The sequence below is a fragment of the Phlebotomus papatasi genome, chromosome 1 (assembly GCF_024763615.1).
Source record: "Phlebotomus papatasi isolate M1 chromosome 1, Ppap_2.1, whole genome shotgun sequence".
In the NCBI taxonomy this organism is placed as follows: domain Eukaryota; kingdom Metazoa; phylum Arthropoda; class Insecta; order Diptera; family Psychodidae; genus Phlebotomus; species Phlebotomus papatasi.
The window spans coordinates 73,473,447-73,608,384 of record NC_077222.1 but is presented as its reverse complement, the minus strand read 5'-3'; the positions used below and the strand labels follow the sequence as shown (position 1 = coordinate 73,608,384).

The 134,938-nt window shown below is 32.4% G+C and overlaps 3 protein-coding genes and 1 long non-coding RNA gene across 7 annotated transcripts; 3 read left to right on the top strand and 1 right to left on the bottom strand.

Annotated features, from left to right (window-relative positions):
- Window positions 1–1,905: 1,905 nt before the first annotated feature.
- Window positions 1,906–27,987, bottom strand: LOC129801515 (odorant receptor coreceptor). The gene is made up of 6 exons (XM_055846674.1): window positions 27,489–27,987; window positions 27,115–27,412; window positions 24,822–25,038; window positions 24,437–24,632; window positions 4,827–5,187; window positions 1,906–2,309 (listed from the first exon to the last, which is right to left on the bottom strand). The coding sequence occupies exons 1-6, from the start codon at window positions 27,788–27,790 to the stop codon at window positions 2,259–2,261; spliced, it is 1,425 nt and encodes a 474-aa protein (XP_055702649.1). The 5' UTR covers window positions 27,791–27,987; the 3' UTR covers window positions 1,906–2,258.
- A 3,301-nt stretch (window positions 27,988–31,288) lies between these two features.
- LOC129801514 (ras-like protein family member 10B) lies at window positions 31,289–67,592 on the top strand. The gene is given in 7 exon segments (XM_055846658.1): window positions 31,289–31,512; window positions 35,159–35,799; window positions 49,142–49,264; window positions 54,823–54,933; window positions 55,156–55,269; window positions 62,701–62,768; window positions 62,830–67,592. Coding segments are annotated over 6 exon segments (774 nt in total). The 5' UTR covers window positions 31,289–31,512; window positions 35,159–35,562; the 3' UTR covers window positions 62,951–67,592.
- A 4,475-nt stretch (window positions 67,593–72,067) lies between these two features.
- Window positions 72,068–112,240, top strand: LOC129801211 (fructose-bisphosphate aldolase). 4 transcript variants are annotated; one of them, XM_055846065.1, is made up of 6 exons: window positions 72,265–72,412; window positions 76,862–77,016; window positions 77,104–77,347; window positions 99,539–100,158; window positions 106,877–106,951; window positions 111,811–112,240. In XM_055846065.1, exons 2-6 carry the CDS (start codon window positions 76,882–76,884, stop codon window positions 111,904–111,906), a joined length of 1,170 nt encoding a protein of 389 aa, XP_055702040.1. In that variant the 5' UTR covers window positions 72,265–72,412; window positions 76,862–76,881; the 3' UTR covers window positions 111,907–112,240. The 4 variants fall into 4 exon arrangements, with proteins under 4 accessions (XP_055702031.1, XP_055702024.1, XP_055702040.1 ...); XM_055846056.1 differs by lacking the exon at window positions 111,811–112,240 and having other exon boundaries at window positions 72,068–72,412; window positions 106,877–107,382; XM_055846049.1 differs by lacking the exon at window positions 106,877–106,951 and having other exon boundaries at window positions 72,237–72,412.
- Window positions 88,404–93,705, top strand: LOC129801509 (uncharacterized). The gene is made up of 3 exons (XR_008751701.1): window positions 88,404–88,712; window positions 91,002–91,316; window positions 91,382–93,705. It is a non-coding gene; the product is annotated as an uncharacterized LOC129801509 (long non-coding RNA).
- Window positions 112,241–134,938: the final 22,698 nt, after the last annotated feature.

The following is a 134,938-nucleotide window of genomic DNA, read 5'->3' as shown; positions in this document are numbered from 1 at the left end:
AAGAAATATGTACTACTCTGTCTCTCTCTCTCTGTATTTTGGAGTTTAAGTAGTATGGAATAAAACCAATAAAACCATTACTCTCTTGATTGAAGTTTGATCAACAAATTTTAAGAATAAAACGGGTGCATTTGCGATCTAAGCTTATGGTTATTTTCTTCCGACTAGCTTTTATGTAGCTTAGTTTATTGTTTTCTTCTTCTTTTATATTGATAGGGAATTTGTGTTCACCGTTATACTAATATGAGACTGTACTGTTTGTACATATATATATATTCGAGGTTAAATCCTTCCTAAATCGATGAATTTGATCCTAACACGGCTATCTCAATCCAATCAAATGGTTATAAGTATCCCAAGGCTTGGAAAAAATTGTGAACAAGAATAGCAGAGTACTGTAGCAATATTATACTTCATGTGCACCGTATCCTTACCAAATCACCCCATCGAAAACCCTATTTATTCTCTTAAGAGCTCCACAATGTACACCTCATCTTAGGAACTCGACTTTATGAGGGTATATATACCTCTTGTTGTTGAATCTCTATTTTCAAAATAATTTAGCACCACACATACCTTTAAGACTTTATTCTGGTTGTAAATTTTACCTCATTTCTCCATTTAGATCGTAAGCGTAGACAGTGTTTGCGACTTTTAATGCCTCCTTAAGGATTTTACACGAGAATAATACAAAATTGAGACAAAGAAGCTCTATGGATTGTGATTTCAAAGGCAGTATTAGACTAAATATTTTTATATTGAAATTAATAGTATTTTAACCAATTATTTTCGGCAATTTTAAATTCAATACCACGCTGAAAAAGCTGAAAAACGAGAAGTGGATTTAAATTGTTGATTTTTTGTAGAAAATCACTTAAGCCACTTCAAGCACCGTCATGAAGAGACAACGTATTAACATTTTAGGAGCTCCTGGGTAACAAAACAATACGTGTATTTGCTAAATCCAATGTATGAGGCAATTTCACCACAATTCAAGTGTTATAATCAATCATTTCCGTGTAATTAACGCATCATTAATTAATAGTAAGAAAGGCACTCATAGCGTGATTGCAGGTTATCGCTATATATACTATCTATTTCCCAGCAAAACAGCTTCAATATTTTAGCAAATTATTGGTTTGGCGGAAATTTATCGAATTTACCCAATTACATGGGGACAATTCTGAATAGATTAAATGATTTTGGAATATGTAAATATTCGGTGTATTATCACTATTTCATAGCGAAGACAATGGAAAAGCTACTAATTGCACAAAACAGTTGATTATATCGCAAAAGTTTAAACATGAAACTCAATGCAAAATTTGTTTAGCATAATAGCATAATCCTTGACAGAGAGTATGGTTTCTCCCAATAGTGTTGAAATTTAAATTTCTCAACTCCAAAATCATCTTAAATTATTCTCTTATTTCTGTTTTCAAGGAACTCGTGCAAAGTCAGTGAATTTTCGTTTCAAGAGGTTGCACAATTATTTTATTCGTCTGAAAGACAAACAACTTTTTCTGCAGCCATAGAATTGGTAAAAACACGGGGTATGGTAGCTTTTTTTCCAAGTCTGCAAATAATAAAAGATAGGATGGATTTGTTGAAAAAAAAAATCAATGGATACTTCCTATTGGTGGAAATAATGCAAAACGAAGAAATTATCGATATGGTGAAGGAAGTGCTCAAAACACGAGGGAGAGAATGTAAATTATGGTAAGTTGGAAGCTTTTCCGGATCCCAGGAGCAGCAATAGCAGGACCATTAGGTGGATGAATATCTCATAAATTGCAGAACTTTTTCACGCACAATAAATCCCACTGAGGCACACCATCCACAAACTCCCTTATCTATAAACTTGAACGCAATAAAAACTCATTTTTTAAAATTAAGTACACAATATTTAACAACGTAGAATAATATATATATTTGCAAAATATATTTAACATTACATCTAACAAAAATACATTTTTGTCTCTCTATAGAATTAACATTTATATTGAATCTGTTTGACTATTCTTTTGGGTGCATTCTATTTTTTTTTAATTATTATCTTGTGATATTTCATTGTGAATGCCCGCCAGAAAACACATTCAATTGATTACACATATCACTTAAAATATATATTCCATATCATCCATTTGGTTGATTAAATTCAAAATTGTTGATTTCTTATGTAATTGAAAGCGTATATTATCCCTTTTCAACTTCTCAATTCCTCGTCAAAATACATCAAAAGAGAATTGATCATAAATTTACTTGAGTTGCACCAACACCATGAAGTAGGTGACAACAGCACCGAGAACCTAGAATAATAAACTTCATTAATTGCATGGTAATATTTCATTGATGATTTAAAAATGTTCATGAAATGATTCAGATGCAACAGTTATTTTATTACTGCTCGAACTCCATAGAAAAAACAGTATATTATAATTCCTCATTTTACTGCGCGAACTAAAAGAGAAGCAGTTATATAGTGGAATGTAGGCATGGTTCGCACACAGTGAACCCCTTCAAACGATGCAAATTTTCTTTTTGTTTGCAAAGACCTGTTTTACCATTTCTCATCTTGTCTCATGACGTTATAATTATCTATCTAGGGTGGAGTAACCACTTATCGCCACTTTTAGAAAAATGTGAAATTAATTTCATTATAGCTTTTGACCCCTTATTATAAGATATCTCAAATTTGACACAAACTTACTGAGATGTATTGACTCCAGATTCGTCAAAAAAAATACTCCAATTTAATGCTGGACTACTTAAAAAAACTGATTTTTATTAACAATGCAAAAATAACCACTTCGTCGCCACTTTTTACCACCTTTCGCCAGTTTTGAAACCACTTCTCGCCACCCTCTTGAAAACGCCCAAACTCAATTATTTTGGGTAATATTATGCATTGTGCAAAAAATATATTCAGCATTTCTTTTTCCTCATGACCTTCTTATTATTACTCACAATGAATTTTCTTCGGTTTTATTTGAGAAATCAAATTATTAGACTGTTACAGAAAGTAAACAAAGCAGATTTGATAACTGAGAATCTATGAAGTGAAGTTAGCGTCGCCTATTAAAAAGCAATGGCGACAGGTGGTAAAATCTTTTCAAAACATTACCACTTTTCGCCATGGCTCATTTTTACATAAAAATAATATTAAATGAAATATTAATAAACAAAATACAAATTTTATGTATTCTACGAGTGTAATTAAATATTCAACAGACAGATTATTTATCCAAAAACGTAAATTTTGTTCGATGAAAATTTGATGGTACTTGTTATATTTGATAAGAAATATTAGATTCGATGCACTTGCTTAAAATATTGTTTTGAAAAATGCTCAACATTTAAAATACAAAACGAACAATTGTTATTTTTCGACTCTATACATAGCAGCAATAGAAATACAAATAACATTGCGGCTCATTTATTTCATAAATCGTGAAAAATAGCGATTTCAATATAGGTGGCGAGAAGTGGGGCACTACTGGCGACAAGTGGTGATTCCACCCTAATGGCTAAGAAATGACGAACTAGTTCTTTGCAACCAAAGAGATAATTCGCATCGTTTAAAGGTTCACTGTGTGCGAACCATGCCTACATTCTCCTAATCATCCTTTTTTCATCTTGTCACCGTCCTAGAGTTCAAACGGTAAAAGATATCGACTTCCCAGTCTTCTATGACCGCCAATAAAAAACAATATCTTTAGAAGTTTTCTATCAACCCATCTCCCCACTCCACCTCCTCCAACCCTTACAAAACCATGTTTTTTTTGGTTTTTCTCAAAATTGACCTAAGATTTTCAATGATTTTCGGATATCTTTTAGAGGTAGTCCAGGCTAACATTTCGTCCAAACTTATCTATGACCGGAAAATTCGCCATTTTGAATTATTTAAGGTCAAAGATCAACTTTGGAGGGCTCATTTTTCAATTTGGTTATCAGTATAGTTATTTGGATACCGCGGTTATAAACCGGTAATGAACCGGTTATGAACCAGTAAGCAATTTTTTATCAAAAAAAATAATTGTGCTACTCTTACGCTATTCCCGAGTATATCTTGAGTGATTTATGATGTGGTTCAAATTTAGTTGTGAACAGGTAAACGGTAAATGATACGAAAGTACTTTTGAGATGGCATCCAAGTCAGGAGTTCGAGCATTTTGCGGACCATGTGACGCTTTGCCACACCTTTTATTTTTACTATCTAAAATGTTTTGTTTTATTGAATAGTCAGAATAAATAATTTTTTTGATCATCGAAGATCCAGTGGATCTCAAAAAATTAATAGTAAGACCCTCGAATTTTGTAAATTCTTATTCAACAAAAATTCTACTCTTGCACACTGCCAGGAACACATAACTTTACATGAAAAAATACTATTTTAGTATATTCAAATACACGAATTAAACATTTTAAATTTTTAGAACTTTATCAAGTTCTATAAAGTTTTTTTTGTTTGTTTTAATTTGCTAATAAAAATAGATTTTTTTTAGAAATATGAAAATGGTGAAAATGCATATTGCATTCGAAATTAGCTACACAACATTTATTTTAAAAAAATATTTCTTTTTGTTTTGTGCATAAATAATTTTCAAAATATCATTATAATAAATGTTTTAACAATCAGCCGCAGGAATTCTTTTTGTCAAAATTGCATTTCAAAAAGCCTTATAATTGAATTAAATGAAATAGTATTTTGTTGAAAATTCCGATGTATTTTCCTAGATCACGTGCTTATTAATGAATTTCCAGGAAAAAGGATATTGATAATATGTGGGATGGAAAAATATTTTATTATAGAGAAGAAAAATTACCGATGCAAACAAATCCAATGAGACAGTGAAGAATTTCGCTCCAGATATCGTCATTGCTTTCTGACATTGCTGACAGACAATCTGCACGAATGTCTTAGCCTCTTCTGAGCCATCGTACCAGTGACAAGAATAAGCAGCTTCCATCACGGATGAGCTCTCTTCAATTAGACGATTCCCAAAGATGCAGAAGAGAAACACTTGGCCAAGAGCATAGACAAGATATCCAATCACAGAGAAAGCATACACATCAACTTTGCTTATCTTTGTAGCTTGATAAGCCAAAAGAGTCAGCTTAATCGTGGATGTTAACATATGAAGCAAAAGGGCGATACCATAAGTATCTCCAATAGCTGCTACGAGTCTATAAAGTATTAAGAAAAGTCATGCTTCATTGAATATTTGAATGTTCAGTGAAATATTTATTGAAGTTTTGTGCGATTTTTGAGTGCGTGCAAATAACCTCAGCACTTAATGAGTCCAATTCACGAAAAAAAAACCATCTCAATAGTGCAATAACAGATAGATAGCGTGCCCCTTGAGGAAGATAGTTTTTTTTTATTTTTAAATATTTGCACCCATTTTCGCGATGATATTAGATGAGACTTCTAATAATCTCACGTACTATTATCCAAACAAAATTGCATGTTCTCCGAATGGACTCAAACTTTACCTAAAGAGTTTCTGGCCACTTTATGATTGCGAATGGGTCACCAAATTACATTCCTAATCTTTGAAACTTCATGATTTTCTAAATTAAGAAAGATTATAAACAAGTAGTATACATCGAGCAAGTCGCTGTTTGTGACGTCACTATCGAGCAAGTCGCTGTGTTGTGACGTCACGATGAGTCATGCTCTGACGTCACTATCGAGCAAGTCGCTGTAGTGTGACGTCACGTGTATGCTGACGTCACACCCTGGAGGCATGACGCAATATTTTGGGATGACGTCATCCCGGAGGAGGGAGCGCCATCTGTGATTGCGAAATTGAAATATGGGCTGCCATTTTGAATGCCCATCCTCCATTTTGATTTTTGTCCGCCATTTTGAATTATGGTCCGCCATTTTTAATTTTTGTCCGCCATTTTGAATGCTTATCCGCCATTTTTATTTTTATCCGCCATTTTTTTATTACCGACCGCTGCTCCTATTTTTGTCCGCCATTTTTAATTTCCGACCGCCATTTTTATTTTTGTCCTGCATTTTTATTACCGACCGCTGCTCCTATTTTTGTCCGCCATTTTTAATTTCCACCGCCATTTTTATTTTTGTCCTCCATTTTTATTACCGACCGCTGCTCTTATTTTCTATGCGCGCGCCCTCTGTTATTCCTATTATTAACTATTTCCGTAATTTTTTTTCGCGACGTGAAAATTTTTTGGCCGAGACCTGGGATTGAACCGACAGATACTTAAAGTCTTAAACGTAATGTGTACCACCGCTTAGACCACTCGGCCACGGCGGCATGTTGTTGGGCTCCCGCTGAATCGTGAACCGTTGCATCGTCCACAGGCTGACGTCACCCATGCATAGATATCCCATATAGACATTTTCCATGCATGCATACATTTTCATACACATACACATGCCCCGTGGGAATAATTGCGCGCGTCACTTGGCGGGGAAAAACAGTGCGAGAAACAGATCTCGGGTTTCGGGTTTCAGAGTGGCGCGTGGTAACTTCTGGATATATGACCCGTACTTAAGAATGCATCGTATTGCAAAAATGGCATGGAATGTGTCGTATGGAGGCGACTATAAATTAATTGTCGTGGGAATATTTTAATTGCTGTGGGAATTTTTTCTTCCCTTTGAGAGCTATTAAAGGCTTCTTAATAAAGAGGATAAACGTTTTTACAGTGAAAATAAGTGTTTTTCATATAATTTCACATATTTTCGGGAAATTAATTTACTCCACTGCACTTTTAAGGGAGATCTTTCATTGGGATGATCTTTTATCTAAGTTGAATAAAGTCTATTTTGCGCCTCTTTATTTTACTTGCCCCATACGTTCTTCGCAATTTTAGTGGTATGATCACCAACCATGCATAGCTATGGAAAAGTATCTTCAAAGGTTGAATATTTTGTAACCCCAAAAAATCGGTTTTGCAGGGTTATATCCTAGCAGTGTGCGCAGAATGGGGTTGGATACAGTTAAAAGTTGCTTCAAACAGCTAGAGGCTGTTTCAATTTAGAGAACTCTTGTGGCAAGGGCTGTCTAATTATGGCAAGAGATTTTAAAATCTAATTCATGTAAATTTTTTCTCTGGAGAATCCTTCTTCTATGTCTACCAAAAATTTCATTTCTGCCCCCCTCTATTTGCAATGTCCGATAAATTTCGCAATGCCTCTTTAGATCATGATGATCCATATGATCCACTGTTCTCACGACTTTTCTTTGTCCATTTTTTGTGAAAAGCATTTCCATACTCTGATCTCGGATCTCAAATATGTGATATAAGCATGCTATACCCAAATTATTTCTGAATATTACAAACTGATGGTTGAATGTACTTTCTTCCATTTCTATGCACTTGTCGCCGGAATGACCGAAATATGATCTTCTGCATCGCTCATGAATTTTATGGGGTGGAGTGAGGCGATTAAAAGAGGAGTGAAAAATCGTCAATGAAAGCAAATTTCATTCTTTGTATATGAATCATTTAATTTTCTTGGCCGCAAGTGAGGAAAGAATGGGAAAAGGTGTTAGGTTTCTGATACCTTTGCCCTCTCCAATATTAAATATTTTGAATTTATAATTGATGCTTTTCTTACTATTTGCAATGTGCTTTAAAGAGATCTGAAGAAATTTGCACATGAACCCTATAGCATAAAGACTTGAGAAACGGCAACAAAATAACAAATCTGATGATGTTTTTCATATAAAATTATTTTTTCTCAAATTATACAGAATGGGTTGAGCATGTCACTGATTACTGTGGAACTGATGAATGTACCCCTAAAATTTAGTTATGTGCGATACTGAAACATTTTACATGTTTTTCACTGATAATTTGTTCCCAAATTACATTTATCCCTGCTAGACCCTTCTTGAAAGTAGAAAAGTGTGAAATTCTCTTCTTTTTATTAAATGATCATATTTTTAGTATATTCCCTCTGTGAACGGATCAAAAGAAAAGCTTCAAGAGGATGTTTAATAAAAGAATGTCACAGATTTTTGCTTTAGACTGAATATGGAAATTTGGCTTGCACTCACTACATCACCACGGAACTATGTCCTCTTTAATTCTCGGTCAAAAATTTGTCCTAGTATTATTGTTATTAAAATTTTATTTACACCTTTTACACCTTGCACTGAAGAACATCGAAAACTTTATTTGAGTTGCAATTTAGAAATTTCTGTGTACCCGCCACACCGCCACCGTTTGGAAAATACTTTAGGCAAACGTAAATGTTTTGTTCTGAGATATGAACCGATTTTATTTGTGAAAAATGTTATCAGGGTAATGCATAGTCTCTTAAAATTCAATTATCTGCGATGTTGAATCATCTCACGTCTTTTCAATGATAATTCGTTGCTAGATTGATATGCATTTCTGAGAGACTTTCTCATATAAAATAGAAGATGAAGATCTTTTCTTTTGAATAAAATCTTAGCATACTCTTCACATAAAATTAATATAGTGGATGTTTAATAAAAATTGAAGCTATTTCTCTTTTACTCTGCTAATATTTTTCAGATTTTACACGTTGACTCAAACAAATTAAGCGTGTTTCAGATAGAATGCAAAACCTCGAAGCATATCAGAATGATAAGTCAGTTGCCTTTAGGAAAAAAGTTTCCCAAAAGTTCATTGTCTCTATGGAAAAATGAGGGGCATGACATTTCCTATGTTTCCCATATGTTTCTAGCGCGCCGAAAAAACTTTTGGGATTATTAGCTGTTTTCTGTCAGTGTAGAATGAATTAGCAAAAAATTTAAATGCAAAATAAAAGCCAACTTAATATTGAATAGGCAACCGAAAACCCCAAATTGGCAACCTACGTTGTTTTGGAGATATCTCGTGAAATGTGTACGAAAACAGGGAAAAATTTACACTAAAATCGGTCGCATTTTTCAGAGCTTATGTCACCCCCCCCCCTAAACGTATGAAAAAAATGAATTTTTTGTACCCTCCACTGTAAAAATGTTTTTTCTTCAAATAAGATAGTGAATATGTACCAGTTGCTTAAGGGATGCATGGCCTTCTGTAACTCGGCCTCTTGTGATACTGAATCACTTCATGGCTTTTCATGGACTATTTTTAACATTTTGATAATCTTTTTGTGAGAAATCTTAGAAAATTAAAATTGAATGCGTCTTCTTTAAGAAAAGACTACTTTGTATGATGGCCTGAGTCAACGAACACCAAAAGAGAATTTTCAAGATATACTCACTAAAAAAGAAAGTCGCAAACCTGAGCTTTCATTCATCATTATCATTTTCAACTGCTAATCCTTATTGAGGTCGCGGACCCATTACATCCAATTTAGCAGTCTACACTTGTTGATCCTCCGCCACTTCAGGAAAATGTTCAGGCTCAATCCCCAGGCGCTCCAAGTCAAGATTCTGAATTTGATTCAGCCACCTTTTCTTAGGTCTGCCTCGAGGTCGATGTCTTCTCACAAATGGCATGCATAGCTTTTCTGGGGAATTTTTTGAGTTTTCATTGATTATGGGAATTTATCTTGGCACTTATTAGCACTACAAAACATCTTTGAACTCTATCCACTTTAATATTTGGACAAAAATTCATCCTGGTGTAAAGAGCGGGTACCAGGATTACCTCAAAGAACAATGAAAAACACATATTGGAGCAAACCTGGTTTAAGTTCAATTTTTGAAATAGCTCCACCTGCTCTTTAGAAAAATGCTTTACATGCCGTTTTCCTAGACTTTCCTCTGAGATATTAAAAAAAAATGCATATGCTGCAGAGTGACATGTCCAAACAAATTTTATCGGATATGAAAGAAAGATTTTGTACACTTTGCATTTATCTTGGGAAATTTCGTTGATGTGACCAAAAGATCTTCGAAATCTCAGAGTAATACCGTTTTATAAGAATTTTATCAATTTAAAAAACTTTTTCCTGGTTGAGATTTAATGACAAGTAGAAATGTTGGTGAAAAGTGATAAGTCAAGAAAGACAAGATCATCAAGCTCCATATGTTATAAAGAAAAAGCAACAGATCAACAAATATAACCATGATACTGCTATGGATCTACGAAAGCAGGAAGAAAAATAATATTTATCGCGATCGGTTTTTCTCCAAATAGCTTTTCATTGAGTGTTGAGTTATGTGCCGTAAGCTACGGGGGTGGAATTGCTGTTGTAGAATAGAACCAAAAAGACATGGTCGGCTTTCTGCGAAAACGGATTAACTTTAAGAGAATTGGTGGAAGACAAGTTGGGAAAGACTATGCCAATATGAAACTATTGCTAAACATTCAACTTGAACATTGTGTAAAAACCAGTAATCACTATGCCGTGAAAAAAATATTTTCAGAGGTACACCGATGTATGTAAATCTTTAGGAGTACAAAGATTGAAAAATTCTTATCTCTCAACCAATAATGCATTTAACCCCTCGATAAACTATTTTCGCCTTTTTCACGAAATTCCATTTATAGCAAGGAAGTCAATAATTTGTAATGCATCAAATTTGAAGAAAATTCACATAATTTTTTTTATTTCCCACCCCCCTTTTATGACTTTGCCTCTTACCTGTTGTATAATTTTTTTCTTCTCGACTCTGTCATAAAATTAACTTTGCTTTCCTGACTCTTGCATAAAACGCATTTTCTTCTTTTAAATAATTTTATTTCCTCTTAATCATGGCTGATTTTCATATGTATTGACAACTCATTAAGATATTAGCTTTGCATTCAATTCTTTCTCTATTACGAAAAGTATATTCTTGTAGTCTCAACGTATGGTTCTCGACATAGGGGGCAGCTCGTTGTTTTTGAAGCACACTCTTGACATGCAGCAACGTGCCCGCATGGAATAAAGGCGGTGTTGTATTCATTGTTGTAGCAGATTTTGCAAATTTTATTTGGTTGCTCTACAATCTCATATTCTGCTTCTTCTATACCTGAATCCAAGGTATGATCAGCAAAGAATATCTCAAACAAATTGTCAAGTGTATCCTCGTCATTGATGTTGAAAAATTTTAGCATTAAATGCTTTTTCTCCAAAATACTCATTTCTTTTCCGCTTTTCACCTTTCTGAAAATTTTTTCCACCACACCCTTACGTAAAGTCTCATTGTTGGTTGCATGAAGAAGCTCGATCATCTCACCAATTGACCTTTTATGTAAAATTAGCTGTACCAAATCGGACTCTGATTTGTCTTTTGCAAAAAGTTCTGCTAATTCTCTCAAGTTGTGAGTACTCATTGTGCTGTAGATTTCTTCTGATTGATTGATTTTCCAAGATGCCCCGTGTTAAATAATTGCAAAATATTATGCCAAACATTTTTTATTGAGAAAAAAGAGGGAGGGGATACAGGAAACTTTTGTTGATGCAAATCCTGCCACTGATTGTGTGAACACGCAAAAAAAAAATGGTACTTTTAATTAATTCTATGGCATTTCACACAGAAAAGTGTATATCGCTATTATAATCTCGCTGGATTTCTCGTATATTGCAACATTTGCTCCTCATGATCTCTTTCTGAATCAGCCAGATTTTATTAATTGTATCGAGGCCTAAAATTAAGTTTGTCTTGCCCAAAAATGGGCCACGTCAGTGGCAAGCGGTATTCGCATGTTCTTTCGACACTCAATTTAAGCTTCGTGGTGGAAGGATCAGTCAGTCCCTGGGGACTCCCCAAGAGCACCGATTTAGTACTGATTATAACCCTAAAAACGCATGGAGGTTCCTTTCTTGCTCCCCAATCAACCAAATATTCCATAAAGCTATAGGTCTTTCTCCTATGCTTTAAAATATAGTAATAATTTATCGTCAGTTAATATTTTCATTTATGTTTGATTTGATCTACAATTTTCTTGCTAGATTCCTCTGCTTCACTCCTCTGGATTTCGCACAACTTTTTAGATGCTGTGATATAATTCATTTAAGATTTCTTCAGTATTAGATTTTGTCTAAATTTTCCCAAATCTTTTCAAGTTCCTCTTTTATGGGGCTTTGATCGCAGTGATTTCTCAAATCAGGCAAAACAGTTAATGTCGAAAATAATTCTTAGTTTTAAAGTGTTCAATCAAGAAGGTGCATTTTGCTTCATTGCACACTTATGTACAATGGCCAAATATACCTTTTGTATGGTTTATTTTTTGGCCTTAGCATAGTAGTGAAGGACTTTTGAACCTTTGTACCGATTGACTTTTGCGAATGGAAAATACAAATTTTGCTATAGCCAAGAAACAACAATGCAAAATATTTTACTATCTACATAGATTTATTCGAAATTTTGTTCTGTGATCAGCTATGCTCCTTGACTGCTCCACGAAGGAGAAAATAATCCGTGTGATCCTCAGATCTTGCCCATATCTATCCCCATGGATTACGAATAACCGTCGCAATTATCATAAATTTGGTATCAATAGTTACATTTACTTTTCCCAATGGGATGATCTGCTGCAAGAAAATACTTGTACATTTCTATAAATTCACTATTACTTTCATATCAGTCGAGAACAAGTTAGACATTTTGATGGTTAAGGAGATTTATCTGCCGTAAAGGGAAACTCCGAATAATTATTTAAATCAGTAAGTAAACCTTATAGAAGAGTATAACGCCACACGTATGGAGATGTATGACGTCATATTTCTGATTACGTAACATTTGTAATATACGTTCCAATGACCCCCAACCCCCTCCTTACCCCTTACCGCCCCCTTACGCAGAAAATGATGACGTCATATTTAACTTTTGCATTTAAATTTACAGATTACACTGATTTTTTAACATTATTTTCCCTCTTGACTTGATTTTTTTTTACAAATTTTCAATCGCTTTTGAGCATCCAGAACTTTTCCATACAGTTTGGAAACTGTGTAATGCAATGCAACTGAGTTTCAAGTAAAACATTCAAAAACGATTGAAAATTTGTAAAAAAAATCAAGTCAAGAGGGAAAATAATGTAAAAAAATCAGTGTAATCTGTAAATTTAAATGCAAAAGTTAAATGTGACGTCATCATTTTCTGCGTAAGGGGGCGGTAAGGGGTAAGGAGGGGGGTGGGGGTCATTGGAACGTATATTACAAATGTTACGTAATCAGAAATATGACGTCATACATCTCCATACGTGTGGCGTTATACTCTTCTATAAGGTTTACTTACTGATTTAAATAATTATTCGGAGTTTCCCTTTACGGCAGATAAATCTCCTTAACCATCAAAATGTCTAACTTGTTCTCGACTGATATGAAAGTAATAGTGAATTTATAGAAATGTACAAGTATTTTCTTGCAGCAGATCATCCCATTGGGAAAAGTAAATGTAACTATTGATACCAAATTTATGATAATTGCGACGGTTATTCGTAATCCATGGGGATAGATATGGGCAAGATCTGAGGATCACACGGATTATTTTCTCCTTCGTGGAGCAGTCAAGGAGCATAGCTGATCACAGAACAAAATTTCGAATAAATCTATGTAGATAGTAAAATATTTTGCATTGTTGTTTCTTGGCTATAGCAAAATTTGTATTTTCCATTCGCAAAAGTCAATCGGTACAAAGGTTCAAAAGTCCTTCACTACTATGCTAAGGCCAAAAAATAAACCATACAAAAGGTATATTTGGCCATTGTACATAAGTGTGCAATGAAGCAAAAGGCACCTTCTTGATTGAACACTTTAAAACTAAGAATTATTTTCGACATTAACTGTTTTGCCTGATTTGAGAAATCACTGCGATCAAAGCCCCATAAAAGAGGAACTTGAAAAGATTTGGGAAAATTTAGACAAAATCTAATACTGAAGAAATCTTAAATGAATTATATCACAGCATCTAAAAAGTTGTGCGAAATCCAGAGGAGTGAAGCAGAGGAATCTAGCAAGAAAATTGTAGATCAAATCAAACATAAATGAAAATATTAACTGACGATAAATTATTACTATATTTTAAAGCATAGGAGAAAGACCTATAGCTTTATGGAATATTTGGTTGATTGGGGAGCAAGAAAGGAACCTCCATGCGTTTTTAGGGTTATAATCAGTACTAAATCGGTGCTCTTGGGGAGTCCCCAGGGACTGACTGATCCTTCCACCACGAAGCTTAAATTGAGTGTCGAAAGAACATGCGAATACCGCTTGCCACTGACGTGGCCCATTTTTGGGCAAGACAAACTTAATTTTAGGCCTCGATACAATTAATAAAATCTGGCTGATTCAGAAAGAGATCATGAGGAGCAAATGTTGCAATATACGAGAAATCCAGCGAGATTATAATAGCGATATACACTTTTCTGTGTGAAATGCCATAGAATTAATTAAAAGTACCATTTTTTTTTGCGTGTTCACACAATCAGTGGCAGGATTTGCATCAACAAAAGTTTCCTGTATCCCCTCCCTCTTTTTTCTCAATAAAAAATGTTTGGCATAATATTTTGCAATTATTTAACACGGGGCATCTTGGAAAATCAATCAATCAGAAGAAATCTACAGCACAATGAGTACTCACAACTTGAGAGAATTAGCAGAACTTTTTGCAAAAGACAAATCAGAGTCCGATTTGGTACAGCTAATTTTACATAAAAGGTCAATTGGTGAGATGATCGAGCTTCTTCATGCAACCAACAATGAGACTTTACGTAAGGGTGTGGTGGAAAAAATTTTCAGAAAGGTGAAAAGCGGAAAAGAAATGAGTATTTTGGAGAAAAAGCATTTAATGCTAAAATTTTTCAACATCAATGACGAGGATACACTTGACAATTTGTTTGAGATATTCTTTGCTGATCATACCTTGGATTCAGGTATAGAAGAAGCAGAATATGAGATTGTAGAGCAACCAAATAAAATTTGCAAAATCTGCTACAACAATGAATACAACACCGCCTTTATTCCATGCGGGCACGTTGCTGCATGTCAAGAGTGTGCTTCAAAAACAACGAGCTGCCCCCTATGTCGAGAACCATACGTTGAGACTACAAGAATATACTTTTCGTAATAGAGAAAGAATTGAATGCAAAGCTAATATCTTAATGAGTTGTCAATACATATGAAAATCAGCCATGATTAAGAGGAAATAAAATTATTTAAAAGAAGAAAATGCGTTTTATGCAAGAGTCAGGAAAGCAAAGTTAATTTTATGACAGAGTCGAGAAGAAAAAAATTATACAACAGGTAAGAGGCAAAGTCATAAAAGGGGGGTGGGAAATAAAAAAAATTATGTGAATTTTCTTCAAATTTGATGCATTACAAATTATTGACTTCCTTGCTATAAATGGAATTTCGTGAAAAAGGCGAAAATAGTTTATCGAGGGGTTAAATGCATTATTGGTTGAGAGATAAGAATTTTTCAATCTTTGTACTCCTAAAGATTTACATACATCGGTGTACCTCTGAAAATATTTTTTTCACGGCATAGTGATTACTGGTTTTTACACAATGTTCAAGTTGAATGTTTAGCAATAGTTTCATATTGGCATAGTCTTTCCCAACTTGTCTTCCACCAATTCTCTTAAAGTTAATCCGTTTTCGCAGAAAGCCGACCATGTCTTTTTGGTTCTATTCTACAACAGCAATTCCACCCCCGTAGCTTACGGCACATAACTCAACACTCAATGAAAAGCTATTTGGAGAAAAACCGATCGCGATAAATATTATTTTTCTTCCTGCTTTCGTAGATCCATAGCAGTATCATGGTTATATTTGTTGATCTGTTGCTTTTTCTTTATAACATATGGAGCTTGATGATCTTGTCTTTCTTGACTTATCACTTTTCACCAACATTTCTACTTGTCATTAAATCTCAACCAGGAAAAAGTTTTTTAAATTGATAAAATTCTTATAAAACGGTATTACTCTGAGATTTCGAAGATCTTTTGGTCACATCAACGAAATTTCCCAAGATAAATGCAAAGTGTACAAAATCTTTCTTTCATATCCGATAAAATTTGTTTGGACATGTCACTCTGCAGCATATGCATTTTTTTTTAATATCTCAGAGGAAAGTCTAGGAAAACGGCATGTAAAGCATTTTTCTAAAGAGCAGGTGGAGCTATTTCAAAAATTGAACTTAAACCAGGTTTGCTCCAATATGTGTTTTTCATTGTTCTTTGAGGTAATCCTGGTACCCGCTCTTTACACCAGGATGAATTTTTGTCCAAATATTAAAGTGGATAGAGTTCAAAGATGTTTTGTAGTGCTAATAAGTGCCAAGATAAATTCCCATAATCAATGAAAACTCAAAAAATTCCCCAGAAAAGCTATGCATGCCATTTGTGAGAAGACATCGACCTCGAGGCAGACCTAAGAAAAGGTGGCTGAATCAAATTCAGAATCTTGACTTGGAGCGCCTGGGGATTGAGCCTGAACATTTTCCTGAAGTGGCGGAGGATCAACAAGTGTAGACTGCTAAATTGGATGTAATGGGTCCGCGACCTCAATAAGGATTAGCAGTTGAAAATGATAATGATGAATGAAAGCTCAGGTTTGCGACTTTCTTTTTTAGTGAGTATATCTTGAAAATTCTCTTTTGGTGTTCGTTGACTCAGGCCATCATACAAAGTAGTCTTTTCTTAAAGAAGACGCATTCAATTTTAATTTTCTAAGATTTCTCACAAAAAGATTATCAAAATGTTAAAAATAGTCCATGAAAAGCCATGAAGTGATTCAGTATCACAAGAGGCCGAGTTACAGAAGGCCATGCATCCCTTAAGCAACTGGTACATATTCACTATCTTATTTGAAGAAAAAACATTTTTACAGTGGAGGGTACAAAAAATTCATTTTTTTCATACGTTTAGGGGGGGGGGTGACATAAGCTCTGAAAAATGCGACCGATTTTAGTGTAAATTTTTCCCTGTTTTCGTACACATTTCACGAGATATCTCCAAAACAACGTAGGTTGCCAATTTGGGGTTTTCGGTTGCCTATTCAATATTAAGTTGGCTTTTATTTTGCATTTAAATTTTTTGCTAATTCATTCTACACTGACAGAAAACAGCTAATAATCCCAAAAGTTTTTTCGGCGCGCTAGAAACATATGGGAAACATAGGAAATGTCATGCCCCTCATTTTTCCATAGAGACAATGAACTTTTGGGAAACTTTTTTCCTAAAGGCAACTGACTTATCATTCTGATATGCTTCGAGGTTTTGCATTCTATCTGAAACACGCTTAATTTGTTTGAGTCAACGTGTAAAATCTGAAAAATATTAGCAGAGTAAAAGAGAAATAGCTTCAATTTTTATTAAACATCCACTATATTAATTTTATGTGAAGAGTATGCTAAGATTTTATTCAAAAGAAAAGATCTTCATCTTCTATTTTATATGAGAAAGTCTCTCAGAAATGCATATCAATCTAGCAACGAATTATCATTGAAAAGACGTGAGATGATTCAACATCGCAGATAATTGAATTTTAAGAGACTATGCATTACCCTGATAACATTTTTCACAAATAAAATCGGTTCATATCTCAGAACAAAACATTTACGTTTGCCTAAAGTATTTTCCAAACGGTGGCGGTGTGGCGGGTACACAGAAATTTCTAAATTGCAACTCAAATAAAGTTTTCGATGTTCTTCAGTGCAAGGTGTAAAAGGTGTAAATAAAATTTTAATAACAATAATACTAGGACAAATTTTTGACCGAGAATTAAAGAGGACATAGTTCCGTGGTGATGTAGTGAGTGCAAGCCAAATTTCCATATTCAGTCTAAAGCAAAAATCTGTGACATTCTTTTATTAAACATCCTCTTGAAGCTTTTCTTTTGATCCGTTCACAGAGGGAATATACTAAAAATATGATCATTTAATAAAAAGAAGAGAATTTCACACTTTTCTACTTTCAAGAAGGGTCTAGCAGGGATAAATGTAATTTGGGAACAAATTATCAGTGAAAAACATGTAAAATGTTTCAGTATCGCACATAACTAAATTTTAGGGGTACATTCATCAGTTCCACAGTAATCAGTGACATGCTCAACCCATTCTGTATAATTTGAGAAAAAATAATTTTATATGAAAAACATCATCAGATTTGTTATTTTGTTGCCGTTTCTCAAGTCTTTATGCTATAGGGTTCATGTGCAAATTTCTTCAGATCTCTTTAAAGCACATTGCAAATAGTAAGAAAAGCATCAATTATAAATTCAAAATATTTAATATTGGAGAGGGCAAAGGTATCAGAAACCTAACACCTTTTCCCATTCTTTCCTCACTTGCGGCCAAGAAAATTAAATGATTCATATACAAAGAATGAAATTTGCTTTCATTGACGATTTTTCACTCCTCTTTTAATCGCCTCACTCCACCCCATAAAATTCATGAGCGATGCAGAAGATCATATTTCGGTCATTCCGGCGACAAGTGCATAGAAATGGAAGAAAGTACATTCAACCATCAGTTTGTAATATTCAGAAATAATTTGGGTATAGCATGCTTATATCACATATTTGAGATCCGAGATCAGAGTATGGAAATGCTTTTCACAAAAAATGGACAAAGAAAAGTCGTGAGAACAGTGGATCATATGGATCATCATGATCTAAAGAGGCATTGCGAAATTTATCGGACATTGCAAATAGAGGGGGGCAGAAATGAAATTTTTGGTAGACATAGAAGAAGGATTCTCCAGAGAAAAAATTTACATGAATTAGATTTTAAAATCTCTTGCCATAATTAGACAGCCCTTGCCACAAGAGTTCTCTAAATTGAAACAGCCTCTAGCTGTTTGAAGCAACTTTTAACTGTATCCAACCCCATTCTGCGCACACTGCTAGGATATAACCCTGCAAAACCGATTTTTTGGGGTTACAAAATATTCAACCTTTGAAGATACTTTTCCATAGCTATGCATGGTTGGTGATCATACCACTAAAATTGCGAAGAACGTATGGGGCAAGTAAAATAAAGAGGCGCAAAATAGACTTTATTCAACTTAGATAAAAGATCATCCCAATGAAAGATCTCCCTTAAAAGTGCAGTGGAGTAAATTAATTTCCCGAAAATATGTGAAATTATATGAAAAACACTTATTTTCACTGTAAAAACGTTTATCCTCTTTATTAAGAAGCCTTTAATAGCTCTCAAAGGGAAGAAAAAATTCCCACAGCAATTAAAATATTCCCACGACAATTAATTTATAGTCGCCTCCATACGACACATTCCATGCCATTTTTGCAATACGATGCATTCTTAAGTACGGGTCATATATCCAGAAGTTACCACGCGCCACTCTGAAACCCGAAACCCGAGATCTGTTTCTCGCACTGTTTTTCCCCGCCAAGTGACGCGCGCAATTATTCCCACGGGGCATGTGTATGTGTATGAAAATGTATGCATGCATGGAAAATGTCTATATGGGATATCTATGCATGGGTGACGTCAGCCTGTGGACGATGCAACGGTTCACGATTCAGCGGGAGCCCAACAACATGCCGCCGTGGCCGAGTGGTCTAAGCGGTGGTACACATTACGTTTAAGACTTTAAGTATCTGTCGGTTCAATCCCAGGTCTCGGCCAAAAAATTTTCACGTCGCGAAAAAAAATTACGGAAATAGTTAATAATAGGAATAACAGAGGGCGCGCGCATAGAAAATAAGAGCAGCGGTCGGTAATAAAAATGGAGGACAAAAATAAAAATGGCGGTGGAAATTAAAAATGGCGGACAAAAATAGGAGCAGCGGTCGGTAATAAAAATGCAGGACAAAAATAAAAATGGCGGTCGGAAATTAAAAATGGCGGACAAAAATAGGAGCAGCGGTCGGTAATAAAAAAATGGCGGATAAAAATAAAAATGGCGGATAAGCATTCAAAATGGCGGACAAAAATTAAAAATGGCGGACCATAATTCAAAATGGCGGACAAAAATCAAAATGGAGGATGGGCATTCAAAATGGCAGCCCATATTTCAATTTCGCAATCACAGATGGCGCTCCCTCCTCCGGGATGACGTCATCCCAAAATATTGCGTCATGCCTCCAGGGTGTGACGTCAGCATACACGTGACGTCACACTACAGCGACTTGCTCGATAGTGACGTCAGAGCATGACTCATCGTGACGTCACAACACAGCGACTTGCTCGATAGTGACGTCACAAACAGCGACTTGCTCGATGTATACTACTTAAACATATAAATTTCAACAAAGGTTTAATCTCAAATAAGATTTACACTATTTTTCTCTAAATCTACATTAAATTTAAAATAATTTAGGTATATAATTAATAAGACAGAAGATGTTGCGAATTGAAATTTATGAATTGCGAAAAGCCATATTTATATTTTATTTAAACGAATCTCATAATGTAAAGCTAACAAATTTCTAAAATATTTCCAAATAGTTCGTGAAATAAGCTACAATGCCGCCAAAACAATTAGCATCACATATAACCTCAAATATTTAACTTTTCTGAAGTCGATTTTGGTTTACGTAATTGTATGTATATAGCATACATGTATAGATATTTCGTTTAAATAGTATCATTTAAAAAGTAATTTATTTGTCCGATTTTGTTTGTCCTAAGCTCAACTGTGTTATCACACTTGCACATTAAAACTTTAATATGATTCACATTAATTGTCGCTGGTGAGAGTCCAAATGTGTAATTTGTGTTTTTGAATAATTTTATATTCAAAATTTTATCTATTTGTTGATAAAAAGGTAGACTTGACCCGCAAAATTTGATATAAATTGATTTATAGCATTAATGCGAAAAATTAATGAGATTTTCTCTTTAATTTTTTAATGTGAAAAATATTTATGCTTTAGGTAAATTTAAACTTATTTTTGCAGGCCAAGTCCACTTCTATATCAATAAATAGAAAAACCCCAAATATTAAGTGACTCAAAGACACAAATAACATATTTGAACGCTCACAAGCGACAATTAATGTGAATCACATTAAAATTTTAATGTGCAAGTGTGATAACGCTGTAAACCTATCATTTTCCTAAAAAAAAGGCAATGGCAGATTTTAAATTCCCAAATATCCGATTATTAATGGCAAATTTTATCATTAAACATAAATATTCTTTGTAATATTTCAACTTCATGAGCCTTAAAATCTAAAACGACTGACAAAATACATTCTCATAAACGATATCTTTAAATATTTTGCCCCTGATTAACCGATTTTAATGATTGGCAGGACATGCGTTCATCAATACTTGTAAGTCAATTCTAATTCCCCAGATATTTTGTCCTAAATTTATGTCACAATTAATTAAATGACATTCTTTGACTTCAGCTATGAAATAAAGGTAGTTTAAGTTTGTTCATACTAAAGAATCTCACCTGCAATAAGCTGATATAGGCTTATCACAGACTTTTTTATTTGCCACCGCTGCAATTTCGCACTAATTAGAAATTCCGGACCTCTGAAGAAATGCTAAAAATGGCAATTAATTTTTTTTTCAGAAGATATATTACTTGCAACTTACAGAGATTTCATCACTATAAGTCTGAGTAAGTGATACACGGCTATTGAAAATTTGTGAAAATTATTCAATTTCCACAACTTTAATACCAACAGGTCATAGTATGATTTTCCTTTGAAAATATATACTTATAGTCCTACATGTTACTTTCTGTATCCTGGGCATGAACCAATAAACTTATTATTATTATTAAAATGCAGTTTAATTTATCCATTTTGTTAAATTTAGCGATTATATTCATATCAGAAAAATATTTTCGAAACATTCCCCTTTACTATGAAAATTATTAGTGGAATTGGAGTAGGGGAAACTGGGGCACCACCAAACACGGGGTACCACCAAACAGTAATTTTTATTCCTAAACTACTTGGACTATCTCGACCATTTCTTCAGTGGACAAGCATCCCTATAGTGCCTATAAATTCCTATCGGTCTTATCCTCTGATATCAAATATCCGATTAAAAAATCGCAGTGTTTGGTGGTACCCCGTGTTTGGTGGTGCCCCAGTTTCCCCTACTTTTGAATTTCGGCACCTTTAAAAACAGGCCTTTTCTCCTATTTTTAAACGAAACTGATATAGCATGATATAATATACCTCTGCGAATCAATTATAAAGCTAAATTACATTATGATAAGGCTGAATTACATTTTAAAATATGATAAAAAATCCAAATTTTAAAGCTTCTCCAATTCAAAGGTGCCCTACTTCTCTCCCTAGGACAGTAATTAATTTAAGAAAAGACTTCAAATTTCAATTGTATAAAATTTCCAAATCATATAAGTGGAGTACTCAAACTATACATATGTTTCTAAAAGAGATAAAAGTGAAAGCTTGATTTAATTTTATTCTTTTAAGTAATCTATGTGAATTCCAATGACAATCGAAAAAATTTGTTCAATAGGAAAAGCACGCTTCAGAACTTTTCGCAAAACTTGCTTCTATTGTTGCTATTTTTTCTTTATACGACACAATATATAATATACTTATCACGAAATAATTGCTTTGTATTTCGGAACAGATAGAAGTGGTTAATTTTTAAGAAATACAAAGAATGATCAAACTATTCATACTTCAAACTATTGTATTTTGAATTCGCTTTCGAGGAAGCTTTCGTTTAAATTTTAGCTTTCTATGGCATCACACATTTTCCAACAGATCTTTCATATGTAATTGTCACCGCAAATGCTACAGTGAATTTTAGTCTATGTAATTTTATTTGAATTTTTATTATTTCAAAGTGAAAATTACATACTAGGAATATAGAGGTTAAACTAGACGATCAACAATGAAAGCACGATCTCTTTTACAATAGGCGGGTCACTAAAGGCCCTAAAGGCCCTGCCCTGTCCAAAATGAAATTAGTAATACTAGTATGCTTGGATAATACGGGATACCGGGTTAAATTAGCCAGCAAATTAAATTTTTCTTTGGTTTTAGTTTAGGATTTTTTTTAATTAGAATAATAAATATTCAAAGGACAGGAAGGTTAATTAGGATAAAGTGATACAATTTGGACATAGTGTTAAAAGTTGGACAATTCGCCGGTACAAGTTGGACAGGGGTTTTTTCTTGATAAATACAGTACTAAATTTTTTTTAAGCAAAAGGAACCAAATTATAAAACTAAAGTATTAAAAATATACAAATAAAAATGAAGTACTAAATTTATCAAGAAAAAAAGCCCTGTCCAATTTTTACCATTGTCTAACTTGTACCACTTTACCCTACTCTAAATAGTAGTTTGCTTAATATTCTTTCTAATAAAAATTATAAACCCCACCGTCTATACCACTGCTGGCTAATTCTGCCCCGGTCTCTCTATTGAATTGAAAGTCCAAATTTATGTTGACCTATATATCTCCAATAGGTGTATAATTTAGAATTACTTAATTTTAAATTATTTATTTGTGGAAGATATTCACAAAATATTGGATTTTTAATAATGTTGATATATTGCGAAGAATTGCACTTAACTAACGTCATAATGTCATGAAATTCTTTGGTGTAAAATAACTAATTAAGAAGTGTTTTCTAAAAAAAAAATCACGTTTCATTTATTTGCAATAAGATGTTGCATTTCTTAACACTCATAGGAGGAGAACTCAAGAGTTACAACGCGTAAAAAGAATTAGCATTATTTGCATATTCACAGTAATTTTTAAATAAAACTCTTAAGCAAAAAATTTCTACATAATAATAATCTAAATACATATGTATTTCGAACTGTTAGAATATAAGTCGAACAACTCGATTTTTTATAAAAATCGTTTTATTCGCTTTTTGGATACTTCTTTATACCATCTACATTCCCTGTGAATATTATACTTGAAAATTAATTATTTCCAAAATTATAGAGGTTTTAAATCTCAAAAATCCTATACTCTGTATGTAAAATCTCAACTTCAAATCGTTCTCCTGTATAAAATTTGCCTACTGCGAGTTATTCGTTTCTTATTCTGAGCGGTCGATTTGTAATTCTCACTTATAATTTAAGCTTTTTTCTTTGTTAAAAACCTTTTCTAATTTAGTCTGAACTAAGATTTGAAAGTATAATACTGTCCATTTCAATATATTTGCATCACACAGAATACAGTATATATTTATACGTATTCGCATAGGCTTGTTCATCCTTTTGTATTGAAAAATCATTTTGTCGTCGCTCTAGCATATCGATCGAAATGTACTCGATTGGACGGTGTAAATTATTCAAGGATTCAAAGAATTTAATTTGAAATCACTTCTTTGGTGCCACACCACATCGATTTGGTATTGTCTCCTGAGTTGACTAAAGGGGTGGTATTTTTGATGAATTTTTCATCGTCACACGTGAACTGTGCGTGCTACTTTTATAAACTTGACTCCCTACACCAATTTGTGACATAGACACAAAAATATACTTCTAAATGAATTACGATTATTTAACGTTCTACCCCTATTAATATGTAATATCTACATAGCTATTAAATGCATTAATAATTCATAAACAGGAAAATTAAGTGAGATACTTGATCTAGTAGTTATCACATTACCTTACGACGTGCTTGTGCCTTTCCACCCAATACTTTATGGCCGTGCGAACCATGAGCTCTTGCTTCTTGGTCAATCCATTGGGATTGGCACCGCTACCGAAATTCTGCAAATTAGACGGTGCCTTGAATTGGGCTCCCCAGTCAGCCTTAGAGTTGTAAATTCCACTGATATCCAAGTCTGTTACATCCTTTTCAACTACAGAAATAATAAACAGCAACATCAACATCGTCAACCATCTTATTACCCTTCTGTCCAAAGGATAAACTTTTTAACTACTTATAGTGTTGAATTTTTAAAAGTGTGATTCAATCTTCATTGCCAAGTCGTCTTTCACATATTAATTAGTTCTATAAAGTACATTAAATTCAATCAAAGTACACACACCTTCATTATTAATCAGTTCAGAATGGGAGTTTGCCGAAATTGATCGGAATAGAGCAGCGGTGTTTGGTCTGTAAGTATCCAGAGTGGCACTGAGTTCCATCAAGGGCTTCATAATACCCTTCAAATGCTGAAGTTGCTCACATGCAAATAGCAGCCACGAACAGAAAAGTACATCGGCCAAGTTTGCTTGGAACAATGAGAAGAGCAGGTAGTATACCTAAAAAGGGGTAAAGAGATGTTAGATAACTTATCATAGGATTTTAGAGAAGTACCAATAAAGAGATTAACTAACCAAGATTATATGAATTTGAATCTAGCACAAACTTTGCATAAGCTCTTACGTCCTCATTCCACCTATTCTCAAACTATTTACATCAGTTTGTTTATTCAGTTCCAAATATGTAATTAAGGGTGGTAATGAATAAATAATTTCAGAAAAAAAATTTTATTGCACGAATAAACTTCATAATATATTTTGATACCTACACCTTTAAAAAAGACTTTTTTCTTTTATTCTTGGTAAGTCTTGCGTTAAATATTTTTCATTCTGAATTACCAAACTTCTGAAATTAAAAAATTATTTTTGGATTTTTGAAGTTCAACATCTTTTTAAATATTTAATTTTTTAATATTTTTTATTTATTTGTTTAAAAAAATAATAAAGTAATTCTAGATTTTTCAAATTCGGAGAAGTAAACAAAATTAGAAAAAAAATTGTAAAAGAAAAATGGAAAACATAAAGAAACCATATAAACAGATACTTTTTTTTAAAGGAATGCTACATATTTATATTTCTTTAAAAATGATTTGATCGATAACCCGTAATCAAATGAAATTTCTCTGACTAAATAAGTTAAAGTTTTTCTTATTATATTACAAAATTGCATTTATAAGGATGAGTCATAAAATTTGATTTTCATGGATGTTCGCAAGAAAATAATTAAAACTAATATTTTCTTAAACAAATTCAATCCAGCAGGGCAATATATGTATAAAATTGTTTTATTTTTTTTAACACTTTGCAATGACCATAACCAATCTAATGATTTGTTAAATAACAGACTGCAATTATTGTATTTATTAACTGATTGGAAAAAATTCGTTGCATTTTAATAGCCTTTGATTTGTGAACGAATCGGAAATAGTTCTAACCAAGTATGAACCGGTTATGGCCAACGCACAATAACTTATGTTTAGTAAACATGTTTTTCACATTTCAATGAGAGTGAATGAGATCTACATCTAGTCATCTCGCTCATTCTCATGTGAAATTTTGAAAACATGTTTACAAACAAAAGTTATTGTGCGCTGGTCATTATGAAAAAATGGGCATTTTAATTGAAAACAATGTCTTCGACTTTTATGCTATATTCTTGATTATTTTGTAAATTAGTTTAAATCTAATCTATACCGGTAAACACAAAAATAGTTGAATTAAACGAATAATAAAAACGCAACCCTTTGTCAACGCATAGTGTACATCGCCACGTGGAAGAGCACTTTACAAAGCTGAGACGCTTTACCACTTTTTATAACATTATGAATTTTAGAACATATTCTGGAAGTTTTAATAATTGTAGTCTGAATTAATATAACAAATCAAATGCCATCGAAATTTCTTTTTGAAATTTCGGAACTTGAGAGGTATATTCCTATAAAACAAATTATCTATAAATTAAAATAAAATGTTTACTTGGAAAAGAACTTCTAAAGACGTAAAAGTTTGAAATTTTTGATAAAATTCTCGTACTTTCACGAATTCAACTATTGGAAACTACAATTATGTAGTATTTCAATGAATTATTAAAAAAACATAACTACAATTTTTTGAGCTTATCATGATTTCATTTCCTTTTTAGTGAGTGTATTTTTCCTACTTTTTTCACTTTCGCTTGTAATATCTTTCTTAAGGGGTTGGAAATAAATATGAGAACATCTGCTAAAATTAAGCATAAGGACACCAAGTTAATTGAAAGTCTAATTGAAAATCAATATCTTATCCAACGTTATCCATCCTACTTCTTCTTTTCTGGAAGTAACATGTTTTTAAATCTCGAACTCACAATATTTTTCAAAAATCATTAAATTGAGAAATGGCCTCACGTTCAATCACAATAACTTTGAAACTGTCACATATTGTTTCTAATGCTTTCCAATTTTTCATCTGAATGCATCGTGAAGACTAATGATAAATCTTTAAAATAGCTTTTCTAATAAAATTTTGGGGAAGGATGATGAAGATTGTGAAAAACATTAAACTATTTGAAGACAAGTTTTATGACAATAAACTTACTTGAAACACAAAGGAGAGAATGTACTTGTATCCTCCCATAGCATCCCAAGGATACCAAGCTTTGATCGGAAGCCTGGGGATGTCTATAGTGTATGTCTCATTAGTTGCCTTGTCGGTCATATGCCTCACACTCTCTCCGAAGAATGTTAGGGTAACCCAGGCCGTCACAGACATTATAGTGAGTGTCACGATAAGCGTAAGCAATTTCCGCATTTTAGATAGAGAAATCGAATGATATCGTGCATCGGATTCAGCAAAAAGGGGATGGGTATTTGACTGGTTCCAAATGTTGAGAGTCCTTTTTAAGCAACAAAAAAAAAGCGTTGCAAGATAAGATTATCCATTATGTGGCAAGAAATTTAAAATGTTCTCACCTGTAGAAATTCTTTGAGTTGATGCCAAAATAGAGAAATTTGGTGATGCTGTGTGTAAAGAAGAGTGTGGTGATTGTATTAGATGTCAATTCATTAACATCTCCTGCAGTAAATGCAAGATTCAATATAATGGTCACAAATTGAAACAAAAGCAGGAACAGATGTGTAAATGAATAGATTTTCCGGAACATCACTGGTCCAGACACAAATTTAAAGAGAAAATGCCCAAATGCCTGCATGAGCCGTATATTGGGCAAGAGATCGGCCACAAGGCCTTGGTACTTTTGAGGTTGCACTTGCATGATTTTGCGAAATTTTCGCTTCAATCGAATTAAACTTTTTTTGCGAAAAAATCTACTTTTCACCTTTACTGCTATATTGAATAAATTTAGCACTATTCACTTAACTCCTGAATGATTTAAAATCACACCAAGACGATGAGGACGATACCCCGTGCATCCAATCTCATTAACGACCGAACTGGAAATGATGAAATCGTCACCAATCCCCAAGAGACGAACTTCATCAAGAGGGTAGAAAAAAATTTAAATTATTAACAAGTTTTATGAAGATCCGGATGTTTTAGTTCTCATAATGCTAGGTAAAGCGATATTGCGTTGAAAGTTTCATCATCTATTTTACACACTATCCCCTCAAAATCAATAACACAATGCTGAAGTTCCTCAAAGTGAAGGTCATACTTCAGATGCGCGCACTAGAATCCCATCAAATTTTCTTTAGAAAGGAAGAAAATATACCGATATAAATATTGATTCTTTTATGAAAATTATAAATGCATATAGCGTACACATATACATATACTTTTTCTTTTTCAATACTCTTTAGATTTACTTTTAAAGAATGCTTTTCAATATCTCATGAAGTTGTGGCACCCTTAAGGTCTGTAGCCTATTTCTGTCAACTTTCACTAAAGTAATTAAATTTACATTGATTGAAAGTAGCAACTTGTTTGCTTGTTCATAATATCAAATAACTTAAAAGTTTTGTTAGGGTGACCATAAGTGGTGTCACTGCTTTATATTGTACATGAGTATGTACATTTACCTTTTATAGTCCTTTTATGTTAATTATCGGTCATTATGACAAACTTTCAATTATTGGAACAGAAAGGGTACATTTCAATGATTCTTTCGATGCATTGTGGAATACTTGGATTATCAGTGATTAAAAATAATCAAAATTTGGGTCAGACATGGTTTAAATCTTTCAATTATTTATAGAGGTAGATATTGTTAATACATAGAGTGATATTCAAGAAAATGATTTACAACATTTTATATGTTACTTTCAATTTCAATTTCATTTTATATAAAATTTTAGCTAAAAACTAAGACTTTAATAACATAATTTTCAAAAGTTATTAAAAGCTCATATTTTAAAATAATACTTTTGCAGGTTAATTATTTTAATAAAAGAAAGCTTTGTATTGCAGTAGCTTAAAATGCATGGAATGAAACAAATTATCGCTAAAAATTAGAATGTAAGAAGAACTGAAATTAAAAGCTCAGGTTTTTTAACAGGTTTAAATTAAAGAATATTAGATAGTTAGATAGATATGAGCTTATTAGGTGTAAAGAATATTAAATTAAGGTTTAAACCAATAAAAGGTCTTTCAAAGTAATACGAGATTATTCAAGAGGATATTCATAACTAGCTCAAAGAAAAGGATTGACCGGGTTTTCCAAGTCAGATAGATAATCTTTTAATAAGATTTATTCAATCTTGTCAATGCATCTGGTCTTTGGTGCAGAATAAATAATCAAATGATTAAAGATTTAAATGAAATATTTAGAGTCAAAAATTAAAGATTCCCTATTGTGGATTTAAGTCTAATGACTTATATTACAAATTAACCTCAACATTTCCAGTATTTAAAGACCCGCATTTTAATACTATCATGGGGAGGTGGGGTTACTTTGAGCTGTGGTGCTACATTGTTATGCGACATTTTCGCATATTTCTAAAGGAAACTAGATTTTAACATGATGTAATTCAGATAGACAAAATAATTGTGAATCTAAATAAAATAATTGTGAGGACCAGCTTCATTTAGAAATATGAGAAAAAGTCGTATAACAATCTAGCCCTACAGCTCAAAGTAACCCCACCTTTCCCTATTGTTAGAGTTAGTCACATTAAGAGTAAAAATTATAAATAATTTAAGAAATTAAAATTAAAGGACTTTAATTTAGACAATATGAATCAATCACCAGAGATTCTTTACTGAAAAAATTGGTATTTATAAGTTTTGACACTAATAATGCTCATAAGGTAATGAATATCATATGCGCTGAAAATCTATTTTCGTGTCTGCCTCGTTTTGTCCCATACCGTCCCATCCTGTTCAACTGTCCATCCATCGTATAACCACTTCTGAAGACAGAACGAAGTGAGATGCAGCAAGTGGTTTTCGGATTTCGGCAAAGTCAATGAATGGCTAAAAGTAGGAGATGTCAGATCCATTCGCACCTCCCCCACCTTTCGTTATTTTCGAACACCACCAAATTTTGTATTCTCAATAACTCAGCCCTTACGACATTGATCAGTCTCAAATTTTAGTACGTTATGGCTGGACCCAAGAGCTTTCAACTAAAATTTCCATTTTGAAATTTTACATGTTTAAATATGTACCTCAGAAATTTTAGTAACTTTAGCTTCTTTTAGGTCATTGAACAAACTTTTGCATAAAACTGATATTATCTGATCACATCTGATTTGGCCTAAAAAATAAGAAAAAATAATATGTAGCAATTAACGCAATGCGGATAAAGTTGCAGTGATTTATAAACTTTTGATAATAATCCATGTTTCTAAAGCAATGATTGAGCTTGAGAATAATTCGAATACATACAAATACAAATTTTAAAATTTACGAAGGAATTCTTTATATTTGAAAATTTGAGTTTTCTACTTAACAATGACAAATGAGGAAGTTGTTCCAGGTAATTTAAATTTTTAGGCTTTCTTAACTGTTTCAAAAAAGGTTACTGGAAGAACTTTAAGAGTTTCAGTATTTGATATCTTAAGTTGATGAACAACGGATCAATTTCAGGTTAATTTTCATGACATTAATGCCTTTTATTAAGTTCCGATAAAATTTTGGTATTTCTTTCTGAACTTAATCATCATGATGTTAATAAAGTCAATGAGGAAATAAGAAGTTGGCTATATTGAGGTACGTGTAACTTCATATTAGATTATTTCTTGGTCCCTAATACATATATAAAAAAAAGTAAAATTAATTATCTAAAAAAATATGCCACAAACATCAAATTTGTATTCAAAGATGTGGTAAATATAAGCGAGGAACTGATTTACTTCAAAATCAAAATGCACATAAACTGCATGTTGTAAAGCTCTGTTGAATTATCTAAGCTTTCATGTGAATGTTACTTTAGCGAAATGAAATCTTGTCTGACAGCCTGAGCGTCTGTATGTACCCAATAGATAAAGTGCATATTCTATTCAGACATTTGATTTAATTTGGAATAAATGCTGTTAGCATATTTGCTATGTATATATACTTATATATTGCAGATGGTTTGGAGAGTGAGAGTGAGAGAGAGCTTTTTGTGGGAGAAGTCCAAGTGAGACTTTCTCCCACGCTCTTTGACTCAGATGTAATCTCTCAATGGCTTTTCCCTTACACAGAGCACAAATTGCTGAACATTTTCCGAATTTTCCTTTCTCCCAGCACATCTCACGCATCTGCTCTCATGCTGTTCGAGGACTATTGCTCACTGGTGTCCCGACGTTCCGCTCAGTACAGAATGGTCCATGACTGTGATCGTGTCGCAAGGGAAACGCTGTGTGAGACTTTTGCAATAAAAATACACTCATTTCAGTGCTCCATCCCTCCCGCACCCACCCCACTGGAAAACTCATCTATTTTGATACACAATTTTTCCAAGCTCCGTAGGTGATTGTCTCGCATTTTTTTTTCTCACCGCCACCGGGAAAAGGGAGTGGTGCAGAGGGATACAGTGCTTTTCTTTTCCTCAAAGTAATTTTTAACTCCCCACCACTCACAATGTGTAGTAATTTGTGCAGAGATAACACGGAATTATGTAACAGAGTCTTGTGTAGTACTGTGGCCTAAATACCATCATCTCGCTCCCAAAATACAGTGAAATCACTTTTCCCACATTAAAGCTCCATCACTGTCGAAGACCCTAAATCCACCCAACGCTGTTTAGTTTCCTACAAAAAAAAAAAAAAAGAAATCATTCATATTTCTGGGTAACACAAGAAATGGTGTGAGAAGCAATTGTTGGTGAAATAATAGTGAATTATACCATAAGGGTAAAGTAGAATGTACAAATAACCCATACAAATAGTATAAAGAAACGCTGTGGAGAAATTTGTAAAAATATATACCCATATATTCTATATACATTTCAATTGATTGGCCAAATAAAGGAATATGCTCCAGGCCAATAAAGACAATTGGCGCCTATTGGCGGGATTTTGTCAAATTGCCCATTTTGCAAAAAAGGAAAATGTCAACGGTATATATAGATTAATTTCACACCATTCCACGTGTCCTTGAACTTTCCAATTTAATTTATATAGCAAATTTTCGCACATATTCTGTGAATTCATCAGAATTTCAAATAGTTCTAACTACAAAGAACAACCTTAATATTAAATTCAGATATCTTGTTTCTCGACAGAAAAAAAATTGGAATTTGCGTAGAAGTTTAAAAAATAGAAAAATTAATATTTGGCACTATAAAAAGTTAGAAAATGACAAGAGTTAGATTATATTTCGAATGTGATGTACAGAAAGGTATAAAAGATTTTTCATATAAAGTATGGGAATGCCAAAGTAATGTGCACATTTTTATACATAATATCTTACCTACGGAAAACAAATTGTTAATGGCAATCATGCCCATCGCACAATAACTTTTGTTTAGTAAACATGTTTTTGATATTTCAATAAGAGTGAGTGAGATCTAGATCTAGTCATCTCCCTCACACGTATAGAAAATTTTGAAAACATATTTACAAACAAAAATTATTGTGCGTTGGGCATTACAAATAGATAAGCATGATTTTTGAACCATATAATGATGCATTAGTTTATAGAATTTAGGACTTTTCAAAAAGGTGGATCATATTTGATATAAATGTCAAAAACGATACTACAGAATAAAGACTAGTGAATGACATTTCATATAATGAAAGCTCGCCTCCAGATTTTCAGTATTTAAAAGTTCAAAAGTTCCTCATGATTAGTTATAAAATTGAATAACAAAACAACATGAAATAAGAGAAAATAATCTCTATAAAACAACTCATTAAACAAAATAAAAATAACTGTGATTTTTATGTAATACTTTTTTCAAGGATTCCATTTGCACGGAAGTTCCAATTAAACTTTCAGGAGAGAAGATTATAGTTTAAGTTCTGGAAATTATGTTACATGAATTTCCTTATATATAACAGAGATGTCCCCATATTTCTTAAAGCTGTCTCTTTAATTTTCATGCACTCTGTGGTACATCATTAATTATGATGGTAGAGAAAACGTCTGTGGATAGCAATAAGATCAATAACAGTAAGTGGATATGGACAAAAACATAAGGAATTAATTAGGAAAGTACTTTAACAAGAGAAAATTCTGCAAGATAGTCAAAGTTATATCAATGTACAGACTTTTATACTATGATGATTATTTAGCTGCGATTCTTTCATAAACACAGATATAGTTATGAGACAGTCCGGCTAACCACCTTTGATAGAACTCATATTCTCATGACGTATGCATTAAATATCCTCAATACCAAAAAGGACCATTTGCAATTTCGTATATTTTCGCAATCATAGCTTTTTTTGAAAAATGATTAAAATCCGAGTTTTCCATATCCTCTATTTTGTAAAGGAATTCTGTAATTTTCGGGGCATTCTCACACGTGAGTTTGAAGCCTAACAATTCCAATCGAGTTTTTTGTCGTATCAGATGAATTCGAAAATGCAATTCACTGATTTTTGTTATGAAATCTCTTTAGGAGAGACCGGGGTAGAATTAGCCACGCATAAAATTTGACAATGGGTTGTTATAGCGTGCCTCAATCCTTTAAGGACGATAGAGATACACCGGCGTCCCAAAAAAAATTCCTCTTGCCTTTTCTGTTTTGCTATAAAAGAAGTCAGGAAAATGATTCTTTCTGACCCCCAATTTTTAATCCTCGAGTCCGTAAAAGGTTAAAAGGAACATTGAGGAAACCACTATTTATTCAAAGTATAATGACATCCCTTCCTTCCTATTCATTGAAATATTTATCAGCCTGACACAAACATTTATTTACAAATTAAACGCAATGAAAAAAATCATTTACTGGTAATTCACCTCCGATCTTAGTCGATATGCTTTATAAAATAATTTATCATTTGTATTGCTAGAAATCTCAAGTGACTTCTGACTTTGCCACATGGCAATTCTACGGTCAGAATCTTTTTTTTTTTTCAAAAAAAGCTCCCCTGAGCTTCAAAAGAAGTTTGTCATTTTACATTGATAAAGTATTACGGGCATACTACAATATTATGTTTATTAAGCTACTTAAGTAAGCCCTATAAGCTATGATACAATTTAAATTTGTTTTCAGGATTTTTCGAAAATTCGCGCTTTAAATATTGCATTTTAACCCTCTAAGGACGATTGGAACACCGGTGTCCCAAAAAGAAAATAATTTTTCCTGACTACCCAAAGTTATTTTTTTTTCTTATGTCTGTACGTAATTGTAAAGTAGAAGGTTGAAGGAATCTAGAATATTTTTTGCAAGTCTCTAGTTATTTGATATTTAGTAAATATTTAAAGTCAAAAATGACGAATTTTTAAATTCTCAAATTCATAATTGATTTTATTTATTTTTTATACTTCTAATTTTTTTTTTAAATAAAACCCTTTTGGCAATAAAAACTACAATATTCATACGTAATATTTTTCATTAAACCGAAAAATATTATTCATTGGTATTGTCAGAAAAATTACTTAAATTTTTGGGCTATTTTTGTCCCTATCGTTCATAGAAGCACAAAATACACAGAATCAGACTGTGTTAGACTTTTCAAAGTTAGATGTAAAACTTATCATTGATTATGTTTCCCAGTTTAATTTTTATTGTTGATTTTCAGTCTGTAAAAAGTGGCTCATCGTTAAAGGGTTAAAGAAGCTTTTTATATATTTATTATTTTAATTTCTCGTAGCAACTCAATCAAGAGAACAATTAAAATAATTTTTTTCACTAATTTCTAGTGTTGGTTACTTAATTCAGGCTTAATATATTAAAAAAAATAAGGTATTTAAGACTTAAAGTCACATTCTAGTTACATTTTCAATTAAAGAATCACGGACTCTTCAAGCTCGTACAAACATCATTAACTTCCTTATGTTTGATTGTTGACTGGGATTATCAAATATCCAAAACTATATTATTCTAGTTTATTATCCTAACATGTCCAACTAGCAATTTGCATTTTATTACTGTTCCAACAATGAAAATTTCTTAATTGATGTCGATTTATGTGTCATAGGATAAGTGATTGATTTAACATCACGCACTACTCTGTGTCAGTTAAAGTGTGAAATTTCATTGACTTTATCACAGAGTGTGCATTACATGATAATTTTATGTGGTTCACAGAAAACATCTTCAGCATTGCCCCCTGCCCTCACCCTTCACGCATTTATATGCAAATTTATGTCACATTCACGTGATTTATGTAAACCTTCTTGGAGATTTTTTTCCTCAACTTCAATCCCTCTTCTTCCTTCACCTCTGTGCACAATGGCATAGAGATAAGACAATTAGTTGACAATTTTCTGCTCAACTTTTGAACGAACAACAGTGCGGAAAATGGGATGTAAAATGTTCATCTTCCAACTTGTGATAAAGTGCACATTACCATAAGAATATAGTGACGTGCAAAATGAAAGTGCTCGAAGGAATATCCGATGTGTGAGTCGGTAGGAAAGTAAAGGTGATATTATAGTTTATCGTGAAATCACTAGCTGATTTATCTGGTGGTAACGAAACCACAAAATAATATGTGGAATATTTCATCGCCCACCCACTCGGAGTCACTGCTAATTGACAATACGTATTATTGTGACTATGGAATGGGAAAGAGCAAGTTGTGCTTAGGTATGAAAATACATATTCAAAATAGGTGCAATTCAGCATAGCGAATCACTCTGGAGGGACCAGAGCCTCCCTGGTTGCAAGGCCCCCTTAAAGCGGCTTTTCTGGGGGCCTCGGGTGTTGGAAAAACCAGTTTATTACAGGTAAATCAAGTTTTCATTCTATTATTGTAGAAAATTCAATGTTGCATAAGGGAAAAGAGGGTAGTTTCATGATATTCGCAAATACACAATATGTGGATAAGAAATAAATACCTTTGAATTGGGCATATCGATGGCTCAGAATATAAAACGAATAAGTCGCGAATAGCCAACTCTACAGGAGAGCAATTTCAAGTCGAAATTTTACATGCTGAGTAGGGGAGACCGGGATACAATTAGCCAGGGGTAAAAGTAGACAGTAGATTTTTTTCGTTTCCCTTAAAATGTACATTTAGCAAAGAATTTTTTAATGAAAGTAGGAACACATCCCCATATTTCCAGAAATATTTATAAGTCTGATTCTGTTATCCTACAATTTAGAAGCATTTTTACAAAATGGGTATAAAATTGTAGTTTTGATGTTACAGTTTTTGGCCCAGCATTTGGTTTTCTGAGTTGTTAGTTGAAATCTTATAGTTTTACTTTGTTTCTGGTTTAATAAAGTTAATTAAGAGATATTTTTCACTTAGACAATAATTATCTACTTTTTTATATAAGATGATAAACACTGAAACAGCCCTCGGGGCAGATGTAGCCACTCTTCCGTGGCGAGGTAAAACTATTGATGATTTTTCAATAATACATGGATAATTGTTAGATGAAAAAGTACTATTGATATTCCTATTCCAAGCAATATTGCCATTCGGATGAGCAATTTGTGAAATAGATTTTTTTCAGGATGTTTGCATCAATTTTGCCGCAATTACAAGAATGCCATAAAAAAGTCGGCTAAAACCTTTTTCTTTAAGTTTAAGTGACATATTTAGCATCAGAGCATCCAGTTTAAAATTTCGTCTGTAAAACTCGTGGCAATTAGTACCCCAAAAGTGGCTATATCTACCCAGACTGGGACATGTGTAGCCAATGTGTCATACTTTTTTCATTATCCTCCCAAGAAAAAGACAAGGATTTTAGAGCTTTGAACTACACTGTTTCATATAGCCAATATCCTAATGCTACTTAGGAAACATAAAAATATTAGACAAATCTTATCATTTTTTCACAAATCATGCACGAAAAAAACCTCATTTACTGGCTCAAAGTACCCCGGTCTCCCCTATATGATTTTTAAGATTTGAAACCCCTACAACTTTGGAAATAATTAAGATTCCGGCATAATATTCGCAAGGAAGGTAGAAGGTGTCAAGGAGTACCCGAAAAGATAAAAAAAGTAATTTTTCAAGAAATCGATTTATTCGGCTTATAATACAGTGGCGGCCAAAAAAATAGAATCACTCCTGAAAAGTTGAGTTTTAAAAATTTAAAAGAAATTAGTTTAGAAATGTTAAAGTACTTGCCTTACGTCGAAAAAGTACAGTCTGGTCGCAAAAGATCTTTTTTTACTCAGAATGCGTCAACAATTCGAAAATCCTGAATTTTTGTTGTTTTCTCAATACCATTGGGACGTGGAACCGATAGCAACCATAATTTCGAGTCTTATGTTTACGTATACACTATATTGTGTTATGGATTATTGATTTTCGCATTTTACTGTGAGCAGTTATGACTTTTACGATCATTCCATGTTCTCGTAACTTCAACAATCTAATAGAGCCTCTAACGAGAAAGTTATACATTTTCTCCAATTTCTATTAGTTTCCTTTATCCAAACTTGGAAAATTAGTTGTTAAGACATTAAATAATTGCTGACATTACACTAAAATTTTGTTATTTTTGAAATACTCGAAATGAATTTCAGTTTATTGGCCATAAATGAAAGTGATTCTGTTTTCTTCCCAGCAGAAACTCACTATATTGACGCATTCTGAGTAAAAAAAAACAAACCTTTTGCGGCTAGTACTGTATTTTTTCGACGATACTTTATACATTACTTTAACATTTTTAAATTACTTTCACAATTACTTTAACATTTTTAAATTAAATTTTTTTAAACATACTAGAAAAAGTTAACAAAAGTTAAATAACTGAAGTATTCAGGAGTGATTCTATTTTTTTGGCCGCCATTGTATTCTGACAAGTCGATATATTTTCATAAAGCCAATACACAAAATAAACTTAATGAAGACTTGGTTTGAATATGGCTTCTACTCGTTGTGCAAATAGAATTGAAGAAAAATCAATTGCATAATACTATCCCTCCAAAAGAGTGATTATTGTAATGCAAACGAAACCAGAAATAGGGGTTTCAGTAATTTTATTCGTCAATTACATTGCAGATTTTAATTGCTCCCACCTCTTAGATCGGGAAAATTTTATAAAGTTAAAATTCCCGCCCATTTCTTTCTCAAAGATTCTGCGTATCTATCCTACTCTTTTGCACTTTTTTTTAATCTTTTGAATATCACGAAAAATTAAATTTAATTTCATCCCTATTTTGAGTCCGAGTGAAGGGGATACTAATAATAATAATGGTGGCACAATAATCTATTGAGGAAATTATACCTTCCCTCAAGGCGAGTTCGGAACATCAATTATTATTTTTTCGTATGCAGGAATGACGCTGTAAGTCCCATACCTCGTGGAATCAAGTGCAGTGAAGCTCACTGGATGCGATTCGAACACCTTTAACGCCAGAAAAATTCTGGTGACCTAAAGGGGATTTGAACCCTCATAACATCATAGAGCAAGTGCTTTACCACTTAACCCATTTGACCCATTTAGTGCCCATGGAATGAGATACACTTATGCAAATATTTTGAGAAAAAAAGAGACGTGAATTTTGATTTCATGAAATTTTGCTGATCTAAAAGGTATGCCAGAGCCGTAAAGTACGAGAAAACACCCCACCTTGCGCGATCAAGCCCAAGGTTTTTGGAAAATCGTTTTATATTAAAAGTAAAATGTATATTAAAAGCTTTCTGAATTTTAATTACCCTTAGCAAAATTTCATAGCCTCTGTCTTCACCACCTTATATTTACCTGCAAATAATTGTAATGGAAAAAAATTAAAGATTTTTTTTCTGAAAATGTCAACATCAACCCAGGCAAAAATGTTGTATCAGAAATTTTCCTTCGGGATACAATGAATAAATTATATTTCATAATTATGTACAACAAGCTTTTCCTGATGAATTTTGAGAATAAAATGTTTGTCATTTGACAAATATTAATCTTTGTGAAAATAAAGCAGATGCTATATAGCCACAGACAGATCGTGGGAATTGTATGAATATTTAAGAGAAAAGTCAATTGGAGAGACACTCAGCTTTGTCCTACTTTCCCTCAAACTTCCCACTTTTCCACACTCCTTTCGCCCGGGACGCACAAATATATTAACCAAGGACGCTCAATATTTCACGATGTGGGAAGGAAGCACCGAAAAGGAACTTTCAATTAAATACGAAAAGAGATTGTGTTGGACAATTTTCCCAATTAATTGCACCTGACATTTAATTAAACGTGTTCTTTTCTGCATAATTTCTTTACAATTGTGTAAGAGTCCCCTTGAAAATTCATTAATTTGCTCTTGAACTTGCAAAAGAAAATCCATCAGAAATATTTCACCTAACAATTGCAAGGGTATTTGATTTGGAAAATCCGCTTTTAAATAAATTCTCCCAAATAGTGTAGAAAAATCTCTTGTATTGTGAAATTAAGGAAAAATAGAGGAAATTGGAATGTAGTGTTGAAGCAAAAAAAAAGATGCTGAGGAAATGTGTTTTCAATTTTCTTTATAGCATTCTGGCAATTTTGTCTGTTACCAAACGATCTTACTAGCTCACCGAGGAAGCTTTACATTTTCAAATTCTATACACACACATCCTTTAATAGAATTCTCTCCATTACCTTTTACCTCATTCTTCTTATACGATGGTGTTCTCTGTTAAAGTATTCTGTATTGTTATTAAATTTTCAAAATTCCCACCCAAATTGGAGCGGAAAAAGAACAATTTTCTCCTGTTTGACAAGCACTCAAATTTACCACCATATACAAACTCAAATATTTTCTATATTTTGACGATATTATGCAAATTGAATTTGCAATCACTTAAACTTACCCTAATAAACATAAGCATTTACTCTAAAACAATACCTATACATTATACTAGTAAATTTCAATAGATTGCAATATTTATGTCTGGTATTCAACGCAAAAGCCCTAACTAGTAGAATAATAATACGAATTACAAAATTTTAACAGTATCTATTATTCAATTGAATTGTACAATATGGTGAGATTTTCAAACAAATCGATTGACAATATTTTTAACCCGAGGCCTATTATTTGCTGATGAAACATTGCGGGGCATTTTATTCATTTTAAATGATGCTGGATATCTCGAAAAGGAAAACATGAGAAGAATATAAAATGAGATTTTCTCCATATTTAAATCCTTTCAATATGGTTTTGCTATATCAATCAAAACGTGAATTTTTGAAGCTTCAATTTGATCAATCAACTGCATAAGTAATTCAAAACTAAACGATTTTGATATTCGTAACCAAACATCGATATTTTTACATAAATAATATTGAAGTTAATAATATACTGGCTTTAAATTAAATGTTTTATTTAATCCTGCATTTTATAGATGCATAGGAAAAGAATTTCCGACAAACATAAGAATTTTTTATATCTCTCAATTTATTTTACTATTAATATTTACTGATTTACTGATGACCTCCAAATTTATGGGACATTCCTCCAGTCTTCTTCAAACTTTTGATCTTATGAATGCTAATCTTTCCAATATTGAGCACTGGGCATCATTAAATGGACTAGTTTTAAATCCTAGAAAAATCCCAAGCTATCGTAATCTCTAAGAAAACAGTCTTGATTGATTTCTATCCATTGTACCTGCACGGTGAAATTATCCCATTCGTCGATCAAGTAAAAAACCTTGGTAGGGGAAGGTTTTGCACCTTCGTAACGTTGCAGGTTCGTAAATATTGATTTTTTTCTAAGTTACTAAATGAATATCATCCATAATCATATATTCTAATAGCTAATCCCATATCTCACATTTCCTGACAAACTTGGGAGCCTAGGCCTTTTTTCCTGGATTCTAGAAGCAAAAATAAAAAAAATGGGCCTAAAATCGTAATTCCGATGTGTATTATTTTATGCATTTTTTCACGCTTCAAGAGCCTTTTCGAAGAAAAGCAACGTTCCAAGTTATAGAAGGTTTATCAGGGTTAATATTTACCGTGAAAATTTTTCCCTCGAAGGGGGTCGTTTTTGTGGACGAAGGAAAATTCACAAAGATTGCCTTCTCTGCACATTCGTAAAAATATCAGTCAAAATTATTGACCACCAACTCTGAGAATTCCAGACTGTTTTGGGTCACACTGTGCACGACGCTCTGGATATTTTGACCCATCCAGAGATTCCACTGAACAAGTTGACAAAAAAATTGTGATATTACAACATTTTTCAAGAAAATCTCGAAGAAAAACACGCACTTCCACAGCAAAGTGAGACTTCATCAGATGTTTTTGTTTCGCTTCTGTCAAATCAGACATTAAGCCTTAACATTATAGTAGGTGTGATTCTTTCATTGACCATACGGTGCGTTTTAAGCATTTTTCATACAATTTGCCTTGTTTTCAAACGGAGTTGTCCTCATTAACTTTAAATTAATCAGTGGTAATTCTAAAAATCACTGATGTTCAAAAAGTGTTCTGTAAGACAGATTCGAAGTATTAGAGAAAATACGAGGATTACAATAGGTGTGAATGCTGCTTTCTGACTTGTGCAGTGATGAAACTAGACTGTTTATGGTAGATGTGATACTTTTATTGCCACTTCGATGTATTTTGAGTATTTTTCATCCAATTTTTCTTGTTTTAAAGTAGAATTTCCCATATTTCATTTTAAATTGGTGGCTGGTCATTTTAGAAATCAGTTATGTCCGAAATATGTTCTGTAAGACTGTTTGGAGGTGTCAGAGAAAATCCGAGGATTACAATAGGTGTGATTATAAGAGAATCACACCTAACCGAGCTCTTAACTGACTGTCAAAATGCAGAGAAAAATGGTTTTCCGAGTGTCAAAAAGATGTATTAGAAAAATAGCTTAAAATTGATTTTTTAATGCGTGGTACCTTCTACAAATGGTGAAAACAAGTAGATGAAAGTTCCATTTAAGTAGTGATGCCCAAACTTTTGTGTCCGGTGTACTGTTTCCGAGGAAAATGAGGCCTACAGAGGTTGGAAAAAATGGTACGAAGCAGAGTTAAACCGGACACATTCGTAAAAAATGCTACTAGATTTTCATTTTCCTGTAGAGGAAAATCCAAGGACTTCCAGGAATTTTGTGAAGGAGAATTATGAAACCAATAAGTAAGAGTTTTTTTGATATAGTGATATAATTGATTCGGTTTGTGTGGTATTCAGTAAAAAATCTTAAATCTTGAACTCCTTTTTTAATACAAACCTGCAAAATCTTCCCCTATAATCTTCAACTCCACTTTCTCATGGTCTGATCATGCCATATCCATTTGCCGTAAGGTCGACTATTCCCTCTATACACTTATAGACGTTTCCGGGACATCACGCCCTATGATACTCGATTGATCCTCGCGCGAGCGCTTCTTCCGTTTTTCAACTACGGAGCTGAATTTTTTTTTGCGGCGGATGGTGACACAATTCGTCGTTTTACAGCTTCTTTCAATGATTGTGTCAGGTATATCTGCGGCTTAAGTCCCCGGGACCATATAACCCCTCATAAAAACGTCTTCATTGGTTGTGATCTTGTATCCCTCATGAAGATGAGAGCTGTTTTATTCCTGTTTCATCTGTTGATCTCTGGATGTCCCGAGTATCTGTCGAGTCTTCTGGTTGGGGGGGGGGGTGATTCGGCCAGGGTTCGAGGACGATGACCCTATTATTGTGATTGGATTAATAATAATAATAATAATAATAATAATAATAATAATTTATTATTAAAGTTGGAAAATTAAAAGCCACAGTATCTGTTTCTTTTGCCCTGAAAGGTTTATAAATAAAGAATGAAAGATAAAGAAGACAATTAATGAAAATTGAAGTGATGAACTAAGATTTCTAAAAAAAAAATATGATACAATAATTACCAATAATAAATGCGATGGCCGCAGGGGAGGTGGGAAATGTCACAATCAAGATGAAAAATTAATACAATACAAAAAATACAAAAAAATAATTACCAAATCATTTTTGGTTTCATACAATCAGACCACGCGATGATGGGCTAAATATATTTTATAGGATTAAATATTAATTACATGTAGATAAATGTTTTCAATAGTAGATTTTACTGTAAAACATTTTAATAAATGTGGATTGTCCAATTTATTAGAAATGTGACTTTTAATATGTTTTACTTTATTCAAAACACACCTTTTCTTCATAGGAAATTGCATTCCACTGCCATAATCTAGGGCTGTAATACTCCATGTTACATTATTACACGTTTTGAATAAAATTCCTAAACGAAAATAGGGCATGTGGCAAACATTTATTAAAATTTACTACAATTGTTGGATTTTTTTTTCATCCCGAAATGTTCTGTAAAGTCGTGAAAATGAAAATTGTATGCGGAAAAATTCAAATTCCTCAATTGACAAAAAAAAAGAATAAAATTGCCCCATATATTGTACTGCAATGTTTATATTTACAGACAACAAGAGATGAAATAAAATCCTATACATTTTACAATGTCACCATTCAAAAATACGTTGAACAAAAAAAATCTCTTTTATACTACATAATTCTGTACCTTGTGAATTTCCTCGGCAGGATAAAAGTCATGAAATTTTCTAACATGTTCTTTGATCTTTTTACAAGATGATGGGGAGAAGTTGGGGGCGCAGAAAAATCTCTGCATCACCATTGCAGCTTTTATACAACAATAACCATGTATTGGAAATAAATTCAAAACCCACAGGGACATCAATCATTCATTCTTGTGCTTCCGATTTAGGACACTTTGCAGCATTGCCAAGAAAATGCTTTTAGTTCCCAAAGCACCACTTTCCACTTTGTTTCCGCTGTCTTTTATGTGGAAATTCATTTCCCCTAAAATATGCTTTCGGATGAATTTTGTCAGTAGATGGTACATGAGCCCACTCTCATCGGCAATTTTACTGAATCACGAAGCACTTCTATACACGTAGAGCTTTTTATTACAGCAACAATACCATAAACAATTGTTATATACTCTGACAAGAATCCAACCACAGCATCGCGTTAATATTTTAAGGAATCTCTTATAGGTGTGATACAGGAATGTAATATTGGTTTGCCCTTTTTCACCTCAATAATCATCTCTATCCACACAATCAAGTAAATATTGTATACCACCAAAAATGTTTTGAATGTATGATAGGAGTTAGTGGGGCAATTTCATGCTAAATTTTTAAATTCAACTTTTAGAATAGATTCCTTATATGAAAAATTGAAACATGACCGAAATTTTAAATTTAAATCATTTCCACTAGGCAAGCTTTCACTAAATCAAAGCGCCACCGGGTGTTTAGGCAGTGTGTTTTAAGACATTAATGCTCTAATACGTATACGTATTTACACAAAAAAAAACTAAGGCTAAGAATTGAGAAAGGCGGGGTTAAGGAATAAATCTAAAATCGGAGTGAAAGGAACGTACTCTTATTCTAGGCTAATTCTAAATCACCTAACGATTACCGGATTATCATTTTGCAGTCAATAAAACGTCGGTTTCTTAATTCCTAGATCTGATATCACTAATCTATGTCTATATTTTTGCAGAAAACTACAACTTGATATCTCGTACAGTTCTCTCTACAGAAAAAAAACAAAGAAACGGACAGACATGCAGAAAAAAATTATTTTAAGGGTTACTCTTTTAGAAAACTTCTTTTAAATCTATGAAAAAGTCTAATATTTATCCTAATCACAGATACTCAAATTGTAAGTAATCTGAAGTAGAGCCCACAATTTACTGGAAACAAAATTTAAAAAAAGGTACAACTAAAATTATCAGGTAGTTAGTAGGGGGAAGTGGGGCACCTTTGAATTGGGGCACCTTTGAAATTGGCCTGTTTCTCCTATTTTTAAATGGAATTGAGCCTTATCGTGACGCAATTTAGCTTCGCAATTGGTTTGTTGAGCTAAATTATATCATAATAAGTTCCAGTTTCATTTAAAAATAGGAGAAAAAAGCTCAATTTTAAAGCTGCCCCAATTCAAAGGTGCCCCACTTCCCCCTAATGGGCTATGGAGTGAACATGAATTAGGAGGCCGAAAATTAACAGTTTTTCGCGATTTTTTTGAGGAGAAGAAATCGACTGACTTTCATGAAATTTTACTGCTTAACCTTAAATAAAAATCAATATATAATCCGCCTTTTTTCAACATGTCACCAATCTAGAGCTTTAACAGTATAAGAGGTATTAGCTTTCGGTCTTAAGTGATCACCAATAAAATCAGTATCTCTAAACGTTTTTTTTGGCTTATCTCTAAACAAGTAGGGACGTCTGTATTATAAGCTTGTACCAAATGAAGATACGACAGCGGTCGATGCAATCGACGAGATTAAGCGGACGATTTATCAAGGTCAAAAGCTCAAAGGTTGAAAAGGCTCAACCGAATGGTATCATAATTTGGGCTCAATGGAAAGGCCTTGGAATTTATGACAAGTTGTGAATCGTTTATTTGTTGTGAATCGGTAAACGGTAAATATTGATGAATAGCACATGTAAGTCACGAGTTTGAGCACTTCACAAAGCATGGCACGCTTTGCCATCCCTTTCAAATTAATTTGTTAATTCAAATTAAGTTGTTTGTTATTAAAATTGTATATTTTTAGGATACAATTTTGACTTAACCCTTTAAGGACGATTGGAACACCGGTGTCCCACAAAGAAAATAATTTTTTCTGACTATATCTAAAGTTATTTTTCCCTTATGTTTGTACGTTTTTGCAAAGTAGAAGGTTGAAGGAATCTAGGATATTTTTTGCAAGTCTCCAGCTATTTGTTGTATAGTAAATTTTTAAGCTCAAAAATGACGAATTTTTAAATTCTCGTAATGAAAACAAATTTTATTTATTTTTTATATTTTCAATTTTTTTTAAGCAAAACTGTTTTGGAAATGAAACTACAATACTCAAACATAATATTAGGTGAGATTCTTAACAATCTCACCTACTATAATCCTAACAAAATTTCATGTCGTCCGATCGACCTCAAATTTGGCCAAAATGCGTTTCAGCACTTCCTGATCACGAATATATATGTGGCTAATTTACGTTCCCGGCCGGCCGGCCGGCCGGCCGCTCTTTGGAGCTTAATAGCTCCTAAACTAAAAAAGATATCGACTTGCGGTTTTCGGCAAAGGTTATATATCGGGTGAAAATTGCAACTTGGTGCATAGACCCCCCACCCCCCACCTCTCCTTCCGCCATTTTGAAGACCCCCCTTTTTTTGTTTTCTCAATAGCTCCGCCCCTATGGCATTCAGCGGACTCAAATTTTAGTATGTTATAGCTGGGCCTTAGAGCTTTCCATCAATACCAAACTTAAGGTCCCCCGACCCCCCTGACCCGAGCTATAAGGGTCCAAAAAAAATTTCTTAAAATGGCCATAACTCCGGTTCTAATTGTCAGAATTTAAAAAGTGAGGGCTTTTTGGAAAGCTCTCGTGAAATGCCACTTCCCCTTCTAACATCGCAAGTTCATAAAACCACCGCTAGGGGCGCTTTTTTTAAAAAGAAAATTTTTAAATCTTAAAAGTTAAATAACTCAAAAATTCCATTGTGCATCGGGCTGAAAATTTAGTATGTTGTAGCCGTTGATTATACCTATCAAACAAAAAAAACCTTAAGTCGATCCATAACCCCTGACCCGAGCTATAAGGGGTCAAAGTTCGAACATTGACCGGCCTCTATCTCCGGTTCTAATTAACATAGCGACCTAAATTTTACCTTTTTGGTTTCGTCTCGATGAGCACTTTCAGATGGAAGTTCAAAAAGTCACCACAGGTGGCGCTGTGATAGCGTCAAAATTCATCGAAATTCAAAGTCACTTTTCTCAAAAACGGCATTGTGCAAGTTAATGAAATTTTAGTATGTTGTAGTCCAGTCTAGGACGTTTCCAAAATGGTGCGTATGCGCGCTGTGGTTTCAATAGAACCGGAGATATGAGGGGTCAAAGTTCACAAAATTCAAAAAATCATATCTCCGGTTCTATGTGACCGATTTTGATGAGTGAGGGCTTAAACGAAAGATCTCACCAAATGCTACAACTTTCTAGAATATTTGAACTTCGTGGGACCAACACCAGGGGCGCCACAGTCGAGAAACCAATTTCAATATCACATAACCTCAATTATCTCGACTGTCGCTGAACCGATTTTGATGATTACTTCAACATAATTGTAGAGCACATTTGTCTCTACATTTCGTCCATACATCATTTTCCGCTCAGACTACGCTATCACTCCGATTTTGCCGTTTAAGTGTGAAAAAATTGATTTTTCCCATAATAACGCTTTGAAATCACTCAGATGCCAATTTGACTGCCTCTACTCCACCAAGACACTTAAAATATGGTTTTAAATGGAAAGTCCCACAAAATACAACAATTCTTTGATATAGTTGAAGTTCACCAAATGAACACTTGGGGCGCTCTGGTCGAAAAAACGAGTTGAGAAACAGAAAACCTCGCTTATCTTAGCTTCTGAGTAATCGATGAGTTCAAGTTCTACGGCAAAATTATAGAGAATATTCTGGTCTACATTTCACCCATATAACACTTTTCTGTCAGTTCATCCAAATCCTTGACATTTTGGTTCAAATACAAAACTTGTATAATTTCACGAATTTTATTCAAGATAACTGAATGGCGTCTCCCTACTTCAGCATCAAATCGAATTTGCATGCACTCCGAGTTAGCTCACGTTAAGAATCTCACCTACATAAGCCGGTTAGGATTATCTGTCCCTTTTGCATTAGAGTGAAAATTATCATTCATTGGTATTGTCAGAAAAATTAGTTCTATTTTTAGGCTAATTTTGTCCTTATTGCTCATAGATGAAAAAATGCACCGAATCAGACTATGTTGGATTTTCTAAGGTTAGATGTAAGACCTTTTACTGATTTTGTTTATCCGTTTCATTTTTATTGCTGATTTTCGATCCGCGAAAACTGTCTCGTCGTTAAAGGGTTAAGTTAAACATGTTACTTTTTTCAAATACTCTTTAGACTTAGCTATATTCTAATTTAATTTAGTAATTTCAATCGGTTCATAATTTTTTTACTAAGTTTCTATTCAAAATCGTAAAAATAAGAGATGGAAAAAACTCTTTCAAAGTTCTGGACGTTTCTCGAGTGTTTGCTAACCTGAAACTTGCTCAGTGTTTGTTTCCCTTTTCTCCGTATCTTCGGAAATGCTCTTAATTTGTTTCTGAGTTCTTTAGATAGTTTATCTATTGATTTCAGCAATAATAATATTCATTTTTTGACCTCGTAATTCAAGCTCCCCTCTTAAAACATATATGTCTGGACTGAGAAATTTGCAATATATGGAAATACTTGTATGAAAGTTACCCATCTTCCTGTATTAGAATTAAGCATGTACATCAGCAACTGACAAAATTTCACCACCCAGATCAGCGTTAAATTTATGTATCTATATATAGCAAAAACAAAAACAACAAAGCGGAAGTTAAACAAACAGATGAGAAATGGAGATTGAGCGACAGTGTCAATAATTTTGAATCCATCTTCATCATGTAGAGCTCGTGTGTATTGGATGAATTTGAGTCACCATGAATATTGTTTAGTGTGAGCAAATCTGTTGGAGTTTATTTGAATTGGTTCATCACAGTCATCACAGTCTTCTCTTATCGAAATCAATATATATATATATACATATGTTTTTTAGAAGGAATAATGAAAACTCGCATTTGAAGATATGAAGCAGTTGTGCTTTAGTAGAACGTATTTTCTTGTTGTCTACAGAACTGATAAACAATACACTGACTGAGAAACGTGCGAAACATTCATTATGTAGTAAATTAAGAGACAAGCAATTAAATTTATTGTCCCCTAAACTTGTATTTTATATCTTAAATATGGGTAAAATAAAGTTACAAAATATCTACCAAAATTACTACCTCATTGAAATTTTACTGCAAAGAAACCCTTTAGGATTTCCCCATTATTCATATTATTGTCTGACGGAGTCTGTATAAATATACTTGAATGAATCTAAAAAGGGGATGAAGGACAAGGAAGAATTTTTATACTCATCGCACCTGTGAATGTTTTATCGCAAGACATAATATCCTAAAATTAGACTTTCTATGTATTATGGCAACCAAAATCAATGTGGATATTTGAAACCATCTTGTATCATGTTCTTCTTTCAGCAATTCTTCAAGCATGACTTTTCTGGGCGTCACATTGCGACAGGACACAGAAATACCTATAGAAGCTGCGTGGTGTGCGACACAAGCATTCGCGAGCTGATAGTATTTGATATTCCAACACCGGTAAGAACAACCCTTTAAATCCCATTTCAATCCACAAACGTTTTTCGAATTTTCAATAATACAAGACACTTTATAAAAGGACATTTTTTATTAAGAATTGTATATTATTCATAGAAAGAAATTTAAATTCGAATTCAAAATTTTTATAAAATACCAAAACAATCATTTATAACAAAACATACAAAAAGATAGTAAAAAAAATGTGTTTGAGTAGTAATAATATCAAATTTCTGTCAGTATAACACCTGAATTTTTACAAAAATCAATCTATAATTTATACAATTATTATTTTATATTGTTGCAGGTAGAATGAAAAAGAGTTTATTTTAATTTTGCTAAAATATGCATGACAATTTTCAATACTAAAGCTTTTAAATTGAAGACTGATTAAATTTGTTTTTTTGCTGATCAACACCGTAATGCAACTTTATAATAATAATAATAATAATGCTGGCACAACATTCCATGAAGGAACTAGGCCTTCCCACAAGGCGATTTCTAGACATGCGTTATTATTTTTTCTTGTACGGGATGAGGTTGTCAGTAACATATGCCACGTGGAATCAAGTGCAGTGAAGCTCACTGGATGCAATCCGAACACCTTTAACGCCAGAAAAATTCCTGGTGACCTAAAGGCGATTCGAATCCGGGACACTTGCATCATAGAGCGAGTGCTCTACCACTTGACCCATTGAGTGCCCTGTAAACTAGATATCAAATCTTACAATTTAACTGGCAGGATCTTTCTTAACCTTATCTTAATCTTGTATACCTGATTATTATAATTATAAAATTTTACATTTTATCTTATCTTTATAAGATATTAAAAATAATGCCATAAAACCATAACCATGGTTTTCGGGTTATTAAGACGAAAGAAATAATCATAGACGGCTTTTCAAAGAAAACCAAGAAACTTAGTTTTTATCGGTTTATTGGGTACGTACGAATTTAAGTAAGGGGAAGTGGGGCACCTTTAAAATTGGGATTTTTCTCCTATCTTTAAGTGTAATTGAGCCATATCAAAATATAATTTAGTTTCTCAGTCTGTTTGTGCAGCTAAATTATATCACGATAAGGCAACATTTTATTTAAAAATAGGTGAAAAATCCCAATTTCAGAGTTGCCCCACTGTCAAAAGTGTCCCACTCCCTCTATTAAAAAAAAAACATCTTTAAAGTGGTAACAATTGTCTTAAGTATAAAAATAGACGTATTTGGAGCGGATCTCCGTTTGGATGCGGAAAGGCAAGCAATAGAGTTTTCAACCTTGGGATTAAAAAGACAACTATTCTCCAGAGCTTTCCACATTCTAGGTGTCTCTATTCTATTCTAGGTGTCTTAAATTTGATTTAAAGAATGCTTAAAGATATTGTGCATTCAATTCATTTTAAGCTAACACAAGAATTTTTCTTATTCTTGCAACTTAAAGCAGTGTATCAAAAGTTTTATTTGATAAAGTTGAAATGGCGAAATAATTCTTCTGCACGAATAGATTTACTCAAACATATCTTGCTGCATGTAGCACTGAAGAACTTTATAAAAAGCAAGCAAAGTCGTAAAGACACTTCTGGCAAACATTTCTCGAAACATGAAACTCCATATAATTATACATGATGCACAACAAAACCATGTTAATATCGGATATGAACTTTTAAGTGTAAAATTAGAGGAGAGAAAGAGCAACCTAATGAAATAATTAATTTTATAGAAACTTTAACTTTTAGCTAATGAAATTACATGAACGACAAAAGTGTCTTTGACATTATAGATGCGGTAATCATTTAATATCATTTTTTAATGTTGAATTGTTATAAAAGTGCAAAAAATCTATTTCTGTATTAATTAGGGTCAGATAATCCTATATTAACTCTATTTGTTTCACCCGTTTCATTTTTATCTTTAAGCTACACTAACTTCTTTCAAAAATCAGATTCAAAAAAATGTGCTCATATGTGATACATACAACCCATTCACTCAATGTACTTGAAATACTTAAGATCCTTGAGATAGAATGTTAATATTTTTTGGAATTGGTTCCTTACAGATTGATAGATGATTTTCTTGAAAAGAGAAAATTTTATCTATGGGAACGCGGGGAACCGCTTGCCAAATACACGTGGTATCGGTCACTGAATTTAAATTCTTTACATTAATCTATTGCAAACTCTATTGATTTAAATAGAGTACCCAACTATCGCAGAAAACAAATTGGCATCCAGAATTCAAATCAGGAAAGAGAAAAAAGGCTAATTTTAGCAAACTTGACGAGATGTCAAATTTTCCGTCTGCCATATTAGGTGAGATTCTTAACAATCTCACCTACTATAATCCTAACAAAATTTCATGTCCTCCGATCGCGCTCAAACTTGGCCAAAATGTGTTTCGCCACTTCCTGATCACGAATATATGGGGGGCTAGCTAAGTTACGTTCCCGGCCGGCCGCTCTTTGGAGCTTAATAGCTCCTAAACTAAAAAAGATATCGACTTGCGGTTTTCGGCAAAGGTTAAATATCGTATGAAAATTGCAACATGGTGCATTGACCCCCCACCCCCCACCCCTCCTTCCGCCATTTTGAAGACCCCCCTTTTTTTGTTTTCTCAATAGCTCCGGCCCTATGGCATCGAGCGGGCTCAAATTTTAGTATGTTATAGCTGGGCCTTAGAGCTTTCCATCAATACCAAACTTAAGGTCCCCCGACCCCCCTGACCCGAGCTATAAGGGTCCAAAAAAATTTTCTTAAAATGGCCATAACTCCGGTTCTAATTGTCAGAATTTAAAAAATGAGAGCTTTTTGGAAAGCTCTCGTGAAATGCCACTTTTCCTTCTAACATCGCAAGTTCATAAAACCACCGCTAGGGGCGCTTTTTTTAAAAAGAAATTTTTTAAATCTTAAAAGTTAAATAACTCAAAAATTCCTTATGCAATCGGGCTGAAATTTTAGTATGTTGTAGCCGTTGATTATACCTATCAAACAAAAAAAACCTTAAGTCGATCCATAACCCCTGACCCGAGCTATAAGGGGTCAAAGTTCGAACATTTACCGGCCTCTATCTCCGGTTCTAATTAACATAACGACCTAAATTTTACCTTTTTGGTTTCGTCTCGATGAGCACTTTCAGATGGAAGTTCAAAAAGTCACCACAGGTGGCGCTGTGATAGCGTCAAAATTCATCGAAATTCAAAGTCACTTTTCTCAAAAACGGCATTGTGCAAGTTAATGAAATTTTAGTATGTTGTAGTCCAGTCTAGGACGTTTCCAAAATGGTGCGTATGCGCGCTGTGGTTAAAACAGAACCGGAGATATAAGGGGTCAAAGTTCACAAAATTCAAAAAATCATATCTCCGGTTCTATGTGACCGATTTTGATGAGTGAGGGCTTAAACGAAAGATCTCACCAAATGCTACAACTTTCTAGAATATTTGAACTTCGTGGGACCAACACCAGGGGCGCCACAGTCGAAAAACCAATTTCAATATCACATAACCTCAATTATCTCGACTGTCGCTAAACCGATTTTGATGATTACTTCGACACAATTGTAGAACACATTTGTCTCTACATTTCGTCCATACATCATTTTCCGCTCAGACTACGCTATCACTCCGATTTTGCCGTTTAAGTGTGAAAAAAATGATTTTTCCCATAAAAACGCTTTGAAATCACTCAGATGCCAATTTGACTGCCTCTACTCCACCAAGACACTTAAAATAGGGTTTTAAATGGAAAGTCCCACAAAATACAACAATTCTTTGAAATAGTTGAAGCTCAACAAATGACTACTTGGGGCACTCTGGATGAAAAAACGAGTTAAGAAACAAAAAACCTCGCTTATCTTGGCTTCTGAGTAATCGATGAGATCATGTTCTATGGGAAAATTATAGACAACATTCTGGTCTACATTTCACCCATATATCACTTTTCTGTCAGTTCATCCAAATCCTTGATATTTTGGTTTAAATACAAAATTTGTATAATTTCACGAATTTGATTCAAGATAACTGAATGGCGTCTCCCAACTTCAGCTCTAAATCGAATTTGCATGCACTCCGAGTTAGCTCACGTTAAGAATCTCACCTACATAAGCCGGTTAGGATTATCTGTCCCTTTTAAGAAAAGATTTTGCATGACTTTCCGCGAATCAAGAAAAGATCAACAAAATATATTTCCCTTTCTGTCGGGCTCATTTTTACAAATAATTTAAGGACTATATTAACTAAAAATCCATTCCCGACAGCAATTCGGATATCAATTTCGCAGAAATAAATTATTCAAAATCACTTAATTTGTGTATTATGTGTAATTCTATGGTAAGAAATGGGATAAGGTGGTTTGGAGATATCGTATAATCGAAAAATTATCTTGAGTTTTACCAATAAAAGCATAAAAATGTTTCCCTTGTTAACCCATAACTTAATAATTGAGATATTTTTATACCATATGAATTATATTGCATACTCCACGGTTTTGTAAAATACTCAAAGATTTGCAAAGTGTTAGACTTTATTAGTGTATTTTCCAAATGAGCAATTTAGAAAAACTCACTCTCTTGCCGGAAGCACACGATAAAACATCGCCTCTATTAGTGTTAAATAGATTTCTAACAAATAATGTTTTTAATGGCTGTAAGAAACTCACCATTAAAAAGTAAGTCGATAAGCCGAGATAAAATCACAATTTACATGTGTAGTAAATCCTGTAGATCACTATACGAATCACTTTTTACTACTCGAATTCTACTGAGAGTTTCTGAACAAATTTGATAATTTGGCCAGTAAATAATTCAAAATGGTCAGTAACATATTAAATTTTGTATGACTTTTTAGCTTTTCCCTTTGTCAAAAATCCTTCACTAATTACTCATTTTCATTTTTACTGACCATTTGGATTAAAATACTGCCCAATTTAATGCAACTAATCCATCGATTTTTCACTTCACGCTTGCACAATTTTTGAGAAATTATATCACATTGTTCACTTGATTTGTCTGTCTGTCACATTTTTCAGCTTTCATCAGACTTGAGACCAAACGGTTAGAGATAGTGACTTGGCACCTTAGGGAGACCCCATAAGTCATCCAAGATCTCTTAAATTGATCATATATGACATATTAACATGTTTTATATGCAGACATTTTATCTATATAGTACAGAATTTTTTTTAGCGATTTATAAATTTATTCAAAATGTTTGTAAACCGGTAAATTGAAAAACAAATTGTTCAGTGAAAAAGCTTTGCAACATTTTCAAATTTGTAAACACTGTGATTTTCCCCATAAATTAGACCAGTAAAGAACTATATTAACATAGGTATGACGCAAAGTACTTTTGATTAAGCATCTAAGTCACGAATTTGAGTACTTTGCAAAACTGGGGTGTTTTACTACCTACACTACCTTTTTACGAACTCGAACCAACACCCATTGATCATTACATGAATTACAATGAATAATAATTATTTGAAAAGTCCTGTATGCAGTCCATAAATTTTCTAAATTATCTAATATCTCATATTGGTAAAACAAAATAATTTATGAATCACAAATTATTCTTTTCAGAAACGCTTCCCGATCGATAGTTTAATGGAGTTTAACAACGGCTATTTAGGCTTAAGAAATGTCCATGCTTACGTTTTGGTCTTTGACATGGGCAATCTGGAGACATTTCAGGTGAGTAGTAAAATTAATTTTCAACTTTAAGCACACAAAACTTTGTCAATTTTTAGTGTGCAAATTGTCGCAAAAGTGAAACTTTTGCATTGAGTAAATTATCCACTTTTATGTGACCACATACATGCTATTACATGTACAAACTACTGTTTATGAACTAACAAAAATTTTCTACATTTTCTCATTGAGACTTTTCCAACCCATTTCATCCTCCTTTTGCAGTACTGTCGTTCGATGCGAGATCAAATTCTGGAAAGCTTCAGTCATCGTGATTTTAGCATTATGGTAGTTGGTAACAAATTCGATTTAATTGCCGAGACAAATCCCCATTCCCAGGTGAGTGTCAATATTATTGGTTCTATACAAAAAGTAAATAGTGAGAGGTTGGAAACATATTTTCCAGTGTTTATTTTACCATCTAATGCATTGCACAACCTATTTAATTAATTAGTTCCACAATTGACTTTCTTGTATATGGCAGTTTTCATAAATGCTTTTTGCCTACAAGCACCCTCTTGTGCCACCCTCTACTGAGCTATTGTGATATTTCCCCTTATTAATACCATATTGTTTGTTCTCCGGAAATTGGCAAATTATTTCCTAATATTCTCTCAACTTATTGAAATTAATTTAGAAATGGAATAGGGTGAAACTTTCTTGATGCGCGGTACGATGATGGATTTCAAATCAATTTATATTGGCAAAATTGTACCCACGAGAGAAGTGCAAATTTTGGGATGTGACGAAGAGAGAATTTCGAAGAAAATCCCCGAGAAAATCCACAATAAATCTCTCAATTTTACCCTTCCCTTGAGCATCCTACCATAGTACTTAAACCTACCCCTATAGACGTTTTTGTTCAAGGTAATTGACGTGGCTTGAAAAAAATTACGGGTATAGTAGACAGACGATAAACTTTATATTGATTGAACAAACTTGGATTCTTGAGTATGCCAACTAAAATAGTGACAGCAACACAAATTATCATAAAATAGCGTTTAAATTATTCAGAAATAAGAACTAAAATACTTATTAAGAAATTTATATATTTTTCTGAAGCATGAAATATTTAAAAGTAATAGGTTATAAAATATAAAACTTAAATAAAGATAGAAAATATCAGTTATAGATTGATCTTTATGAATATTTAATAACAATGTTTTCTATTTAATAATTAAAGTAAGACTCAAATGGGTTGTTCCTACATATTAAAATGACAATATCTGTGACTTCCTTAATATGGAGTAACATTGTAAGGTGATTTAATGCATTTAATGTTGTAATTTATTGAAATAATGAGCTCATGAATAGCGTTGTGCAATAAAACATGCCACCGAGATAAATGGATGGTTGACTGACCAAGCCTACAGAAACTCATAAATTGGGCGCGCAATATCTGGTGATTCTGCCGAGGATTCTCAATGAAAAATCGCAAGAATTTACGAGGCCACTGATGGGTGTGACATCCACCCTCGGTGTGCTTGACCTCTCAGTTCATGCATTAACGATATCCCCCTGTCTCTGAGGGATACAGACACTATCGGTAAGTTTGGGTGAGTGTTGTATAAACCACAATTAAAGCATAATCCCTCCATTAACTGTTGGGTGACGAGAAAGTGTCCATGAGGACTGATTTTTCGAAAGAGATGAGCAAAATTAGAAGATATTTCTCCCCACAAGTGATAAACTGAAATTCCTCTCACATATCCCAGACATATTTAATTCATCAACATTTACTGAATTATGGTGAAATAAGTTCGCAATTAAGATTATTTCGGTATACACAAACTTTATTACAAAGTTATAATTATACCCAAAGGGAAATATTCAGTGAGAGTTGTTTCATTTTAAAATACAAGATACATTTTGAATTGAAAATGTTAAAACTAGTTTAAACGAAATTTATAAATTCGTCGAATTAAATATGATTTAATTAGGGCAAACTGAAGCAGTAGTAAATATTCAGGACACTGATTTTGTTGTCTCAACTATTTAGACGTTATGTCGATCATTTCTAAATCGACAAGGATCCACTGTTCAAGAATTCAATTAGGGGAAGTGTGCCAAATTTCGGCATAGTTGCATGAAAGCGCCAAAGTCTCAAATTTGAAATGTAATATTTTTAATATAAATTGAGTTTTTTTATTCCTTTGTCTAAAGGAGTGTTGTTTGGAAACTTGTTAACAATTTATCGTCTTTATTTTCTCTAAAATCATTCTTAGTACATTTTAAAATGAATAAAAATGTAAACATAGCTTTGATCCCCTATTTCAGTCACCTTTATTCTCATAGTTCCTTGCCCTTCGGGATTTCTTCCAATGTCTGTTTCACATAATCTCGTTTGTCGAAATTACATTTTCCGTTTTTCTTTTGCATTGTATAACCTCTAGAGTATATAAAAACTAGAACTTCATGGTAATTCGGGGAATAAAAAAGTGGCCGGAATTGCAAGCTGGCCGGAATTTAGCACACTTACCCTATACTGATGATTTTGCGATTTGAGAAAATCTTCAAAAACAAAATTCAAAGCGTCAACTGCGTGTCAAAACGTGTAAATCCAAAATTTGGGCCCAATCTGAGGATGTCGGATTTCACTTCTGACCACAAAAGCTGAGATTGTAAAGAATCTCGGCCAAAAATCTTGTCATGGAACACTTTATTGTTCATGTCAAAACTTCTATAGCGATACATTTCCTATATGTTACTTATAAACCATGTCTAATACGACAATTGCATACCGTGTCACACACACTTAACTGCCCCTCTTCCCCAAAAATTATTATACAATTTATAAAGTAATAAACTTTGAATTCCATCCAAACTAGAAAATGAGCAAACTAGAACATCTGCAACTCTGTTTACCAATTTAGTACCAAATGAACAATTTCACCAAATTAATCCTCGATAACTCAATTATGATATTATCAAGTCTACAAGATGCATCTCAAACCCAAACTGTGAAGGACTTCAAATCAATAAGGAATAACACATATGTCTTCAGAATAAGTTTTCGAAGAAATGGTGAAAATTGAATTTTCCTGGTGTATACCCTCAGTGATTGGTGCCACTGTTTCGATTCTTGGAAGGATATATAGTTCAAAATAGGAATTTCAAACTTTAAAGAACTTTTGAGTTCTTATGGTCACAGAAACAATAAGATTTTCTCGTACAAAAAAAGACTTCAAAGTGATATCCGAACGTGTCTAGAAACTTAACACGTGCTACGACAAATCGCATTGCATGTTTTGGATTATCCACTTTTTTGTCAACATAATTAATTCAAAACTTAATTTTATTATTCTATTAAAACAAAGAATTGAATTTTGATTTTCTTATGAATGAGTCATATATGACTTGGATATAAAATAATATTATTTCAAGGTTTTCTTAAATTCAAATAACGTGAATATACTGAGGCTGATTCTGATTTTATCTATAAGAATTCTAATAAAATAAATCATGGAATGAATAAAGTTTTATTTAAGTTTGAGATTGAAAAGAATGCCATAATTAAGATAGTATATTCAAATTCTCATACAAGCTATGGACTTTTTAAAAAAGTTAAATTTTAATTTTAATAAAAAAAGAAAAACATTACTGATATTTTAAAAAAAGTGATAAATAAAATTAAGTACATATTTTTTTTATAATAACACAATAACGTTATGTATGATGCAGTTAGTATCACAAAACCTGAATTAATTGATTGAACAAGTAGATTAAAATAATTAATAAATTGGTCAGTTAGGTTAGATTAACTGCATATCCAATACAAATTAAAATTTCAGACCACTTGACAATTTTCTTCATTAAAATGTTTAATGAATGAGCAACCAAACTCCAGGAAATATTATCTGTCACGGGATTGGACATTCTTCAAAGTTGAAATGCTTTATTACCTATTTTATTTTTATATTGTGAAAATTTAAGAACAAAAAAAAAACACTGAATTTCATATTATATTAGTATTTAGTGAAGCTATTTGCAAAGTTTGAGTCAAAATAATAATAAATTGTAGAATTATTTATTAAATTAAATTAAATCACTAAGTTCCACTTCAAACTTCACACATTTGGAAAACAATTCCTATATGCGAGAAAATAGATAAAAACTCCAATGCGCATCTACCTCGGGTTTTCCTGTTCTCTTGAGATGCAATCAATAAAACCTTGTGAAGAACTTAATAATAATATTACTTTGATTTTTAACTTATGTCCAAGTTCACGATAAGTTTGGCAAAAAATTCAGAGATGAAGAACCAACTTTGGAAGTGTATAGAAATTACTGAAGTATAGTACAATGAGAGCGAATCTAGTGCAATATTTATTCTACAATAAATCACTAAGAGCATAAAATTTTTAAAAAGTTTCAAGAACTTCTATTCTCAAAAGCCATTACATTATATAAAGATGCAAAAATTTAATACAACTTTTCTGCTACATTTGCGCACTGTGCAGAAGATTAAAAATTCAATTCCATTTCAGAGGGGACTAAATTGACCAATTCCCACCCAAAGAATTGCCATCGGAAAAGTAAATACATAGCACACACCCAAAATAGAGTGGCAATAATACTCTGTTTCTATTGTTCAGTCTATTTCTCACTTTTTCTCGTGAATATCCAGCTTGGATCCTTATTACACTATATTATAGCACTCAATTCATATTCCTCCGTGGGTGAGTCAAAGTGGTGGTGAAGACATGGAATGAATAAATAATAATAGAAGTCTACTGAAAGCGTTCGCGAACGAGGCAAAATTTATAGAGACAAACTTAGTTCTTTCATTGACAAAATTTTTTGAGCCAGATCCCAAAATAAACACTTTAGAAAGCATTTTTTTGGCCAGAGTTATTTGCAGAAATGGCGCCTTAAATATTTCAAATCATATTAAGAGATTATACATATAGAAATCCTAAATTGTGAATTTAATTTAACTTATCGACTCTCTTTATGTTGTGCATTTCAAAGAGATTCATACAAGTGCCACGATCTAAATTAAACTGGAACGCTTTTGATTTAATTGGAAAGAAATTTCCCGCTAAAACCCCTATAGCGCTTTAGAATATATTGTAACTTTCTCCAGATATAATAAAAGAGCTTTGATATGATACAGGAAAGCATATTATACGTGTACACTTAAACTTCACTTAACAGTGTAATATTATAGTAACCCAAATCCTAATTAAAAGTTTCTTTGATAGAAAACGACTGGTGAATAATTAAATCCCGAACGATTTATGCAATTTAACCCTTTAACGACGAGACACTTTTTACGGACCGAAAATCAACGATAAAAATTTAACTGATAAACAAAATCAATGAAACATCTTACATCTGGCTTTGGAAAATCCAACAGAGTTTGATTCGATACAGTTTTTACCTTTACGAACGATAGGAACAAAAATAACCCAAAACTTTAAGTAATTTTTCTGACAATGAATAATAATTTTCAGTCTAATGAAAAATATTATGTAGGACTATTGTAGATTCTTTTTCCATAACGGGTTTGTTTAAAAAAAATTGGAAGTATAAAAAACAATTAAAATTAGTTTTATTATGAGAATTTAGAAAATCATAATTTTTGAGCTTAAATATTTACTATAACAAATAGTTGAAGACTTGCAAAAAATATCGTAAATTCCTGCAATCTTCTACTTTGCAATTACGTACAAACATAAGAAAAAAACATCTTTAGATATAGTTAGGAAAAATTATTTTCTTTATGGAACACCGGTGTTCCAATCGTCCTTAAAGGGTTAAAGCGGTATTCGTTATTTAAGGATATTCAGCTATTGTTGTTAGAGGTTAAATCTAACCCTGTATGATCTAGCCCAAACGGTATATAAGCACATTTATACTCTTATAGAATGGGATTATGACATTTAAAAGAGAGCTTTATTCAAAAAAGGCATATTTATTTTGATGGAATTAAAGTAAAAAAAAGTGTAAGAGAAAAATAGTTTTTAAATCCGTATAACATTTTGTACAATAAATATTTCCACTTTTTATTTTCAATTGTTTTGAGAATTTCTCGATTTTTTTATATTTACTCAAGTTGATAGAGAATTTTATGAACTTTTCTAACCCAGTTCTACTTAAAGAGGTCTATTCTGACTAAAGATATTCCGTAATTTTATATTTCTAAACTAGTAAAAAATGTTTGGCTTGAAATATTGATTCATTCAAATATTGAAATATAAGGAAATCTGAAATTTAAAATTTTCTTCGTCTCAAATCACTCAAATTCTTAATGAAAAAGATTTATCCTAATCTGTCATACACTGAGGGTTTGTGATCATCGATTAGATTTTCTTTGCATTACCTTTCTTTAACTAATCCTTACAGGGGGTCTCGGGATTAGTCATATTTTTTATTCGTACTAAAATTTAAAGTCTTGAATTTGTTGACTTTCTTTTTTTCTCTTTTTTTCTTTCACAATTGTAAAAAGGGATGATCCTATTTTTGTGAATAAAAATTTATAATTATTATTAATATTATATTTTCAGGACCAATAAAAACCGCGCAAAATGGTTTTATGCTGCAAAAATTTTGAATACCCGTAGGAGATTTCTATCGAATAAGTTACAAAAATGCCGTAATGTATTCAGAATACTGTTGGTGCTGACATATCGGGCAGTTTTTAGAGCCAACTGTTCAGAAGTTACATATTTCAAATTTACCGCCTCAAAAAATTCATACATTTAGGGATATTTCAAAATTGATTTTACAAATTAATCTTAATGGTAGGTAAAGATGTATAAGTGTATTTAGATTATCCTATTATATACATAATCCCGATACGCATAATTCCAGGACCCCCTGTACTGCTAAATTTTCCAGGCTAAGCTAAATATTTTTAAGAATCAGTCTCAGTCTTTGAGTCTTTAGGGAGAACGATTCAAGATCATTGATTTCAACACAAGCTTCACCAGGACATGCTTTTAGTTAAGAAAAACACTAAGGATTTCAATCAAAATAATATTTGTTATCCCACAAATAACTAATGAAGACGAAGACATTAAGTAATATTTTGTATGTAATTGCAACAAGAAGAAGAAACGATAACCATATTGCTCTTTGGAAGTTACAAAGTGCGACCAATTCTGTGCGATTTTTCAGGAGACAGCATGAAAAATTCAATTTGGTGTAAATAAATTATATCAAATTATGCCCAATGCACAATAACTTTTGTTTTGTAAACATGTTTTTGACATTTCAATGAGAGTGAATGAAACCAAGATCTAGTTATCTCGCTCTCTCTCATAGGAAATTTTAAAAACATATTTACAAATAAAAATTATTGTGTGCTGGGCATTATTGTCTGAATAACAACTATTTTTTTATTTTGATATCATCATTTTCCCGCAAATTATTTCACATAATATTGAGATTATTTAAGTTGAAATCTATATTGAACTATTATAATTAATTGCATTCAGCTATAGTGAGGAATTTATCAACAGCAAATAAAATATTATAAAATGTAGAACTGGTTTTTAAAAATTGAGTTTTTCCCATTTCAACGTGAAAGTGTGAAAAGCTCTTAGCTTTTGTGATTATTTATGTGATAAAAATAAAAGTCTGCACATTTTGAAGCGTTCGTCACAGAAAAGTTTCACCCTTTTCAAGTTCTACCTTTACTGTTGTATTTTCACGAGAAAATATTGCAAAGTTCTGAAGGACAAAATTATGTTGAGGGAAAAGGTTGAAAGATTAACCGCTGCGGTTGTTTGTTAAATATCTTTGGCATTCTTTTCTATTTGCCAGGAGCTGAAGGATATTTCTACTCTTGTACGAAAACACTGGAGGTGTGGCTATGTGGAATGTTCAGCAAAGTAAATATATAATCGATTTTTCCTCACCTGAAATGTTACCCACAATACCACAATCTTTCAGATTCAACTACAAAGTGGGTGATGTCTTCCGGGAACTCATGGGCTGCACAATCACTGGTGGTTCCATTGGCAATGAGTACATCCAATCATCCCGTGGAAAGAGCAAATGCAATATTCTCTAGGAGGATTCCAATAAAATGAATTGTGACATAGAGGAATGGAATTCTGTGGCTGACATTAACAATAATGCTCCAACATAATTCATATTTATGAATTTACGGACAAAACCCCCTCAAAGGGTGTCTCAATTTTCACACAAGTCAAAAATAAATTACAAATTGTGGTATATGAAATAACACATCAATACGATTTAAGTCACATTTTTGGCAAATAAAATAAATCATTTTGATAAAATAACTCAAAATATTCCAAACAAATTCTTTAGAGAAATTCTACAAAATAAAGTAGAATATATTTCATTGTTAGAATTCTCAAATGAAACATAAACTTAAAGCTGTTTAGTTTATAAACAATCTTTTGTAGAAAAATGGGACACTCTGCCCAGCCCACCCATACTTTAATACTTTAGCCTGACCTTTTCCCTTCTATTTTCTCCTTAGTTCAGCATAACTTTTCCCTAATATGCAATAACATCCTAAATCATCAACCACACTGAATCCCAACTCGAGATACAATAAATAGAATAGAAAATAATGTAAATAGCATCACAGATACAATAACAGTATAACGCTATGTAATATAAATTTGCATAACATTGAACATGGAATACAAGTAGTTGGATGACGAGCGCACTATCCATGGAAAAACCACAAAAGAGGAAGATAATGTACACACATTAATGAAAGATACAATAATTGTGAATATTTTTAGATAAAATGTTTGAAAAAGCAAATGAGATATTGGGTGAAAGTTTAACTAAACTTTAATCCAATTAAAATTTATGTAAATACAAGGAAATTAGGCGACAAAATGCTGATAATCGCTAAAAAAAATTATATAAATTGATTCTATAGAAAATATGAAAATTCTTGTTGGATTTTTTAATGTGATAATTTATAATAATATTGATACTCAAATGGGCGATAAATTAATAAATGGAGCTCAAATATGAACGCACAAAATTGCTCTCAAAGGAAAATTATTCGAAAATATTAACCCCACCGGAAATGTTCGTTGAAAAAAAAAAACACTTAGTTATGATAAATAAATTACGTCTTGGTGAAATAACAAAGGTCAAAGAAATTAATAATGGTATGACAATTCAAAGGACACCTTCTCCATTCAAAATAATAGAATTTTTGAGACACTTCCTGTAACACTTCCCGAGTGAAACTGCAAATAAAAAACTTTTTCTGCTGTTAGAATAAAATGCATTGAAGAAAAGTTTGTTACTAAAGTTGATGAAAGTTGGCGAAAAATAATAAATAAAGCTATCGTGAAATTCCACCCACTACTTATTGAAAAGTTCAAACAAATTTCCATATATTTACACAATCAACGTTAGAAGAACAGAACATTCTACTGAATTTACTCCTTGATTTACTCTCGCTTGAAAAAAGTAGTCCGAGTTGAAAGGACAAGGACATTAAACAAGAAAAGAAACAACATTTTATATGGACGAATTGATTATAAAAAATAGAAAAACAATTTAAAAGTTTTGTTTTCTAAATACTGCAGAAAGCAATTATTTGAAATAAAATGATTAGTTAAAAACCTTATTTTAAAGTCTTAATGCACATTTTCAAAAAAAAAAAGGAAGACAGATAATGGCCTCAATTCTGAGATCAAGATCAAGATCAAAATTTTAAGCTGTCAAATATTTCCAAGATCAAGATTTCATATTCTGACGCAAAGTATTAATGTAACTTAAAATGTCTTAGCTAAGAACCAAGGTTTCGAGATTTTCCACACTTAACGAAACGTCACTTCTGACAAATATCTTCATTTCTCTGTTGAATTTGTTGAAATTTCGCCATATAAATTAGAAAAATTAATTATAGGTTTTATTAAATAATATATGACAGGCCATAATCGGGAATAAAAGAAGTGTAAACAAAACTTGTGACGTGTGATAAACCCTGAAATGCTTATGCAAGATGTGATTCTTTTGCAGGTATTCTCAGAGTGTTGTACTTCGAAACGTAAATCTAGAAATATGTATCATTACGATTAAATTACAAGATCAAACAGCATTTTTCATAGCAATTCCCTTTTTGTATTATCTCTAGAAATATTCCTCATCAATTCCGCATGAAACTCTTCAAATTGTCAGTATCTTGAAAATTCCAAGAACCTCCGAGAGGTTCTTGGAATTATTTCAAGAAAACAAGAAATTTGAGGTCTTGAAATCTTGAAATATTGGTTCTAGAATTGCAAATCTTGATATCCACAAGGTTCGTGTCTTGGATTTCAAGATTTCAAGACATTTGACAGATTTGACATCTTGATCTTGATTTTTTGATTTCAGAATACCAAAATCTAGAAATTTTCTTGATCTTGATCTTAATCTTGGTCTCAGAATTGAGGCCAATGTATCAAATTTGATGCTACCTGGAAGTACTCGTAAGAGTTTGGAAGTCTCATTCTATCATTTCGGCAAAAAGAGTAAATCAAAAATGAAAGGTTGTGTTAAACTTCACAGAACTTAATATTTCCATTTCAGGGACATTATATTATTATTATTATTAACATTATTTTATTATTATACAGTGCGATTCTTGCAGCGCATCGCCTAGAAATTTCAAATTTAATAAAGAGGAAAATTAAATAAAAATTATAATGCAGTGATATAAACGCTAAAAGCGCTTACACTTTTGCAACTTTCTTCTCGATTTTCGATATTAATTTTTTTTCAAATGTAGGGGAGACTGGAGCAGAATTAGCCACGTATACTATTAGATAGTGGAATCTTATAGATTGCCTCCGAAGGAATATTGAGGAAACCACTCTTTATTCTGAATATAACGCTCCTTGGAAATTACAAGGGACCAACTAATTTTCAACCATTTTTCAGGAGACAGCATGAAAGATTCAACTTTGTGTAAATAAGTATCTCAATTTAATGACTGAACAAAAACAATTTATTTCTTTTCTATTTGTATAATTCTATAATATAAACATCGAAACTTTTATATTTTTACCTTTCAAAATATGTTTTTTAATGAGTTAGCTCCTTGTCGTTCTAAATAAATGATGTGCAAATTTTGCTGAAATTAGAATGACAAGGGATCAACTTGCTTGAGTTAGTCCCCTGTTTTACAAGAATTTGAACGATGAATATATTTTGTGCCCCTGTACTTCAAACAAAATTATGCAAGTAATCAAAAAGATTAAAATTTTGAAAAACTTTTCTAATAATGAAATTTAATGACTTATATCATCTAAAAATTTATCAAATTGTCTTTCTAAGTGCATTAGAATCTCAAAATCGCAATAAAGTAAGTTGACCCCTTGTAATTTCCAAGGAGCGATATACTTCCCTTCCTATTCATTGAAATATTTATCGACTTCATACAAACATCTTTTGTACAAATTATACGCAACTCAAAATCTCGTTTGGTGGCTAATTCTACCCCGGTCTCCCCTACAGGTATATTAAAAAAGTTAAATAAGCAAGCAATGAAAACTTTTTATAAAACTTATAGAACTAACTAACTTCGCATCAGACCAAAAAATTTTAAACTTAATTTTATAAAATCTAATTGAATTCAACTCTGTTCAGTAAAGAATATTTCAGAGTTCATTCAAATTAGCGAACTTTTTAGTGCAAAACACAATTTTCGTGCGAACAGTATACAATTTCTCTCTTTACCATTTCGCAGATGCTCAAAAATGTCAAGAAAATTGTGCAATTTCTTTTCACCCACAATCTTTTTTTGTGGTTTGTCATGGAAATTTAATAAAATTATTTCACATGTGATTCTCATTGTGTTTGAGCATAGAAAGTGTCATCTTGCTACACATCAACTGAAGAATAAAAGAAGTGAAATATTTGCCAACTTTTCAAATCACGAAGAAACTTTTCTCTGAAACTCGATGGAGGGTGAATCCTGAAAATCATGCAAGTCACTGAGTTTTGAAGAATGAAAAAAAAATATCCGGAATTGACGCGATGATTGGGGGAAAAAACAGTTTAAGTGAGAGTATGCAAAAGTTTGGAGCCTACAAGAATTAGATAAGTATTAAAAAGAAGAAAAAAAAACTCATAGGTTGTTCATTTACAAAGGCGATAGATGAAAAAGAGTAGAGTTATTCAAATGAAAATGCTTATAAAAGACGATTTAGCAATGAGAATAGAATGATTTTCTATCATTCTTAGTTAGAATTGTTCACCATATTGCTTCAGTCAGAATTCACTGGAAATCGATTTTAGTTACTAGTAGAATAATCTGAACAATTATTGTTCATTTTTGATATGCTAACCCTTTCTTTTCTTCGATTAATTGTCCTCATAAATTATTTAAGATTGTGAGAAAAGACAGTGGATAAGAAAGTTTAAAAAAAAATCTTTCCCTTCAACAATTTTCATGAGGATGTTACATCAATGTTAAGAAATCAATAAGTCACCACAACACGATTAATAATTTCTTCAAATACTCTAGTCTGAGTGGGAAAAATGAAATGAAATGAAATGGTGAAAATGAAACTTTTTTATTCGTTGCAGAGATTTTTCTTTCAATATCCGATTTACCAAGAAGCAATGTTACTGAAATAGAAGAAGAAGAAAAAAAACAATGTACTCAACATGTGTTATTCACGCATTATTGCGAAAAATAGTGAAAAATAAATAATTGTTGCAATAAATGAATTGTCATTGATTTTTCTCCCACCCACCTTACCACATTTGCAATAGAATTATTGAGAATTTTCACTACTCTCTTTTGCAATTTCTGCATTCGAGCAAGGTGAAAAATTGCGTGATAAAGTGAAAATTCCTTCGTGACGGTCTCCTATGAGACTTTAGAGAAAATTCCCTGTGGGTGAAACACTTTATTGACTTATTTTGCGACAGAAATATTGACTTTCTAATAAAATAAAATTGGTGCAATGCAATAACATTTTCAGGACAATAAGGATCAACCTTTATAATTTTGATTATTCCAAATATTCTTTTATTATATATCCTTTTAATATAAAATATATTGTAATTTTCATACAAAAAATTTCTATCATTCATTGAGAAATTATTATTAATATACTCCAAGTTTTGGGCTAACTCTGTGATTTCTTCATTAGTAAGAGTCATATTTACTTTTATTATATGTTGGTTAAAAGAAAAGTAATATAATATAATATTGAACGTCAAAATTAAATATTTAAAAATATTAAAAAAAAATATCCAATCGGTCAACTATCGTCAGCGTATTAACCCATTTAAATCCTGGACAAATCACCCAAAATAAACACCAAATGCTAAAGCGATATAAATTCAACTAAAAAAATCCAAATATTTTGTTAATTTTGTTTAAATCTTAAAACAACAATACAGCTATTGATGAAGGAATTAGTTATGGTGCCTAACACAATAGAATTAATTTTCGTTAAATTCCTAAAATTTTTTGACGTTTCTGCCCACAGGGGAAGTTTTCTTTAAAAATGAATTAAAAAAATCTCGTATATTTAGCGGCGTTTAAGTTAGAGCCCATATAATTCTCTCTTTTATTTACTTTTAAAAGTTATTAATTCACAGTTTCTACAACGGAATCTTGCAATAAAACATTTGTAAGTGAGCTTGGACATTAAAATAAAGACATAGTTCAATAATTCTTCATCGCAAAACCCTGTTAGGAGTCCCCAAAATCTGAGAAGGATGCTCATCTGATCGTGGACAGTCACATATACGCTAACTATTTTTATTATCAATATTGTGTACAGAAAAAGAAACTTAAATATAATGTACTCCCTCCGTTCCGAAATAAGTCGTACGTTTGGTAAAAATTCTTGTTCCGAAATAAGTCATACGTTTGGGAAAAATTAGGATTAAGGGAAAGTTTGTTGGTAAATGTTTCGTGTATCAACAATTATCTCTTGTAAAGAACTATTGTTAATGTTCAGAACTAGAATTGGGCTTCAGTCTTTAAGGTAAGTTGAAGAACGAATGTCTTAAAAATGTCTTATTTTTGGCGTTTTATTTTCAATTTAAAATAGGTGCAGAATGGTGAGAGATACAGACTTGGGACCTTCGGGGGACCCCCCCATAAGTTGACCCTGGAACCATTAATATGTCCTTTATTTTGCCCCCACCCCTCCCCTTCCCCTCCAAAATCATGTTTTTTTGGATTGCTCGAAAACGTGTCGTGTGATTTCTTTCTTTCAATTCTGGATATGTTTTAGAGAAACATATAAATGATATGAATGGTCCCAGAGTCAAGTTATGGGGGCCCGCTGAAGGTCCCAAGTCCCTATCTCTCACCATTTTGCATCCAGATATTCGAACACATAAAAAAGGATGTTATTTTTATTGCTCATTCTGCAAAATTTGAGCAATAAAAAATGTCATATCGGTAATAACTGTTGAGCTCTACTTGTGCATATTGAAAATTTAGAACAAATTCTAGCCTGTAATGTTAATCACAGTCGATCTTGTAGTAATTAACTATCTACCGGAGCTCTTTGAAAAAAATGCGAAAAATAGACAACTTCAACATATTGATTCCTCAACTTATCACCGTGATAGGATCCCCATATTATCCCTGAACATGGGGGATAGTTCATACACAAGATATTTGCAAATAACAAAAACATTCTCTGAAACCATTCCTTAATCCCTAATTTTTCGCCAAACGTACGACTTATTTCGGAACGGAGGGAGTAAAAGATTAAGTTTAACCTTCTGAGGCACAGTGGACCATCCTCCCAAAATTAAATTTGGTTTTACCAAGAGCTTTACTGATCATATTTAATTTTCTATTACTCATTTATTTTTTGCCTTTATATGAGTAAAAAAGTTATTCTTTTTACTGATCCTTAAGAGTTTAAAAAGTAAGTATTCTTCCGAATTTGCTTAATGTTCAATTAAATTTACTTTCTTAAAACAGAGCTAAACTGAACAATAAAAAAATAATTTTTAAAACTTTCCATGTTCACTGGGTATACAGATACGGTACACAAAATTATTAATTTTAACGAAATTTAAGAATAATCTGAGAAAAATTATTATCATTTTACTGGTCGAACTCAAAGAGAGAGCAGTTATATAATCGTTTTTTTTTTTAACTTTTCACTGTTCTGGAGCTTAAACGGTAAAAGATATTGACTTTCTGTCTTCGATGATCCCTAATAAAAAAAAACAATATCTCTGGACGCTTTTTCCCCCACCCCACCCCGTCTATGCCCGCCAAAACAATGTTTTTTCGGTTTTTCTTAAAATTGGCTCAAGCTTTTTCAATGATTTTCGGATATGTTTTAGAGGTAGTCCAGGCGAATATTTCGCCCTAACATACTTATAACCGGAAAATTTGCCATTTTGAATTATTTAAGGTCAAAGGTCAACCAATTTGGAAGGCTCATTTTTCAACCGATTTGGTTAAATTTAGATTTTTTGGAAAGGTACTAAAATTTCAAACCCGGCTGCGTCGGTCTTCATCGGTAATGAATCGGTTAAGTACCGATTTTTTGATTGTCAAATGCTTTTGTGATTTATGAATCAATTTGATCTTTAGTAGATAAGTGATACCAAAAGATTATGCATAAAAAACTAATTCACGGTGAGCCCTATCTCGTGAGTTCGAGCATTCCGCAAAGCTGGGACGCTGTGCCATCACTTTTATAGTATTATTAGTGGGATTTGAGTTGCAATTTTAAGAATTTTGTGAAAATCTGTTCAATAAACTATTTTTTTTTATAAATTTAGAAGAAACATTAAAAAGAAAGTATAAAACTGTAAAACAGAAATTAAAATTTTGCAACATTTATAAAAATTTTGAATCAAAAAAATTCAATTAACCGAGGGATAACTCTTTATCATTTTTACTGACAAGAGTTTCTTGGTTTTCCAGTTTCGCGATGTGATTTATGGGTTTCTCGGATTTCGCAATACAAATTTTTGGATTTCTCGGGTTTCGCGCTGCAAAAATTGGATTTTTCGTGTTTTACGATTCAAAAACTGGATTTGTTACATTTCACGATACAAAAATTGAGTTTTGAAATTTTTGGATTTTCGGGTTTTGCGGTACAATACTTGGGTCTCTCGTGTTTTGCGATGGAATTATTGGGTATCTCAGTTTTCGCGATGCTGTTCTTGTATGAGTATGTCACTGGTTTCGTAATGCTAGGATTTCGCGATGCAATTTTTCGGTTTTTTTTTTTTTGGGTTTTACGATGCAATTCTTGGGTTTCTAGAGTTTCGCAATACAAAAACGGGTTTCACGGGTTTCGCAATGTAATTCTTGAGTTTTAGGATTTTGTGATCCAATTCTTGGGTTTCTCAAGTTTCGCGATACACTTTTTGGGCTTCTCGGCTTTCGCAAAGCATTTCTCGGACAAGTGACACGGTTTTCTCAATATAACTCACCCTTTGCAATTAAAGGAACTTCACCGATTCATTACTACGCTTTGAAAATTTCAAAACCTTTAAGATATTTTAAATAAGATTCCATATTGAAAAAAAACGTTGAGATATAAACCCCACCAATAATGGTTTGACTTAGATAAGTTATGTTCATTTCATCGTTCTGAAAGGGATACATAGAGGATCTTTATAAATAAAAAGAAATACGCGAAAAGACAAATGAATAGGCATTTCTGTAAAAAATCTCTTTATGAAAAATATGTGACTTAAAAAACTTGAAATAGTTAATGGGTTAACCGTTAACAATTACAGTAGACTCTCTCTCAAATGGGCATTTGGGGCGAAATGTCATCCGGTTTATCGATAGATATGGGCGCCAAAGCCTTTGTAAATTCCACAAAAACCGTTCAAATAAAGGATCACGATAAAATAGGAAGAACTACAGCGAATTTGAGCAAATTAGCTCCATAATCTGAAAATTGTCATCAATATTTTGCGCCCGATTGAAAAAGAGCCGATTGAGCGAGAGTTTGTATTTATTTTACAAAATGTTATTCTTTTTTACAATTTCCAACAAAAATAACAATGTTTCATTAGTATTTCATCTGTGTTTCATGTAAAAAGGGGCGCGAATATTTAGCTTCTTGTTAACTGAAATACCAGAGTGCGCGGTAGTCAACCCAATAAACAAAATATCTTCAAGTTGGGCAATGTATTCGAAAATATCCGAAAGTTGACTTTATTTGGAAATTTCCTAAATAATTGTTATCGATTTTAATGCAAATAATTACGATTTAATTAAAAATAATCATAGATTTGTCTTATTAACTTATAAAAATATTACTAAGTGCCTTTGAAATCCTCAATATCCCTTTCACCGTTGAAAAAGTTAGGATTGTTTCTATGGAAGTATAGAAATGTCCAAGGGAATTCAAGCGAAAATCAACATGGGATTATTTGAGGGGTGTTGTGACAGGATCGTCATTGTGCAAGGTCGAATTGTTGTCGAATACTGAGTTCCCGAAATTTTCTTATCAGTTTTACAAATTTCTACGACCCGGGCACACGGCTTCCAGTAGAGGTCACGCAGAATTTTCATTTAATATTAACCAAAGTGAGTATCCTTAATATTCTCCATTATTTTCCACACAATTTTCCATTGATTTTTATCATTGGGAGGGGTTCTTAGTAAAGTGCATAAGTGCTTAGGAGTTGAGGGATTATTATTTTAGTGCTCCACAGACCGGCAATTACGTGCACTTTCGTGGACACTGATAAGGTTACTCCATTTTCTAAACGTGAAGTGTTCAAATTGTCGCGTATTTAATTTTTTTTGTGTTGTCTGGACTTTCGTCACAAGTCGCGAAATTGCACCTCTGTGTGACCTTTCCATCCACATGAATACGTTGCAATGACGAAATCGCGTCTAAAATGCATCTAACTGCGTCTTAAGTCAACATCTTCGACGTCATTAACTTTCATTCTCAAATGCCCACCTCATCCTCCTTTGATTATTTTTAACACTTCTAGAATCTCTCCAATGACCTTTATCAAGATCACTGACTGAAAGACAAGCACATGTTCTAGAATTTCTGGTTTAATAATATTATCTTGGTGACATTGAGATGCACAGGAGAAATTTCCCAGAAGGTCAAAGCATAAGAGACACTCAAAAAGAAATTTATTTCATCTCCCACAAATCTTTCTCACAGAATTCCTTTTAAAGACTGGTTTTCTTGCCTAAACCTCAACTCATAAATTTTTGTGTACATTCTCTTATCTGCCTGAGTGTCCGGAAACCTTGATGCTTTTTTTTTGTTGCTCTTCGAGCCATTCCAGCACTTTTAGTTTCTATGCCACGCACACACCTCCCGATTCCGCCAATCTCAGCTGCGGATTTTTGGGCCTTTTCCATGCCAAAAACTAGCCAAAAAGGTCAGCTGGTTGGTGATATCGCGAATTCGCTTTTAGTTGCCTTGTTGACCAAGGGGCATGTTATTCTCATCGCTTGATCCGTAGTCGTCAATAACAACTTCTTCGCAAATCAGTATAATAGTCTATCTTATATAATTAAAAAAAAATAGTATTTCTTTAACATTTGAGAAGATTTATTCGAAAGTAAGATTTTTTTTTTAAATTAGCGTAGCTCGTAAGCAAAATAAGTAATAAAATAAGGAGTGTCTGAGCTATTAAAGAATAAATTTATAAAGTGTTCATTTTTGTGAAACAAAGTGAAAAGCTTACAAAGAACATTTCAAATAAAAGTGTAGACACTCCAAACAGTTATCTTATATTACACTATCAAGCTAAAACTAGTAAATTAAAGAGAAAATATGATTATTTATGGAAAAACGTAGGGTAAATTAAGCTAATTCAAAACCTGCTCTAAATGGAAATTTTTCGTTCCTCCAAATGGAAACGTCACTGTTTTCACGATAAATACAGTACTAAATTATTATATTTATATATTTTCTATACCACAGTTTCATTATTTAGTTAATTTTGCTCCAAATAAAGTGAAAATCCATTCATATTCACAAATTTTAATTTGTTAATTTCTCAGAAAAATAATAGTGTACCTTTTCACCGTCAAATTTTTCATCGATCGACCATGTTTTCCAAGGAAAAACACAATAAAGTGACTGTTGTTTAATCGTTTAGTAACATTTATGTCATATTTCTGGATAATTTTAGTTAAATTAAGTGCTAATCTCTATTCTTAACGGTTCGTGAAGTTTTCAAATGAAATAATTACCTTATTTCGTGAGCAAAAAGGGTTTTTCTGAAGTGTCTGCAAATGCTGCAAATGATTCAATTGGAAACCCCGGAAATATGATTTTTTGGAGTGATTTTCTTATTGTTTTAGATGGGAAAGGAGAAAAAAACCAGGAATAAAAACAAATATTGCACTCAGGAGCAACTCAACAAAGTTTTGGAAGTCTTTCGTCGCGGTTTCACTTACACTTTTTGTCTCCATTTGGATTAATTTGTTTCCAATTGAAGCATTTTACATTTGTATATTTTTCTTGTATTTAAGAAGTTTTCAAATTATATCTAAAGAATTTTCAGTAAACAGTAACATTCTAGAAGAGTCCAGGAGCAAATTTATGTAATTCTCTTCAGAAAAAATTGAACTCAAAGTGTTGAATCTTCTGTCAAAGTTAAAGCGTCTGGAAATGGTTTTGAATTAGGACATTTACCCTATTATAGAGAAACGACACGAAACCTGAATTGAACTCGGGGGAGTAATAAGGACTTCCTTGTCGTTATGTCGTCTTTTAACTTCTTTTTAGCTTTTTTAAGATTTGAAGAAAAAAAAAGCAATTGCACTTTTTACGTACGACCCATTTTATTTAATAATTCCGCTTCCATTATTCAGTTTTTTTTATTTGATGTAAAAAACGTCTTTATAACTTATTTTGTGACGTTTAGTTCACATTTAAAAAAAAAAATATGAGTAACAAAATGTAGAATTCTAAGAAAATGAAATAAACATTTTATCGACTTTTTTATCTAGCGAAATCATTTTCATTGTAAGCAATTTTGGCGTAAAAAAGCAGTAAACATATATCATATTATCCAGTCTGCGACACAACATTGTTAGTCATTTTTCTTGCTTAATGTTTAAGAAATTATGGAGCAGGCACACCTTTTCAATTAAAAAAAAATTAATCGATTGAAATTTTATGGCGCTCGCATACCTTTTCAATTGAGCGAAATTCAATCAATTGAAATTTTATCTCTTACTCTTTCAAACTCAGATACAACTATCTCTTTCAGTCAAATGAAAATGAAAATTAAAATTGAAATTTCAATTTTCATTTGACAGAAAGAGACAAACATATCTTATTTCAGTTTGAAAGAGTAAGAGGTAAAATTTTAATCGATTGAATTTCAATAAATTGAATAAGCGTGCCAGTTCCATAAGCTTTCTTATTGATATTTCAAAAATTAGTCTTAAAGAATTAGTAAAAGATTCTTATTGATCTTATCAATTTCTATCAGAAATTCAAAAAGTATTAGAAAATGAATAATGTTTTAATATGTGTTGTAATTGGAAGGACGAACGAAAATTTTCATAAATATTGAAATTCTTTGACCAAGAAAAAATTAGTTCTGATTCACACATCGTAATTCTTTTCTAAAAGCGTGAATATAACGATTTTACTCAATGCAACAAAATTTTAAAAATAATAAATAATGAAAAAGAATTTCAAAAAAAAAAATGTTTAAAATTTGCATTTAAATATTCTGCTGAATTTAAAAACAATATTCTATCAATAATAATATTTTAAATTAATTGAAATTTTTTTTCAGTTGAATTTTTTGTTAATTTGAATTTATTTCATTGTAGCGGAAAAAGATTTTAGAATTACATTGGAAACAAATTATTATTTAAAAAAAAATAATAATAATGATCCAGTGCACTTTATTTAGTTTTGCTCCCATTACTCTGAGATTGTGGTGAAGTAATGTATCTCTACATTTTCTTTAATTCATTTTCTGCATGAAAACCGCAGTTGATTAAAAAAAAGTTTTTTTTTAAATAGGTAATTAGGAATATTAAATGAAAAATAAATCAGAAACCACAGCATTTCCGGGAAGTTCTCTCTATCTAATAAGCTTGACCTAATTAATCCTAACAATAATGGTAATTGTCGTTATTATTTGTCGTAAATTTTCTATTCCACCTTTTAAAAATCTTACAATTAGCTTTCTATATTTTTTGGTATATTTTGTATCTCTTTCCCTAAATGCATAACCTTTTATGTGTAATATACTAACTTTGATTTTATACAGCAAACTACACAAAAATGTTGAAATACTTTCCATTTGCCCAGAATTGTCTGGACTTTGCACAAAACTCCTGATAAATTTCGTCATTCCATTGACGATAGCGTCACGCGAGTCAAATAAATTTCGCATCTCATTGATGGAGACTCACAGTAACGGATTACCATTGAGTGAGTAAGAAGTATTTCACTAGGTGAGATTCCTTGAGAAAACCGACCTAAATCTTGTGCCTTGTTGAAATTTCTCAATTTGGTGACTTCACTGGAAATTTTACGGTTTTCGAACGTGTTCTAAATTCCTGAAGATTTTTTGTCTTTTTAAAAATTGGATAACATGCGATTGTTTTTTTTTGTTCTATTGAATTCAAAATAATGTGGGTGGATTCGTCGTGAAAAGCTGTATGGGCGTGTGTCTTAACTGTTGTTCTACAAATTGTGTCTACGGTGGTTGTGCGCAGAATGTTTAATTACGCGATTTCTCTACATGAGTAGATATATTTTTAATTTATATCAGCAAACAGCTGACTTACGGAGCTTTTTTGAAGAAATCCTCTAAGCTTGCGGCATAATCGAATGATTTACAGCAGAAGTGAAGAAAAAAAAAATAAAATAAATGTTGAGGAGTAATTTAAACACCTTCATTTCTTTTTGAGTCCACATATTTCAACAGAAAATTTATTTAATTTCTTGTCAGAGGGGAAGGTCGGCTATGAAAATAAATGTTTGATGTGAAGTTGATATATATTTTTGGTGATTTTGGCCTATTTCAGAGCACTAAACAACCTCAAAAATGACTACATACTTCAACTACCCATCCCAAGAGGTTCAGGATGAACTTAGGAGAATTGCCCAGGCTATTGTGGCTCCTGGCAAGGGAATCCTGGCCGCTGATGAATCAGTTGGAACTATGGGAAAACGCTTAGCTGTGAGTATTTTTCTACACAAAAAAAAAAAAATAAAAATCCATCTCTCTATGATTAGAAAAATTAATACCAATTTAATTAATTTTCAGGATATTGGTCAAGAGAATACCGATGATGCTCGTCGTCAGTATCGTCAGTTGCTTTTTACCGCTGACGACAAGGTGTCTGAGAATATCTCTGGTGTGATTCTCTTCCATGAGACTCTCTACCAGAAAGCTGACGATGGTACTCCATTCGTGGAGTTGCTAAAGCGCAAAGGAATCATTCCTGGCATCAAAGTGGACAAGGGTGTCGTTGACTTGTACGGTTCCGAAGGCGAATGCACAACTCAAGGTATGTTATTTTCACTTAAGTGACCAAAATGCACAGATGTTTAATGGGCAAGATCTTGGACTAATCATTATTTATAGCTCAATCTCGAAGTTTCTCATTCATCATTGTGAATATATACGCAATGTGGGTGAAATGACCCACTTTGCCTCTGGAATCGCGATGATGCTTTTATTTAAATGCGCGTCTCTTCAAAGTTATAAATTTCTTGAGATGAGAATGTATAAACTGGCGTTAAGACCTCATAAGCTTACAACGGCTGTGATTTTTTCCTAGGAATAATCCTATTGCATAGCAACAAGATGCAATGATGAAATTTAAAGATAGAGTTCAATTGATTTTCTCAACTAGAATACCTTCAATTCTTAAATTCCAAACCCCATTGTACACTGAGAAAAAAAGGGTGCGATTAACATTTTTTCCTAATAAATTTAACACTTTTTAGGTGTAAAAATATATCAACATTTTTTAATGTTAATTTTACACCTTTTTAAGGGTAAAATTAACATGAAAAAGGGTAACTTTAACCCCTAATACACCTAAAAATGGTAATATTTACACCGATTTTGGATCAATACTGCAGGGTAAAATTAACATTTCCGGAATGTTATTTTAACTTTTTCGGAGTTCTCTCAAGTGTACAGTTTAGTTTATATGATGCAAATGTAATATGAGCTTAAAATAAAATCACTGAAACATACGTCAAGAATCACAGGTACTTCAGAAATTATTATAATTTACCCGTAAATAGAAAAAAAAAATGAAAAGCAAGGATTCCAATCGCAAATTATATTTTTTAAAGTTAAATACGTTAAATGTGAGCATTTGATACTTTTTAGATATAACTCTATTGCATACACAAAACAGGTTGTTTGAACTCAGAATATTCAAACACTTGATCTTAATTAGTTTATTATCGATTTAGTATCGGTTATAAGTCATCTCACAAAATATTAACGTATAGAGATGAAATATTTGCTAGGGTACATACCGAAACATTAATTTTTTTTAGAGAATGAGAATATTGAGGTTAAAACAAAGAAACTAAATATCACTTTATAAGGGGGGGGGGTCACTGAAGACCGGAAGCCGATATCTCTTATTATGTAACCTTTGGACCTGTCACAAATAAACTAAAAAGCAAATCAATCCTCTGGAACTTATTATTTTTTGAAAATTCTAGATCTTTAAAATTATTTCAAAAAATTATATCATAGTCCAGATGATGGAGAATTTAAAGTCTAGAAAACCAAGGAACTATCGCCCTTTCTCTTTGTGTATTCATGAAATAACAAATTAGCGTATATTCCACTTTTTCATGTAAATGGAAATTACATTATATATAGGGTAACTGTACCAAATTTTGACCAAATTTTGCAATTCCGGCCACTTCTTTTGTTCCTAAAATTTTCATTTTTTTTATAGTTTTTGTTTACTCTAGAGAGATTATACAATTCAAGGAAAAGATAAATGTTTCTTCGACGACCGAAATTATGTAAAGTAAATAAAAAAGACTTTGGAAGAATTCCGGAAAAGTGAGGAACTGTAAGAATTAAGGTGAACGAAACATTACCCAAAACTATGTCTATATTTTTATTATTTTTAAAATGTATCAAGAATGATTTTAGAGAAAACAAAAACGATAGACTATCTATCTACAAGGTTCCTTAACCCTTTAAGGATGATTGGAACACCGGTGTCCCATAAACAAAATAATTTTTCTTAACTACCCAAAGTTTCTTTTCGTATGTCTGTACATAATTGTAAAGTAGAAGGTTGAAAGAATCTAGAATATTTTTTGCAAGCCTCTAGCTGTTCGCTATATAGTAAATTTTTAAGCACAAAAATGACGCATTTTTAAATTCTCATAATGAAAATTAATTTTCATTATTTTTTATACTTCCAATATTTTTTAAGCAAAATCCTTTTTTGAAAAGAAACTACAATATTCAAACATAATATTTTTTATTAGTGTGAAAATTATCATTCGTTAGTATAGTCAGAAAAATTACTTAAATAAGGTAAAGGACCCTATGTCGACCACTTAAGGAGGTGTTTTGTGAAAAACTTATGAAAAAACAGTTATAATTTGTCTTTTTTGATAGGGTTTTTATCTAAAACTATGGAATAGATCCTTATCTATCTTATGGTGAACTTCATTTAGACATAATATAAATTTAAATTACAAAAAAATTAAACTGTTTTAAAAATGCGATGTGTTCCTCTACTCGACCACTCTGATATCAGAGTGCCTTTACTCGGCCGCCTGGGGTTCTTCTACTGGACCACCCATTTTTTCTAAGAAATTGAATAAATCACAAAACTATAAAGTCATGCATTTAACTTTGGCTTTCTAACACTTCATGAATATCGCTTAAAATTAAGTCAATCATTAATATAAAATAGGAAAACTCAGTTTTATGAATTTATTCAGAAGTAGGGTGGAATCACCAGTTCTCGCCAGTGCCCCACTTGTCGCCCACTTACATTGAAATCGCTATTTTTCGCAATTTATGAAATAAATGAGTCGCAATTTTTTTTGTATTGTTTCTGCTTCTACGCATAGAATCGAAAAATAATAATTATTCGTTTTGGATTCACGATTTTGATCAATTTTTAGAGCAATATTTTAAGCAAGTGCATCGAATCCAACATCTCTTACCAAATGTACTAAGTGTCGTCAAATTTTCATCAGGCCAAAAATACCTATTTGGGTAAATAATTTGTCTATTGAATATTTAATTGCACTTGTGGAATACATAAAATTTGTATTTAGTCAATTAATATTTCATTTTATATTATTTTTGTATAAAAATGAGGCATGGCGAGAAGTGGTAATATCCTGGAATTGATTTTACCACCTGTCGCCATATCTTTTCAATAGGTGACGCTAACTTCACTTCGTACATTCTCAGTTGTCAAATCTGCATTGTTTACTTTCTGCAAAAGCCCCATAATTTGATTTCTCAAATAAAAGTGAAGAAAAATCATTTAAAGAGAGTAATAATAAAGTGATCACAAGGAAAGAGAAATGGTGAATGTATTCTTTTCATAGCATTGCCTAAAATAAGCGAGTGTGCTTCTTTTCAAGTGGGTGGCGAGAAGTGGTTACAAATTTTACAAAACTGGCGAAAAGTGGTAAAAAGTGGCGACGAAATGGTTATTTTTGCATTATTAATAAAAATCAGTTTTTTAAGTAGTCCAGCGTTATGTTCTAGGATTATTGTTTTCACGTATCTAGAGCCAATACATCTAAGTAACTTTGTGTCAAATTTGACTTATCTTGTAACAACGATTCAAAAGTTATGATTAAATGAATTTAATTTTTTCCTAAACATGGCGATAGCCGGTTATTCCACCCTAGTAAAGCATTTAACTGAAAAAGCTCCACTTCCTATGATTCGTCGACAAGTCGAATTGAGGAACATTATATTTGAAATGCATTTTCAATTTTAAGACCTTAAATTTAATATTTAACTTAATCGTAGAACTAAAATTTTTGCACAGAATAAAGATAAAGTCCTCAACTTGCGATTAGACTCAAAATTTAAATTCTCAAGTAATCTGTAAGGATAATCATTGAAATAATTCCTTAAAAAAACAATTAAGAATATCAATAAGAATGCCATAAATTGATTAAAAATTGCGAATTTTTATTTAAGAAATACTTTTAACGCTTCGTAAAAGTGCTTTTTTCAGTGTTCTATGGTCAATTTCTATGATATTTTCACTGATTTGTATTAATTATGAAATAACTGACCCTATAATGTTAAACTATTTGCCAAATATTATTGCAAATGTAAATAATTTGAATAAATATTTCGCATGGTCGACCTGAGGAACCTAGGGTGGTCAAATAGGGGATACTTTACCTTATTTAAGCTATTTTTGTCCCTATCGCTCATATAGATAAAAAAATACACCGAATCAAACTCTGTTGGATTTTCTAAGGCCAGATGTAAGACCTTTTACTAATTTTGTTTATCGGTTTCATTTTTATTGCTGATTTTCGGTCCGCGAAAATTGTATCGTTGTTAAAGAGTTAAAAAGGAGTAAGAAAAAAATCAATTTGTATTAAAAATATTAAATTACCATAATATTACCAATATCATTCGGCTTGGAGCACTCAGTGGAATGTTATCCTCTATGAACACTCAGAAAACAGCTCTGTGGAAACGGGTCTTGATTTAGCTCTTGAAATAAGAACGGGCATTTATGTCTTGGGTTAAAGACTATTTTACTTAAAGAAAAGCATTTATTTTAGAATATGCTTTGCCTCAAGAACGTACAGTCTTTGAATTTACATGCGTGGAAAAAATATAATTTCAAGTACTGAGTAGTTCTTAAAGCAAAGCTAAATGAGTTTTGATTCTAGTATCAAATTTTCTCTGTTATATCGCGACAAAATCGACGTACGCTCACAATTAAAAAGAGAAAATTAAATTAACATTTTTTTAATGAACCACCATTACATATACTTTTTAAACTGTAACTTGTCACATTCCCTCATTTTCTACTGAAATCCAAGCGAAATTGATCAAGTTTTATCCGACTCGAGACTCACATCTGGGAAGATATTTTTCCATCCGACTATCGATGAGTGAGATGCCTCTGAATATCGTGACATTTTTTTTCACAAGACCACCTTGCAAAATTCTTTCAAATATTTCACTATATAAATTTTCAAAATAAAAAATCATATTTCCACAACACTCCAGAGACTCGAGCAAAGCTTATTAGACACAATGTTTTATTTTCCAGGAAAAAATGTTTTTCGTTTTTCGAGCGTATTTCACCTATTCTCGGCATATTTCTTGTCGGCACTGTAATTTATTAAACCAAAAGACACTTCACTACCTGTAGAGGCTTCTGCCAACAATTTTAACTATAATTTCATTGAGAAAACTCTCGAAAACAATCACAACTTTGCGAATTAATTGCACTGTGAATTGTTTTGTCTGTCATTTGACAGCACTGGAAGCCACTGAAATACTCACACTCGTATCCTTATCACTTGAAATACACCTTTTACATTCAAATCACAATTTATTCTCTCTTAACAGGAACTTGTCTTTTTCACTGCTCTTTACATACTACTTTTTCGTGCAATTTTTTTTGAGTTACTATAATTCAATTATATTTTAAAAATATCACTAAACTGCAACAGTGATCTCTGATCAATTTTACGTTTTTTACTGACTAGAATATAAACAATTTTAGAATAAAAACAACTTATTCCCTCTCTACTGGCAAATATTCCTCATCTCTAATTTTTAATGTCCTATTTCTAGTAATAATGGCGGTAATAGGCTTCGTAACTCGAACTTAGATATTTTAATCGAACATGACTCATTTTATACTTTTTTAAATCAAATATCCATCAAGTTCCCAAATTCTAGGAATGTATAATCATTTTGCGTCTTTATAATTAAAAAATATTCTTGTAATACAGAAGGAAACCAAACCAAACCATTTAAATAGGATTGTGAAACTAAGTTTATGGAAATTCTTCTATCAATGTCTCTTTCATTTTCCGTTTTAAAAATTAATTGTTCAACAATTGAAAAAGTTCGGGTTTTACATTATATTTCAATATTTTGTATCCAAAGATGTTCCAAAAAAAATTGTAGTTCTGAGTTTGAATTTCATATTGGATTTCAAAAGCTGTGATCATTAAAGAATCACTGAGTTTAAATAACGCTGAGAGATTCCCAGAAGACACACTTCTTGAGGTGCAAAAAAACTAAATATATTTAAATCATGCGCGGTATAACCATAAAATTGAACACTCGGTTGCTCTGTAACAAAAACTTTTGCGTTAACCAAATGGCTTAAAATATTAAAACTCGGTTGAATGGATAATATTGCTCATAGGAGACTTTACCTGATTTTTTTCACCAGTGACGTCACCGTATAGGATCTCTATTGTCAAACCGTGTGGTAAATTATTTGCGTGTGAAACAACAAAAAATTCCAATTGCGGGAGAATATGTGTAAATTATGTATTCAGTCCACACTGAACCCGCGTACCTAAAAAACAGTGTCTTCCGAATGGCTAGAAGAGTGACTTAGTCACTAGCTGTTCATGCGTTTTTATGCCTGGCTTTGTGTATCTTCACGTGTTGTTTTTATACCGTGGTCAGAATTTGCAATAGATTTCCTAAATGTTGACGCAATTTTTCATCACCTAACCCTTCACTATTGTTGATTTCTTATATGCCGACAGCGTGTAAGAAATGTTAATTAAATATTAGTACCTGCCGCGGTATCGTGTGACAATAAATCACGTGAAAGTCGCCAGATAGCCTTCTTCCCAATCAATCAGTGTGCATGTGATTGATTGATTCATCCATGAATGATATTTTTAGCAAAACGTGTTTGTTGTCCAGATCTTTTATCACAATGATGTACGAATGAGAGTGATATAATGCTTTTTCGGAAGTTATAGAACTTGTAAAAATTTCTCTGTAATTTTATTGAAAATTCTTTTTTTTTAGAATTATAATTTAAATATATATATATATATATATATATAATGTTATTGTTGATTACATTGCCCAGCATGAATTTAAAAAAAAAACATCCTTTAAAATCAAGGATATTGTATGGATTGAAAGACATAAATGTTTATATAAATGAGCAGGGTAATGAAATTTATATTTAAATCTCTGAAAATAAGGACCATTTAGCCCTTATGCCCTAAATACACTTACGACTAAAGCCAAAAAACAGCTTAACGTAGTTATAATCAAAATAATGATCATACACGGCAAAAAATAGACGCGATTTTTAACGTCCCGAGGGATCTGCATAGGTTCCATTCCAGTTCGGACGTATAAAATAACGTCTCTAGAAGACCTAAAAAGTTACGTCCATTCAAACCATATAAATACCGTCTGAGAAGACTAGAACGAGACTAGTAAAAATGCTATATTTACGGATTAGTCAGTTTCTGACTAATCCGTCTATCGGCTTGAGCTGGGAAACGGCTCAGTTGGGATGCTGATAGGAATTTAGTCAAATAATTATTTTGATTTTAATTGTTAAGTAGTCTCTCGGCTTAAGTGGCAAGTGTGTCTAGGGTACACGGTAAAAAATTTCGGCACATATTTGTTTCAAAAATTAGCTCGTCCACGGACACCATAATTTTTGGCACAATCTTGTTTATTTTACGAGACTCAAAAAGATTATCTATATTAAATGGTAACGAATTTGTGCCAAAACGTAGCTCGTCCACGGACACTGAAAATTTTTGGAATAAATTTGAATCTTCTAGGAGAAACAAAAAGATACCCAATATTAGTAACAAATTTGTTCCAAAAAATAGCTCGTCTAGTATAAAATCGTATCCCTCTCCTTTCCCACTCAGTCATCCATTACCAACGAAGCAAGGAAGATGCCAAATCTGTGGTAATTTTCGTGCTACATGTTTTCACTTTTTTAATTCGAGATTGTCTTCCCCTTCTGCTGACATCACTCGCATATGATTTCGTCATGCACGCGTCTGTATAAAACACTCTTAAGTTGATCCTTATTTGATGTTCCTTATGAACTTTCGCCATCGAAATCCATCTCGACTGAAGTATAAGCCTTAACTGTAAGACGAAATCTTTGACACGAATTTGTTCCTGACAATGGGAAAAAGAGATTCCCCATATGAGTGACAATTTCGTTCCAAAAATTACCTCGTCCTCGGACACCGAAAATTTTTGGAACAAATATGTTGCAGATGTAGGAATAATATTGTTATAAAAAAGTGTAGCAATTTGTTCCTGACAATGGGAACAAAACAGCCGAGTGAAACAAATTCTATTCCAACTTTCAGGAACAAATTTGTATAAAACGAAATTAACTCAAATTTGTAGACATTACACCGTATCAAAACGTTTCCAAAAGAAAACTCTAACGAAATTGTAACTATATTTTGTAACAAAACTGTAAAGGAAACTTTTTGGAACAAACAAATATCTTTTCTAGGTACAAATTTATTCTAAAAAAATTTGTTCCAAGGATAACTTGTACCAATATTTTGGTCAGTGTCCAAAAGTTTTTACCGTGTATTAGATTATATTTTATTCTAATGAGCAATTTACCAAGTCACATAATTGCAATAGTAAAAGTTCGTCCTAGATTTTAGCTCACATGAGATTGCACTAAGTTCTAAGAACGTTATTTCGTATTACTTGTTTGAGTTTGTGAAATTTTCTTTGTAATTCCTTAGGGTTGTGCTTTTAATAAAATTTGGTTACCCTAGTACTCAAGTGCCTAATTTATTACAACCCAAATAGATTCAGGCTGATTTTAGAGAATATTTATCCTGTACAATTTAGTAGTAAAGATTTAGGTTATGCAAACCCTACGTGAATGAAAAATTTGGAGTAATTTTTTCTTCCAAATTTTACAGGCTAAATATTCTCGGGGATCAATTTATTTAGGTCCTTAGTTTGACACAATAATGACTTATTTCTGGATTGTAGGAATTCAATCGTTTCTCAAATTTGCGAATGCTTGACGAAGCTTTTATATAAGGAAGTGTTCAGTTCCCACTGGATAAAAAAAATCATAGCATTTTAATTATTAGTTTAATAATTTATTAAATTGTATACATTATTTGAAAAAATGCAAATCATTTTTAAATTATCTTCTAAAAAAATCCGTAATTTAAAGAAGTTAATGATTTTTCACAATAATTAATATTTTTCACACAGAAAATAACATAGATAATATTGTGCACATTCCTAGCAATATTGAAAACAAACGTATTTATTAAAAAAATAAACATGTGAATACGTTATCCATCAGATATTTCCGACAAAAAGAAAACCTTCCTTGGACTCTGGTATCAAATTTCCTGTCCGTCTGCAATGTTTTTCGTCCATGGCTTGTCTCTATGACAGGATAGTTTTACTCTCGTAAAACTCTTTCAGGTGGTAAATATTTACAACAGTGAAGGGAATATTTTTTTTCTCTCATCTCAAGATCAATTGCAGCATTTTGCTATAAATATCACATGCCTGAATGGGTACCTCTTGACTAATTCTAGATTACAGTGAGTGTGAGATCAAGTGAAATGCATTCAACTCCCTTCATTTAATTTCTGACGCAGATCAGATGAACAGGAGATGATTTTCTCGGAAAAAGATTTATTGTATCACAGTGTAGAATTAAAAAAAAAACTAAAAATAAGAAAAAACCACTGAAACACAGCAATTAATTATCTTGATGATCGGATCACCCACCATGAATTAATTTACTTTTGTGCAGCGCGGAAAAAAGAGAATTTCCCTCTCGCTGCATTCGCGCTTGTTTATGATGACATTTTGGGCATGGGAAAGGGAATTTATTCGAGAAAAAATATGAGAATGAATTATTTTGATGAGCAGATAGCTGAGAATGAAAAAGTGCTTCTATACAATAGGTTTTTTGTATCAATGTTGACATCAATCAATGAATTAAATTGTTCTGTGATGCCTGCGAAAAAGCCATTTTGCACGAAGGTCAACCAATTTATTCAGTTCATTTCCCCTTGATTGTGAGAAAGGTACATAGCTTTTCATGAATGGACTGTGGTGATGAAAAAAAGACCACAAAATACCCGGATATAACTGATGCAAAATCTCTAAATTCGGTTGTATTATATATATTATTTTCTCTATGAGCTCATTTATTGATTTCTCATTCACTGTTTATTTTTATGCCCGTACAAAAAAAGAATCATTTGTGCTGAAGGGGAATTTCAAACCATTTAACTCAGATGCTCAAAGTCACAATAGATTGATTGGAGATGAAAGGGAATTTGGGAGAAAAAATCACAAGGACGATTATACCCAATTGGATTTTTCCATTGAAATTAATCTGAGTTGTGTGTTTACTTCCTTTTGCTCGCATCCTCCAAATGATGAAATTCCTTGAAACTTTTCTATTAGAGTCGCTTTTGAGGTATTTTAAAAGTTGAATGAAATGAATGAAATAGATAAATTCCACAAAATTATCTTAATTTTTGAATTCAATTATTTCTAATGTGTGTGCTTTTTTACGGTTGAGAAACTAAACAAAAAAATAAGTAAGAAAACGTAGCTAAGATCACAAAAGAATTATTTTAAGCGGTAGGTTTTTAAAAGAAAAAAATAATATTGAATATATTTTCTTTTAACTAATTAGGGCCGATAGAAGACTTTTTCAATTGATTTTTTACAATATTTTAGGTCAGTAACTCATATTTGTTTGCCAAAATTTGTATTGCTCACGTAAAGAATTATTATAAATAGTTATAATTAAATTTATAATAAAGGTGGTTCTCTAAAGTATACAAAATTTCAATTTCTTTAACTGTATAGTGTAAACATTTTCATCTCGAACGGAAGCTTTTAATTAGTTTTCTAATCCTTCAATTAGGTAATATGATTAACAAGGTCTTCATATATTCCAGACTCACCTAGTTTTTTACTATTTAAAAGCTGAATAAATAAGGGTCATCAACAGCAGCTTAAAACTGATAAAGAAACATAAAAAAGTCTGATATTTTCATTGCTACTAAAAATCTGGAAGAAATAAAACAATTTGAAAATTAAGATCTATATCTAAGTTACCAAATCACCTTTTAAACGAAAATTTAGAGATTTTAATAAACTTAAAATTTGTCTCAGAATTGAAGGATCAGTTTTGAAAAGTACATATAGTAGAGACGTAGTTCTCGTAATTATTCTTCTCAATAGAGATTTCATGCATTTTCTTCAAAAAATGTTTACTCAAATACGAAAGTTTTGTAGCGTTGAAGGGTATTTTAAAGTTCTCTATAATCGATATTTATGGTCCGGATATTCTAGTTGAAGTCAATAATCCTTATTTATTTTATTTTATCGTCTTAACTCTTTAAGGACGATTGGGTCACCCGTGATCCATATAGGGAAAATAATTTTTCCTGACTACCTAAAGTTATTTCTTTCTAATGTTTGTACATAATCATAAAGTAGAAGATTGCAGGAATCTAGAATATATTATGAAAACACCCCCCTGTCAATGTCGTTATTTTAGCAAATTCTCTATAGAGAATTCAAAAATCGAGCGTGAGGGCGGCGCGAGCGGTTGCGCGAAGAACTAGTAGCGAACTACTAGCGAATCTGGCGGAAAAACAATCAAAACCTCTTCTGACAGTTCCCACGCGAAGCAATTTCCTCGAATTAACTTGCGCAGTTCTTGTGGAAAAATCGGGAAAATATTGAAGAAAGTCCCGTAAAACCCAGTGAAAAGGTGTGTAAAAACTCTTGAATATATTTCTTTGTGCTGCAAAGTGAGAAAAAATAGGTGTATTTGTGAAAAATTGCATCAACGGCGACCAGCGAAATTCTCTGGAGGTGTCATTCCACAGGTATTGTGCCAATATGTTTTTTATTAATACGTGCTTACCCTAATGATTTGGCTCATAATACGTCAGATAAATAGGGCTTTTATTGGTATAAGAATTGTAAATGTACACAAAAAATATAGTGAGAGAGAACATGGGAAACTTGGTCAAATTTTGCGAAATCGGCAAAAAGTTTTTTGTGCCCAGAGACGAATTAGGGGTCGCAAGAAGTCTGTTGTATTTTTTAATAGTGATAAACTTTCCTTAATTCATTTTGTGACATTCTTCATTTGTTTCTATTCAGCTTACGTGTAACTTCGATTTAGTCGGGAGCGTGGGGGGGGGCAAGCAATTCAATTCAAACCCTCGTTAATCAATTTTTTTTCTTTTGCCACTTAAATTACAAATTTATTCATAAACCTTATACGTGAGTTTGTAATATTCAAAATATTAGAAGAGCAAGATTAAAAATCATTTACAGAAATCTGCTTCACAAATAATTAAAGTGTTGTTTTTAGTGATTAGAGAAAAACTACTGGACTAAGATATTAAAAAAATTAAATAATATTAATTCGCCTCAATGTGGATCAAATTAATTAACTCAAAATTAAATTTTTTAGTTTTTCATATATAACAAAAAACATCGATCGACAAAAACATTTTTTCTAAATGTTTTTAGTTCACATTCACTGAAGAGTTTTTATAGTATTTCAAATGGTTTTGTAAGCAACTCGATCGATCAATTAGTTTTTTTTTCTTTTGAGCTTTTCTAGGGCCATACTGAGTTTCTCAGAAGCGTAATTTTGAAAAAATATATAGATATTACTTTAAAATTTGTGATGTACAATTCTAAAGGAAACTATTATCAGTAAGGCCAATAAAATATCGATTTTTGAGCCCTCTCAATCAGGATCTCATCTTTAAGTTTATATATAACGAAGAGTTTTAGTTTTAAAACAAGACTGCTAATTCTTTTGTGAGATAAGTAAGTTTTTAGAAACATTTCGCTTTTACTGAAATTTATTTCTTAAAAATCAATGTTATTGATATTTGTCAAAAATAGACCGTTTGAGTACTTTTTTATATATCCATTCATTTAAAGTGGTAAATTTCTAAATATATATTTAGTAATAGGTGTGATTCCTTCTAATCACACCTATTTTTTATTACAAGAAATAAAAACAATTCGGGTTAAAGAAACTATAAAGAAAAAGGCCGGATTTTTACAAATTTTTGATTTTTTTTTTTTTGAAAATTTTCTCTTAGATCTCAGATGCGAGAAGTGTAAGCAAGTCGCCTGAAGCTCTCAGCTTCACTTTTGAACAAAAATAAAGCTATATGCAGCCTCGACGTCTGGCCAGAAGATATTATTTAGGAAAGTGACTCTAAAGTGAAGCCCTCGAAGTACAAGCGTTAAAATTTTCGGTCCTGCTTTTTTAAATAATTACTATCAATCGTCACAGAAGATATAATTTTTACTCCATAATCTTCTCAAATTCATACAATATATATTTAGGTTTGTTTCCGAAAACTATCCACTCAACATGATTGCTTTGTCTCTTTTAAGAATTCCCGAATATAGAAATAGTAGGTGAGATTGTTAAGAACCTCAATTAGACACACCTTTTTCGAACTCCACAGAGAGAAAAGTAAAAACCTGTCCCGCGGGCCATTTTTTCAGACGATTTCCAAGATCAAAGGTCTAAATGGCTCCAGAGAGCATATTTCCCAACCAAAGGGGTTCATGTGAGGGCTCGTTGAAAGTCTTTCAATTTCTGACAAAAAAAACCGGTATCAATTGGTTACATATCGGTAGTACGTAAACCGGTTATGAACCAATAACTCAATAATAACCAATACCCACCAATAACCAATAATACAATTTTATTCGAAATTGTATTGTGTCTCTGTAATTTTTTTTGGGCGACTCTAGGTGCATAATAAATCGGTTGGTTGTAAACTGGTAAATGATCTCAAAGTACTTTTGAGGAATTAGAATCTTAGTCACAAGTTCGAGCTTTTCAGCATTGGAAACTTTGCCACTTTTCTAAAAAGCATTTGGCTTGGAAGTGGTTTTTCTTCTCTCTCAATTATGTCTGGCTTATTTCCAATGCAGCTTTAACAATGACATTGTTGTTTAGTCCTGGAAGCTGGAATAAACGCTAAGACGGCGATGGACGCATGGGAAGGGTAGTAAAAAGACGAAATGAGATGAAATTAAATTGACTTGAATTTAAAAAAAAAATAAATTGAAAATTGGATAATTCATTATTTTTGGATACTGATTGGAAAATTATTGTAAACAATCTTAAGTTTCCAGGTATGAAACCGCAGCAAAAATTGCTACGGGTCCACACCAGAACATGCTAGAGTACCCTTCATCGCTAATCTCCGGAAGTGAACCCCCATTGCCCATTCAAAAAGAGCCACGAATCTGGCGTCCTCCCCACTTCACTGGTGAAGACCGACTGAGCGATATCGTCACTTGAAGTTAGCTGTGGTTACAACACCTCTCAAAGTTACACCCCAACTGGACAATGATTGGTACTGTTGGCTTAGAAGAGTCTTTGTCGAGACGGGCTTTCTCCCCAACTCCTCTAGGCTCAACAGTCCTACTACAATACATTGGTACCACATCTTTTGATGGAAAGCAATACGCACCACTAATTAAGTGTGATCGTTTCTTTCCTCAGATGTCACGATGAACAGCATCTTTTTATTTCAAGTGGTAACAGACCATCAGAATGGATTGTATGCAATATCATACGGTATAAGAGATCCTGGTAAAAGGCATATGAATATATCATTTGTGTTTTGCTGATTTGTGTTATAGAAACAAATTCTATTAGATGGACTTAAGCTTGAAAGGCATTCAATTGTTCAGAATAATTATAAAAAGCAATGTATTTATTAAAATCTATTTTTAAAATAAATTTACTGTCTATTAGAAAGTCTCTTTTATACCCTACTCAAACCTAATTTTCAAGTTTTTGACAAAATATTTAAATTCTGTGTCATGCTGGATCCACATAATGATTCGTGCTTCAGATTCGCCTAGGTTTTTGCAATTTGACAAAACTTCTGGGTAAATGTAAGTATTTTGATAAACAAACAAACTATGATTCTATCTATCGATTATAATATCACTGATTTTGTACTTCGTTAGCATTACAGTAAACGTAACACTTCATGCTGATATTTAAACTTTGGTTAAAAAGCAATGCCCTATTTTTGTAATTTCATATGCGTTCCATAATAATTTATCGCCACTTTAACCCTCTAACTGGTAAGACCTCTCGAGACGATCTTCACAAAAATCACATTTACTGCGATTACAATTTATTTAAAAGTGCTATAATGTCCTCGGTATACTAACATCTTTTGAAAGTTTGATCTCATTTTGACTTCGTTTAGTTGCTATCCCCAGTTTTGTGTGACACGTCAGAGAAAAGCAACAAAAAATATTTGTACAGAACAAACTCATTTCTAATTCCAAGAAAAATACCGGTTTAAAGTTATCTGAGTAAAATAAATTTATTTTTTACTTAACTCTTTCCGAACCACAACATATCCAGCGAACGAATTTCAGTAAAACTCACTTTATTGTAAGTCTTAGTGATCAAATATGATACTTTTGTAGAGAAAGAATTTTGTCCGCCTCTGGGAAATTGGAAAACTCATGGGTACTCTCGTCCCCAAAAGAGCGAAAAGGAGACAAACTTCAATTTTCCAAAAGCCAATAATATCAATTTTGTGAATTGTTTTTGCGTGTTAAATGACTCCTTTACAATGTTGATCACTAAAACAAGAAGAATTATTGACCAGTATCTTGTGGGATGTCCAGGAAGTGGTCAAGAAGACACCAAGTTTCTGCTTGCCAACAGATTCCTCAAAATATTTCACATAATAACACTTTAAAACACATTTCCTTCAACACGAAGTTATTGTAGACATATTAAGCTTTCTCAAGAGCCAAAAAAACACTTCTTGGACAAACAGAATTCACCAAAATCCGGAAGAATAGGAGAAACTTCCCCGAAAGCAATCTGCCTCGCTGCCAAATGTCAAAATTATCAGCCATATTGGCAAAAAAGTAGTTCCCGCTTGGAATTTTGATAAAAGGTTGGTGTCAAAAAGCAAATGGCAGGCATTGGCGGGATAACCTTACATTTGACCTCTAGAGTTTTGTGGACGAGAGTACCCATAAAGTTTGAACAAGTTTTTTGAAAATTTAAGAAAGAAATATTTTTCGAATTTATGCAATCTGTAATTGCTAGTTATCATACTTATTGGCCCCGAGAGGTTTTTCCTTATTCTGGTCTAGAAATATCAAAAAAGTCACAATATCTGCAAGGAAGCAGAAAATCGAAAATTCACGATTTTTGACCAAAAATATCTAAGCTCAGGAGTTAATTAGGATCCTGCAAAAAATATCCTAGATTTGGACATCTTTATAGTTTGTAATTATCCAGAAGAATCAGATTTTTATCGATTCTAGATAGTCTAAAAAAATTGTTGCTTCCATGGGTACCCATAGTCCCGAAGGAGACGAAAGAGTTAAAGATATGTCATTCTACATTGTATATTTTATTTGAAAAATTTTGAAAAAAGTAAAAATGTGAATTTTAAAAGCAAAAAGTTTCATTTTTTTTAAAATATTTTCTCACCTAGCGTCTAAACTAAAAGAGATAATAAAGAATGGATGATTTTTTTTACTTTATTGGCTCATAAATATCCTAGAAAACATTTCCTTACAACTTTTTTTCGCATATTAAAGATAACACTGTTAGAGGGTTAATAATCCTAAACGAAACAAAGAAAGTGGGAAAATATTCCTAGCAAAATGGAGTCATTTTAGGTTATATTCTAACATAATTCTAATAAACTAAAAACACTGAGTAAAAAAAATTAAGTAAAATTAAATACAAAAATATTTTACCCCTAATTACAACTCTGTTAAAGCGCCATCTCTGATGAATAAGGGGGTACCTTACAGGTACTTAAAAAATAACGAAAATATTTGAAATAAGATTAAAGAAGAACTCACACTGAAACTTCTAAGTCTCGGGGGGGTGTATGAAAATCTCCAATTATTTGCTACTAGTAAATACTTACGTTCAAAAGTGGCGAATTTTCAAATGACTCCACTGATAAATTATTCATATTACTTTATTTAGCATTTTTTTTAAGCAAAACCCTTTTGGGAATAGAAAGTACAATACTCAAACATCATACCTTTCATTAGATTGAAAATTATCATTTTTTGGTATCGTTAGAAATTTTGTTTCAATTTTTAGGCTATTTTTGTCCTTATCGTCCATAGAGGCAAAAAATATACTGAATCAGACACTGTTAGACTTTCCCAGGAGAGTTGTAAGACGTTTTATTGATTTTGTTTATCAGTTTCACTTTTATTATTGATTTCCGGTCAGTAAAAAGTGCTTCGTCCTTAAAGGGTTAACTAGACTGTTAGAAGTAAAGAGAAGTATTTTACTTTAGGCGAGTATTTACTACGGAGTATAGAAGAAAACCACGAACAAGTACAAGCCCTAGATCCAAAAGCATTTTTTTCGTCACAATTTTCTTTAGCATTTTTACTTAAAAATATTACTTAAATTATATTAGTTACATCTCTAACCTTAAATTTGGAAATTAAAGCTGACAAAATTTTTATTCTTACAAAAATAAAGATCTATGGGTAGCCTTTAATTTATTTTATTTTCACATTAGATGAATTAGGGGAAACTGGGGCACTACCAAACACGGGGTACCACCAAACACTGCGATTTTTTAATCAGATATTCAACTTCACAGGACAAGACTTACAGAAATTTATAGGCATTACAGGGAAGCCTTGTCTACTGAAGAAATGGTCGAGATAGTCCAAGTAGTTCAAAAATAAAAATTAGTGTTTGGTGCTACCCCGTGTTTGGGGGTGCCCCAGTTTCCCCTACATGTCAATAAATCTGTACTAAATATAGGGTAAATTGGTACAAGTTGGACAATGGCAAAAGTTGGAAAATTTCGCTGGGACAAGTTGGACAGGCAATTTTTTCTTGATAAATACAGTACTAAATTTTAATTAGTATATTTTTCTATGTTATAGTTTAATTATTTGGTTCCTTGTGCTGCAAATAAAGTGAAAATCCATTCATATGAATAAGATTTAACGTATAAAATTCTCACCTCAATTGACAGTGTAACTTTTCACCGTCGAAAAAATACATCGATCGGCCATTTTTTCCTAATAAAAACACAAGAAGAGTGACTTTGGTTTTTCGGTTCTGTTGACATTTCTCAATATTTCTGGCAAATTTTAGTGGAATAAAGTGTTTAATCTCGATAGTTAACGGTACGTAATGGTTTTATTTGATATAATTACTAACTGTATGAAGAAAAAGTGCTTATTTGAAGCGTGAGCAAAAGTGACAAGTTGGACATCCGGAGATACGATTGTATTACAGGGGTTTTCTTTTTATTTCAGATGGGTAAAAAGGCAAATAAATTGAAAAAGTACAAATCCTATACTCAAGACCAAGTGAACAAAGCACTGGAAGCTTTTCGTCAAGGAAAGTCACTAAGTCAGGTGTCAGTATTATTTGGGGTGCCAAGAACAACACTTTTTAATAAGCTGACCGGGAAATGTCCGGAAGAATGCTCTGGGGGAAGGCCTCCTACGCTGCCAAAAGATATAGAAGATGAGCTCGTTGAATGGATTTTAGGATGTAGTGACAAGTGGCATCCTATAACAAAAGATCAAGTCCTCAACACTGTGCAAATTATTTGTAAGAAGTTCAAGATTGTCAACGAGTTCACCGATGGAAGGCCAGGATACTCTTGGTTCAAGAGCTTTTTGAACAGATACTCAGAATTGAGACTTCGTACACCAGAAGCATACACAACCCAAAGAGCTGGTATTACCACTGAGTGGTTTGAGAAAACTCATAAATATTTAAAATCCAAAGATCTTCTGGAACTTCCTCCTGATCGCGTCTTTAATCTTGACGAAACGGGTGTAATGCTTTCGCCCAAAGGTGGACAGGTATCTATTATTATTCTATGGAGTTTTTAAATTCATGTTTGAAGTTCTTTGTGACAATTCGTATGATTAAAGAAAACTAAAAGAAGAGGCTATGCAAGAAAAAAAAAGAATTAGACTTCAGAAACAGGAAGAAAGGTTCAAAATAAAAGAAGAAAAGGAGCAAAGCAAGAAAATTAAAATATCCAAGAAAAAGATTTAATAAATAATATATATCTAAGCCTTAATGTTTTTACTTTTTAATTATACACTTTACCCTAGTGGTACAATTGATTCAGTGTGTATGGCATTCAGTAAAAAATCTTGAAACTTGCACAACCTTCCCCTACGCATTGTCCAAATTCCCACGTCTAACTTGTCCCACCCTGCCCAAATTATATTGTTTTGCACTCACGTATTTTTCTTGTATTTAAGAACTTTTCAAACTGTTTTTCAAGAATTTCCATGAAACGGTAATATTCTAGAAGAATCAAGGAGCAAATTTATGCATGTCATCAGGGAAAAATGTATTTATAATGTCTTTAATCTTGTATCAAAGTTCAAGCCTCTGGAAATTGTTCCAATTTATGCAACTTACCCTACAGCATCAAAAAGTGAGGTAAGGAGGAGAAAAGTGTGAAAAGCGAATAATAACAGAGCGAAATAAATATGTGAATTTTCCTTCAGAAATTGTCATTGATTCGGCTCAATTCCCTGAAGTAATTAGAAATCGAATATCTCTAACTGTTCAATCAATTGAGTAATTTGTGCTCTAGACATATACGAATCAAATGCTGCCGCCAGAGTTAAATGCTTTGAGTGGGCGTTTGACCATGAAATCATCATTCTCACACCAGAAAAACTGCCTTCACAAGAAACACCCAATCTAATGAAATTTCGATTAAATTCATTCCTGATCCTAAACACATCGATATTTCTATTTTTCCATTACAAATCTCTTTGGTGTTAAATCAAATTGTCGGTCTCTTCTGGTGTCACAACACCAAAATGATTGACACCATCATCTCCATAAATGCTGCAAGAGACAATAGTCTTATACAATCAATTAATCTCATCGCATGAGTCAATGAACGCGGCCAAAATGTTCTTACAAAGTGGATGTTTTATTCCCGAGAAACACACGTTTTCCTGCCTCATGGAATTTTACAAGCAGAAATTGCAGACAAAGTGGATTTTGCACATTCATGCATTTCTTTTGGCTTGTGTGCCCAAAAATTTATTTTACAAAATGGAGAGACGGAAGCAAAAAACTGTGCAAATTGCTCGACAATCTGACTTTCAGTCATTATCTTATGTTTTAAGTGTATCTAACACTTAAGAAAGATAGCAAAATGCCAAAGATAGATTAGGCTCTCCAAGGTGATTGATTGGATCATCTTAATATCGTAAATCCGCTAATGACTTAAGCGGTAGACGCTTTACGAAGAGATACATATTTAATGAGCAATGGAAGAAGAACACAGTATTATTCTATTTTTGTGCTCAATTTCTCAGAGTGATTTCTGCTATTGACATTTAAATGTGTGACAGTGTGATAAGGAATTGGGTTAAATTTCACCAACAACCAAGACAATTGTAATTAGACGTTCTCATATAATTGAGACATTTCTATTTTGATTCATTATTGTTATTTTATTTTTGGGCCCAAGATCACGCAATGATGGATAACAAAATTTTATGAGAAGTAATAGAGGTTACTATATATTGAAAAATGTTCATGATATAAAATGATTCAGCATAATTTCAGTAATTTCGTTTCGTACCTTGATATTTTACTTAATTTGCACAAAAACAAACAGGGAAGCAAAAGGATGGTTAATCTAACAAAATTGAAAAACGTGAAGAGTATCAATAACACACTGTGATAAGCATATTTTTACTTATTTTTTTTTCTTGATTAAGTATGACTTCAATGCACTCAATCCCGGGATTATGCACATTTTCAGGACCAAAAAAACGCGCGAAATGGCATTATGCATCGAGAAAATTTGCATACCCGCTGGGGCTCTCTTTTGAATAAATCGGCCGTAAAACGAATTTCAGATTCTTATAATAAAAATATTTTAAAAGTTTAACATTTATGTTAGGAATTTTATTCACCTTTTCAATGGTGTAATTTTTAAAAGTTGATCTATTGAAGTCGTAAAATTGTGTAGCTAATTAAGCTAATTCAAAACCTGCTCCAAATGGAAAGTTTTCGCTACTCCAAATGGAAACGTCAATGTTTTCACGATAAATACAGTACTAATTTATTATATTTATATATTTTCTATACCACAGTTTCATTATTTAGTTAATTTTGCTCCAAATAAAGCGAAAATCGAATTTTTCGTCGATCGACCATGTTTTCCAATGAAAAACACAATGAGATGACTATTGTTTATTCGTTTTGTTTAACATTTATGTCACATTTCTGGCTAATTTTAGTTAAATTACGTGCTAATCTTTATTGTTAACGGTACGTGAAGTTTTTAAGTGAAATAATTACCTATTTCATGAACAAAAAGGGTTTTTCTGAAGTTTCTGCAAATGCTTCAATAGGAAACCCCGGAAATATGATATTTTTGGAGAGATTTTCTTATTGTTTTAGATGGAAAAGGAGAAAATACCAAGAATAAGAACAAATCCTGCACTCAGGAGCAACTCATCAAGGTTTTGGAAGCCTTTCTTCGCGGTTTCACTTACACTGTTTGTCTCCAATTAGAAACTTTCCCTTGTCTCCATTTGGATTAATTTGTTTCCAATAGAAGCATTTTACGCTCGCGAAGTTTTCTTGTATTTAAGAAGTTTTCAAATTATATCTAAAAATATTTCACTAAATAGTAACATTCTAGAAGAATCAAAGAGCAAATTTATGTAATTCTCTTCAGAAAAAATATGAATTTAATGTGTTGAATCTTCTGTCAAAATTAAAGCGTCTGGAAATGGTTTTGAATTAGGCCATTTACCCTATATTTGAGGAGAAGTTCTTAAAATTTCAGCAAAATGTTGAGAGCAATTACAGGCGTTTTTAAATCGGTAAAGAACCTATTTCTCAAAAATACGTTTGTTTGACGCAATTGGATTGATTTTAAGCTAATTTATCAATCGCATTAAAAAGTAATAAACGTGCATAACCCATTAAAATATAATGGCAAAAATAAATTTATTTAATCATTTTAATATAACAGCTCAATTAAGCAGCCAAACTTCAAAATAATTTATGGATTTCTATAAAGATTAAAACAGAATTTGCTTTTATGCTTTGTTCTGAAGAAGACACAAAAGAATTCAAAATTTCCTTTTAAGCTTCGTTTAAATTTCCTGATCGCGCAATAATAATGAATATCTTTTTGATAAATAAAGAAAATCTTTAAACTGTTTTGCAGGCGAATTTTAGGTGTGCATTGTGCATATACTCCTTGTTTTGTTCCTTTTTATGTTTTCAAGATTATATCATGAATCATATAAGACAACACAGAAATAGACTTAAATAAAAATTGCAAGAGGAATCATTCTTTCCTGCAAAATCTCCTGACAATAAACATTCAAAAGACGATTACCTTGCCATTAAAAGAGGTGTATTTATGGACATGAAGAAGACCTTTCGTCTTCAAAATAAAGTGCTTTGAACAAAGATTTTTAAAATCAGCACAAAGATCGAGTAATTTTGATGTATACCGTAAGGAAGAGATTGAGCTAATAAAATCCAACAGATTCTTGTGTTGTCGTAAAATTGAGACAGGAATGTGATATGCAAGAATCTCGTCTGAGTCATAAGAACGAGATTTGCTAAATGGGATACATTTCTTTTCTTTCATCCCACTACCAGGTCTTGATGATTTGGGTGCCCGCTGTGCACAATATAAGAAGGATGGTTGTGACTTTGCCAAATGGCGCTGTGTCCTGAAAATTGGCAAAAACACACCAAGCTACCAAGCTATTCTGGAGAATGCTAATGTTTTGGCACGATATGCCTCCATTTGCCAATCTCAGCGCATTGTACCAATTGTGGAGCCGGAAATTCTGCCCGATGGCGATCATGATCTGGACAGGTGCCAGAAAGTGACCGAGACCGTACTGGCGGCCGTCTACAAGGCCCTCAATGACCATCACGTGTACCTCGAGGGGACATTGCTCAAGCCCAACATGGTCACTGCTGGCCAGAGCTGCCCCCGCAAGTACACACCCCAGGAGGTGGCTCTGGCCACTGTCACGGCTCTCAGGCGCACTGTACCGGCCGCAGTACCCGGTGTCACCTTCCTCTCTGGCGGCCAATCCGAAGAGGAGGCTTCTGTGAACTTGTGTGCCATCAATCAAGTGCAACTTCTGCGGCCGTGGGCTCTCACATTCTCCTACGGACGTGCTCTGCAGGCATCTGTATTGCGTGCTTGGGGAGGCAAGAAGGAAAATGTCGCTGCTGGTCAAAACGAGCTCATCAAACGCGCCAAGGTCAGTACCACCATTCTCCTCTTTCATCCCAGTCTTTTGCCCCACAAGAATCCATTGCTGGCTGCTGCTATTTGTTGCTTTTCTTTTCTTTTTCAATTTCCGCGACATTCAGCTTATAACAGAATAATTTTCAGTGGGTATATCTTGCATAGCTTACAGGAAATACACTTCTTTTTACTATCTTTAAAAATGGCCCGGATTAGAATTGTGTGTGCTAAATTTATATCAAGAATTTCACATTGAAAAAAACATTAACATGCAATTCCTTTTTTCAATTTGACTGAAAAAAATTATATTTATATAGGGGGATGTGGGGCACCTTTGAAATTGGGATTTTTCACCTATATTTAAGTGAAACTGAGCCATATCAAAATGTAATTTAGCTACTCAATCTGTTTATGCAGCTAAATTATGTCACGATAGGCCTCAATTTTTGTTTAAAAATAGGTAAAAATCGCAATTTCAAAAGTACCCCACTTTCAAAGGTGCCCCACTTCCCCCTATGAAAAAAGAAAATTTCAATGCCTTTGTGATTAAAAGTAATTAAAAAAAAAAAAACTTTAAATTTCTATGTTAAAGGATCTAACATACAAATTTATGACATAGAGATAGAAAACGCTTTTCTAGGCTTCAGATCAGCGAATAGTGAATTAGGTACTTATCGGCATCGATATGTCAACCATGGAGAGTGGTCGGGATTGCCGGTCATTTAAGGTTATCTCACTGACCATAGTTATTCACCCCCTGTATTAGGGCGTTTCAACTAGGAAAAAAATTTTTTGGCACTATTCTCACGGTGCTGTATTTGATGAGACAAGAAAGTTTTTCTTCTACGACCATATGATCAGACGCTGTTTAGAGGTGGCTGAACGACCCTCTCTGTAGTGTAAAATCCGGTAAAATCAGAAATTTGTTCTACAAAGAGGGTCGTTCAGCCACCTCTAAACAGCGTCTGATCATATGGTCGTAGAAGAAAAACTTTCTTGTCTCATCAAATACAGCACCGTGAGAATAGTGCCAAAAAATTTTTTTCCTAGTTGAAACGCCCTACCCTGTATGTCATTTTACTCAATGAACTTGCAGTATTTTTACCACACAGAAAAAATATTTTGTAAAATTATTCGTAAATGTTTGTGAAATCCTATGGAGGACTTACGAAATGCTCGTGAATCATATAACCCACAAACAAGTTCGTAAAATTTTGTACTTTTTTCACAAAGATTGTTCGTAAAATAATCATTTGATGAACATTTCTTGTACTTTTACAAACATTTGTTCGTAAATGTTCGTAAATTTTTGCCAGATAAGCAAAAATTTACGAACAAATGACAAAAATATTACGAACATTTTTTGTGTATTTACGAACAAATGTTTCTAAAAGTACAAAAAAAGTTCGTCAAATTATCATTTTACGAACAATGTTAGTGAAAAAAGTACAAAATTTTACGAACTTGTTTGTGGGTTATATGATTCACGAGCATTTCATAAGTCCTCCATACTCTGAAAAAAATGTTTTGTTAAACGAACAAATGGATTTTGTTGAAATTTTGTCAAAAGGATGTTATTTACCAATTTGACAAAACTTTTTCTTGCATTTTATATGGAAAAACACCCTTTTCACAAAATTTTAACAAGATCCAATTGGCCGCTGATTTGACAAAACTTTTCCATATTCTGTATGAACGAACATCCTTTTAACAAACTTGTCTTGTTAATTTGACAAAACATTTTTTTCAGAGTAGGATTTCATAAACATTTACGAACAATTTTACAAAATATTTTTTTCTGTGCAGTCTAAAAATTAAAAGTATTTTTAAACGACATTATCTATCACATTTCTGGCACATCAGTTTGTGAACAAAAACAAAATGATGCAAAATCTTGCATGAACTGCACAAAGAAATTTGACTTTGAGGAAGAAACTCTAAACAAGGTCAAAGATCACATATTAAATTTTGAAATAGTTTTACAGTATTAATTCACATTCCTTACTTTACATATTAAAACATATAACAAACCTGTAGATAATAATCATATATTGTCTATCATTGTCATAATTAACACATTTGGAAAACGTAAAAGTATTGCCGCACAAGCCTCCGTCATATTTTTATTAATCATCTATCGCTGTTGTGTTTATTTAATTAGACGATAAATAGCACCATTTAATGCACGATATATGTATGGTGAATGTTTCACGGGCGGATAAAAGTCGCGCCAGAGAAAATATGAATCAAGTGCAGAAATGATAAGTCACCTTTCAGTACGCCTGTCAATATGCGGAAGAAGACAGCTCGTGTTAAATGCAATTCCAAAGATAAAGGTTACACACTGTCTACAAATGCACCAACAATTTTCGGTTAATTGTAGTGCTTTCATAGCAATTGAAATGCACTAATCGAAGACAGTTCTATGGATCTATTTATAGAAAATTCTCATACATAATTTTCTTTTCTGTACAACTCTTGTGAGAATTCGTGGAATTCTCTGCATTTTTTTTACGTACATAGAAATGCAAAATTGGAGAAAAATATTGTGTTAAGGAAATTCTACCCAATATTTTACCACAATTTTATGATGTTTGTATCGTTGATTGAGGCGGTATGAATTGATGGAAAAAAATTTCCTCATATCTTGTGTACGGGAATTTATTCACTAGACAGAAGACAAATAAACTTTATTCCGGATTATTGCAATTCTCACCAGTATCAGTGTTAATTTCTTAATTTTTCATCCATTTCGAACTTTTAACCACGATTGAGTACTTTTTGGCGGAATCCCCTTCCATTGCGCTGTTTTCGATGGATTTTCCTTGAAAAGTTTACACACGACAATATGTCCAAGAGATGAATAACATAAGGCGAAATTTATTTTATAGATTTGCAGACAGTAAGAAAACTGAAAACAAAATTCTGGGTTGTTTTTTCATCTTATTGATGAGCTCAAGCTATTAATTAACGATTTTTAAAGAAAATATTATGAAGTTGCAATGGTTGCAATAAAATTAACTTCCAAATACATTCTGGTGAAAATTGTCTGTATTATTGTTTTGGTGTCTTTGATATAAATAGAGATGAAAACTTTCTATATTTAACTATTCCAACTTAAGATATTTAATCATAAATCACCTCTGAGAAAGGGTATCGCGCTTCGCGACAGTTAAGATGAAATTTATCAAAATTCAATGTCAGTCTAGAAATGAGTTGCATTTATATTCTCAACTCAAATAATGACTAATTTTAAGCCTTTCTTATAAAGATGTAATGATGTGATTTATGGTCACTTAAATTCTGCTATTTTATAGATAAAACATTAAAATTGTTTATTAGAATACATAATTCTCGACTCTTCTTTCCTTTTAAGTGGTTTAGTTGCAATAACTTATTAATACGAATATTTAAAAGGGGATTTTTTCCCACAGAATGCATTTTATTTATTTATTAAATAAGTTTTACAAGAATATAAAAAATAATATATTATTAATATACAAATTACTGTACAGTTTTATTCTTAAACACAAAGTTTCAAAACTGAACTTAATATTCCCACAAGCATGTTACTATTTGGAACATTTATGATCCTATCTTAATTTTGGCAATTAACTTAGAAAACAGTTTTTGATTTTTTTGCAGAAAATTGCAATTTTTATGTATTTATCCGAATAATATTAATTTTGAATGAATTTTCCTGCCAAAAACTGAGACATTTTCAAATAAATAATTTTGTAAATAAAAAAAAATCCTGAATTTAAAAATTCTCTATTGCATATTACAGAAATGATTCCTTATGAATAATGTTAAAATAATTATGATCAAGATTTTTCGTAATAATTTCTTTCCGAATTAAATATTTGAAATGTTGAAAATTTTGACAAAAAAATAGATGACAAAGCGTCCGAACTTTGCAGAATGTTCGAACTCACGAAATAGAGCTCTCGACGAAATAGTTTTTGCATTGTTTATTTGTGCTTACTGATCTACTAGGGACTAAATTGATTCAGAAATCACAAAAGTATTACAAAATCGAAAATTGGTAAAGAAATGATTATTTTAGAATGTTCTGGCATGAGTTACAAGCATACGGACAAACAAAATATGTAAATAAGAGAAAGATAAGTAATTTACGGATATTTAACTGATTCACTGCAGATTTCGACACTTTCCAAAAGATCCAAATTTAATCAAATCGGTTGAAAAATAGGCCCTCTAGACTGGTTAAACTTTGATCATCAAATATTTAAGATTGCGATTTATTTAGGTCATACTTAGGTATATTTGGACGAAATGTCCACCTCGATGTCCTCCAACACAAATCCAAACAGAAAAGAAAAAAGTCGATTTATATAGGGGAGACTGGGGAAAAATCGTCAAAACAAAAATTTCAATATTCACTATTTTTCTAAAATAAAAGAGACTGTGGCTTGAAATTTTTAGATATACTTCATGAACCTTCTTGAACTTACAAAGTTTCAAGAGATTCGAGGAAGAATTATGTAAAATAAAAAATAATGAAATTTTGAGTCCTATTTTTGGAATATTTGGCTTATGCCGAAAATAGGCACAGGCTGATCCTCGGAAATATTCAGCTCGAAAAATTTGGCGGTAAAGGATCATCCCAAATTATCATACACTGAAGGATTTAGGATCAAGGATTAGCGTTTCCAGCGTAAATTTCTATTAAATCTCCACATTTTGATTGCTAAAGGACTTCTTAAGTGCATTATCAATGGATTTTTCGTACAGGAAGGAGCACTCTGACCTTCCCATTACTCCAATCTTAATGCATTTTAAGATTTTGCGACATTGCGTACCATTACTCCCCATGTTTTTTCACCCAATTGACATTTCAAAAAGCGGCCAAAAATACCCAAAGTGAAGCTTTTTATTTACAGGACTGGCGCTGATGTCGCCTAATCCCCGTAATTTCACTAGACCTCGTGAATTTAGAAGATCAGCCTGATCCTTCAAATTATGGGCTGATCCGTGAGTGTATCGACACCAATCCTCATTTTTCGGGCTGATCCCTAAGCCGATCCCTGTGTCTATTTTGGGCTTTACAGAAAATATCAATACTGACTAGCTCAATTTAAGCACATTTCTCGCTAAGATAGAGAAAAATTATCTTCGATAAAGTTGTAGAGGAATAAATTTCCTATAAAAATATGTCTATTTGATATTTTTAAGGTTTGCCAGAGTAAAACGGCTAAATTATCCGAAGATTGACAAAATTTGCCCCATCATTTTTGAGAATCTCTACAAAATCGACTTTTAGAAAATAATTCGAAATCACATTTCTTTCGAGATAGAGGAAAATAGTCTTCTGCAATGTTGTAGAGCAGTAAATTTCCTATAAAAATATGCTCATTACTAAACGTTTAAGTTTTCTCAGAGCTCGTGAAAGAATTAAATATGCGTTTTGACAAGTTTTGCCCCAGTCTCCCTTAACTCTTTCGCGTCTTTAGGGTAATGTCATGACTCGGGGAAAAAAGTTTTTTTTGGGTATTTACATTAATTGAAATCTAACTGTTCGTGCACGACATCATAATAGAAGGATGTAAGATTCTTGGCTCATTTTCTCAAGACTCCAGTTAGATTTCAATTAATGTAAATAGCCAAAAAGAAACTTTTTTCCCCGGGTCATATATGACCCTAAAGACGCGAAAGAGTTAACTGCTCTCTTTTTCAGTTCGAGCAGTAAAATAAGAAGAGTTTTTTATGGAAAAAAGTGTTTTTTTTTTCATAAGCATATTTTCCATTATGCAATGAATACGTTGTTTCATAAAATATTTCGGTTCTATTATAATTCCTAATTTGCTAGAGCTTAAGTGCAGTTAGTTAGATAGATAGATAAATATGTTTATTTTTTTGTCAAAAGAGTTTACGTTCTGTAACTGACTAGGGTAAGTGTGCCAAATTCCGGCCAGCTTACAATTCCGGCCACCTTTTTTGTTCCTCGAATTTCCATGAATTTTTAGTTTTTACATACTCTAGAGATTATACAATGCAAAACGAGATACATTTTCTCTAGTTAAAACATTCAAAGCTGAGCCATTTAAATAATACGATGGAACTTAACTTTTTTTATGAAATAATAATTTAATAATGGAGAATGCTTAACTTTAAATGATGAGGTATAAATGTAAGAAGTTTAGTTGAAATTCGAGACAGATCATTATTATTTTATTTTTCAAAGTCATCTGTTGTTCTCCTAGAGTAAATTCCCCTTTTAAACTATATCCAATGCTTATGACGTCAACTCAAACTTTCTGCTTGAGTAACTCTCTGTTAATTTACCAAAAGAGCTTAATTGTTTATGGACAACATACTCGGTGAGCTGATGATCGTGATTTAATCATTTCTGCACGTTGACAGTGAAGAGAGGCAAATATTGGGGACGCTCTTCTTGTGTACACATGTAAACATTGTCATATGTATAATAAATACATAAATATAGTGATTGGTGGTGAGAAAATTCTTTGATGTTCATATTCACTGTTTTAGCACACACATCCCGGAAAAATCGAGGAAAACATCATTTCACCTCAGTCTGTTGGGATATAATGTACACAAGAAACAATTCTAGTTCAAGTCATAAATCATTCTCTGTTATTTTTCGCCCCATCGTTAATTTGTGTGCTTGAAGAACAGTTTTTGGTTAAAAATTGATTCACACTTTTTTTTTTAAATAATTTATGCTACTTTACGTCCTACATATACAGGCAAATGGATTGGCTTGTCAGGGAAAATATGAAGCCGGTTCAATTCCCTCTTTTGCGGCTACAACTAGTCTGTTCGTTAAATCTCACGCCTATTGAACAAAGACAAAAATAGAAAGACACATGAGATGAGGAGAGACAGAAAATTCTGGATCTTTAAGGCTGTATTGGAGACCAAAATTGGATGATTGGATGGATGACAAAATTTTATACACTTCTTTAAAGTTTGAGGATAAAACACAAAACAAAAATCTTTGGAACAATCTTCGAAATTTTGAATACACAACACAACACTTTTCTACGAAGGAAAATGACACAGAAAATATTCCATTGACGTCTTCATGCTGTTTGCTGTAGTTAATATTTTAGCATTGTGCTTTAACTATTTTTTTACAACGTATTTTTCCTTATTGCACGTAAATTAGATGTTGTTTTGCTACTTAGAACCATGTATTAATCAAAAGTTTGAAATATCCAATTGGTTTCAAATACACAAAATTTTTCTACCACTCTTTGTTTCACTACAAATTGGTTTAAATTTGGCTTTTCAGTATTTTCAGGTAATTCATTGAATTTACAACCGACGAAAGATTTTGAAAAAAAAAACTTAAAATTTTCATGATAAGTGCACTGTGGTTAAATGTCTACTACTAGATCTTATTCTTGCATTTATATAAGACATTTAAGTTTTCTAAAAGCCCGATTTCATGCATATTCAATTAAAAAAGGAGTATTGTTATATTGATTGATTTTGCTAAATGTTAGCAAAAATAAAAAAAAAGATCATTACACATTTTTAATTGAAACAAATTTTTGTGTAGTAGGGTACAGTGGTACAAGTTGGACAATGGTACAATTTCGACAGGGCTTTTTTTCTTGATAAATTTAATACCTCATTTTTATTTGTATGTTTTTAATGCTTTAGTTTAATAATTTGGGTCCTTGTGCTTAAAAAGAAATTTTGTACTGTATTTATCAAGAAAAAGGCCATGTCCAACTTACACCGGCGAATTGTCCAACTTATAGCACTATGTCCAACTTATATGACTTTACCCTATGTCTCTAGTAAAATACCTGGATACAGGTTTGACCTCTACATCTGGAACAAATTTAAGATCAAGTAAAACAATAATTTTCGAAAAAATGATTTAATTATCGGTACTTAGCCGATTCATTACCGATGAAGACCGATGCAACCGGGTTCGAAATTTCAATACCTATTCAAAAAAGGGGAAATAGACCGTTCCAAATAATGCCCACTTATAAGGGTGTCATCGAGGACCGGAAGTCGATATCTCTTACCGTTTGACCTCTAGCTTTGGGACCAAACATAAGGTCAAGTAGAAAAAAAAATCGAAAAAAAAATTATTCAAAAATCGGTACTTAACCGGTTCATTACCGATGAAGACCGATGCAGCCGGGTTCGAAATTTCAATACCTTTCCAAAAAATCCAAATTTAACCAAGTCGGTTAAAAAAGGAGCCCTCAAATGTGATTGATCTTTGACTTTCAATAATTCAAAATAGCAAATTTTCCGGTCATAATAGGTAAGTTTGAACGAAATGTTCATCTGGACTACCTCTAAAACATTTTCGAAAATCATAGAAAAATCTTGGGCCGAAAAACATAGTTTTCTAGGGGATGAACGGGATGAGGGGAGAAAGGAAAGAAATCTGGAGATAATGTATTTTTTATTGGGGGTTACCGAAGACCAGAACTTGATATCTTTTACCATTTAAGCTCCAGAGCGGTGATAAGTTGGAAAAAAGACGGATTATATAATTGCTCTCTGTTTGAGTTCGAGCACTAATAATTTTCATTTCTTGTTCTGTCTAACTGCAAAATAAGGATAATTATTTCCAACATTTATGTGTGTAATGTTACAAAAATTGCAAAGTATAAAGCCTTATTACACTGAATTAAATATTTAGTCATATGGCATTTAGAGGCTTATCCCATCAGGAAACACGATTAAGTTAAAATATTTTAAAGTAAAAATTTTGATAAAAAAAAAAACTAATTCACAATGTTCCTGAATACTCGAGTGCTTCTTATGTAATGGTTTTCGCTTAACTTCAATTTGGAGACGGTTGTAAATATAATGAATTACTAGTCAATTCCTAATGCCCAGAAAATGCACAGTCAAAATTTTGCACTCATGAAAATTGGTAAGTACTTTCTTTCATTTTCCTTTTTTCATTTTAAAAATTTTATGTTTTTCTTATCCTAATTTTATTACCCAAATACTTATTTTTAAAGAAACCCCATCATTTAACACCTGAGCACAAAAAAATCTGCATAAGCACACTTTGTGAATGGTTTACGGTAAAGATAACAAAGGAATTACATCCGGACTTTGGGGTAATTTCCGCGTACAAGTTCCACGAAAAATTCCACTGTGAGTCGCACAATTCTCTCGTACAACGCCATTGAATAAACAGAGAAGATTATAAATATTGCAGAGGATTATGTTTAAAATGATTAATTGCGTGCTGTTGGGCTGTATATTCTGATAATCGGGACATAGTGTAAATATTTTTGAGCTAATAATACATCCTTATTGGATACCTCAGAGACAATGCCAATAGAATCGCATGTCTAAGACATTTTCAATATACGAAAATGTATCTATCTAAAAGAGAATATCATCGATTTGATCAGCGATTGGGCTAACTAAATTCGCTATGTGTCTGCATTCTTTATATACAATGCACTGCTGTGGAACATTTGCAATGAATGTAGACACTAAGCAAATACAGTTAACACAGTTGCTGATTCAACCGATGTTATACTACATAACATTCAATTGTTCTGTATAATTTTGTTGTAATTGCTCTCTGATGGTATTATTGAATTGTTGTATCCTTGCACTAGATAGCAATTTCACAAAGTGTGTTTTCACTGTGTCTCTCAAGGGGTTTATCAATTTCTAAATTGTATTAAATTTCAATTCAAAATATATCAATTGCAGGTCTTAAAAGTTTATTATATCACTATTTCTTTGTATTGCAAATTGCATATTTGTGCAACAATGAGAGTAAAACCGGAATAAATTTTAATGTTTTCCTCATAAATTCTAGAAATTATAGAGCATAAAAAACATAAAAAATATACAGCAGTAAAAAGTTCAATTTAGTCAGTAATGAATAAATAAGACCAGTGAAATTATTATGCAAACTTAAAAAATAAAATAAAATGAAGGGCTTTTCATGTTATCAGCAAGCATAATATTACATTGTTAATTACAGTACACGCTCTCTTAACTCTCTCTCGGAGTTATTCGGATTTCATTTAAAATAAATGAAAACGAATTAATCTGTGAAGCTTTCGTTTATTAAATTGATTATTTTATAAACAAAGAATTGTCGAATATTGTCTTTTCAATTAATCTTTAAAATTTTAATTTTATTCAAAATAAATTTTTAAAAAATCCATCCGAATAACGAAGCGGACATCTGCCATTTTGTCTCTCAATTATTCGAATAAGAAAGGGGACACTGTATATCAATTAGAACATTTTAGTAAAGATTTTGGTTTTTACTGAATAAAATTTGTATTTTACTGCTTTTTCTTATTTTCATCCGTTAATTTTTAATTTCTTAGGTGTAACTTATTTTTTCGCCAAAAATATTAAGATATTTTTATTTCAAAAGAGGTGGCAAAGCTTTTCAACATGCTCGAACTCGTGATTATAATAGGGGGAAGTGGGGCACCTTTCAAACTGGGGCACCTTTGAAATTGGGGCACCTTTGAAATTAAGATTTTTCACATATTTTCAAATAAAATTGAGCCTTATCGTGATATAATTTAGCTGAACAAACAGATTGATAAGCTAAATTATATCACGGTAAGGCTCAATTTTGTTTAAAACTAAGTGAAAAATCCCAATTTCAAAGGTGCCCCACTTCCCCCTACTTTACCTCAAAAGTACTTTCACATCATTTTATGTTTATCGGTACACAAGCGATTTGAAACGATTTGTAAATCATTCAAAAGATCTCCCATATTTCATTACTGGTTCATAACTAATATACTACGCAAAAAGAACTAAAACTATAATTATAAAATATGTAAAAATATACTTGATTTATCAGAAATTCCAAAGCCTTTCTAACGAGCCCAAACTTGACCCCTTTGATTAAGAAATATTTGTTTAATCTTAAACTTTGAAAAATCGTTATTAGAACTGATTCAACGGTATTTTTGTATATGAACAAAATTCCCGTCTGAGTATTCTTTAAAAAACATTAAATTTATAATAAAGTTTCTTAGAGATCCAACTTATTTAGGAGGAATATCGTGTTCTCGAGTTCGAGCAGTGAACAAAGTTTTTCTACTGCGTATTTTTATACGTTTACCTTTTAACAATCGATTTCATCCAATAAATCATTTGAAATATCGCATAAAACTAAGTAATTATATATGTAGTAAAGATAGAAAATTTATGACAAAAAAATTCATTTTCGGTTCATTATCGCTTTCTGACTAATTCATGATCAGTCAAATACCGGTTTAAACTTTTCAAGGATTAAAGATCTTTCCTACGAACCCAAGTTTGGCGTATTCCAATTGATAAATACGCTATTATTTTAGCCTCTGATCTTCAAAACCGGCGTGAAAAATTATTCAAGAAATCGGATAATCTATGAATTTTGATCTTAATTAAATGTTATAAATTCACAAGTTTCTTATTTTTTAAGAAAAATACTTGTTGTGAGAAAAAATGCAATACATACACAGGTACGAAACTCTTAACGTTAGCAATTCATATTTGGAAATGAAATGTTTATTTGCTAATCACATACCTTTAGAGATGAAGATGATGAACCCCTTGTTGATGATATTTCACACACTTCACCGGAAACAATTTCCTTGCCGCTTGAAGGCTTCTTCTAAATAAATATCTATGTCTCTGCATTGATCTCTTTGATAAACAGGCCAACGGTGATGCTTCTCTTGGAAAATACGTAGCAGGAACAGTTGCTGGAGCTGTTGGAGATGCCACCCTCTTCGTGGCCAATCACGCTTACTAGACAGAGTGTCACCGTAACTTCCTCAGGTTGTTCTGGATTGCCAAAAACGAATCTTCCACCAAATCATCTCTGAAAGGATTCTGTCAGCCGAGGAAGTTCCATGTCAAAGGTAATCTAGCAGAAGTTAGTCTCATCAATTATGCTGCAGCATTCAAAATTTTGTAGCTGTTATATCCTGTTGAAGTAAATATCAGAATATTTTAGAGACTCCTTCAAGAGTTCTGTTGCGTTTGAAGACGGAAAGACAATGGATATATTATTTTTAACATAATAAAATATTGTGTAATAAATTATTAAATCAAAGGACAAATAATATATGGAAGTGACAAAAACAGACAAGAGTATTATTATTATTCATTCTCATTTAAACTTCAATATTTTTCTCTAACTACGCAGGCTCTACGGATTTTCAGCTTACACATTAAGATTAATTAAATGGAAAGCTTTCACGTGATAGTGTATTACATTCCCTTTAGAGATATAAATTTTATATTTGGTGTTGTAAAAAGTATTTCCAACACACGACCTGTTATGAATTTTTCTCTCATTTCAATGAATTCACCTGTGACCTTTAATAATATGTAATTCGTTCACTGCGTAACTCATCTTCATCGGAAGTTCAACGAGTGCTCTTGTGCAATGTTCAATTGAAATAAGATTGAACCTATACATGCAATCACAGAGGTTATTGTTAAAACATCTCTCACCGGGAGGTATCATTTGTGCATCCTATAAAGTGATTTTAGAAACTCGCTTTACAATAATTTTACGATGATTTTTTACTGTGAAAAAGTGTAGAGTGACTCCACTGAATCTTCTTCTAAGAAGACATAATGATGGTTTGTGGTTACTTTACTGTACTGTTTTGAGGCAATTTTATTAACTCACACTTTACGTCAAATTATTTTTATTTTATTGAAAAATTTTAACGGCTTCCAAAAAAATTATAAGCGATATTTTAATTGTACTTTTCCGTGACAACTTGAATAGACCTAAGAACAAAACAAATCTTTGTTAATAAATATACCAGAAGATATAAAAACAGATTTCCAAAAATCAGTACTTGAAAAAGAGAGATTTCTAGTATATTTCAAATTTATTTTTATTTTTATTAAAATTAAAACATCAGCGTCCATGTGTAAACAAACCCCCAAGTTTTGTTAATCAACCGTCAAAGCAAAATTGATGGAAAAGCTCGTACTCAGAACACATGGAAAGTTTTGTAGCCATAAATACTCACAGTACAATTCTTACGAGGCTGCTGAATCCACCTCCAGTTTGAAACAAACATTAATTGTATTTAGAAAAAAGTAAGTATTAATAGTTATACAATATAAAAAGAGTAGCAAAGATTTCCAGGCTTTATGAAATACTCGAACTCGTAACTTAGATGCACTACCTCAAAAGCATTTTTTTCGCATATTTTATTGTTTAACGATTCACTACCAATCAGTTCATAACCGATTTACCGATTCTAAACCGATTATAATAGGTCTGGACTTATTAGAAATTCAAAGACGAAACGATTTAACGGTATTTTCGTAGATGGAGAAAATCTCCGCCTAGGCAAACTCTAAAACATATAAAAAATTAAAATTAAATAAACTGTGCGCGAAAGAATCAGTTATATCAAATTACGGATTGCATAAAACGATTTTCTCTCGGGAAAATTTATATATAATTACCTTCCTGTGTGAACAAAAGAATTGGTTCATAGTTCTCCATCTAGTTTTGCAGCTCAGGTGCTTTTGAAAAGATATCCGGATACAATGATATACATACATCACACACAGATTTCCCTCAATCTTGTTTCTCTTCTGGATACCCTTACTTCTCGATACTCGAATATTTAAGAACTAAGAATAAAGAACACAAAACCATGAAACAAACCCACGATTTTTTATCTATTCGCCCATTTTTATCCATTCGCGCAATTTCTACTATTTTCATCTAATATATTTCACAAAATGGCAGATTTTAAAGATTTTCCAACTCTAATTCAATGCTTTTCTTTAATTTTCCACACGACGGAAAACATTTCACACTTTTCGCAACCGACGCACGACTGATTTGACTACTCATTTTTTTTGCAATGTTTGATTCAAACGTAATTCCGAACTAGTTGGGAACGTTATGGAAACTACTTTGTATCAATGCAATTTTTCAATAGGGTAAATGTTATACGTATTAACTCTTTATGAACTCTTGTAATGACTTACTGGCACTCTTTTTTTACCATTAATTTATGATATGAAATTTTAAGACACACCTTGAAGGAAAAGGTAGATTAATGAACAAAACATCATAATAATATGCATTTTATTAAATATGTAGGTACATTGAATAAATTTCGATATTAACCAGAGAAAAGATTGGGATAAAAATAAGAAATTGTTTAAATTGAAATAACGAATTGTACACTTAAGCTGTCTACAGATTAGACAAATTATTGAAATAATAGCATTTCAAAGTGACACTGAAAAGAAACTTCAATATTGAAGCGAATATTGAAACCAATATTTCAATAATTGCCTACACACTGAACAAACAAATTGACTTTGTCAAGAATTGAATTTGTCAAGAACATCCAAAAATAATCAAGTTGGTCAGAAGATTTCTCCAGCTTCCTCCAGAAATCCCAGATTTTCTGGGATTTTCTTGTTCAGTATGCCCAAAGCACTTCAGATGCATTCTGTAGTCAGAGGATTCCTGGAGCTTCCTCCAGGAAATCCCAGATCTTCTGGGATATTCTTGTACGCCCAAAGCACTTCAGATACATTCGGTGGTCAGAGGATTACTGGAACTTCCTGATATGGAAATTCCTGGGATTTCCTTTGATCTGGGAAGATCTGGGATTTCTGGAGGAAGCTCCAGGAATCCTCTGACCACAGAATGTATCTGAAGTGCTTTGGGCATAATAAACAAGCAAATCCCAGAAGTTCTGAGATTTTGTGGAGGAAGCAGGTTATTAGTGCTGACCAAGTTGGGTTCTTGAGGAGATTGAACAAAATATATAACTAAATTCCAAGAATCTGGGATTTTCTGGAGGAAGCAGGAGAGATGTTTCTTGACTTGGATTTTGATCTTGGATGTGTTTTCATTCATGAACAAGGAAAATCTGGCAGTTCTGTGATGTTCTGAAGGAAGAAGATTCCTGACCATTAAAAAATATTGAAGGAAATATCAAATCAATTTGATATTTAGAATTTCTTTGAAATTTTATTTCAATGTGACTCTGAAATTTTTTATTGACATAATTTGACCTAGTTTGTAGCCATTCCAAATAATGAAATAAAATATTGAATAAAATGTTCCATATTGAAACAAATATTTCAATATTTGCCTACACACTGGACAATTTTCTTCAATATTGAAACATTTATGTCAAATTTTGCAATGTGGAGGCAATCCTTGTCAATATTTGACATTGAAAAGAAATATTTCAATAAATCATCTCTAATGTATAGCCAGCTTAACTTTAGTAGAAAACATTTTTTGAATGAGAGCGCTAACAGAATTAGGGCAGAATCACATTGACTGTAAAATGCTCGCCGTAGCCGCACCAAATTTTGCTAATTTACGCATTTTGGTCGGAATTCTTACGCAAATTCTCGCTTATCGTATTACCTTATCTTATACTCGGTGGCACTACGTGAAAATAATATAAGAAAATTGAAGAAATAAAACGAAAATTTGATAAACGGTGAGCAAAAAAAACTGTACGATAAATTTCTCTTACAGTTTTTTTTGCTTACCGTTTATCGAATTTTTGTTTTATTTCTTCGATTTTCTTATATTATTTTCACGTAGTGCCACCGAATATGAGATAAGGTAATACGGTAATCAATAATTTGCGTAACAATTGCATTGAAAATGCGTAAATTAACGAAATACCGTGAGAATTTTACTGTCAATATGATTCTACCCTTAAAATGGTTATTTTTTTTAAAATTAAAGCTTCATGAGAATTGTATTTTTTATGGGGTGGAAATTTGGACTCTTTCGCAGACTGTTATAGAGATCTGTGGGCTTAGAAAATACTGCAGTATTCCCTATTAATACCATTAATTCAAATGAAATTCTACTGAATTTCCAGAAAAAAAAATGAAATTCAATTAGGGGAAAGTATTCTCCCTTCGAACGTTCATGCTTTTCAATAATGTAAATTTTCTTTTATTTTTTCTAAGAGATTCACACATTTCTATTAAAAATTAGTTAGCTGATCATCAATTATTGATAATTACGTGATAATTATGTGTAAGTCTCTTAGAAAAGATAAAAGAAATTCGCATTATTCGAAGGCATGAACGTTCGAAGGGAGAGTACTTTCCCCTAATTAAATTTGCGAAAAAGATTAATTTCAAAAATGAGATTCCGATGTTATCTATTTACTAAAAAATTTCCTCTGATTTGTGTCATCTGCAACGATAGGAAAATTTTCTGCATTTAACTTCATTATAGCCTCTAGGTTGATGCTTGAAGGTTTCCATGATTCGTCATGGGATTTTACTTTATAAAATTCTGTGGCCAGGGTGGCCAGTCTAGTCTAGAGGTTATGAAAAGCGATTAAGAATGTATATTTATGTTTGTTGAAGACAGTGTCTGAAAAATGGACAACTCCACCATGATTGAAAGACCATAAAAGAAATCAAGTCGATTATTGGTGGGATTTCTGTTGGTCAATTAAATCTGCGATTCCACTCCAACAGACGACCAAGAGATGTGAAATAAAACGTGAAAATATCATTTGAGCTGAAAATAATTCACGCGGCAATTATTTCGTCTTATAGCACTTTGTGAGATCGTTATTCGGCGTTTTTTTTTCCTCTTCTCTTCACTTGTGGTTGGTCTCTGTGCAATTAATTGTGCACGCGATAGAAAACTAATGGTAAGATAAAGAACTTTCCAATCAAAATCACATTAAGTGAGATTGTTGGGGAAAATCGAGAAAAATCTTGCGAGTCATTTCATGCGAGGAATAAGTCGCAAAAGGAGGGTCTCTCTTTTCAATTATTTACACGGGTCTTATGCAAAGACACTGACGGGCTTTCTTTTGCTCCAGGTAAAGTGTCTATATCTTGAACAGCGCAAGGATGTGTAGCTGAGAAATTCAATTCCATTTCATCGGCACGTTCCTGCAATTTTTCAACCCGCACCCTCATCACTAGCCCCTTCATTCAATCAAATATCTCACACCGTTCTGGCGTAGGTGTTTGTTTATAATAGTGCAAGAAGAGGAAACGATGTGTATCTTTGGTGGTGTAGCTTTCTTGAATGCATTCTTAGGCAACTATTATGATACCCCTTCTTTGCACAATCTCACCATTATTAAAGTGTTGCGGCGAATAAGGTCAGATGGGTTATAAAATTAGAAGCGTAATTCACTCCATGTTCTTGGATAATGCGTCTCTCAAGTCTCATAAGAAAAACAGACTAAAGGAGACGATAATTTTTCTTGAGAAATCTTTTAATCCAATAGCTTTGGTCATCTTTCGGCCTAGCAGACTGGACAATATCAATCAGAATAACTTTACCACCAAGAATACTGAAAGTATTTTAAACTGAAAATAAATTGGAATTGGAATTATTCTCTATAGAGAATAATTTACATATATGTAAACATTGTACTATTAATCATTTTCCAATTTACATATTTTTTTGAATAGAGAAATATTCTTTGAAAACTTTGCATCCTCTAAATGATTAGAGCATGAAACCTTTGTAAGTTCTAGTCAATCATAAAACACTATAGAAAGATAGAACTGGAAGTGTTGGTAATGCTTTATTACACGTTGTCAATAATTTTTTTAAATAACTTAAATTTTGGAAATTAGAAAAGAAAATTTACATCGATTTAGGAACCTATAGTCTATTGAAAACAAGAAGAAAGTTTATCTCTTATTGAAAATAACGAAAACGCAATTGAAACTTTTCAAAAACATAAACTTAGCATAATTCAGTGAAACAGCTTTCTTCCAATAGCGCTTTTGAGCTTTTCATTCACGCTTTTCTCACTTTTCAACTTCTAAAATTACTTTTGAAAGGTTTGTGCATAACTTTCTCATTTAATTAATTTATGATTCTCTCTCATTACCTACAGAATTTACAAAAGTCTTCCACATAGCACAAAGAGTACAATCTTTTGGAAATGTCTTTTGTTTTCATGCTTTTGGCATCTTCTTTGACCAGAAAAAAAGTTAAGAAACTTCATAAATACTCATTTTCCGTGGATAGAATTTTAATTATGGCATATTGCAATATTTCATATTCTATTATTCAAGGGAAATGGTTGAACCGATTAAGAATTCACCTCTAATGATAGTTGTAATTTAATAAAATCGCATTTACAATAAGAAATGTATTACTAAAGAACTTATGCAACTTATCAATTCCAAGACCTTTTCAAATAAGTAAGTTACAATTACACTGTAGTCTAATTTTTCATTTAAAAAGTTAGAAATGAAATAGGGTAAGTGTGCAAAATGCCAGCCGGCTTGCAACTTCGGCCACTTTTTTTGTTCCTCTAATTTCAATGAATTTTAGTTTTTGCGTACTCCAGAGATCATACAATGCAAAAACATAACAAAAATGTCGTTTCGACACACGAGATAATATGAAAAAGTCACAGGAAAAAATCTGGGAAGGCAAGGAACTTTAAGAATAAAGGTGGTCGAAATAGGCCACCAAAGCTGTGTCTACATTTTTATTTATTTTAAAATGGAATAAGAATGATTTGAGTGAAAATGAAGATGATAAACTGCGTATAAAGTCCCAAGCAACATTCCTTAAAAAGAAAGAATAAAAAAATCACTTTGTATTAAAAATATTACATTTCAAGCTTGAGACTTTGGCGCTTGCACGCAACTATGCCGAAATTTGGCACAGTTACCCTAGATGCTGCAAATAGTCTTATAAATAATATATCACTCATCAATAAAATAACCCAAAATCAAAAAGACCTTATGACAAGAAAAAACGTGACAGAAGCCAAAATTTGTTTTTTTTTTATTCCTGCTGAATAATATTTCTTTTGGATTCCAGAAAACAGAAATAAGTGTACCAAAATTAATATATTTTTGTCTAAAATTAAATATTTTTCATATATGGTAAAGGCTCATAATTTTGGACAGTCTGCTTATAAGCATCAATGTTCCAAGTTTGAAGAGCGATATTTTCAATACTAATGTACTTTTTTGTTATTCTCTTTTCAGAAGGGTTGTTTAGAAACTTGGCAATTGTTTATTGTTTTTGTTCGTACTAAAATTAGTTTTAATACGTTTAAAAATGAATTCATATATGGAGGTGAATTTGACTCTTATTTTGGACAACTTCGTTATTAATTTGGACAACTTAGCTGTGAATTTGGACAGCTAATCCGCCTCAATAGGATGCCCAGTGTTCTTCATTTCATGAACCAATCTTACCAAGTCCTCTTCCTGTTCATGTTATGGAAACGTAGAATGTCACAAGAAGCCCGGAAACTTTCCATATCATTCATTAAAGTAAGTTGACTTCGGTACTCCAAGTACGTGCGGATTCGCTCATTCCCTGACCTTTCCGGGAGCCTTTCAAGGCATTTCTCGCTACACCTCTTTCGTAGAGATGATGCTCCTTTGTTTCTCCAGGCATTTGTCCAACCTAGTCATCACAAAAGCTAAAACTTCAAAAAATTTCGTGAGAAAAACACCTGTCCAAAATAAGGAATATCACATCACTTGTGAATGTCTTAGAAAATTCCCATTTTTCACACAAAAAATCTAATTCACAAGGTAAATCTCACTTCAGGGCAAATGTACAAATTTCCAGTAACGTGAATCAACACAATATTCAATGAATATTCAATGATATCACTCAAAAAAAGCGAAGAAATATTTTTAGTACTTCACCAAATCTAAATAAGACTGAAGCAAACACGAAGTTCTGTCATTCGTAAGCAATTGCTCACACTGAATTTTCAACAAAGCAATTTTAACTCAAATCATATTCAAAATTTAACGTATTTAGTGTTAAAATCTTCCAAAAAGAACAAATATTTAGATAGAATTGATTATTCATTAAATATTGGAATGAAAGTCCATCATTTTAATCAATTTATTTTTAGTGTTCAACTATATCCTCAAAGTGTCCAAAATAAGAAACTGGTCAAAATTATGAGCATTTCTCCTATTGATATTTGCTGAAATGGTTGAAATTAATTAAAATATTCTCCCTACCTTAAAAAATTTAATTGTAAATTTTTGATTATAAAATTTGATCTTTGATTTTAATATCTTCACATTCTTGATCTTGAGTTTATTCTTCGTAGAAGCATAAAGGATGTCTTGAAATGAAAATTAAAGAAAAATAAGATCTGTTTTAACTTTTTTAGGTTTTATCATTATTAAAGTACAGTGGTTTTTTCCTTTTCTGATACAATTTTTCATTCTTTTGATGTGATTTAAACTCAAAATACTTCAGTTTCACATTCTTATACAACTTTTTACTGATTTTTATATAGTCCAATTTATGCTTCACCCTCAAGCTTGTACTGTGTATCAAATTATATATAATAACATAGTAAAATCTTCAACGTTACTACATTCTAAAAATCATGTTTTTTTTCTCAAATTTACACCTGCATATCTCAATAATAGAATCTATGAAAAAAAGATGCAAGTTACAACAGTTAAGGAATGTAATTTAAAAAAAAAACGTCAATTTATGGAAGTTTCATTTGATTTCTCCAACCATTGTTGTTGGATTCCAGCTGAAATGGGTCAAATGGTGAAACTTTTTCTAAACTACAAATTTATTCTAATTCGACGCTCTACTATATATTTTTGTAGTTAGAACACAGTGGAAAGTGATATCGTTTCATATTTTTGTCATCTCAGCTTGTGCAGAATTTTCATCCAGTAGGAGGTTAATTAACCTAACAAATGGGTGGGTTGCTTAAAACAAACATAGAGAAAAGTACATGAAGCAGAGATATTAATCCAAAATAATTTTAAATGATCTCTCTCAACCAGGGAAAGAGTTCTATAACCAGCAATGCAGACACATTTGTGGAGCTGCTATTGCCAACAATATGAATCGACTTTTTGCGTGACTTAATATTTTATGTGTATATAATGATATGCCTTGGACATACGCCAAATCCCCAAATGAGAATCTGTACCCATCGAGCTTTCGGTAGGAACATGACATTTGTATGGCAGATAAATTGTAAATGTGTGGAATATTTCATAATTCACTCAGTAATTACTTGATGGTAAATTTGATGGTATGGATTGCACAAGAAATGGCAGAGACTTCCTCATCAAATTACCTTAATTGTTTCATATGGAATTCACAAATTGACATATTGATTAATTTCCTCAGCATCCTAAGCCTGAACTCCCCATGACGCATTCACACTTTCCAGTCAGTTGTAGGATTTTGACTGCAAGCTTTCCGATGCCAATGGCAAGTCACTCTCTCAGAGGCAAGTGACCTGTTAATAGGTCTGGGAAAAATACTCCCAGTGTGCACCAAACAATTAATCAAAAGTTCCATTCACCATCTCGTGAATTTCCTCAATTCTCCCTGGAATCTCATTCGCATACATTGCACAAGAATGAGTTTCGACAAATAAGGTCATACTACCTTTGACAAGAGGAGGCGCCAGGTTGTTTTGTAGCATACACTCAGAGAAAAAATTGACTGGAGAGAAAGAGTAAAAAATATCTTTTGGAAAAATTTTGTGACTCCTTTCAGTAAAGCAAATTTTGGAAACAAAATTTCATAATACTATAGTACCTAAACAAGCAATAAAATCAAAAAAAAATTACTGGACGGATAAAGTATCAGATCATATCGTCCGTAAAAAACCGGGAATGCAAAAATACAGAAGAAAATTACTGATGGGTTTCCAATACTGGAAAATGCAAATCAAAAGCTTGACCTTTTAAGGGAACATAGAGCCTCCATATAAGTAAGCAATATTTAAGACCCACCTAGAATGAAATAGTAAACCTACTTCCTTTGGTTAGTATTGTGAAATTCTCTAAATTTGAAAGAATAATATTGGCGGATTTTTACTTATTATTAATCGTATCGAGAATAGAGATATTTGAATTACAAGGTAATCATTTTACAATGTCATATCGTCAGTTAAATCGGCATTTTTCGTAAATTCATTTTTACAATTTTGAGATATATTCATATTTAGAATCGGCGCAATTTTGTCTATTAAACGCATTTGAGAAAAAGAAACTTTTATAATCCCATTAAAAATTATGTTAAACAAAAATTATTGTAAGTGCCCTTAACTAATAAAAAATTGTCAGAATTTGTCGTAACTTCAATTTTTGGGGAAGTTACGACAAATTTTCATACAAAATTATCTCTAATCAGCATTTGCCTTAACTTCTTTTGCCCGTTTGCATGGCTTTTAATTTGCAGCAAAAATGTTATATTTCTCATTAAAACGTTCACAAACTCTTCCAAATATCCAAAGACATTGCGAATAATGCAACATTAAATCATTTTAATTCAATATTTGTGAGAAAAAAGTAAGAAAAAATCCCTGCCCATCTGTCATTAATTCAAAACAAAACAAGCGACACGGCGCGCAAAATTTATTCAATAAAAGTTACGAAATAAAAGCTTTTCGTCACAGGGATAACAGTTTAATTGACTAATGTAGTCAAATAAAGGCGCTTATTATCACTAGAATAATTCAAATTGATATAATACATTTTAGAAAATTGTCGTAACTTCCAAGATTTCCATACATTGGAAGTTACGGCTTTATGACCAACGCACAATAGTTTTTGTTTGTAAACATGTTTTCAAAATTTCCTATGAGAGAGAGCGAGATGACTAATATTTATTTCATTCACTCTTATTGAAATGTCAAAAACATATTTACAAAACAAAATTTATTGTGCGTTGGATATTATAAACGATGGCAGTTACGATAAAATATTATTGTGTTTCTTCTAACATATATATCAATATTTCAGCTTTTAAATCATTTTACAAAGATTTTCTCGAGTTAACTTGCAGTTTATTAGTGCCACTTTTATTATTTTGACTCAAAAGTATCGCTTTCGGGGCTCATTTTTAAGAAAAATGAAGCTGAACTGAAAATTTCGTCTCCTGATAAGTTGTCAAAAGGAAGTTACGACAAATGCTGATTTAACTAACGATATGTCATATCCCGTGTTAGAAGTCAAATACTATCCCCTTCACTGGAAAGTGATACTTCGATAATTATAAGTAACACACTTTTATAATTTGCTGGTAAAGCTGTTAATAAATTTCCTCAGGGCATGAACAATATTTTCATCGAAAACTGGGGTTCAAATCTGATTTAAATCTAACCCAATTTTTTACATGTGCCTTACCACAAGAGATTCTTGAGTATACTCACGAGTCTTTTTTTAACCCAAACAAGGAAATAAATAATTTGCGAGATCAAGCATTATAAATTAAATTTTAGGTCCATTGCTAAAAATAAAACAGCAAATAATAGGCGGAATTTAATCCTTATGCAAATTTACTTGCAAGCACATGAGAGTTCTCAATTTTAAAGACACATTTCTCATGACCAATTTCTCTGTGTACATGTTGCAAAGGCATTTGGGATCTTGTGCTTCTGGTTTGAGTAAATAATATTCCAACATTTTACCTGGTGTTGAACGAATAATTAACATAATCTAAAAATAGATTATCAAATACAAAATGCCTCTGCTCACGAAAATCAAAATAAGCGAAGAAGAAAACAGTAAAGAAACACATGTTAAAACCACCCGCAAGATTTCAAAACTGTCAACATGGTGATAATTTCACCTTATCTAATATCTATATTTAACTTAAATGTACTGACACTCACAATGAGACATAGTTGAGAAATATATATCTCATCACCTTCCTTTTGATGATTTATTCCCACGCCTTGTAAAGCATAAATTTGTTTTCTATCAATTTGAATTTTTAATTTTTTTAAACTTTTCCTCAATTAAACAATTTATTTTATTATTGTTATAGGAAAAACACATGAAAACGGTGATTATTGAATTAAAGTGACGTCGTTCGTTTATACGCTTCGTGTGATGAATTTTATCGGAAAAAACAATTTCCATGTGCGTATGAATAAATTAGTGGAAAGCACTTCAATTTTTGTCAAGAGTTCTTTTCCATAGCCAGAGTATTTATGGAAATTTATGATAAACTTATATTGATTGCGCCCTTTTCTCTGATGACTCTTTTTTTTTGCTATTTTTTCGTATTTTAGTGTGTAGGAAAAATTTTGATGACACTCAGACACTTTTGTTCCTAAAAATACCTTTAAAAGGCGCATATCAATAGCATAGGAAATAGACATAAAACGGAAATTCTTATGGAAATGTCGTGTAATGGTACGAGCTTTTTCCCGTATGTTGAAGAAAGAAAATATTTATTGGTAAATAAATATTTCGCATTAAAACCTTATTGGTGCTGAAAATGAATAACATTTATATTAGTCTGATGCATACTCAGAAATCCTCTTTATGGTCTACCCTAAAAGAACACTTTTACATTTGAAAGCTCAACAGATTTGGTCCTCCAGAGAGAGAGGCTGGTATATTTCTCAATGTAACCCCAAGATGCTGAAAATTTACGAGGGAGAACCCCCTTCTGCAGCCCAAATGGCTTACCATGAAAAATCAATCTCATCGAGACGTGATTTAGAGACGTTTCTGCCTTTTAACTCACATATTGTACCCAGTTTCTTGGACACAAATTGTAGAGCCTCGAGCATTTTCTGTGTAGGATTCCATTTCACTGCTATATTCATTTTCGTGAATGTTACAACCAGACTTTTCCCACTGGGAAAAAAGGCCAAATGAGCAGAGGAGGATGAACAATGCGTCCCATATGGTTAATTTAAATATTTTCAATCTCTTCCGAAGGTATAGTAAAGCATATGGCCATGTAGAAATTGTCTTGTATGTTCATGACCCTGAATTTGATCCAGAAAATTTCTTAAGGGGAGAACAGAGTTTAGTGATCTCGAGATTCTTCAAAACTAGATAGTACTTAATATTAAGGATTCATCAGTAAACAAAATATTTTCAAGGGCACACATTAGTAAACATGTCGTCATTTCTATCACTCGTTATCGTATCTGAACTAAAACTTGTGCATATGTAAATCGCTTAAGAGAATTATCAGTATTTTTCAAAAAATATTCTGATTATCAATAAATCAGAATATTTTCAGAATAATAATAATATAATAATAAATTTTACTAATAATAATAGTAATACTGGCAGAACATTCCATAGAGGAACCAGGCCTTCTCGCAATAGGGATTATTAGATGTTTATCAGTCCCATATGTGAAAAATCAAGTGAAGTGAAAATCACTGTATATGCAATTCAAACTACTTTAATGCCAGAATTGCCCAGAATAATTCCTAGTGACTTAAAAGGGATTCGAACTCGAGTCACTTGCATTAGAGCAAGTATTTTGTACCACCATTTGACCCAGTAAGTGCCTTTATCATAGACAGATTCACCAACAACACTATGAGATTAAATTGATTCCTATATTCAGACCCGAATCATGCAATAAAGAAAAATTGTTGGTGATATTTTTTGTGAATTTTATTAGGTTACGTATGTAGGTTTGAAAAATGTTAATAATAATTGTTTTCGATGGTCCTCATCATATAGCTAGCTTAAGCAAGCTAAGCATGCGAACTTGTAAAAATTTTTAAAATGGAAATAACCTTAAAAATCAAATAAAATTCCTCTAAACACCCACTAAAGAAGAAACGACATAGTGTCGAAAGCTCTGGAACCTTGAGTGTCTTATTAATTTTGGATTAAACCACCACAGTGACGCTCACCGGAAGAACTATTTGTACTGAAATAAGAGAGCAATATATACCAGGCTATGTCATAAATATTAATTTCTATTAATTTTCTTCCCGATATCACTCTTACAGATCGATAAAAATTTTTCGATTTAGCCACTCATCATCAAAAATAACTTATTTATTAGCCTTTAGTTAACGTAAATAAATATTTCATATAGATAAATCAATTGAAAATGTTTAATATTTCAAAATCTTTAAATTTTATAAAAGAAAATCAGAAAGAGAAATAAAGATTTACCAATACAGATGGGAAAAAATCGTTGCTGTTTTCATATAGGATTATAAGTCTTAATTTGTGATATCTTGCAAATTGATGTAAGGCAAAGTCGAACAATATCCAAGGTAGAAGTTGAAATATAAATTCTCATTCAACTTTCAGTTGGAGTATTTCATCCAGAGAAAGATTACATTTGAAAGTAATCTCTCATATGTAATCTATAATTCATTAGAACCTCCCACAATCTCTCTTACATTTCTTCATATCCTTTTCTTTCCCGTTCGGACGCACTTGGTGAAATTCTCAGTGAAAATCATGCTGAGCACAAAAGTGGAATAATTCTTTCTTCGTACTTTCATTTTAAGCAATGAACAATATGTGAATGCAATTTTGTGAGGATTTATGCTGCAACATGCTGAGATATGGAAGCAGATTAATGCAATAATCACAAGAGGGACTTGTTGCGTTGTCATCTTCAAGGCTTACGGGGGACAAACCATTAAATCTTCCCGCCGTGTACACGTGAATCCGAAATGGATTGAGGCGCATTTGGGTGCAGAGATGCGTCTGCAGTGGGATTTGTTTGCCCGAAGGGTGATGTGGATGGAAAACAAGAGCTCGTCTCCCAGAGTGTCTTATTCAGTGAATTTCCTTGTCAATCGCCTCTTGTGAAGTATTTTGCGTACAAGGTGACCCAATTTCTCATCCATCATGTGTATGCATTAAATGTAAACTCCACTTGTGGGTGTACTAAATCATATTTTCCCTGATCCCACCATCTCGGGCTTTCTCTCACAGTTTGCCTGAGTGGAAAATCCAACAATCACGTCCGTGAAGCTTGTTAGAAAAAAACACTCACGTATGATGACTTGAAGAGAAGTTCACAAATGAAATCCTAGCTCAACCACCGAGGATGAATCTTTAATTTGCTTATTCATTCGCAAAATCTTCATTTTAGCCTCTTCCTTCGCTATTTTTTTCTTACTTCTTTCGTCTAAAATTGTTATATATGTGGAGGCTGTTCATTGACCTTTTGACTGATTTGAGTTGAGAGTCACCTTTGAAATGTACATTTAGCATTTTAATGAAATTCAAAATTGATTGTAGTCAAATTTTGGTGGCTAGGGGAATGTAGGCAGGCTTCGCACGTGTGAGTTTTCGAACGATGTGAATTTTCTCTAGGGGAATGTAGGCATGGTTCGCACAGAGTGAACCTTCAAACTATGCGAATTTTCTCTTTGTTTGCAAAGAGCTGACTTACCATTTCTCATCTCGTCGCATGACCTTAATAATTATCTATCTTATGGCTAAGAAATGATGAACTAGCTCTTTGCAAATAAAGAGAAAATTTGCGTTGTTTGAAGGCTCACTCTGTGCGAACCATGAAAACATTACCCTATATTTCCAAAGAGTTGGTTCCGCATTTCTTAGCCATAAGTTAAGAATTTATGAACCTTATCTTCATTATAAAAATAGGCAGCCAAGCCCTTCTTTCCTAGGTGCTAGGATCACAAATAGAAAATTGGCCCAAAATAGGTAATTTTGATGGTGCACTGCACATTTCATTTGATTTCTCATAATCAAACTTATTTCTAAAAAAAAATCACTTACACAGTGGATAAAGAGTATACTTAAGATGATATTTACGTAATAATTTTTTGCATCTGAGGGAAATTATTTTCACGGTGGCGGAAAATTCGCAAGTACTACACTGTGTGGTGCTTTCAAACACTGAATGTGTGAGCGTTCGCACATCCATATCAGACAACTCTACCTTGAAAATCATAACCTCACTAAAGCCTCATAAGCCACAGTGAGACATTCGTGTTCATTTCCTCTTCAACAGGCGCATAGTCTCCTTCCCATCTCGATGAGACGATGGTTATTGACAGTGTGAACCATGTGAACATGTTCATAGTCGATTTTTCGATATTCATTTGGAAGAAAAAAAAACAGTGCTCCAGAAAATGTGAAAAAATGTGTTTTAAAGATCTTCTTTTAGTGCAGTGATAGTTTTCGCGGGATCACGGGGGTGCAGTATATCAATCAGAAAAAAAATGTTTAATTGAAGATAAAATTTATTTCGAGAAAAAAAGCAATGATGAACCCAAACCCTCATCGTGTGAACGCTGCCCCCGGGGGCAACAATCGCACAATTCGTCATATTTTTTTTCATTTTCCTGTCCAGGAAAAACCAACAATTCTGTGATAGTGAACTAGGCAAGCATAGAAACCTAAAAGATCAGAGAACTTTTTGGTGTAGTGCAATTCACTGCCCATTTTACAGTTTAGTCAGAAAAAAGTCCTGAATATGAAGCACGAAAAAATGTGCGAAGGCTGTCTACGTTCCCCTATATAAACTGTAAAGTGATTTGGATTAATTTATAAATTGTATTGTATTGTATTTATTATATCATACCATTCACAATTACTCATATTCAACCACTATACATTTCGGCCATCGCCGTCTTAGCGTAAGTGACCAATCTCCAATTTTATAAATCACACAAAAGATCTAACAAAATAATTTAGGATTGATAAAGTTTATTTTACAAGAATTATACTTATAGGTTCACAACCGATTCAACCGACTGAAACCTTTTCAGGCTTGTCAAAATTTCCAAGACCTGTCCAACAAACCCAAACATGACCACATTCAGTTGAGAAATATGCTCTCTCTAGAATCATTTTATATTTTGACCTTTAAAAACCGTTATTAGAAGTGATTGAGTAATATAAGCAACCTCTAAACATATCCACTAAATAAAAAAAAATCACACGACGCATCTTCGATAAATCCGAAAGAAAAATATAGTCCTTGGATCGACTTTTATGAAGGGGTTTCCCGAAGATCAGTATTCGTTATCTCTAACGGTTTAGCCTCTAGAGTTGGCAACCGATGGCCAGACGGATAATAATTTACTTTCTAGACACATGTGTAATATCCTATGTAAATTTCAATTTTCTAAATAATAATTATGAATTTAAAAAAAATGTAATTCTTTTTCACTGTTTCACCATAACTACTCCATTGATTTTTATAAGCCAAATCTCAAATTATCGTCTGTAACAAAGTCTCTTGGCCAATACATCTAAATTTCCAAATTAACAAACAATTTCAAGTATAACAAACAAGTCGCTCTATTTCTAGACTTGAAACTCTTTGACGAATAAATTGCTAAAGTTCTGACGATATGCAATATTTTCATGAGTTTTGAGCTATTCCAAAGTCTGCAACTTGAAAACGTAATTCTATTTAGTGCATATCACATGTCTCCCCTGTGGTTTCTGCACAGTGTCATATATACATATATATTGTCCGAGAAAATGTTATTAGAGATGAAATGATGTGTGGATAATGTGCTAGTATGAAACCATCGTAATCATTTGCATTTGCAATATTAGAGCGCATCCATTTATTGATGGATAAACAAGAGAATGTATTTTTAATGCCCATCTATATCGAATGGGAAATTGCGGTAAAATCAATAGAGGGAAAATAAAGAAAAATTTATTCCACAAGTCGCTGTGGTGACCCAATTTAATGCAAAGCCACCCCTTTCGAGACAATATGCAACAAATGGTATTTGAGAAAAATAGTGAGAAAATTGCACAGAAACGCATAACGACGAGGAATTTGATACAATGTGTTTGAAAAATATATAAATGCCTCTATAAGATATTAAATCTTTCCCATTGTATCTAAATATTTTCATATAAACATCCCAAGTAAATCAGTGGAGCATGGTGTCTCTTACGTATTCTCAGGAGGTGAACATAGAAAATTGAATAGTTTATTGAAGATATTTATTTTAAGTTATTATGTCTGAAAAGCTTTATAATCCACTTTTCACATTTTCTTCCCTACATATTCCACTTTATGGTGAGAAAATATTATACACATTTCATCCACTTTTTGCACAATATCTAGTTTTTTTTCCAAGTTCTCTAGGATGATGGAAAAAGTTCCAGGCAACCAAAAGGACAAGAAAGGATGAAACTTTTGTTGCTTCTGATGAATTGATATCCTTGTCAGGAGATTATTTTAATTACAGAGCCCAAGTAATTATGTCAGGGAAAATTCAGCGAGAAGGTCGAGTTTATCAGAATGCAATTCCTCAGAGTATTGCAAATGTAATTAAATCATGCAAAAAATCATTGATTCCCACACTAATCACCTTCAACTCGACGGAGTACATCTTTGCCAGCTACTAATTAATATCTCTCGATAGGGCCTCCCACAGTTTTTTTTCACAAAATTCCTTCATACAATTTTCATGTTCAATGTAATTAAGAATTAACTAACTAAGCTCGGGCTTCTGACTCTGAAAGTTAAGCTCAACATAATATGCAGAGAAAAGTGCTCTTGTGATCCCTACAAGGAGTTTCATGTTACTAAAAAGCTCTTTATTATTACGTGACAAATGAATTTCATTAACAACACTAAAATGCATGAAAATTCAGAGGTTTCTGCAGCTGGCAGTTGAAAGGAAAGTTGAGTGAAAATGTATCAAAGGCAGAGTCAGCACCTTATTGCACCATTAAAACTACTGAGAGCTTCCAAATAAAAGTCAATTTTAATTACATCTGGCGATACTGTACGCACACAGTCAGAGCAATAAACATTTAATGAAAGTAAATGGCACTCAATGCAATCACTTTTCTTTGGCTTTCCTACTCCCTTTAATGACACTGAATAAAAGACTAATAATGCAAAATTGTGCAGAGTTCGTTGTAGTTTTTAATTGCGATCAGTATTGGGAAAATTTAATTAATTGAGAGCAAACCCTTTATTGTTTGTTTCTATACACAATCAATTTCCCATCATCAGGAATCACCTACCACAAAAATATTCCTTATGATTTTGACATACATAAATGAGTAATAAAATAAAAATAATTCATCTGTAAATTTTCCTGAAAGATTTGTACTATTTAAAGAGAGGTGCGCCAACTATTTCAATTTACCAAAACGTTGGCAAAATGGTCTAACCTTAGCATACTTTGAAAACAAGTTTTGTCAAATTAACAAAAAGTTTTGTGAAATCGGCGGCGAACTGGATCTTCACTGAGAAAAAAAGAGGGTGCGATTAACTTTTCTTCCTCATAACTTTAACGCTTTTTAGGTGCAAAAATATATCAACATTTTTTAATGTTAATTTTACACCTTTTTAAGTGTAAAATTAACATGAAAAAGGGTAACTTTAACTCCCAATACACCTAAAACGGGTATTTACACCGATTTAGGATCAATACTGCAGGATAAAATTAACATTTCCGGTATGTTATTTTAACTTTTTCTGATTTCTCTCAGTGTTTGTAAAAGTTAATAATGTATTTCCATATAACATGTGAGAAAAAGTATTGTGAAATGGTAAATAACATTCTTATGATTTAAATTTAAACAAAATTCATTTGTCCGTTTAATAACACTTTTTTTCAGAGTAGGTAAATTTTCGGTTCGGGTAAAGTAGGTAGTGTTTCAGTTTGGTGGGTATGGGCGATTAAGATTTGTCTATGGGTCGGTTATATTTCTTGCCGAACCGCTGCACCCAGGCCATTTATTTGGGCCCATTATGCACTCCCCATTCTCCTGTTCTATCTTAATCCCCAAGGCGAGTAAACCTGCTCCATATCACAGTTTTCTGTGTGCGTTCTGATACACACAGTACCTCTTTACATTACGGTAAACCAACCCTGGTTTGTGGATCGGGGAAGTGAATGAGTATTTGTATTCGACTGAACTCTGCATGTCGAAACTTATTTTCCTATACCAACTTCTCTTTTTAGGCGGTTCATTGTCAATGTATTGGCATTACTTTTCCATTCATTCACTGGACGAATTCGAGACTATTACAGCAGCTGAAAAATCTGCAGCTGCCCAGTCTCGAACCCAAGATCTTAGTCATAGAGCCACTGCTCTATCTACTGATCCACTGAGGTCCCCGAGTATGGGCGAAATGTTCCTTTCAATCTTTAAACATAATACTATCAACTTTTAATATTTAACGAAGACTATAAATGCTGATATATTTCAACGTTTAGCTTCTTTCCAGGTAACAAGCTTAAACGACCAATAAACAAGAATTATATAAGAAATATAATATAATTCATTACCGTTTTAGACTAATATTCAAAACCTTTAAATTTAAAGAAAATTTAACGAAATCGTCTTAAAAATTTCAATAATATGACAAATATCCGAAGATTATCTTTTATGGTGAGCTAATCGAATACTGAAAACTACATTTTTAAAAATTACTCCACCACTTACACAGATACAAAATCAACAAACAGCATGACGTTAATTTTTGTGAATCTTCAGTATATCAAAATGTTGGGAAAAACGGTAGTTGGGGATGAGTAGTTCAAATGTATTATATTTATAATTCAATATCAATGAATTATGTACATTATCCTTAATTTGAATTCGAGAAAAATTGTTGGATTATAATTATTTCGATAAATAATTCGGTTAGAGATAGGGGAAAGTGCCCATGTTTGATACCATTGGAAGCTTCGTAATGACTAAATTTTTTCTATGTTTCTCAATAAACGTGACTCCGCAATATAATTTTAAAAACTGGCCACTTTCCCATAGTTTTTAAAATATGGTTGCGATGAGTCACATATATATTTTGAAACATAGAAAATTTAGTCATTACGAAGCTTCCAATGGTATCAAGCATGGGCAGGGCACTTTCCCCTAAAATTAAATAAGAACTACACAAATACGAGCTTCTTGTAAAGGTCTTTTCCATTCCATGAGTTTTCATATTTACTAAAAATAGATTTCAAACCAATTTGTATATCATCTTAAAAGCTTAAAAATTCGCATAAGCTGTAAACGGAAAAATTATAATACTTTGTAAAATTTGTGCGTATATGTTTGTGAATGTCTACTGGGGACTTACGAAATGGTCATAAATCTTATATAACCCACTAAAAAGTTTTTAAATGTTGGAACTTTTTCACAAACATTGTTTGTAATATGATAACTTAATGAGCATTTTTGTTCTCTTACATGCATTTATTCGTAAATGTTCGTAAACAGACAAAAAATGTTCATTCAGATTTGTCATTCGCTCGTAAAGTTTTGTTAGACAAACAAAAATGTTTATCTATAACATAACAAAAAATACTCGTCAAATGATCATCATGTTACAAATAATGTTTGTGAAGAATTACAAACTTTTACGAACTTTTTAGAATTTAGAGGATTATACGATTTACGAGCATTCCGTGAATCCCTGGTAGGAAGTCACTAACATTTACGAACAATTTTGCGATTTTTTTCTGTGTGTAGACATGAGCTTCGGATAAAAATTTATTAATTAATAAATTATGCTCTCAATAGTCGAAATCACTTTGGTATGTGAATTTTAACCCTAAAATACAATTATTCACAATAAAATTTGGAATTGCAAACATTATGACATTTCTTGCACGTAACCTTATCATTTATACTTGCCTCTATCTTTGCCCTAATATTAAAGTTACTGAGAATGAAGTTAGGTCTTTCAAGTCTTATTACATAACAACAATTCAACACAATACTGATATGAAAATACTGAAATGCGTCATCAATACAAAATATATTAACAAAAGAAACATTTATGTACATAAAACACGTAAATATTCTATCGAGAACAATTAACTGGGATAATTATATACTCGAATAGATCGTGATATTTAAGAAAATTTTCCTTGAAGTTTATTATTGAAATGAAAATGTAAAGAAATGCATAAATTAGTCCAAGTGATTTAAAATATAAATTTTTTATAGTGTATTATTGTTTAAAAGCAACTTCATTCATTCACAACTCAAAACATTCAGAATATTGACCTATGTGTGCTTATAAATAATTCAGTCACTCAACCAATTCACGCCTCTTGGAAACTATTGTGAAAATTTTCACCTTGAAATCACCCTGTGAAAATTTGTAAATGAAAATTGTGTGAAAAGTGAATTTTATTAGAGGGAAAATATGAGTTCTGCCCTGGGCTTATTAGAGCAAAATTGCAAGTGATCAGGTTAAGAATTTTATTGGGACAAATTGAAACATTTAGATGAAGTGGCTGGAAAATCGAAAAGGTCACTGAAGGAATGGTGGAATGCAATTTGCAAGGGTCTCCCTGTCTTAATATCACGTCATCCTCGTATAAGGCAATAGTATACAAAGTATCAATGCTATCGGGAGAGAAAACGCTCATTTCGTCCCTTGTAAATGTGTTGTAGCCTGAAGAAATCATCTGTCGTGTTCTCGCTATGCTATGTGCTTCCAATTCCAACCTACCCCTCTATCAACAAGTTGTATACGAGTGACCTCATTTTCTCCCGTTGACATCATTTCCCATTTCCTGGAAAATCTGACGGAAATCACTACTTTCTCTCACTCTTAATGTTTTCCCTGCACTCTCAACCCATCAAGCACCCAAGCAAACATTAACCACTCCAATGCAGTCATTTTATGTACGTAAATACAGCAAATTTATGTATACAGAATGTGGCATTGGTGGCATTGGTATAGGATTGAATGAATTTAAGAATCCATTGAAGCTGTTCTGGCCTTCCGTTAGAGTATCCATCGGAAATGATTCAGGAAAATTCATCCAATATCCATTCGCTTTTGGAAAGATTAATTCCACTACAGTAAAGTACATTATGTAAAAGAATAGACAATTTGTTAAATAAAAACAATGGAGTTGAACAGCCTCAAGCGTGAAGAGATGTACATTTCATGACTCTTCAAAATCCCGTTTAAGGCTAAAAATCTGATCCTGATCCGGTTATATTTTTGATAAAACGATGGTAAAGAATAGTCATACTCGCAACTAAAATGCTTTGTCCCTTCACATTTACTTTTTTTTAATATAATAAATTTTAATATTTCAATTTATAAAAAAAAAACTTTTTAAGGACTACCT

Coding starts and splice junctions, on each gene's coding strand:
- LOC129801515 (XM_055846674.1), bottom strand. CDS start 27,790: ATGCAAGTGCAACCTCAAAAGTACCAAGGCCTTGTGGCCGATCTCTTG. Junction 27,413..27,488: donor AACTCAAAGAATTTCTACAG/GTGAGAACATTT, acceptor TTGCTTAAAAAG/GACTCTCAACATTTGGAACC. Junction 24,633..24,821: donor TGAACTGATTAATAATGAAG/GTGTGTGTACTT, acceptor TTATTTCTGTAG/TTGAAAAGGATGTAACAGAC.
- LOC129801211 (XM_055846041.1), top strand. CDS start 76,882: ATGACTACATACTTCAACTACCCATCCCAAGAGGTTCAGGATGAACTT. Junction 77,017..77,103: donor CTATGGGAAAACGCTTAGCT/GTGAGTATTTTT, acceptor ATTAATTTTCAG/GATATTGGTCAAGAGAATAC. Junction 77,348..99,538: donor AGGCGAATGCACAACTCAAG/GTATGTTATTTT, acceptor TCCCACTACCAG/GTCTTGATGATTTGGGTGCC.